The sequence below is a fragment of the Hippoglossus hippoglossus genome, chromosome 12 (assembly GCF_009819705.1).
Source record: "Hippoglossus hippoglossus isolate fHipHip1 chromosome 12, fHipHip1.pri, whole genome shotgun sequence".
In the NCBI taxonomy this organism is placed as follows: domain Eukaryota; kingdom Metazoa; phylum Chordata; class Actinopteri; order Pleuronectiformes; family Pleuronectidae; genus Hippoglossus; species Hippoglossus hippoglossus.
Window position 1 is genome coordinate 11,012,767 of NC_047162.1, and position 144,179 is coordinate 11,156,945.

General features: G+C 43.2%; 1 protein-coding gene across 3 annotated transcripts; it reads left to right on the forward strand.

Moving 5' to 3' along the window:
* Window positions 1-9,628: 9,628 nt before the first annotated feature.
* LOC117772130 (mediator of RNA polymerase II transcription subunit 13-like) lies at window positions 9,629-87,143 on the forward strand. 3 transcript variants are annotated; one of them, XM_034603075.1, is made up of 31 exons: window positions 9,629-11,247; window positions 27,463-27,700; window positions 56,381-56,465; window positions 60,081-60,164; window positions 71,392-71,537; window positions 72,244-72,450; window positions 73,310-73,474; window positions 73,751-73,907; window positions 74,017-74,121; window positions 74,743-75,393; window positions 75,633-75,846; window positions 76,373-76,454; window positions 76,549-76,688; window positions 76,851-76,929; window positions 77,148-77,362; window positions 78,480-78,658; window positions 78,936-79,864; window positions 79,986-80,165; window positions 80,255-80,484; window positions 80,588-80,786; window positions 81,040-81,328; window positions 81,425-81,677; window positions 81,785-81,973; window positions 82,062-82,285; window positions 82,400-82,542; window positions 82,736-82,894; window positions 83,068-83,232; window positions 83,484-83,647; window positions 84,548-84,712; window positions 84,824-84,933; window positions 85,242-85,374. In XM_034603075.1, the coding sequence occupies exons 1-31, from the start codon at window positions 11,176-11,178 to the stop codon at window positions 85,372-85,374; spliced, it is 6,351 nt and encodes a 2,116-aa protein (XP_034458966.1). In that variant the 5' UTR covers window positions 9,629-11,175. The 3 variants fall into 3 exon arrangements, with proteins under 3 accessions (XP_034458966.1, XP_034458965.1, XP_034458964.1); XM_034603074.1 differs by having other exon boundaries at window positions 76,376-76,454; window positions 77,145-77,362; XM_034603073.1 differs by having other exon boundaries at window positions 9,630-11,247; window positions 77,145-77,362; window positions 85,242-87,143.
* The last annotated feature ends 57,036 nt before the right edge of the window (window positions 87,144-144,179 follow it).

Genomic DNA, 144,179 nt, shown 5'->3' on the forward strand with positions numbered 1-144,179 from the left:
TGTGAACCCTTCTGCAGCCCAACATCTAATAATAACAAATAAACTGTAATCCATTGTTGGCAACAAGGGCCGCTTAACTTTATGATTCTTCTTCTGTCTCTGCCTAAAGATGCAGAAAATAAACCTGTAAATTTGAGGGGACATCATCTTGCTTCTTCGCATTCTTTGGTCTCAAGCACCTGTTCCTTAAAACACACCTGACCCACGAAAGAAACCGTGGCTTAAAGTCGATTAAGTAAGAAAACCACTCTGTCACTCAGTAGAGTAAATTCCTTCGCCAAGGCCCAACAGTCCCCTGACAAAACCACATTTAGAATGACTAGATCCAGATTTTTGTTTGGATCTCTACCAAATTGCAAATAGTCATAGATTTCAGTCCCCAAAACATGCTGGATTTTATTCACCAGGATCCATTAATTATAATTAATTATTTTATAACTATCACCTCATCCCTCCAAAAGATTTCATGGGAATCTGTTCTGTTGTTTTTGCGTAATCCTGCTGATACACAAACAAACAACCTCCTTGGTGGAGGAGGGTTTCTTCATTGCTTTTGTGCCGTGTGTGGATTCCAAGTTGAGATCTACTTAGTTACTCCACTACTCTACTTGACTATGTAGCACATGCTGCACGAGAGCGGGGGATACTGGAGGTGACTTTATGAAATGTACGGCAGGTGAATAGGAGAAAAGTAAGTGTCCCTGGTGAATACTGTCTGGGTGAGGGCTGCATACCAGACTGATGTGGGCCACGGATGCAGAAGTCCTCTGGGCCTGAGGTGCATGCTGGGATAGAATCCATCACTCCCCACTAATCAGTAGCTTGTGTTCCTATGAGTAAAAGCCTCAAAACCTCAGCTGTTGATTTATAAACGTGTACGTTCCTGTTAAAAAAATGTGGATTTGATTCCATTCTTTCATAAGATAAAATGGAAGACTGAGCAAACCCCCCCCCAGTAAACAAACAAACAAACAAACAAACAAACAAACAAACAAATAACAGGAAATGATCAGAAACTGTCTTTAGCAACAGGCAAAGGCTATAATATCAATGTTATTACAGTAATAGTGGTGACTAAACTGCCATCTCTCTCTTTCTCTCTCACACACACACACACACACATTTACAGACACGCACTCCCTCCTTCATGAAGGACTATGTCTGTGGAAAGGCCACTTTAAGGGCACTAACTGAAATGTTTAATGCTCACCGGTCGATTTATTGAGGTCAGCACGAGGCTACGTTTTGAAAGAACAGACGAGCGGGGCTATGTTTAGATTGATTTTCATGAATGGTTTTATGCTGTGAGCAGGAGGAGAAACAAAAGACAATCGTGGCACATCAAATCATGCCACAATAGAAATAAGGCAAGGAAACAAAAAACAGGAAAAAAATGAAGGGCAAAGCCGGAGCTGTGTCACTGAGCATTAGACTAATAAATATCAGTTTCTGTCTCCGAGACATGAAAACAAAGAGCATGGAGAATTCTGCTGGATTATTCTCTGATGTTGATTTGATCAAGCTCTTTACTGTTGACAGGGGGTAAAATTAGCACATAATTGGTGTTGTACAGTTGGAGATTTATTTTGAAATACTAGATTTAGGAAATAAAGGCAAGCGTTATATCCATTCAATAAATCCAAACTGGTTAAAACAAAAGGATGATAAATACGATATCCATTCCATTATCTAATCCGCTTAACCTTTGACTTTCACTACAGGGTCTGGAGCCAATCCCAGCAGACACTGGGTGAGAGGGGGGGGGGGGGGGGGGGGGGGGGGGGGTACACCCTGGACAAGTTGCCAGAGAAACGCATGGCCAACATAGAGAGACAAACGACGCCCCTCAAGCTGAGATTGGAACCTGAAACTTTCTTGCTCTGAGGTGCTGCACCACATAAACACAATTTTGATGGCAAAAATGCAAGTGAAAAAAGTCGAAAGATACAGACAATTAGGTTTAATAGATTGATAAATTACAATATACCCTTATACAGTCAGAACCTCCATCCCCTGAGTGTAAGAAATAAGATCCTTTATATTGATGACATAATGGCAGGATTGTGATGCTTGTGGATCAATATTCCTCTTTAAAGATTGAAGGCAAACACTGGTGTTAGATCCCACCAAGAAAGTGTCAGTGGTGAAGCGGTGATTCTTGATTTGACAGTGTACAGTGATAGAGGCCGTGTGCTCTGAATGGGGGCCTCTCTCTCTCTCTCTCTCTCTCTCTCTCTCTCTCTCTCTCTCTCTCTCTTTGTGAAATGAATTAAGAGAATGTGAAAACTGAGCAGACCTTCAGCAATACATTATGCATGAGGAGCTTGAAGGCTCCTAGTGAATTCTGTTCAGGTGGCATCAGAGGGTGCAGCCAAGTGGAAATGCTGGCTGGTCACTTAAAGCACACTATCTGTGGTAATCTTTCTACATGAAAGCACCGCACACGGCTTGGGCTATATTCTTCCACTCGCAGGTTGAAATGTGCAACTCAACCATGTTTCTATAGTGGCCACTGAGGAGGTTTACTGGGGCAACGGGGGATTAAAGGCCTCGCTCTAACCTTCAGGCTGTCTCCTACGCTGCATAACTTTAAGCTTCTATTTGCAATTTAAATTAAAATCCATATTTTGTTTACCAACTTGCTCTTGATTTACTGGTCACAGTGTATCTGTGGTAATCATCCCTGTCTGCAGCGTGAGAGGAGGCTCGCAGCAGACACATCATCTGTGAGTTTGACAGCTTGACATAATTCCACAATCAGATAACCCACCTAATGATTCCTCATCCTCTGTTGTTATGAGATAACATCTAATTTCCCATCTCTCAAGTCATCTTACAAAGACATTGTCTGCTCATTGTGAAATCAATATGCTGTGGAAACACCATTACAACAGTCCTCACGGTGCTGGAGTGAATCACTCGCATTCGCAGGCTCACACACACACACACACACAGAGGTACACACAAACACACTGTCACCTCCAGCGTGTCCTTCGTTATAACAAGGCGCCCAAAAAGAGTACTCAGCGTGATTAAATTATGCTTCACACAAGAGCAAAACCAGTATCAGGATGAATTATACTGGGTGTAGTGGGCTCACGGGGGAGAGAGAATCATGGTCGGTGCAGCGTCTCAGCCTGCAGACAGACAGGCCATTTGTAGCCAAGTACAGCGGCATCACAAGGTTATTGAGATATTAAAATGTATGATACCAGATTTTAGAGTAAATGAGCAAATCAGAATTTACTGTTGAGGCAATGTGTTTAGTTAATCAACTCAAAATTATTCATTATAGAAAGAAGAATATTCCCTATCCACACGCTGCTATCTTGCACTGGGGATGTCTGCCGGAGTCTGTGCAGTGGTGATGAGGGAGCGGAGACGTGGCAGAGAAGTCCTGCTCCACCAATCACGAGGCGGTCTGAACTGTCAATCACGAAGTTTCACTCGGTTTTATAGCATCAAAATAGTCAAACTCATGAAACATGGCACACTTGAACAAACATCAGTATAACTTAAGTGCTGGACCATCTAATAATTGTCTAGATTTTCTAGATATTTCAGGCATGGACCGACCGACTGAATGACAGGCCGACACTGTCATTGCTGAAAACCTCCTTGTCTTGAACAACATCATCATTTGTTGGTTTTTATCATCGGAAATTAAATATGATGTTGGACTGAATTTTACTGACCCCATCCTGGGCTCTGGAAACTTGTGATTGTAATTGTTCCATTATCTTCTGCAATAGTATAGACTCATTGATTACCTGTAAATATAATGAACAGATTTAGTCTAAATTGTCAGTTGTGGCTCCAATTTCAGGAAAAGAAAATAATCCAGTCTTGTTGGCGAGTGAATGGGGACAAAGAAAGCGGATAAGTGCAAACAGACAGAAGCATATTCATGGCAACAAACACAAAGAGAGTTACAGTGGAGATACAGTAAAGTGACAGCGAGACTCAGACGGTATCTTATATGAGCAAAAGTAGAAGTGGACCGGGCCGTTAAAAAACAACAACAATGAGCTGATGACAGTCTGAGAGGAGTTAGACCTGCAGACATGCTGTGATTTAAAGTCTCTCTCTCTCCCTCTCTCTCTCTCTGGCACGGCTATAATTTTCCTGGGTGGAATGATGGATGAGGCCGTGTCAGCCCATGTTCATTATAATGCACACCATCTATTCTTCTCAGCCAGACTCTCCGCGCTCCAGGAAATGCCAGAGAGGTATTGGAGCCGCGAACAGAGGAGAAACTCTCATCTGATTTTATGGAGAGAATTTGCTACTAGGTGTGTGTTAACTTAGCGCACGGTGATCCATCAATCACTAATGAAGATACTGCGAGCTACTGCTTGTTCTTAAGAAAAACACGTTCCTCTGTGGGTATGAGCGATAAACACCCTTCCATGCCTGTGCGAGCATAATCCCCTGCAATATACGCGTCCTAAATTAATAATGAGCACTCCAACAGTTATCCATATGCAAAACATGTGGAGAGACATGTAGAAGAAGTGTTTATCATCACGGCGTACTTACAATGTTTTAAAGGCCCTGAAATCAAATTCTGACAATGAGCAATGGGATGGTATGCACAATTTTCTGCCAACTTTGGAACAACTCAGGTTTTAAGGTTAGAAAAAGGTGCTGTCAGATATGTGTGTCCACTATTCAGGGTTTAGCATCATTTCCTCTTCTAAAGAGATTATGTTTTTAGTAGCATTTGTCTGTTTAACAGGATTAAGCAAAAACTACTGAAACAATTTTCTTGAAACTTGGTAGAAGGGTCTGTTATGTGCCAAGGAAGAGGAATCGATAAAGAAGCAGCTACAAGCTAGTTGAGACAAGTAATTAAACTAAACGTGGTTGCACCATTAATACTTAAGATGAGCTCATGAGTAGACTGTAACATTTAGTATGTAAATTACTCTACAGGAAACATCTGTGGCCATGTCAGATAAAAAAATAATCAAATATGTAAACAGGAAGTCGCTGTAACATCATAAACTGTGATGCTAAACTTTAAAGAATAAGAGCTTTAAGATGTCATATTGAACTCAACTTTCAATCACTTGGTATGAAAAATACAAATTAACATGAGTAGGAAATTATGCAAACCCTAACCTAAGTTGAGTTACTGATGCAACAGTTTACTTGTGTAAATAATAGTGTCAAGTCTAATGTGTTTTTACTCTTGACTCCAAATGTGTAATATATTAGCGACCATTAGCCCTGTCAGTTAACTACATAGTTGCTGGGTGTAAATATTTGTCAAATAATGTGTCACTGTTTGAACTAGTTTGAGCAGTAAGACCTGTTATACTGTCCTGATTTGCATATAGATCCACTTTTAAAAGCCTTTTATAAGAACTCTGCTTAATATATCCTTAATCCTGACTAGTAGGTTTATTGCATAGCTAACAATTTAAAAAAAATTATTTTAAAGAGGTAAAACATTTGCAAAAACTATTAAAACTGTGAACAACATTTATGTGTTGTGCATACGACTGCACGCGGCCTGTTCATGTGAGCATATGTTCATAGTTTGTAGCACTTTGATCGGAGACTTAATGAAAGGTTGACAAATATTTACAGAGAGCCACACTACCCATCCATTAAACTCACACATAAATGCCTCCATTCTGAACATGTCTAAACAGATTGTCTGACACGCAGTATTATCTTTAATCAGAGCGGTGATGCATCTTCTCTCCTCACACACACATCAAGCCAGTGGGGGCCTGATGAGGGGAGATTCGTGCCATATTGAAATAGATTTATTCCAACTGATGGCATCGCATCCTATCAGCTCGGCACCAAGCGTGCCAAACTGTGTGCGAGAGTCTTTTCAAACTCTTTAAGGAGGTATCGAACAAAAGCGAGGGGGGGAAAGTCTTCAAATGAGGTGTGGATCATTCCAGGAGCAAAAGGATCAATAACTGCCAGGCTAAGCCCTCGCTCATCCATCTGATTCATACCCTCCCTCACTCCCGTTTCTCAGATATAAGAGGAATCACTGGACTAAAGGCTCCCTCTCTGTGGAGATATGTACCAGCTGCGAGCTTCTTCCTCACATACATAAAGCTGTGCCGAGTGATTAATGTGAGACTTATGTCATAATGGATTGGATATGTCATTCTATGAGGATATAAAGGAACAGTTGTCTATAAATAGCTGGATTTACACTTACATGGCACCATATCTTACGTTTAGAAACGATCCTGCAGTCCGCCTGGAACAACCCATGAATTATACAGTAGAAATGCAACTACTGCCACTGTTCATCCGTTTGTACACTTCACATGATGGCGGGTTGATGTTCACATGTCTGCCTGGGAAAATGTGATGCTCCCAGAACAACAACATAAAAATACAAGTCGTACATCATGTATATTTACTTGATAATAATGATTCTTGTACTTAGATCAGACAACTGGGATTCGAACCAAAGTCCTTCTTGCTGTGAGGCAACAGTGCTAAATACTGCACCACTGTACCCTCCCATATTTTTTTATTTAAATGAATTACTTATTCTTCAACTTCCACGATGCTCTACACCCTTTATTTTATTTATATCCAAACAATTATCACTAATCCAAAATAATCCAGCAGTTTTTTATATAATTTCTCACTTTTCATGTAAATTGCAGCGATGAACTTCCAGCATGTATCCTCAGATTGAACAGTTCTGCAAAACTACTACTACTGTTGCTGCTGAAATGACGACGTCTCTCACACTGTTATTATTTATTTATTTGTACAGATTGTAATTGAAGTCAATATAAATCTTGACTGGGAGAGAATTTTTTTATTAATAACTCTGTGTTAGTGATTATATTCTAGTCTCAGCTGAATGTTCATGCAGAATAAAACCTTGGAAAGAGAACCTGATTATAGTATAAATGTTATTTTTTAAAATCATTGCAGCTTCATGACTTCAAATGAAAAAGGTTTATTCAGTTCAGTGTGATACGTTTAATCTTTTGTGTGGGACAATGTGACTGAAGGATAAAAGGGTTATTGACGGATAAATATGAACTGAAAAAGATTCAATAAATTCACTATTGAATCTTTTTACAAACCTCGAGGGGAATCCATGTGTAAAGGTCTGCAGCTATTGACTGTTCATTTTCCTGTTTATTCATGATTAAAATTATATGAGAGGCAGTCTGAGCTGTCGCTGTTCTGTTTGCACGATGAGAGGGAAACATTCTCTCACGGGTCAAAATCGAGTTGACAAATGCAATGAAATGTACGATCATCTTTCAATCTAAAACCTTGGTAAATCCAGACGTTAAGAAAACACAAACACAACACAGTAAAGTGCATATAATGGCTGATAAATGATTGATAACAACACAAATATTTGATGCTCTTGCTCTGACTCCGGCATCTTCCGTCTACCACAGGAAACTGTGGTTATATTCATAATCTTTTGCTCTATGGCCTCAAAGGGTGCCACCTGCAATCTCCCCTCAGAACAGAGAGAACAACTGAAGCACACTTGTATAGACAATGTAAGCAAAACCTCCAACTCTATACCTGTAACAACACTGATGTGGTTTATTGGACTGGAAAGTAGGAAAGAGTGACCAGAATTTTCACTGCATGATTCAAATTGAATTAAAATAAAGTTATGGTAGCCTATATCCAGCTTCATAGCTATACCATGGAGGTCACTCACGTCATGGACTATAGTATTTTTTCTGAAAATTTGTGTGGTGTAGTAACCATGTAGGAAGTTAACCCTCACATGTATATTCAAGAACGTCTACATTTAACAAGCAAAAATAATCCAGTACTTCTATTTTACAGGATGTAATAAGTTCCTGGAAATAACTAAGCCATGTATAAAATAAAAAAACTACTGGAACAAGTGCAATCATTTTGTTGGGTTTGTAAGAAATTATTGATTTAAAGATTAACAATTGACTTGAATAACTGCATTGCTGGACTTTTGTTTTGGGGCCATTTTAAATCTGTAACTGCAACACTGACATAAAGTCACTTGAAGTTCATTTGAAATGTAATTCCAGGATTCACTCTACTTTTAGCTCTGTTTTGTTCTCCACCAACTCCAGAGGGAAAGGTCTGCCTCTCCTACTAAATGCACCATCTTGTCACCAGCCAGTTTATAACATTGTCTATCTGTTGTTTAGTGCTGGGCAGGTTATTGGGCAGGTTGGCTACAGAATACAGCCGGTTTAGCATTTTTTTTTTGTTGCTGAGAACTGCCAGAAGCTGCAGTAAAACAAGATTGGTGAGAACAGTGAGAGTGAACTAAAGCAGTAAAACTGTCAAAACAAAGAGCTGAACAATGTCAAAAGGCTCTGCAGAGCTGCAAAGTAGGAGACAATCCTCTTCAGGGTCATCACGTGAAAAAACACGATTAACTCAATAAATATAATTATATGTAAATATAATATGAAAACATGAAAACATTAGAGACCTACTTCTTAGTGTAGGGTGGTGAGGGGTTGTTAGGGGGACATCACCTTATAATGACCTCAGTATCACTAAAATCCTGACTACGGCCCTGGATATAACCAATCGATCGGATGATAAAAATCCGCAGACACCACCTTTTTACAGACACACTGGTATTGGCAGATATAATAGCTTCTAGTTTAAAGAATAAACAATCCAGGAAAGATGTGTTTTCATGTTTATTGTCTTATTTGATTGTATTTGTGTTTTATTATTATTTATTATAAATTTATTTGTATTTATTTATGATGAGGATTAGACAGCAGAATGTCAAGCCTCAATTACATAAGAGTTTGATAATGACATCATCAGATATATTGGTATCAGAATATTGTTTCTTCCTAATATCGGTATCGGCCCCAAAAATCCAGACAAACCAGTCGGTCTCTATCTACATAACTGCAAAATATATATATATATATATATATATATATATATATATATATATATATATATATATATATATATATATTGATTCATAGTGTTTTGTCTGTGTATATATTAAAGTGTGAAAGTGGACTATAACCCACATAGATGCGTCTTATGAAACAGTATGAGCTCAGTAAGTCACTCTGACCTCTAGTCTGTCACATCCTCTGTTGTGAGAACACAGTTACATTATGTAACCGATGCATCACAGAATGACACCCTGCAGTGATGAGGAGGAAACAAAAAAAAAGGACAACACACAATATAAATGCGATCTTTCTTCGGGCACTTTTAACAGACGTGTGGGAGCAGAAGCAGCGGTTCAACAACAACAACAACAACAACAACAACAACAAGCGGCGTGACAATAAAAAAAAGAAACATGTCCACTGGCAAAGCGCGCACGCGGGCACGAGTGGCACGACGTCTCCCCGGCGCCGCATCCAGATCCAGCCTCGCATCAAAAGACACAAAAAAAACAGTACTGTAATCCCAGACTTTGGTCACGTGGGCGCAAACTTGGCCGAATAGGAAGGCAGAGTCTCGGGTAGTGTACGCTTCCGACCGCCATTACATTACCATGCGTGGTGGGCTGGACGATCGTGCGCGCAAGAGGCAGAGCGAGAGAGAGAGGGAGGGAGGGAGTGAGTGAGAAAGAGAGAGAGAGAGGGAGGGAGTGAGAGAGGGAGGGAGGGAGTGAGTGAGAAAGAGAGAGAGAGAGAGGGAGGGAAACAACGCTACAGCGGCGGAGCTTCGCGTAAAAAAAAAAAAAAGACAAACAGACATGACACAGTCCGGATACACGCACACTTCCACTTATTTGCCAATATAACGACGCGCGCCACGGGACACGACCAGCACCGAGGGAAGGAGCCGCCGCTGACATCATGCACCCGCCGAGGATTTTAATTCAATAATCACAGCGTTGGTCGACAGCGGCAGGAGGAGCGGAGCAGGAGCAGGAGCAGGGAGGAGGACACGCTTTTAAATGTCGAGCTGCTTCTTCTAATGAAGGAACCACTCCGCGGCGTGCAGCCGATCCACGCCAGGACTCTGACACTTCTGCGTAAAATGTGCGTTTTCATTTAGAAAAAACCACGAGGTGCGTTTTTGGCGGAGAGGACGTTTCGTAATGATATAAAAACTGAAAAGGAAGGAAGGGCTTTTTTTCTCTAACGTCCGTCTACAAGAGCCTGCTTGTCGTCTTTTTTCCTGGCGGTGGTGGTGGAGCGCAAGAATAGTTTTTTTTTTTTCCTCCCCCTGTGTGGACGCGTCTTGGCGCATGGTTTTGGGGGTTAGTACCGGGAACCCGACTCGGTCCTCCCCGCCACGGAGGAGCACTGGACTGGGGGAGCTTGTTCGTTCCCCCCCCCCCCCCCCCCCCCTCCCTCAGAGATCCCCCCTCTCGCAACAGAGGGATTAAACATTCCTGTTTGTGTGAGTGAGTGTGCGTGTGTGCGAGCCAGTCGGGGCTACATTGTGAGGTTGTGGTAAGAAAGGAGGCTATAAATAGCGCATGCAATTCTCGAAAACTATCACAAGTGGTGCATCAGCTTGTGGAGCAGACGGAATCAGATATCCTGCATGAAGCACCGATGCCGCCTCCTCTCTTAAGTTAATTGTTTTGCAGAGCTGCCTGTGCGTAATTTTTCTTATTAAAAAGAAGTTCTGGCTCTAACATCTTTTGGGAAAAGGGTAGAGGTTTTTTCCCCGGGAGTCGCCTTCCAATGGATTATGCTCTTATTTTTTTTGATTTTTTTTTTTTACAATTAAAACTATGAGCGGAAAGACTGATATGGAAACAGGCTGATCCTCCTCCTCTCTCTCCCTGTGTGTGTTTGTGTGTTTGTCTGTGTGGATTGAAATGGATACCGCTCCTGCGTCCTGCGCCTCGGACAGTGGCCACATTTGGAATCGCTTGACCTGGATCGTGGCTGGAACAATGTTTTGATCCGCGCACACGCTCGGATTTACAAACATTACCACATTATAGATCTGCTGGGGAGGAGGAGGAGGAGAGGAGGAGGTGGGGGTCTTCATGGATGCATTCTAGCACTTCTTTTTTTTTTTTTTTTTTACCAATACGCCCAAATCCTCTACCCGACATCTATCTTATTATCTGGACCTCCTTTTTTTAATTTGTGGCAACGGACGCGTGAAATCAAGGAGGGACAGATTCGTCAGCCCTGCTCGGTGCTGGATACCGATGTAGGATTTCGACATGCCCAGCGCTGACGACCCCAACAACGGCGGACGATTATGACTACATCGGCGAATTGGGTGGCTAACGGGGCAAGCCTTGAGGACTGCCACTCCAACATCTTCTCTCTGGTACAGTAGCCCCACGTCCTTATCAATCATAGCCAGCTCTCTCTGGTCATAAGACCGTGGGAGGCACGCGTAAATGTGTCTGCTCTCTGCTGTGCAAAGGTGAAACGTTTGCTGATGTTGTTATTGGGCAATCATTAACACGGGTTAGTGGTCCAGAGGAGGAAGGACAGAAACACTTCATATTTTATATAAAAAGCCTGTTTATAATAAAAAAAATATCTGAGTCCAGAGGCTTAAAACCTGCTCCACTTTACTGTCCCGTTTTTAATCCAAAACATATCTTCTAATGATTAAAATAAAGCCATAAAATGCCTCTGAAACAAACTGATGTATTTGAAGTTTTGGCATTCAGACAATAGGCTACATAAACACTCATTTTTCCCATCAAAAGCACAGGGAGCTTTGGTCATTATCCTCCTCCCCTTTTTTTTTTTTTTTTAAATAATCACATCACTGGAAATCTAGCTGTTGCATTGCCAAGCAACTAACTTGGAAAGAAGGCTGCTTCTGTCTCATACTCCTGCAGCCTGAGAGGATATAGAAAAGAAAAGAGGTTTTCTGATCTCAGGGAAACAGTAGTTTGATGTGCTGAGCTACAAACGCTGTTCACTTCAGCTTATGAATTGGAGGAGTGTGAATGTGAACTGAGGAATATGTCACACAGAGGAAAGCAGGTCAATAAGATTCTGACAGATAGCAAAAACATGTATCTGGCACGCAGAGGAAACGACACTTTCACACTCAGTTTATCTTGAGTCAAGGTGTTTTGCGACTCTATACGGGCAGGCGGTGTTTTCTTTTGCTTCCTTTTTGCAGAACTGGCTGGTTTTTGAGGGTGAAAAAAGATTGAGCAGTGTGTTTTCACAGTTCTCATCCTGCAATCAGCGAGTTAACTCCCCTACTACAACAGGCAGCCAAGTGGAAAGGCATGCGGTAGACTGAACTCGGGCACAGGCTGTTGAGAACCACAACAACATAGGGGTCCTGAGGGCTTTTTAGGTGATCATGCAGGTTGTCCATCAGCAGGAGCAGCAGCAGATGGGACCAGTTACACTCCACAAGTGACACATAAACAAGTGTCACATGGCATGGATTTTAATGACTTATTGGTGAATGCACGGGAGAAACTGTAGTCTGAAGTTTTCACACAGCCTGCAGAAAATCTAAAAAGCTCCTGAGGTATTTCCTTCTGAGTGTATTTCAGTCATTTTTGTGGCTATTAAGGAAAACGGGGATTTAAAATGGTATCCTAATCTATTTAAAAGCGTCTTGTTTGAATTTCTGTGCACTAACACTGAAGTAAATGCAGCAGCACTCCACCACACCTATCAGACGTCCTAAATCCTCAGCCTGTCATCCCACAGCCGAAAACAGCGATTAAGTTTCTGTCAACATCTCAAGTCGAGGTTATTCCCTCGTGGAAAAAAAGCTTTCATTCACCCGCCGTGGCGTTGTTGCCGGCCCATGGAACATCCCTTTCAAACTGAGGGGAGAAGGAGACCATCCATCAGCCGGCTTGTTGAGAATATTTATGACTGGCTGCCTGGTGCCACAGCGGTTACTCACTGGCAGGGCTCCTGCAGGGAAGTCCAAGAAAGAACAGAAACGCTAATGACACACCGAGTGTCCTGGTTAGAGGGCACCGCCAAGACAAAGAGACGGAGGGATGCAGATTGCATCCTGATGTTGAGAGCCAGACAGATGTGTGCTGTAAGCTTAACAAGTGGAGGCTGAAGCAATTATTATCAGGAATGAATCAGATCAGGTCCCACTATTGATCCAGCTGAAAACTTTAACATATAATATGTAACAATTCTTAAAAATATCTAAAAATGACTAGACACATGTTAAATAGTTTGTTTACTTGCACTGACATTATCCAGAATGTTTTCAATGTTCAAAATCGGAGAAATCTGCACTTTTTTCTGTCTCTGCTATAACTTCTAACGTGAAGAAGAAACCCCTGTTAGCCCGTTAGCCCGTTAGCCAGTCGTCTGTTTTCTCCCTCCACTGTTTGTATTGGTCACTCGTAATGGATTCGTACTCGTAATTCATTTTCATTTGCTGTGTAATGTGATTAAAACTTTACTCCATGACCTCATCCGTCAAAATGATTTGCGCCTGAGTTGCGTCAGGTAGATTTTCAACTGCATTGCTGGTGAAAACAACAACTCCCATGATCCCGCGCAGCTTCACAACATCATCAAAGTCTTTCGTCATTGTTTTGATTGAGTGACCCCTGGCGGCTGAAGTTACATATCGTACTATTTAAGAAATATGAATAATTATATTTTGTTTATTCTTTAACCAGTTGTGTAATCAATCAGATGATTGACTGAAGATCTATCAATAATTGGAGATATTTGTCCATGAAGAATGGCAAACATTTACATGGAGATTCTGTTTTCACCAGAGTCTGTGTGCTGGTTTATTTGTTTGTTGCTTTATTGTTAGCCGGATTATTGTGATAACCCATTTTCACCAAACATTGTTAGAGAGATTGAGCCTGGGAAGAAAACATTAAATTAAAGTGCAGATAACTTTCTTTTACTCGGTTTGATGACAAATAAATAATTTAGTTCATCAGACCACTTCCTGTTTTCTTTTACATTCCTACTATAATAACTAGAAATTGACGTGTAGGATTGTGCTGCCTTGGCAAAGTGCCATTCTTGCTTTGAAAGAAAAGCCTTGGGTTGTCTTTGATCCAACAATGTGACTTTGTCACCTTTGTTTCCAGGAAACTGTAGCAGGCATTTGTCAGTATTTTGTATAGTTAAAAAAAATATGATGATGTTCGTTAGTTGTTGGGCCGACTTGGTCATTCAGAGTTCTAGAGAGGAGAAGAAACAGTCTCTGTGGTCGGATCCTTCTTATTCTTTTCTTTCAGGTCATATCCTCTCTGCTCTTATGTAAAGGTCGTGTAGGCGACTAGTGAGCGCTATGGTCTGACAGCCTGTTAAACAGCATTCCAACATGCACCAACCTCATCCCTCACACTGATTTACTGGCTGTTATTGCAACCGGCATCAATAAAACGAACCTTCGAAAGCACAAGTGCCCTTACTGTGGGGCTGTATGGGGGCGCAGCAGATTACTGTCATGCCTTCTGTGAGGCCGGTGTCAGACGCTTGAGATCGCTGCGATCACACGGCCCACAAAACAACTGTCTTGTGTGCTGGTGATCATCCATCTGTGGCAGAAAGCAAACGAGACCCCATGTAAGTGGGAAAGACCCGGGCTGGGGAGTTAGGTTGATGAGTGGAGGAGTGGACGGGCGGTTGACGAGAGGAGAAACGGAGGAATGTTTTCAGGAGAGAGAGAGAGAGAGAGAGAGAGAGAGAGAGAGAGAGAGAGAGAGAGAGAGAGAGAGAGAGAGAGAGAGAGAGAGAGAGATGGACTGCAGCGCAATCTGTTTTCATTTTAGGAAAGTATTATAACTGATGTGCATTTCCTGACTGCTAGCCTCAGCCTGTTTGAGAGAGAAACTGAGAGTGAAAGAGTGAGACAGAGCGAGAGGAGAAAATTAAAGGGGGAGGAACGCAATGAGAGAGAGGGAGAGAGAAAACAGTCATCTTTCTGTGGACTGGGCAGGTTCTTATAACACCAAGTCCCAGCCTGAATGTGAAACACAAGGAGGAGACAGTTAAGAGCCTCATGACACAGGAAGCCTCAGTGTGGGTGTGTGCGTGTGTGTCCTGTGCACACTGTAAACCATCCAGGCTCAGGAGACAAACTTCAAACACCCATCATATTATATACACACACACACACACACACACACACACACACACACACACACACACACACACACACACACACACACACACACACACACACACAGATGCATTCACAAACTCTAGCACCGGCATAGAGACAGTGCCAAAAAACCAACAACCATGCAACACACATGCACACATTAAATCTTCCACCCACACTCCCATGCGCGCACACACACACACACACGCACACACACACCACATGTTTTATCGCCATGTTCGGGCCGCGAACACATCCTATATCCCAAGGATATAGACTTGTACAAACACAGGTAGATTGCAGAGGCCTTAATTAAAGGGCTCCTCCTGTCCCCCTCGACACAAGCGCGCGGAGTGCAACACTGGTAATTAAGTGTCCTCAAGTGAAGGTCTAATGTGATCAACTAAGAGGTGCTCATTAGCCAAACTGTATTCCAATAGAGATCTTGCATGTATGATAATGATACCAGTGTCTGGCATGGAAATAAAGTGCTAAGAGATGTGGCTGAGGGAATACCATTAACAGCGGTGTCGTGATTTATGGCAGGTGAATGGCCGAGGCTTGTAAGGAGAAGCAGGTAATCAGGTCTGGTGCCTTTTTAATACAGACTGTTTGCATTTCCTCGTTATTAATGGCGGTGGATATTGCGAGGGCGCTCAGGGATGAGAAAGAGGCCGCGGTTAGAGGGCGTGCGTCACGATCTGCTGAGCTGAGGAGCTGGTCAAGTTGGAGTCGAGTGAGGCTGTGGATCGCTTGAATTAGTTCGGTGCTACAGTGTTTATGTGATATCTGTGTCGGTAGTGATAATGAAGCAATGCCATTTTTCTTACCTTATTTTGAGAAATGGAGAATCTTTCATTTTCGAAGCCCCGTTTTCATTTAACAAAATAATTCAGCTCTCAAAAAATGTCGTCGGAACCAGACTGGTATCTTGACAGTAAGATAATATTGGCTGATAAATCCCAGGCACTCTATTGCATGTATTGGTATTGATGCAATGTCGATATCTGAGAAACAACAAGTCACAGAACAGAAATGCCTCCAATACGTTTACAATTGCTCCAGCTGAGAATAGAAATATATATACAGACCATGAGAATTAAAATATATAGAAATAGAACAAATAAGTTAGTCTGTTAAATAACATAAAAGTTGTGAATATGTAACAATCTAAATACAAAAAAAAGGTTGTAAAAATATAGGTAATAGTCTGTAAAATAAAATTAATGTTTAGGTAAAAGTTTGTAAAATAATGAATACAATTTTTGTATGGTTATGAGTCTGTAAAATAAAATGAAAAGTTTGTAAACGTACAGGTAAGAGTTTGTAAAATAAGTGTGTAAATTTACAGGTAAGAGTCTGTATAACAAAATAAAACCTTTATAAAAATAAATGTAATAGTTTCTAAAAGGAAATAAAAATGTTTGTAAAAATATAGGAAATAGTCTCATATCATGTTCTGGCCGCACACACAGGTTTTTATCAGTTTGATCTATTTATTGTAATTTTTATCGGATGGAGTCTCACCCAGATTGATCCTTCAGATCAGAAACAGATGAAAAAGACTGAATGCAGCTGCTGCTTCCTCACATTGTATCAACTGTGTTCAACTGTAAAAACTATGAGTGTGGTTTATATTGAGATATGTGAGGATGACATTGAAGCCACTGCAGTGTCCTCTTACACAAGGAGAGAATCGGTCCAGGTTTCCAATGCAGCAGCCCCAGTCCACTGCTCCGTGCCCTATGAAGCGGCTCCATCTGGTTACTTCTCACTAAACAGTGCACCCCCTACGCCCAACCTGTGCTTTTGGCTGCGCTCGTTTGCAACCCTGACAGCCAGCACCGACTTCACCTTGAGTCTGTGCACGGCGCCTCCCACTAATCTGCTCCTGTCACTGCTGTGGGAATCCCTTGTCATCGCAATAGGACTCGACCAGGCAGTGGCCCACCTGTGTGAACACGGCATTCTGCATGTAGTGACACACACACACATGCAGGTCTTTCAAGAAAACGACTCGCGAATAAGCGTGGGTTTAGCCGCTGACAGAAATAGGGCGGTGCATGGGTTGGGTACAGGAAGACATGAGTTCGCCTTTGCTCGTGCTTCTGATCTCTATTTTTTTTCTGGTAAATTCTCCCGAGCGTCGTCATGTATCTTATCTGAGCCGTAGGCCTGTCAGGGCCCTGCCACAGAGGTGAAGAACAGTTCAAAGACGAATGGGGAGGGGTGGGGGAAGCACCGCTGGTCCTGGAGATGGAAATGGGACGGGATGGGCAGGAGTATTTTGAAGCACGGTGGCTCGAGTGTGAAATATGTTAGCCCCGCAGTACCAGCTGTGTTCTATTCTTAGCGCCCGCTGGTGTTTTTGCATGTGTGCAGGGCGACAGAAGGCTGAGTGGGAAAAGGATCGGCAGGAATGGGCGGGAGCTGGTGCGATCAAGTGCCTGTGATGGCTGGACAGTGGGCTAGTTAGCTGGCATAGCGATGGACAGACAGACAGACAAATAGATATTGATGCTGGGTGCAGTAGCCTGTGTGAAAACTACAACTAAGAAAGTACAGCTACAGCTCTTAATTGACTGATGTGTAGATAAAAGAACAATGAGGTTAGGAGGTTATGTTTTTTTGTCTGCCTCTGTTTGTTCAGCTGGATTATGCAAAAATTTGGACTGAGGATTTTGACGAAACTTGGTAGACGGATGTTGCAGATCTGGATCAGAGGGCAGATGCATGCATTTTTTTTCACTTTCTCTTACATTGTGCTTAGCAACATTTTCCTTGATTTCTCCGAAAATAATTCATGGATCTTGATGAATGAAATCAGACATGTTTAGGGGAAAAAATCAGATCTAGTGAATTTAAATGTGGTTTCATAAGGGGACTGTTGTGCCTTGGTTTCCCCTGAAATATAGTGGATTACTTAGTGTACAGTTCAGTGCTTGAGTAACGTTGCTGAATTTTGTTGTTTTGTTTATTTCCTTATCTTCGACAGACACCTGGCTCAGGCGTGTGCCTCCCAAATGCTGGCGTTTTTCCCCACAGATTAACACCACTTCCCTACAAACTAATAGTTGTTGTATGTGTGTTGCTACAGATCCTCTGATTCAAACACAATCTCTGAGGCTTGTTGTCTGATTGCGAGATAAAAACCAGAAAACAGATTGGAAACACAACAAAGCGTTGGGTGACGCTGCGGGCGTCTCTGTGCCATCACACAGGAGTCCTGGGCTTCTGTTTGCGTTCTCCTCACCTGACCGCAGACACCTTGACAAAGAGAATTTCTTTAAAGGGAGATATTGCCTCGCTTGTAACCCGGGCAAATATTTTCTGCAAGCCAGACAGCTTTGCCAATATCATGGTTGGCTGGGATTCAATTGCAGTTAGAGCACACTTAGGTTAAAGGGGCGTCTTTTAGAGCCACAAAACAAGGGGAGAGAGGGGAAACAGGGATGTTGTCTGCCGTGCTGTTTCAAATTCTAATTATCATGTGTTCATGTTCCATTGAGAGATTATCTGTGACCAATCAGACGGGTACTTGATGAGAACAAGCACATTATGTGCAGACTGTTGATTCACAGGCGTTTGTGGTGCATTGATTCTCCCAGCGCTGCCAAGCGCTGCTGTCTCTCTCTCTCTCTCGCTCTCTTTCTTTCTCTCTCTCTCTCTCTTGCACTCTCGCTCTTTCTCTCTCTCTCTCATCTTGAATTAGGCAAACACCCGTGATTTTTTCGGATGCTGATGAAAATGTGTACAGCTCAATTTCATTCCTGGCCTGCTTTGTGGAATAATTGGCGTTTGCTGCATAATAGCGGGATGCAAAATGTTTTGATGGAGAGTTTACCAGACATGACCAAGTGAGCAAGTGTTGAGAAAGATATGAACATGCCATGGTGCCACTGTATCTGTTGAGTGAATGGACAGCAGAGGAGGACTTGAGAGGGATTACATCAGACTGTGTGTGTGTGTGTGTGTGTGTGTGTGTGTGTGTGTGTGTGTGTGTGTGTGTGTGTGTGTGTGTGTGTGTGTGTGTGTGTGTGTACGTGTGAGCAGAAGTGCAGAGGACTTTGAGTGTCAGAGTTCTGATTTGCTGCCACTCCCACTTAGCGAGCAAACAACATTAGATTAGACATTAGAGTCTGCAGCCAGGTGAGCTGCGGGTTGAAACCTGTTCAGGTGTGACCTGCCTGCTGCCCTTCTAGTTTGTGTCCTTTACATATTAATTATCTATTGTATAATGGAAAAAGAAAAAGTCCTACTAACTAATGCCAGGTTTTCATTTCATCTAAAATAACATCCCTGTGAAGAAGAAATCAGTGCAAGAAATTACAAGCCGAATGAGATATTATTTTCTAACAGAGCTAATGCTCCATTTGCACAATTTCAGGAACAATCAGACTATTAAATACTTGTAGGCATTTCAGAAGCCTCCACGCAGAGCTAATTGTACAATTATTGCACTGATTAATTTTTTAATAAAACTCTTATTGGAGAAACTAATCCTATTCAGCAATGTTTACGTCTTGCTTCTGGTCATCTGAATCAACGGGTGTTGATTAAGTCTGTCAGGTATTTCATGTTCAAATTCCTCTGCTTGCTATATTAGAAACACTGAGAGCAACCTCTGAGTTTGTAACCTACAAGATTTGGATCGTCAGTCACATAGTCGACATGTGTCTTTTCACCTCTGTTTATCTTGTGGCATTTTCTTTGCGGCGAATTACTCATTTGCCTCCCCAAGTGCAAAATTCTCCCCTGACACATTTTCACAGCAGCACAGTTGCTGCCTCGTGGGCTTATCAACGCCCAGGACGATTGTGATTGGTTAAAGAAATGCAAACAATCCGCCGTGCGTTTGTCTCCTACAGCAGAATGATAATTGGCACAGATAGAGATAGCCTTCTGGGAACCCCAGGACTTTGGTGACGCATGTATTACACGCTCGATAATATCTTAAGCCAAATTTGAGCTGATGAATTCCAGCTGTTGGGGCACAAAGTGAGACGTGCTGCAGCTGAGGACGGACGGCCTGCAGAGACAAAGAGTCGGTCTACGCTCCTTTTGTGATTTTTAGAGTAAAGTCTGGGAACCAGAAGTGCTTGAAATGTTATATTTCCACTGTAACCCTGGAGACGGAAATCTCAAAAATTGAATACCTTGCTGAATTCCTACAGATGTTGTATGTTGCCTAGCAACTGTTTTTACTTCTCCCTCTGTTTTCAGTTTTTTCCTTCTTTGTGACTCTCAGGGTTTTTTTTTCTCTCAGGTCTTTGTCTGTGTCTCTCTCTCTCATTTCTCACTCCCTGTGGGTTGTCACAGTTTAATTAAATTACATCAGAGACACTAGTAAAGCAGAGACTGGTTTATTTATTTGCACGTTAATAATTCAGGCTAAGCAGGGCCACTGCTGTAGCCTGTCCCCTAACGCTTTAAGAGCAGCCTGACGGTGCAGCTTTCTGTTGTTTTATTTGCCAAATTGCAGAGGATCTCGTCCGCTCCTTTATATGCGGCAGTCTGACTGTACACAATGTCTCGCTGTCCTTATTGGTCTTCTGCTGCCGCCGCCTCCCGCCTCCCACCTCTCTTTGTCAGGTGCGAAGAAGTCACGGCTTGATGGAGGCTTTCCGCGGTGTGATTGGCAGGTCTATCCGTCACTCAGCCCTGGGGACTCTCGCTGCTCTAATTAGGTCGCTTGGCTTGCTCACCTCCCAGGGCTGGATGCTACAGCAGAACACAGATCAAATGACGGTCCCTTGTTTTGGAGGGACTTGTAGAGGTGGCGGCAGACGGCGGAGGAAAAGCATCTGTTTGGTGTCTGCAGCCCCAGAGGCCGTCTTTCTACACCTGTTTAGTGCTTTTGTGTCGCGCTCGCTCCCTCACAAGTGCAGTAATGTGCATCGCTCTTCATTTGAGGCGTAAAATTGCCAGAGGGGAGCACGACTCCTTGTGGGTTAATTTGATTTTGGTGGGTTAATTGATGAAGGGGGAGTCGTTGCCTGTTCTGATTTCTGCCACCGGCTCTTCTAACTGGTGACTTCTCAGTAGCCGAGTACAGCAGCACAACCGTCCAACCTACAGCGTCTTTGTCCACATTTATCCCAGGCGGCTCTGATGCATAAAAAAAAAAAAAAAAAGGCCATTAAAGTTATGTTTCACTCTTGGCTGATCTGGTGATATCATGGTTACTGTGGTAACATCAAGTGCGGTGTAATGCTGCAACAAACACTTGCTGAGCAGCTACTTTGTCAGAGACACAACAGAAGGAGCAACTGGTTCATCTGTTTATAGCCAAGCTCGCTCGTGTCGTTTGAACAAAGCGAAGTCAGTCGATATTTCGCCTTTTCCCATCATGCACCGTGATCTCATGCTGTGTGCAGCGATGCGAACAGTAGTGATGAAACACGTTAATTGTTTATTTAAAACTGATCTGCTGTCAAAAAATACTCCAAATGACTGTAGTCTTGTTTTGTTGATGTATTTTTGAAGAACAATCGGGGTCAGTGCAAACCACAGGGACAGGTACGTGTAGTTTTCTGAGGCGGCTTCACCATCAAAGCCACGCGGGTGATTTGACAGCCCAATGCTTTTAATGTGAAAAGGCTCTGATATGACTTTGACAAATGAACAATAAACCGTGAGGCTGAGATTAGTGAGATAAGATATCAAAAAGCCACATAAAATATGTGCATTGTTTCCAGTGTGTAGTTGCGTAATTTTAATTGAATGAAAGAATTAATATATAAAGTAGGAAATACATTTAATGGCTGCTGGTCAAAAACGCTGACCCTGAAGGGTATAAAGAACAGGGTTTGATTTCATTAAAGTATTTGGGATTATAACTTAGATAAAGAGACATTCTGCTGAAGCTTCAAATAAGTTGTTCTGAGTCGATTCTCTCACAGAGCCTGTTAGAAATAATTAAATTTCACTGGTCTTTGACATTGAATCAAAGGGAGACAGATAGTGTTACATGTGTCTGATGAAGACGAGCCTTATCTCAAGACTCACAGGCATCGCCGGCGATCTGAACACAACCCAAATATTGGCAGTTTGTCAAGTGTCTAAACCGATTTGACGTTGATGAGAAAGCTATGCCACTCCGACAGAATAAGTGTTTCACTTGTGCCAGAGTAGGTAAAACTGCTGATACAAGCTGTCTCTCAATTGCCTAAAGTGCCTCCTTTGTCAGACTATCAGACTGCGAGCCCCTCACGCTGTTGTGAGATTCCTAAAGAAGTGGCATCCTGCTACTCGTACGCTTTACTACAAAAAAATCAGCTTTGATAAAGCACCAGGCACCTATCCACTTGGATGGAAACTCAAACGTTCACATCAGCTGCAGTTCTGATAGAAATGTGGCCTTAATGCAGCTCGAAGCATCCGCATGTAAAGCCCAGTTTCCATTGGTCAAAAAACACACTATCACCCTCTAACAACTGGATTCGTCTGCAATGGGAATGAAATGAATCGGCCGTCACTCCCAGGTCAAATGACTCGGAAGTAGACAAGTGTGTTTATCGGCTACAGCTCCGATCGGCAGTGATGGAAACGTGACACCGGGGTGAACGCGCTCTTTGTCTTTATTTTGGCAGCCGAGACGTTAGGACTCGCATTAAACTTCCAGGCGTTGGCGCGTTAATGGCCTGTTTGTGTTCTTATTCGCTTTTTACGTGTCGGAAATATAGTTTTCTTCATATCGTGCAAAACGCATCACTGGCAAGACACGCAGTCGGCATAGAGTTTGAAAGCGGGATTGAAGTAAAATATATAAAAGTTTAACACTGTCACTAGTCGCCACGGTGGTTTCTTCTGTCGTGTGATGTGTTTCCCGTTCCCGACGCGTTGTGTGCAGTACATTAGTGACGTGGAATATGGCTCCCGGGGGAAAAACAGAAAGGCAAGTGCTGCTGCTGGCAACGGGAAAGGACTCGATTGCCATTTTAAGTGGGTTTACATGCATTTGAAGAACCTGCATATACACACTACTTTGTGCAAGATGTGGAAGTAGACTAAATATTGCTAATGCAGTTTTTCTTCTGTATTTTTCATTCACTTCTCATCGGTCGTGAAAGTAAAAATATACATACTTCTCTCTGTCCCAGGCAGGAGCCAAGTCTCGTCTGAGTTTATGCTTGGAAAAAGGACTGTGTGTGTGTGTGTGTGTGTGTGTGTGTGTGTGTGTGTGTGTGTGTGTGTGTGTGTGTGTGTGTGTGTGTGTGTGTGTGTGTGTGTGTGTGTGTGTGTGTGTGTGTGTGTGTGTGTGTGTGTGTGTGTGTGTGTGTGTGTGTGTGTGTTTTCCTACAGGGGAATACAACACAAACACACATGCAGCTGCATGTTGGGAAGCTCAAAAGGTCCATTTAAAAGTTTTTTGAGACAGAGCAGCAGGATAAAAATATTTTCAGTCTGCAGAAGCATTCCTGCAAAGTGCATGTCAAGTGTTTTCCTCTTGGTTCTGCTATCTAAGTAATGGAAGCTTCCTCTGCATTGTAAAGCTCCTGGGCTCTAAACAATATACAGAATACACTTGTATGTATGTGTCTGTCTGTCGGACCTGCAGAGTGACCAACCTTTTCAATCCCTGGAAACAGGATCCTCTTTTCTGTGTAAATCACTCGCTTTCAGTCTTTATCCACTCCTGTTTGTTTAAAACAATGTGTGCTAAAGATGAATGTTCTGACTTCAATATTTTCTTTTGATTGTTAGCACATGTCTGGTGCACTGAAGCTGACCTTTGGTTCGGATACAAATTGTGTTTTGCCAAGCCCTGGGCTCAGTGCCCCTTAAGTTCGGGAAATGGTGTTTTAACTCTTCAGCTGCATGTTTAAAAAAAAACAAAACAATTTTCTAATAAAATAATAAGGAATCAATCCCAGCGGAAGAAACACAGATTTTCATAGCAGCAAAAAAGAGGGATTTTAATGGAACACAAGAAAAAGAGCACAATCTCCCACATCCTCTGTGCTGACACCAAACAATTCTGGAAACATATGGTTAGCCATTATCTTTTCTCTGTTTACTACACAAAAAGACATGGAGAGAGGAATAGAAGAAAAAAAAATGAATGAGAGGGAGAGAGGGAGCGTGTGAGATAGTCCTGGGTGTATTCAGTAGGCGTCCGTGACAGTGAGAGAGCGCTGAGAGATGAGACGGAGAGCGGAGACGAGAAAGATAATAGAGGTGAGAGTAAGGTCAAAGCTTTGGTCCGTCTTAGGAATGGAAGGGAAAACTTTTGTTTCTGCTCCTGCACTCAATCAGAAATTGAACCAGCCAACCTACAGAACAAGGGGCCTGGTGGAGCGCGGGCTTTATTGACAGTGAAACCAAATCCGCTGGCTTTTCCTTGACTCCTTTCGCCTTTTTACCCCCACGGTAGATTTTAAGGGAGACTTAGGTCGCTGGCTAGAATAATCGTTGATTCGCTCTTTCGTTCTCGCATTTATGGCGAGGAATTTACTGCTTGGATACGTATTTTGATTTGCTCTTTGCGTGGGAAATTCACTTCTCTCCCACCATCATTGCCGTTTACAAACTCCGGTTTTACAATATAAAAATCATTTACCTCCTAGAATAACTGCTAGAAACTGCTGGATACAGCCATTGCATGGTATATTTATCTGTGGTCTACTTTATCTATGCAGTATATTTATATATTTTTACGTCTGTTTCTGCTTTGAATATATTTTAATCCTGGATGAGTTAATGTCATAATGAACCCCAGTGGTATCCATCTCTTTTCACTTGTTGTTCCTTGAGTGTATCTTCCAGGAGGTGAATGGAAACTGCCTTTCAGCCTAGGAAAGACTTAAATAATATATATAATCCTAACCCTTACCTTAACCCCAACCCATGCTTATGAATCCATTCATTTGTTTTCTCTCTCACTTTTTGAAATCTTAACCCTAACCCTGCCCTGTCCACTTACCCAAACTCTGACTCAGGGTCAAATCTAACATTTCTAATGTAAGTGTAAAGTCTCCACTGCTCCTTGATTTTTTTTTTTTAAGACTAACACAAATTGAATTATAGCTGAAATAATTACGGGTTGTTATTTACACAACAGGATTTAATTCGTCCCCAGAGTTGTTGCAGTTATTCACACGCTTGACAGGTTTTTTTCTACTTTCCCTTACCTGTAACAAGCAATAGCTCAGTCATGTAAATATGAAAATTGGCTGTTTGTAAGCAGCTGGTATTAGTTTGACCCCTGGAAATAACACATCCGTCAAGTTATTGTTCCGAGCAGAGTATTTAAACATGTCTTACAACGTGTCTGCAATCGATTCACCAGAGAGCGTGCCCTCTCTTATAAAACAAACAACTGCCTTTTATTGTGAAAATACTTTCTGACATCTTATTCCTCCCCATCATCTCCTCCTCGTCTCTGCTCCCGGTTCAGTAGCAGCAGACAGCTGTGTCAAACAGTGAAGGAACTTTTGACATTGACTGGGAGTGACGAGGCAGTGCAAGCAGATGTCTTCCTCTTTGCTTTGGGAGAAACGGCATCCTTGACCTTGTCGTGGCTAATTTTAGGGCTCGGCTTATCACAGCACCAATGTTTATATCTCCCATTACACACACTGCCTGTATGCATGTAATTATGGCTGCGTTTTGCAGCCAGGATGCTCCCGGGGGTCGCGTTTGAACCCCGGTGTGCACTTGCATATAGAGACGCTGCACTTTATGTTTTGGTCATAACATATTTTTGTGGTGCATACACAGACTCCCTCTCATGCATTTGGATTGACTTGTGTTGTGACGTGGACGCGTCCCTGCCACACTCCCGTGCACACACTGAACAGACACGCAAGCATCCTCGGCTCCTGCTCTCTGTCATTTAACTGTCATCAGAGCTGTGGAGCCTCCTTTCCTTCGTCCACTCAAGAGAACATTATAGAATAAAAACAGTTTTTTAAAGATTATAGCTGAAATAAAATGCTGGAGTACTCCACCAATCAGGTATGTGCAGCACTGCATGCCCCATCCCTGAGGTTCTGGCACTTTTGTTAAGTACCTCCCCCCGACCAGGGACTTTTTTGGGGGTAAAAAGATCAACCTGGAACTTTATTTAGACCCTTGTCCCTGCGATTGGAATTCAAGGAGTTCCCGCAAATGTTCCCGGTTCGAAAGGCGGCTAAAGACTCGTAAAAACATTTTTCTGCCAGCAGCTCCTCTCTACCTGTGTGTCAGTGTTTCTCCTCTCTTAGCTGCTCTTTGAAAGCTCGGCGCCTGGGCCAGTGTCCCAGACATGATCCTCACAGCTGCCAAATCTCCGTCCTGTTCGACACCGGCTTTGTTAACTAGCATATTTTGTACGAGCATCCCAGCGTCACTGATTTTTTACACGTGTGTTAATTTTCAACACGCGTATTCACTGGCGCCTCTGCTTCTGTACGAGAAGAGGACAAAGAGCCATATTTTTCTGGCTCATCACCTAATGTTTCGTGGCACACAGCCTCTAAGCCCATGTCTGCAACAGGCAACATAAACACCTATCATCCCATCAGATTAACTGGAGAAGAAGTCAGTAGCCGGGCCGGACTCCAGCCACTGACCCCGACAGTATTTCCTCCTCTTATGTCTCTCTCGCTCTTTGTAGCTCCCTCTATATTTCAATGCTGTCTATGCTGTAGTAGTTCATTCCCTGTATTTCACTCAAGGCCATCCTTTATGTCTCGCTGTGACTCACCGCCTCCGCCTTCTCCCCCTCTCTGCCACAGTTACACCTTGATTGTACCTTTACAGCGGTAGCGGGTGACAGTATCAGTTAAATAAGGTTATAATGACACAACAGAGAGACGTTAAATGTACTTAAACATTTACACAAGGATCAAAGCTGTGCAAACAGGAAGCCAATGGAGATATAGCTTCATTGCACAAGCGTCTTTGCAGTTATTGATTGAATCAGCATTGTCTGATGGTTTCTTTCATGTGAAACACAATATGTACCATGTAGTTCAGCGAAAATGAATTTACAAATGTGTGATATGCTTCTTCAGCGACAATTATTTATAATTGCACAATGATATTATAAATGTAGAAAAAAATGAGAAAAAGGCTGTTCTTTGTCCGAGATGGTGACTTGAAATATATTGGATTATTTCATAAAATTGTATAAAGCCCAAAGATATTAAATTTACAATAATATAAACTGAAAACAACAAAAAATCTCCACACATTAAAGAAACAATTTGGTCGTTGTGCTTGAAAAATTACTTAATCAATTACTGTGCTATTGAAATTATTGCGGGTTAATTTTTTCTGATGATTGTCTTATTGAATCAACAAATTGTTTGTGCATTTAGGTTAAATATAATCACATTGGAACTGAGGACTTAGGGAAATTTGTTTATTAGTGATTGCACCTAACGACGCTGCTGTATTACTGATTTTTCATTTTTCTGTAATGGGCTGCGTACAGCGACAATTTTTAATCATTACCCTTCTCTCTCCTAGGCGGAGTTGACGGGCATTAAATGGCGCTGCTACAGCTTCCGCGGCAGCGGGGAGTACGGGCCGGTGATCTCGGCCCCGGCCCAGGACGACCCGGTACTTCGCAGCTTCATGCGCTGCGTGCAGGCCAACCTGCTGTGCGTGTGGCGGCGCAAGATCAAGCCCGACGCCAAGGAGCTGTGGATCTTCTGGTGGGGCGAGGAGCCCAACCTCTCTGACGTCATCCATCATGAGCTGGAAGGTGAGAAAACGAGACGGCGAAAGAGGAGATGAAGGATGAGTGTGGCCTCTCTCTTCTATCCATCTCAATTATTTTTCCATCTCATCAGGCTTCACTTCAGCCTCTGTTTATGCACTGAAAGTTCAGGTTAGAGGCTTCTACAGACTATATAATTTTATGGCGGATTTTTATACTGCATCAGATTTTAGAGACCGGGTAATGATTATGTGGAATATGGTTGACTGATGGTTTTTAGCGGATTTAATGTCAAACTTACTGAGAAGTAGTGAATTTTGTGTTGTGTGTTACAATGAGATGTACGACATGAATTCGAGTTGTACAAGTGAAGTTTTATAGTGAAGCATAATACGTGTGTGTGTGTGTGTGTGTGTGTGTGTGTGTGTGTGTGTGTGTGTGTGTGTGTGTGTGTGTGTGTGTGTGTGTGTGTGTGTGTGTGTGTGTGTGTGTGTGTGTGTGTGTGTGTGTGTGTGTGTGTGTGTGTGTGTTGTACATGAGCTGTGTTGGCTGAAGCATTATGTAGATTCAAGCTGTTTGGTCTGCTGCGGATTCAAGCTGTATGCTCTTTGTTTAAGACGTGTCGGGTGCATTGATTTGTTGTGTGTATGTGCATAGTCCTATACGTGAGCCTCATATAGCACATATTTGAAATGGGTTTGCTTTGCAGCTCCAGTGTTTATTTGCTTCGGGACCATCACTGTGATGAAGCTCGCAGCAATAGGATGGATTTTTCTCGCCGGTATTTACAAAGAGCATGTGTGTGTGTGTGTGTGTGAACATTACACTGAGATATCTCACTTGAGAGAGTGCTACTGTCAGCACTATTGTCCCTATTTATAGAAACATTTGCATTATCTGGCTGGGCACGTGTGTAGAAGTCTAACATATCGACTAAGCCTCGGGAAGACAGGGAGAGGAGGAAACGGGAGAGGGATTATATCAGGTTCGGTTTCTCTGAACAACAGTCAGGAGGAGAGAAGCAGGAGTATCGGATGCAGAGGTTGGAGCGATAGTGAGAATTCCAGTCTTCAGTTACCTATTAAAGCTGACTTGATGTGAAAAGGCCTTTCAGGCACTGCAGCAGATATTGGGCAGATGTTCTCGCTGCTGCTGGGGAGAGTCCTATACTCGCACTGTGCAGGCATTTGTAATAGAGAAAATACACCATGCACATGGGCTAAGATGACATTATACATTTAATCTCCAGAGCATTTATGTTTTTTATTTGTGTACTACTGCGTGTTTTGCTGGTACTTTACATACATAAACCTTTGATCTGTGATTGGTCAATCGCTTCCAGTGCATGTAGGAAATGTCAGCTGCCACACTCACTTTACCTGGCTTTGTTAGGAGGTGGACCTATAGCTGTTAGCCATGCATTATGCAAATCGGGGGCATTATGATGTCACATTACATTACAACGCCCCGGGTGTATTGGCCGGATCGCTGACGAGGCGTTTCAGGGGCAGTGTTTTCTGTTGGATTGTGGCTTCGGACAAAAATGTTGAAATTATTTTCAGTTTCAGGTTGGGTTTGGTCTACTTGACTTTTTTTTACGCTGCTTGTGGCTGTTGTCGGGGGAAACATGAGGTTCAGGTCGGGTTCAGGCCCAGAAACAGAATTCTCGTCGTGTTCCGGTCGGGCTCGGTTAATTTCCTCTCAGCTCAGTCGGGCTCGGACAGAAATTGCAGCCTTTGACTTTTTAGCTTAAAAAAAAAAGAAAAAAGAAAAGCATAATACGTCTCCTTTAAAAGATCAGTAGCTGGTGCCTGGTGAAATCACACAAACGCAGAGTCAGTGTGGCGAATGTGTGGCGGCATTCAGAGCACAAATGTGTCACTTGAGGCCATATAACAAGTATGTAGCTGTGTGACAGTTTAGCATTACTTCACCCATTTGCAAGCTGCTAATGGCTGCCTAAACCGTTAATTATGGCTCCCTTAGAGAAGCACACTGAGGTTTAATACAGTTAATAATAATCTCAGCCTGTTTAATTACACTTTATAGCTATTGATTCTTTTGGATTGCTTGTGTGAGTAGTGTAAAGATTTTGTTATCCATTATTTTTCTGATTGCGCAACATGGAGATGCAGTCTGCTAATGACGAACGAATTAATGGCTCAATTCAACAAATGTACAATGGAAAAATATTTGGTTAATTAAAGTCAAGTGGAGCGTTTTTAGGGGATAAAGTTCTCAAAAACAAGCTCAAAATAAATTCAATCAGCGACTTGTGAATTTTCGGTTGTGTGTTTTGCCGCCAGTATTAATTTAAGGTCATAGTTCAGTTGTGGAGAGCCTGTGCTAATGTAATATGGCTCTCGAGGAGGATTACTCTCCAACTCGACAGATGCACAGACTCTCACACACATGCTGCCTGCAATTATGATAATAAGACTTCTTTACTCATACAAAAACCTCACAGGTCTCCCTGCACAATTCCTATTAGGCAGTGAAAATAGCAGTCTGGGTGTGAGAAGGAGTTAAGAATCGTTCATCAAACCTAAGCTGGATTTCCCCCAAATTAGAATCGGTTGTAACACGGGGAATATCAGTGTTTTACCAAAGTGTTAAAGAGCTACTCGACTGACTTTCTGTCTGCTGTGGGAATGTCTTATGTGTTAGATTTCTCTGCCCGGCAGTTCTCTCTGTCGCGTCGCCGCAACTTCTTCTTTTTGGTCTCTCACATGTGTCAGTCTGCTCCTCGTGATATTCCTGGTTGGTTGACTTCTCGCCTCGTTCTCTTGCTGACCTGATCATTACAATAAAAAATATTGATATAATGCATCACGTGCTGCTACCTCGGGGACAAATGGATTCATGTATCGAGACGCTTGCATTAAAAAAAGTCCACAGCAGTGGACTCCTTGACCCGTACAGGGTGTCATCTCTCTGTGTCCGATCCATAAATACTCTCACTCCCACTTTTCCCTTTGGCGACAATGAAACAAACCGCCCATTAACATTTCAAAAGAAGATCATTCAGACCCTCCTGTGCCGTGACAGTCACACATTTCTGATGAGGAACGAGCAGTGTTGAGCACAAAGCAACAAAGATCCTCTCTCTATGACAGATATGGCTCATACAGTTAATGTGGCTTGGATATTGAAAAGAAAGCAGCACTGTGTTTTTGTCCTGCTCTTGGTGTGGCCCAACAGTTGAAAGGAAACCTAAATAAACAGTGAAACAAGCAGAACAGCAGCCTGAAGCATAAACTGCAGGGAAGTGCAGCCCCGCATACATTACATTTACATTTTCTGAATGTATTATTATACTATTTAACTTACATCTCACTGCACATTATAACATTCAGAGTAATTCATTTCAAAGCATGTAATTCATTATTTGAATTGACAAATATCAAAGCAGTGTGGATTGACATGTTGTTGAATTAGCCGCCTAATTCACAGTCTGCTAGCGGAGCAGTGAATGGATTAATTTTCAGAGGGTGTGTTTTTTGTGTAAGACGAGGATGTTGCATAACATCTCTTACACAACAACAAGAAAAAGGCTGTATACAGTTTTCTACAGTTCAGTTTAAAAAAAAAAAATGCTTTAACCACAGTTTCCGGGCATATTGCAAAGTGGGGCCTAATTATATTCACACTTCATTCAATATTTTTACACCACTATTTTTCAACATCCCCATCGGCAGTTATTACAAATATATTTTAGAATTACATACTAAACTGTTAAACTGCTCCTTTGAATCCTTATAAATACGTCTATAATTTCCATTTTGTTTGTTGTTATGAACTCTGAAGTTGTCAGGAAGTTCAATAACAATTTTTCCTGGGTAAAATTAAAACTGCTCAGAAATGGCACATAAACCTCGCAGGACACTTATGGAGTCAGTCAAACCAAAGTGTGCATACAGTTGCTTTTGATTAGAGTTTTGTGATATTATTTAAATTAGCTGCATTTAGGTTTGGCTGACCTCTCTAAGTTTATTTGTTTTTGTATTATGAGCAAAGCATTTTTAAGTAAAGAAAAACTGAATCTGGTTTAAAACTCCTCAGAGTGTGGTGGAGAAGAAGCCATGAATCCTGCAGTGCGATCGCAGTGTAGAACTGTTGAACGTCTTGATATTGTTAGAAGGTGATGAATCATCGTAGCAGAAGTTACGTCTAAATAAATCATGCCTTTTGAGATGGTGCCAGCAGCGTGAGCAGCGATGATCTAGTGTTACCTCTCTGCTGCTCTCACACTCGACTCCAGCACTCTCTAATATTGTCTTTGGTTCAATGACAAGTGTTTAAACATGATGTTCAACACATGGCACCTCACTTTCTTTAAAATCAAATGACATTGGCCTGTAATGTATACAGCATATTTAATCAGAGCCCGAGTAGAGTACAGTTTGCGAGCAAACAGGATTAATGGGTTGAACGGACTGAGTCATCAGCATGTTGCCAGCACAGCCGCAGAGAAAGTGACATATTTTGGACCTGACTCATAAATATGAATGCACACACACACACACGGACGTAGGGCACATATACATATACAAATGAAAATATGATCTGAACCTTCTGGTTACGCAACCCGAGCGTCACAGCAGATTTGCATATGCACAGACACACGCAAAGGCAGTGAAGTCATTTATAGTGCAATGTCATCACACACACAAACAAACAAACACACACACACCGAATGAATATGTCATCGCATCAGTAAAGCCGTTTTCAGACATGGCCTCCGGGAGAAGTCTGGAGAATAGGGTCTGGACATTCTATGGAGGTTTCATATATTAATTCCACTGCGGAGATCATATGTTTGTGTTTCCAGGACATCGACACCAGCGTCAGCCCTTATCTCCAAAAGCCCTCTTGACATCTTCGTCAGTGTCTTCTACATGTGTGTTGCCGCTTTTTTATCCTGAGATATCTGCAGTCTTTTTTCTTTTTTGTCATTCCTAAATCTGTCGCGCATTAGAAACATCAACACCCCCACTCACTGGAGGTGAATCCTGCAGAGGATGCTTTGTTCTCGCATAGGACTTTCTGCAGACTTCATACTTGGGGACTGGCTGGAGAAAGTCTGCAGAAAATCCAGAGGCTCTCACTCGGACATTTGTGTTCTCACATACAGAAAGTCTGGAGGATCTCCAGTGCCTGTCTGAAAGAGGAGAAAGAGATGTCAGTTGAAGCAATACAAGAACAAATTTGGAAATTTGACCAAAGGCACATGCATTTGTGTTCTGTAGCAGCCTCTATATTTTATTTGTATTCTTATTTTTGCTGTGTTATTGATTTCGGTATTCAGGCTCACATAATTTAAATGGTAATGCTCACACGTTATCAAATTTGTTGTATTGTGACATCCCCGGTTGGAAGATAGTATTATTTATTCATTTATTTATTTATCATTTAAACAGCACAACAAGCTTCTCCTGAAAAACACGATCGCTTGAATATTCCAAGTTTATTGAATTAAACATCATTTAATAACTAAAGTCAATGTATTTCTAAGTATGGACAGAGCTGTACACCTGAGTGCTGCAACAGGAGTGTTCACTTTCTTTCATTCTAACATGATATTTTTGCTCGTGTTGATATAATTATTGGAAATACCTGCTACACTGAAACCACCACATTCTACTCAAAGTGTCATTTTATCGCGTTACTGTGACAACAGTGATGTAAGACGGTGGTGAATTATTTATCGGCTTGTTGAGGCCGATAAATAATTGAAGTGTACATGAAGAGCAAACAGATGCTCCGGGTCAGTGTGGTGCGTGTGCGAGGGCGAGGCTGCAGGGGCCTGCGAGGGGCTGCAGTAGACGGCAGCGTCGGTTCAGGTTAAGGTGTTTCTGCTCTGAGAGAATGAATGACAACTCAAAATGTGTTTGAGTTGTGTCCGGTAAAAACATGGCCTTAGTCACAGCCGGCTGCAAACAGACTCAAAGTCAGCAGCCACATCACACCGACCAAAGGCAAGCACACACAGACCAAATGAAAGCCCTCACAGCCTTCTAATTAAAGGTATTGTGTATTCTTTTGGAAAACAAAAATTAGTGGCGTGAAGACAGAGACACATGGAGAATGTTAAGGTTCTTTTATAATTTGTATTTTAATCTATTTCACAGAATGGAAATGTGCTGGCACAGTGGCAGCACTTTTGTTTCCAGATCACATTGGACAACGTAGAGACGCTGAAATGAGGAAGAGAGTTGATGAAATCATAGAAACTATAATGCAACAGCACCTGACTCCACTTTTGGGAAGTACCTAGAATACCTCGGTATGAATTTGCTGGTACAAAAGGCATCATCTGTGTTGCATTAGGGTGTCATATGGGATTTGTTTGGGATGAAATGTGGGTTTGCTTGTTTTTATTGAAACATATCCTAATACAAAAAGAAGCAGGAATTTGGATGAATGCCTAAATGTTGCGTTCTACTGTCTGTTAATGAAATCTGTTTATATCCCTGTCTTGATTTTCTCATCTTACTTTGTAGTTGTTGAACTGCACTGTCAGCTTAGACAGGAATAGCAGTTTATGTTCAATCATATGTAAAACAAAAATCCCTGTCTGCAGCTGTTCTGTTTATATTAACAACATGACATCAGAATGTTCATTTCCTGTCAGTTTTTTCAGACAGAAATAAGCAGTATTCTTAAAAACATGATGTATAAAAAAAATGTAAAACATAAAAACCATTTAGTGCACACTGTTTCCACTGGGGTTGCCCATGGTTCGTTATTGGGGGCCCCCCCTCTTTTCTTTAGACTCGAGTCGTTGGCCCTGTTATCACACCACATGTTTTTTTTCCTGCTGCCCTGAGACCAACAACACTTTACTTTCAACAGTCTATTCTATATGACACATGGGGACTGATAAAGTTTCACCCGAGCTGAGCGGTTATCATCTGTTCTTGCCTCCCTGACACCTCTGGTCTAATACTTGTCCACCACCTTAACCTCAACCTTTACAAGACTCTGCTGGTGTTTTTCTTTTGGCAAGACTTCCCCATCAATACTGACAACACTGCAGTGACTCAGATAACAAACTGCTGTGGGAGCCCCGCATCACAGCAGTAATCTAAACCCACCACATCTCCCAAATCAGAGTATACCCACAAACATATTACTGCCAACATCTCCGTCTGCATCTCGTCCGCGAAGCTGCCGCCAGAATTTGATCCGAAATGTCCCTGAATTTCTCCTGTCGCATTGACTTTAAAAACAAAACTCATACTTTCATGTCACGACCTAGACGCCTGGCCATGCTCTTTCTGTTCTGGTACAATTGTCCAATTATTTATCTCTTCCCCTGCAGTGGCCTTGCAGTCTCCTTTATTCGCTGTGGAGGAATGACTTTCCCACCTGAGTGAGATGAACCATTACTCCTCCTCCATAACAGCTTCAAATTTTACATCTGAGTCATATTTCAGTCTCTATCTCTCTATTGTTTACAAAATAGTCCTTTTTTAATAAACCTTTTACCTTCATCCAATCCATCATTTTGGATTTTCAGATTCATATATCATCAAATCCTATTCAGTCTCAAAGAATGAGATAGTTACGATGCCGCTTAAGTGTTCCTGTCTCTCAGTGTGTTATTTTTCCAGGGGCTTTTGTCATTGAAGCATATTTATTTCATTTTACGTATATTCAATTTGCACATTTTATGTTATTTTCCATTCTAGTACTACAAAAACATGATAACATCTCAAACACAGCTTCCATTAAATTTGCAGATGCCCTTCAACACAAATGAAGACTCAGTAATAAGTGCTACATGGGCCGTGTGGCCACTGAGCCTTGCAGCCTTTCCCGTGGGTTGATGATTTCAGAATTTTAAGATATTCTGGTGTTGCCCTCGTTATAAATTACTCTGATTCAAAAACCATCAGCTATGATCACTGAAATGGAAATGTCAGTTTGTTTTGTCAGCCCAAAAATATGATCAACGGGTCGGGTGATGACTGCTGAAGTGGCACGTGACAGCGCGTACAGGGAAAACACCGCGATGGACGATGGCACCAATAATCATTAGCAAAAGCCCAAGATCAATGCTACATACAGGGGTTTTAAGGTATTTGAGATTATTTCTATACTCAACAACTTGACCGGTCACTTGTCGGCGATAGACCAATGCCACAGGAGTATTGTAGCAGGATTGATCTATGGATTTGCTGATGAGACTGTGGATGTTCTATAGGAGAAATTCTACGGCAGAAAACTAAGTGCTGATGACTTTGATAACACCATAGGCGGCGCACCCGTGTGCCACCAAACCAGCGTGTGGTCAAGGTGAACGTGGGAGCAGGAGGAAGAGTTAGCGGGCCGTTCACGTAACGATGCGTCGCAGCTGCTGGCGTAGTTATCAGATCATCTCCGGCTGCTGAATCATTAATCAGATCCCTGCCACATAAATGTTTTTTTTTAAAAAGGTATTTGAGATATGTGCTTCATATTAAGGCTGCTATTGGGAATTAGTATAAAAATCATCTATGTTTTTAGTTTTATTTTACCAAGAGCGAGCTTTTCACACCCCTAGAGTTTTCCTTTTTCTTTCTTGAAACTGTAGTGAAGCTGAGAAGAATACAAAGAAGGGGAAATCCAGCAGAAAAAAAAACCCCTGTCTGACTGGAATAAATCCTTGCTGGGGGTGAATGTTGTTCCAGAGAAGGGAGTCTTAACCACACTGTCTCTGAGAAATGATGTGCATATTTAATTCAGAAATGATCTTAAAGACTGCAAAATAAAACAGCACAGGTATACAAGGCAGCAGAGAGACAAATAAACATCATATCTTGGACGCATTATTTCACATTAGCAGAACAAATTCAGAGTTTTTTTGTTTTGGGGGGGGGGCTATTATCTTTCTCTAAAATGATTTTCCGAGTCATCACAGTTACCAGTGGATGTGCGAGCAAAGTGAGATAGGGGTGAATTAAAAAAACGGGGTCGTGCATACCCATTATCAGCTGAATGGTTGGCTGGTGCAACAAAGATATGTGACCAACAAGTGGATTAGAGCAGCAATGCTTATGAGAAAATAATCAGAGATAATGGAATTAACAGCACAGAGAACCAGATTGAATTGGACATGACTTCAGGCACTGGGTTTAAACAAGGCGAAAAAGAAAATCGGTGCAAAATATGTGGGGAGAGTCTCCGCTCGTCTGTCTCCCGCGTTGGAAAGCTGCAGCTGGGTGCTGTGCCCTTCACGAACGGAGCTGGTTGCCATCTTTTGTGCGACTGGAGGGGATGTCGAGTGTGTATGTACACATCATGACAGGTTTGTGTGGGGCTCAACTGTGACCGTTGTGTGTGTGTGTGTGTGTGTGTGTGTGTGTGTGTGTGTGTGTGTGTGTGTGTGTGTGTGTGTGTGTGTGTGTGTGTGTGTGTGTGTGTGTGTGTGTGTGTGTGTGTGTGTGTAATTGGCCGAGAATGTGTGTGCGCGTGCTGGCAGAGGTCGCAAGGTAATTGTCCTGTGAAAAAAAATGGTTGCCAAATGTGTGTGTGTGTATCAGAGCGTGGGAGGGAGGGCTAACCTCTGCCTCCATCTGTCCACGTCTGGCTGTGAACTCATAATCTGGCCTGTGGAGACGAACCCTCTTCACCACTTGCCACCTGCTTCAGAAATACAGGTTAGATTAAGGTTATTAGTGTTATGCATCCGCTGGCGAGGATGCTCAGGTATTAATGGGCTGTTCATAATTTCTTGTTTATTTTAGGGATCTATATCTTATGGTGGAGTATTAGGGCCTCTTAAAGGGGTGGAAATATCTGAGATATCGAGAATGAAGTTGTAATATTTGCAGAATAATTTTAGACTTCATGTCCTGTTTGAGGGGGGATATGAGATGATCTGTCTATCACCTGCGTTGAAATAGAGCGTGTTTTCAATTTATACTTTGGAGGAAAGAATAATTTCCTCTTTTGTGGTGGGGGAAATGTTTGGTTGTGGTCAACTGAGGTTATCATGGGTTATATCTGCATGATATCCAAAGGGGTTTTGTAGTTTTTCAATGAGATTGGTTTTCTTTGATCCAGAAGGAGTGGAACGCCGGCAAGCACGGGTTCTCTTTCCTGCTTATTTCCTGAAAAAATACTCTTTTCTTATTAAATTATGACTCTATCCTCATAATATTAAGACTTTCTTCTCTTTAAATTACACAATTCTTCACAATAAGGACTTTATTCTTGTAAAATTACAACTTTTCTCTGATTAAATTACGATTTAGATTCTCATAATATTACGGCTTTAGTCTAACATCACAACATTATTCTTGAAATCTTCTTCAATATGACCCTAATACTCTCTCGTAACATCTTACTCTTCACAATGCAAAACATATGTAAAACCAGCTTATTTTTTATATTTGCATTTGACACCTTAACATTTAGTAGTTTCAATTACCTCATTTAAAAGTTTTGTAAAATGTTTTGTAAAACTCTTCTTTACGAGTGTAGATTTTCAGAGTACATGTACACCTTGTATACCCACTCATACAAAGACAGGTATTTACAACATGTCCACCTAATAGCACATATCGCATCCAGCTCAGTACATCCACAATTTTCTACTTATGGGCCTCCTTGAATCAGTGACGGGTTAAGTGTTTTGCTGAAGTGCATCTCAGCAGCAGTTGTTAAGTGAATGGAGGCCGGTGTCCATTTCCCCTCCTTGATTATCGCAGCCTGGATTCAAACTGGTGATCCTGAAGTGCCGGCTCTTCATGATTTACTGCGAGCCGGAACCTCCTGATCGTTTGGATGGCGAGAGCGAGGAGCTGAATATACTGTGAAATCTAACCTTTAAGATTATATTGGGGCTGACACCTTCTCAGGTCCATCGCATTATGTAAAAATGTTAAGCTCTTCTAAAATAGTTGGTGTCAGGGTGTGTTTTATAATCCGTCATTCCCCTCAGCTCTCCACTTTACTGCTCGTTCTGATTTTTCAGAACCACATTTACCTCGGTCGAGCAGGTTGTGTTTTCACCTCTGTCTGTTTGTTTATTGGCTGGTTTGTATTTTTGTTTGTGAGCAAGATTACACAGAAACTGGGCCAGGGAAGAACACATTAAATTCACATCTGATATCTTTAAGTGTGTGCAATTTAGTGCAGCTTACATTCACTCACCCTGTTCCTGGGCGCGCTTTATGGGTAGAACCATGTTTTCTCCAATGGTCAATCCAGTGGTCCATCCATCATCTTCAAAAAAAAGTTTTGATTGACTTAATTAACTTATTTAATGTTCAACCTGTGTCTGATAAGTGGTATAGATAATGGGTTGATGGATGGACAGATAGATGGAAGGAAATTAAGTTGTAAAAAATGAAATAATAAGTTCCAAATAAAATTAAAAAAAATAAAAAACCCGACCTGTCCAAGATGTAACCTGCCTCTTGTCCAGTGTTCACTCCTCGCTGATCAGAGCAGAAATGAGGGTTAGAGTCGCCACAAATTATCAAGTGAAGAGGAGAAGCATTCACAACAGTGACCTGTGCTGATTTGATCCCTGCATCCTCTGCACGGCAGAAGCGATGAATGCAAACACACGTTGAACCAGTCGTCAGGATACGTGTCGAACGCTGTCGGTAGAGAAAAGGTGCCATGGTGCAGACAGGAAAGTGACCAGATAATGTGGTTGAAAGTACTAATTTCTCTAAGGTTTTGTTAGAAAGTCTTTTAAGGTTACGACTTGTCGTGAATTGGTGAATAGGAAGTAGATGAAAGCTGTTAATGATTAACGAGACAAGGGCCACACGGGTCAATTAGGGTAAAATAAAGCGAGCAGGAAGTGAATAAAAGAGTCAATGAAGATGATCGACATCCAAAGGTATTTTCCATTGATGAAACATTCACCATGAAGAACAAAAACGTTTTCATAGTGAAAAGCCTACATTCTTCATCAGCGGCCTTCTACACAGAGGCATTAATATCATCCTGCTGAAATGTATCCCTTTACTTTTGAAAGGCAAACAATAAGTGAAAAGGTATGAGCTCATAGAACGAGCCGAGCGTCGGTGACACCTTTTAAACAGAGAAATGTTACAGGTGCTTTTACTACTAATCTGTTTTAATAAAAAAATATCCGGCGCTGATCTAAAATGACTCTCGAGCTCTTTTTCCTGTGTCAACAAGTTCATTCATTCTTTCCTCTAACGCTCGCCTCTTCCAGCCCTGTCTCCATCCCCCCCCTCCTCTTTTCAGGCTTTGTTGTGCTTTTTCTTCTCCCCCTCTCCTCCCTTGTTCTTGGGGTTGCTCTCTGTGATGTTAGGGGTGGCGAATGCCCGCGACCACACTTGGTTCCTTGGCAAATAAAAGGTGGGAGGGGTGGTGTGCGGTTGCCAATCAAGGCCTCCTCCTTTATTCCTCCAGGGTTTGTCTTATAGGAACAGCTCTCCAAAGCACAACTCAAACAGAGGGAATGAATAATTAGCCTCCCAATCTTTTTTTTTTTTTTTGCGCTTGATTCAGGAACTAGGTCACTGGCTGACACATGTGTTCAATAGGAAACAACCTCGCTGAAAAGGAGGGAGACCTATGGAGGTTATAAGAGCCCCACCCCCCCCACCCTGAAGGAATTCAGCTTTGCCGAGTCAGAGAGGCAGAGAGAGCGAGAGAGAGAGAGGACACAAGCGTTTGACTTTTTTCTCCCTGTCTGGCTTCGGCTGGTGAAAAAGTGAGTCACATGTGGAAAGCGGTGATTCCATGATAGCAAAAAGAAAAAGAAAACATGAGCAAGAAAAAGAGGGGAAGAGGGGCGGGAAGAGTGGGAAGAAGAAGTGGGAGGGGAAGGACAAGGGAGAGATACATATAGTGAGACAGGGAGAAAGGAGGGGGGGGGGGGTGTGTGTGTGTGATGGGAATTCGTGCTTCAAAAAAGAAGAAAAGAAGTGGTTTTGTGCAGAGTGAGAGGAGAACATCTGCGATTTCTCTTTGGGCACTCAGATATGCATTTGGCGAGTTGCTCCGCACATGTTTCTTTTATTTTCTCGTTTGCCTCCCTGCCAGCAAAAACAACACTTATTTAGAAAAACTGGTCACTTCGCACCTCCTGTTCACATCTTTCCCTCGTCTCATATCTGCGTGCGAGAAACTATCAGTCTGTTCTGCGGCTATGGCTGTTTCTGACGAGGGTGGACAAAGTGCCGTCACATATTCACTTTTAAAATTCATCGTGCGGAGATGAAAAGCTTCCTCTGGGGGTGGTGGCGGGATGGCTTTTCCTCGGGGGGGCAAACGCACGTGTCGAGAGGAAACGCGAAGGAAACGAGGAGGGAAGGAAGCAGAGCGAGGCGTGAGGAAAGAATCGCCTCAGTCATGTTTACTTGTCTGCAAATTTGCGGGGAAGGACGGAGAATCTCTGATTACCTTCCCTCCTCCTTCGTCTCTCCACCCCTTGTGGGCCTGCCGGGCGTGGCCTGTGACCTCCTGACCCTGTGCCGTGCGCGTGTGAGAGAGAGAGAGAGAGAGAGAGAGAGAGAGAGAGAGAGAGAGAGAGAGAGAGAGAGAGATGGTAGGGGTGAAGTTTCCCAGCTGCACAGAGCAAGGGTGGGGGTGTACGTTTTTCCTTTGCAAGCTTTCAGTTTTGAAAGAAAAGCCACACACTGAAAGAATGAGAGCTTTGTGTGTGTTTGTGTGTGTGTGTGTGTGTGTGTGTGTGTGAGAGAGAGAGAGAGAGAGAGAGAGAGAGAGAGCCAGAAAGAGGTGGAGAAACCGAAGAGAGGGAAAAGATGAGGACAGAAAGAAAAGAATTTGTGAGGGAATTATATTTGTGTAAAGTATGAGAGGGTGAAACTGTGAAAATATGGGAAACAACAGTGGGGGGGTGGGGCAAAGCGTGAGTTGGAAGGTGGAGGGAAGCACGAGGGAAAGGGAAGAAATAAAGTGTGACACTTCTGCTTTAGTGTTCGGAAAGATTAACAATCCAGTGCTTGTATAGCATATCCTTTATTGGAATCCCCAAATACAAATAGAGTCTGTTTATGTATTTGTTTTTTCTCCTGTGTTTTGCCTCTGCAGCTCATTACAAAGGCGGCTGTGTTCTAGTGCCGTGATTCATGTGTAAGTTAGAAAAGAGGAGACGTGTTTCTCAGGCCTGAACTGCAGCGGCCCTTTGGAAACACAATAAACAGAAATGTGCGGCTCACAAGAATCACTCAACTCTGTCCTTTGATATGTCTGCACAGAGGATTAATGATAGAGATACATATATAACATATAGTGTAACATGCAGCGCACAGTGAGAACAGCTCCCCCCTCCTCCTCCTCCTCCCGGACTCTTCAAGAGCACAGGAAACAGGAAAAGTCATTACAGGCGTCTCACACTCAGCGTGGTCACAACCTTTTCCAGCTCCTCCCTTCCAGCAGGGGCCTGTGCAGCGAAATGACCAAACACAGGATCCACTTCTTTTCTCACGCCATCGCCCTCATAAGCAGCAGACAGTAGATCCATCATCTGATCAGTCATAGTTAGACTTCTTTCCTCAGATAGTTGTTAGAAGCTGCCTCACATCTACAAATTCGATTGAACCAGTCTCCCTATTCCCGATGCCGAGGTGTCCTTGGGCAAGATGGTGAAGGAAATTGACCCCAGAAAGCTGTCTGAGAAGGCTCTGCACATACTGCATGAATGAGTTACAGCAAAACTGTTGAGTAAAACACTTTGAGTGGTCATCAAGACTAGAGAATCGCTATATAAACACAGACCCTTTACCAATTACTTGCACTTTATAGTCTCCGTCTTAAACCTGGTGCACCATTGAGTCCTATGTTGTCTTTTTAGATTTCCTTAAAGATGTTTATATACTGATACCAGCATTGTAAATGCCTCTGAAATGCCGAAAATGTTGGGTCAGTCGTCTGCGATGTTGGGCATCAGTGAGTGCGCAAATCTATGACCCGGTCCGATAAGTAAATTAGTTTCACCCGGATAAAACTGCGGTTTTCTTTTCCTATAAGTCACTTCTTCTTCACCGCATCAAAACAGAAGCTGCGCTGAACTGCCATTGGCAAGCATTGTTTTACGAGCAGCGATGCAGAAGTAATTTCCAGTTGTGTAACGTTTAGCCAGAGGTAGCTAAAATATCTGCAACTTGGTAATGTTTCACGCTGGAAGTGCACATTAACAGCTATTTAAAGGAAGTAATTGTTGTGTTTCCCCTAGATTTATGTATTTGTGTTCTTTTTTCAGTTATGATTGTCAAACTAGATAATGAAATGGCATTCATTATCTGCATGTATTAGTTTTTCAAGTTGTTTAATCTCAGCCAAGACATACAACAATGATGGCAATCATCACTTCCATTCAGGGTTAGTAGCAGACAGCTGTAAAAATATGTTGCATAAGATGTTATTTTTCATAAATGTAATGGTATTAGATAATCGTTACTGGGAAGGAAAAACTGCATCAAATTGACTTGGACTGACTGGGTGTCATCATACGTCACATGATACAAAGCAGTATTTGTTAGGTGTTCAATATTTTCTCAATAGCTTTCAGCAATTAAAGTACATGGCAAAAACCTCAACAATAATGAAATACTTTTAGAACAAAAAGCCCCCATGTTAGCTCTATATAAAAATAGCCCTCCTCTTCATCTTATTTCAGTCTGACTCTAACATTGGGTTTATGTCGCTTCAGGACATGAGAATTATGATACGCCGACTAAAGCTAAATTTGTTTAACATCAAAAAATGAAGCCATATGATGTAAATATATTTTTAAATAAATGATCAAGGATTAAGTGGGATGAATACGGCTGTTGTCTCCTTCCTTCCTCCCTTTTTGAAGACGCGCCAGCAGCCTTTGATTTCTGCAGTTTTCGAGGCCTCTCCCTCTGCATCAAGTGACTTCAGCGGCCAGATTGATTTTCTCCCCTGGCGTTTTTTATGACCAGCATAGAAATGCTGATTTTGTTGCAGTAACCACTCAATCAATGCCTCCACAATGGCTGCTATTTCTCCTATAGGGGCCACAGCTGTTAGGTAAAACAATAAGCAATTAGGAAAATTACTTAGAGTTTTTTTTTGGAGACTGAAAGCCTCCACATGTTGACTCTTAGCCTCGGCTGTCTGTCAGGAATGAGCTCAGTCACATTTTGAACCACTTAAAGCAGTGAAAGAAGTTAAACACAGGCCTGAAAAGACAATAACAGCTGTTTGTTTATTCAGTTTTATATTTAATATTTAGGTTCCTATTTTTCCCCCCTTTTTGATTTCTTCCATTTGGGATGAAAATCACTTCTTGGTGATACCAGTGAAACAAATATGCGCCCTCATCCGTATCTGTATCTTTAATACTGATTAACCACACTTCTGGATCAAAAGACATAGTAACTAGAATCTAGTGTTAAAAAAACTGGGATAATGAGATCCCGGCAGCAGCGATCATTTCTGAGAAATTCCCACTCAACCCTGTAAAAACTGCACATCTGGATTGTTTCTCTCTTTGGATTGGTCGAATTTTCACCCTTTTCTGAGTATTAGTGCCGTATTTAAGGAAAATAAAATTGAGAATAAGGTTGTTATTGAGAAGAAAGTCGTAGTATTACAAGAATAAAGTTGTAATTTACTGAGAACAAAAGTCATAATACTACGAAATAATCAGCATCCAACAGAATGGCTTAGAGGTCAGTGAGGTTCTTTCTTCAGATCAGAAAGTTTCTTGCACAAAGTCCTGATACTTGTTTGTTTATTGTGGTTCTCATGAGCCAAATCAAGTATTTTGTAATTTTTTTAATCATTTATTAAAGTTCAATTTGACAAAATGCTCCACATCCCTCAATTTAACAACAGGCGACAGGCTAATCTTCTGATACCCCCCCCCCCCCCCCACCCCCCCCCCCCCCCCCCCCGTAAAATGACATGGAGCCTAAAATTACGACTTAATTTTATTGAAATATTATGACTTTTACTCATAAAATTCCAATTTCATTATTGGAATATCATGACTTTACTCTTGTGATATTTGACTTTAATTTAGATATATTTATTTACCCTGTGATATTAAACTCATCACCATATCACTTTAAGTAAAAACCACATCATACATCATATAATGTACAAAACGATACATGCAAAATTTATGTGGTTGAATATGAAAAAAAAGAAGATCAAGTTCTACTTTATCTAATTTGCTGCCGTAAACAAATGAACGGTAACGTAACACCCTGTGGTGCAGGCGCAAATGTGACTAAATGGTTTGAACTGTGGCCACAACATGCAACATCGCGGCTGTGAATATTGTTGTCAAACTGTTGCTGCCCATTGGAAACGTGTTGCTGATCTGAAAAGATTGAATTCAACACGTCCTCACAGGTGACGTGAGACATCTCAGCTGTTTATTTTTAAATTGCTCCTAAACTATTGAGGACCTGACTGAGAAATGTGTCCTCATTCTTTACATTAAGTTCTCAATGGAGCAGACACACCATGCAGGCACCGCTGTGAATGAATGAACTGCTGCTGCCTGCAGCGAGGTGATCGCTCCATCTCTCCCACAATCCTTGCAGGGGGGGGGGGCTTCGCTGTCAATCAGTCTCTCTCTCTCTCCGTCTCCCTCCTCTCCCCCTCTAGTGGCAGTTAGGAAGCCCTGTGGAGTCCCGCTAAGCCTCTCAATAGCCGCCCTGCCTCCCACCTCGAGGCCCATTCACTTCTAATGAGGTGCTCAAGTGTCTGTGGCTTAACATGAGGGTCAACACCACAGAAACGGGCCCTTTTTTACGCGGCTAGTTCCAGCCGCCCTGGCGAATGCTGCAGTGATTAATGATATCATGCTCTTATATTTTAATTTAGCCTCTTTGGTTTTAATGTGCAACAACGTCACTGTGAATATTAATCGCCTACACGGTGTTATAGTTGCATTATTCAGAACATTTCCATTTATTCAATTCTCACGTGATAGTCAGAAAGGTGTTCTCTTTTTCTCTGTGTTGAAATCTACCAGATACTTGATACATGGATGTCCGGCTTCCGCTAGCTGTTTGACATCTGACAGATTATTTTTGACAGCTGCAGGTGCACTCTGCAAAAGGACGTATCGCTTCGCTCCACCTGAATCCAAATATCAAGGTCCTGAACCGACCTCGTGCCCTGGAGACGGCTCCGCACACGACAGACAAAAGGCCACTCTAGTCGCAGTCGATCTCTCGTCTCCCACTTCACAAACGCCTCGTCTGCTGGAATGACGAGTCAAACGCGTCTCTTTTCGTCAATAACCTGCCCTGATGTGGTGCCGTGGTGTGAGCCGAGCGCAAGCGGGCTGTGTGGCCCCGAAGGGAGTCAGTCGGTGGATTCAGTCTGAGCAGGCACGGGCAGAGTTCAGTGTCAAGTCGATGACACGGTTGGTGAGAAGGAAAGAGAAACAACTCACACGAGGTGGAAGTCAGAAGAAAAGAGCAGGCGCTGTGTTTTTATAGAGAGGTGAAGGTTTAAGGGCTGTTTCTCTTTTGATGTTAATTTGATATTTTCTGTGTGTGCATTTTTGAGTTAGCGTCACCCACTCGCTGCTGCACAGTCCGCGTCATTGTGTGTGTACTCTTCCACTCCACAACTATCTTCAGAGCCCATCAGCTGCCGAGGAGTCTCTGAGCCTCTGGGGGCAACGACCAATATTTTGGGACTTCTTGTGTAGTCAGCGGATTCTGGGCCAAGACTCCTCATTCCGTTTGTCGTACACAGTTTCAGTCGAGTCCACACGTTTTTTTCCACACAAAACCCAAACAGCAATACTTAGGTAATAGGTGTTTTAGATCCAGACAATATTTTGGCTCATCTCTATAATCAGCTATCTACCTAAGAATGCAGATAGATTAAAAAGCAGCTAGCCGAGCATTTTTGTCAATGTGCTCCGCGTCTGTATCTCTCCACACAGACTGTTAACCTGCGGGCTACATATTCACATTCACATCTGTCTATATAGATAAATATTAGGGTTTGGGTATATTGAAATAAACTTGTTAAGGTCTTTTACTGCAAGAAATATATAAAATCAGGTGGCCTCTCCTCTCCTCTCCTCTCCTGCACTCACTTCGTTGAATCCCCTTATGGCCCATTTACAGTATATCTGACAATATAACATCCACCCAGGGTCACATGATTTTATTCAGATGAAGCACAAAGGCATCAAATTCAGGTATTAAAAGGCCCAAGGATACGTGGATTATTATGCCGTCATGCGGACCATCACCACTTAGAAACATCTGTATACACAAACTATAAATACATGTCGTCCTCACCACAATCAGCGATGGAAACACAAATAAACAACGGAATATGTGCTTACAGATTTTAATGAATCTATTTATTTATTTTACTTTTAATTCTGCGACGAAATCCAATATTCTAATTGTGATTCCACGAGAGCACAATAACAAAATGTGTACTTATCACCTAGCATCCATTCCAAAGCCAAACATCAAAAGGTGTGTGTGTGTGTGTGTGTGTGTGTGTGTGTGTGTGTGTGTGTGTGTGTGTGTGTGTGTGTGTGTGTGTGTGTGTGTGTGTGTGTGTGTGTGTGTGTGTGTGTGTGTGTGTGTGTGTGTGTGTGTGTGTGTGTGAGTGAATGAGCTAAGTGACTGTCAAATTACATAAGAATGTGGGATAATACTGTTGCTGGCTTTTCTTTGCACAGTTGGCTCTTTATTTGATTGTCAGGGCTGACGAGAGGCCTACACACTGTTTTACTGTCAGCATCATACAGAGCCCGTTTATCTCTAATATATCTCTTTCCTCTTTTACTCTAACGTTCTTTTTGTTCCTCTCTCCATGACGTTCCTCCTCACGGCCTGAGCCTCTAATCTTCACCTCTACACATATTACGGTGTGTTATATTAGAGAATAATCGCACTTTGCTCTCGATGCCGGTGTAACAGTCACTGTTTTTATCACAACATTGACTCTGCACTTATACCATCAATATCTTGTCAATCATAAATTACACCGTCAACATGCTCTTTTACTAATGACATTCTCTGTGGAGTCACGTGCAGCGTCACACTGAAGAGGAACTGCAGGAACTGAAACTTTTCTGTTTCTATTTCTGTTTATTAAATGAAAGACAAATGAACAATATTCTGTAGAAATACAACAAAACATTTTCGATCTCTCAGAAAGTGAAAGGCCAGGACTGACGTTCTTCCTTTCTCGTGTACATGATGAGAAAATCTGAGCTGTGAGCGACTGGTGTTCGCTCGTGTTTGCGTGGCGGTGTAACATCATGCCTGGAATCATCCCTCTTTGTTGTTCAATTATTTATCTTCCACCCTATTTCCTGCACATTGCCATGACGATTCCCTCGCCCTGGAGTGCGTAAAATGTTTGTCTGTGGAAAGAGTCCCTGTTTGCACGTGGAGAGAATGAGCCCTCGGAGAATAACACCTGGTCACTTTATCCCTCTGTCCGTCTGCTTCTCTTCTCCATACCTCCTGTTATTCTTGCTGTTTTACAGAAGCAGACACACTCACAGTAACACTCGCACTCCCTTGTTTTCAACTCTCTGTCCTCTCCTCCTCCTCTTGCATGCCAGCAGAGGTGCTCCAGGCTCCAAGTATATTCACATTGCTGGAAGCAGTGTGACGTGCTGTGCAGCAGAGCCCATGTGAATAAACCACAATCTGTGTGTGACTTCAACGTGTGACATGATATATTCTATGCACATGTCTGCATATTCAGATTTTTTTTTCTGCAAACCTCAGCTGCACGCACAGCCAGATCTTCACCGCTTTTTCTGCATGCGCTCTAAAAGCTCTAAGTTTTTTTTGTAAGTCAAATTCCCCTGTCGTCATAGCCAGCGATGGGGGGGAAAAAAAACATTTAGCAGTGAATTCGGTGTGCGTAGAAGTAATGAGGGGAAGTTGTGTAAGGGATTATTCAGAGCTGCTGTGTTGACATGGCCTCGGTCGCTGCCAGCCAGCCATTCTTACCCTCCACTTTGACCTTAGCTCGGGAGAGGTGGGGCTTCTCTGGCTGCAACTCGACTCCAGAGTGCTGCTGTCAGGGGGGGGGGATAAGATGGACAAAAACATGGAGATGGACAGAATAGATGTGTGGACCGTTACTTTCTTCAATACTTAGCTGGGATATGGCGCAGTTGCCTTTTTGTGAGCTTGTGTTTATCCAGATACATACACTCATGGCACAACACTCACACCCTTCTTTTGCCTCTCTGTCTGACTCACTCCCACAACTATGCAAGCAACTCCATCTCAGTCACCTAATTGATTCCAGATTTCCCCCTCATCCCTTCACTCTCTCTGAACCACCTCCTCCTCCTCCTCCTCGCTGTCACTGCTGCCCCTCGTTCTGTCCACCTCTCTGGGCTTCCTGGGTCTCAGTGCCTGCCATGTGTGTGTTCAGCTTGTTGACATTACATATATGTACTCAGTGTATGTTTGTTAGACTATATGGCTAATGGGCACAGAACAGCAACAAGGTTTCTGGTTCGAATCCCAGCTTGGCCGGGGCCTTTCTGTGTGTTGTTTGCATTTGTGTATGTTTGAGCCCTGCGATACGTTGGCGACCTGTCCAGGGTGTACCGTGCCTCTTGCTCAATGCCAGCTGTAGGAATGGCTTCAGCCCGCTGTGACTCTTAAAAGGATAAGCGGTGCAGAGGGACAGCAAGAGAAACTGCAAGAATTTGAAAAGCACACTGCCAGAATTCGTGGATTTAACCAGAAGTTGTAAATCTAACCTGACATGTACCGAAAAAGTATTTTCCTGTTCAAAAGCCAGCAGAGGTGCCGGTTCACTGCTGTCTGAATTTTTAAAATTGTGACTAGAAGCGCGACAGACACTGATATGATGAGTTAAGGGGTGTCCATGAAAGTTTTGGGAGATCACGTCACTCGAGAACATGAGGGCGACATGGACACGGGTAATGATCTGAAGAGTAGATAGAGATAAGGTGAGAAAGTGTGTCCTTGTCTTTGTTTTGGTGCAAAATTAAAATTTTCAGGCTGAAATCAGAACCTGTTACATGTCATGCATTGTGTTCCAACAAGTATAACCTCTGTATGTTTAATCCAGCATACACTGGAAATCATACGCATTCACAAAACACTGGATCGGATTGCCATGTCCTCCTTTTACCATCAGTGCAAGCTGTTTAATTGACCTCGCCTGGTCCTGTAAATTGCTCTTGAGTGTGAAGTTATTCTTTCCCGCCTGCCAGCTTGATGCTCTTGTGACTCAAACCAGAAAAAAAAAAGAAGAAAAACACAGGAGCAATAACAGACCACCTGGGTCTGCAGAGCGGCTCCTTTCCTCGATGTAGCACACAGACAAAATGGTGCTCAGATTTTCTTTCTGCTCTCGCTCCACAGTCTTCCTCTTAAGCCAGAGAGAGTGGGCTCAAGCAAAGAATTAGCTGCTGTTACAGAGCACAAAACTCTCCGCAGTTATATAAGATACTCGTGTGTCTGTGATCAGGACAAATTGACAAAGCTGAACAAATGTGACAGGTGTACACAAAAGCCTGTATTATCTTTTAATCTTTTGAGAAATAGCGAGACTGATGGACGGAGAATGCTTCTAAATTCCATGGAAATGTACGTCTGATGTCAAACAAGCTTCTTTTTCAACACAGATGCTGGAAGCGTCCGTATTCTGTTATAGTAGCAATCACTGAGAGATTAAACCTTGCTTCACAAGATAACAATCTGAGATGTTAGTTTGGATTGAGTCAACAATGACTGGCTGAAACATCGGAAAAGTCCCGAACTGGATCGACTGTGCTATGACGTAACCCATCGGCTGCATGGAGCACAGGTCAGGGTCCTCCCCTGAAGGTGTCTCTGAGCATCTCAGTCTCTTATAGAGCGACATCTGCTGAATTTTGTCTCGCTCTCACTGCAGGTTGCTGTTTTCAGCTTCATTAGCCATTGACTCTAATCCCATTTTAGGAATGTGATTGGATTATAGAGCAGGCAGCGGAGCAAGTCCCCACCAACATGAGGCATCTTCATTAAGTGCAGGCTTATGAAGATAGGACGGCCACAGCGTCTAGACATCTGTGGTAGGGCAGAAGAGCGAGAAAGTGGGAAATGAGTAAAAGTTTGAAAAAGTGAAGGAAAGTGGACAGAGCATCGTCGTCCAGATGTGATGAAATAAGATTAAAGCTGTTTTCAGACTAGTCTGGACATCTCCCTGAATTTGGTAAAATTTTCGGGAAATATTTGAGCGCGCCCAAGTGAGAATACACCATTAAAATGTGTGATTCATAGTGAGTGAGTGGGCGTGTTTCTAGAGTCTTAAAACTTTAAGTGAGGGAAAATAACCGAATTAAAATAAACATATAGCAAAGCTTTGACCTTTTGAACAAAAAATATTCAACAGCCAAACTCAAAACCTTAAGTTTTACAAACCTAAAAATGAATTAACATGTTCATATTTACCTGCCACACCTCAAACTGGAGCTCATGTGGAAGCAGGTTTGTCCAGTGGACATGGAAGTAAAGTTCCTGAATAATAAACTCCTGGGAAAGTTCTCCTAATATCCTTCTAGAAAAACTTCCCACACTGGTAAATGGGCCACACTGTCAAGCTCGTCCTCTTCTTTCCATGAATGAACTTCTGCTGTACCTGTCTTCTGCTCAGTGCCACTATAACACAGCACATTATTGCCGTATTAACAGCCAGCACGAAGACAATGAACCGCTGTTATTATATACGCAAAGATTTCTAAATAGCTCCTTCTGGGCTTCGTGTGTCTCCCTCTACACGAATAATGGTATAACTTTATGATATTGTAATGTTTGTGTGAGTGTTAAATGAGAAATTGGCCCTGCTTGCTTATTTCAGCAAACTGCTTCACATCTTTTCTCAGTGGGAATTTCCCCCCATTTGTTTTTGGAAAATACAACTGAGTGTAGAGAAGCAAGAAACAAGAACAGAGGAGGGAGTGGATAACTGTCAAAACGTGCCAATCAATTAATTACTTTAAAAACAAAACTCAAATTGTAGCATTAAAGCAAAAATAATATTCAGCCTGTGCAGGGTTTGATCGCATTCTTATATCAGTATCAACAATCACTTTTCTTTGCTCGCTGTCCAGCCTGTTCTCTGCTTTTTACAGTTTTCTCATTTGACATCTTCAGATCTCGTTCAGCATCTCGGCGCCTTCACGAGTCGCTAACGCTCACGTCACGACAGGTGGCGCCGTTTAAAACGCAATGAGAGCTTAGCATGACACTAACACGATTATAGACGTGTCATTTACATGGGTAGTTTCTCTTCAGAGCACATACCTGACATTATACACATGGATGGTCACGTTGTCTGTGCTGAGGAAGGATCAAGTGCCCTCGCCCCAGTTCTTATTTAGTTGTCTTACCCCACATGATCATGTTTCTGAAGATTTTTTTATTGTTTACAGATTTACAGTAGTTCTAAATGTAAAAGTCAACAAAATAAACAAATGTTAGAGCTTAAATTTTAATAATTAATTACTGTTTGATTATGAAAAGGCTCTAAAATCTTGAACTCACATGGATGAATTTGAGTGTTTTGATATCAAGATGATGTTCTGATGATTATCACAATAAATGTTGCCACTAACTCTCACATCCACATACACACAATAAACAATAGAGACGCATCATCACCATCGTCAATATTGTTCCTCTTTTCTCGTGTCCCTTTATTTCTCTTTCACTTTCTGTCCATTTGCGCAGCCTTGTAATCATTCTCTCTTATTGGAAAAGCACAGATAGTAAGTTATGTTTACACACACACACACACACACACACACACACACACACACACACACACACACACACACGCACGCAGCAGAGACCCACCTCTGCTCAGACATGCAGCAGGGCAGCTAATTAGTAAAGTGGCGCTGGGGTTTTGTGTGAAATCACATACACACAATGTTACATGCACACAAACTGCCCAGTGAGAGTCCCTAGCCGGCACAATCCAGAGACACCACTGGACGCCAAGTCTGCTGGTGCTATTGATCCAGGACAAATGAACAAATGAGAGAGAGACAGAGGTAGAGAGAGAGAGAGGGGGAGAAGGGAAGGAAGGAAGGAAGGAAGGAAATGTGTGGAGAAGTGTCATCGTGCGTGAGACAGAGTGTTGTCACACCTCAACTCCCGCCTCCTCTCCCTCTCAGATCAATACCATCTTTGTGTTTGTTAGCACAGTATTGGAGTTGTGAGTGGTCACTCCCCCTAGCGGTGCGAGACCGGCACAGTTGGAGGGGGGGGGAAGGAAAGAGGCGGGAGAGGTGCTGAGAGACGGATGAGAAGATGAGAGACAGAGAGAAACAGGCAGCTAGAGATGGAGAGACGGGGTTTGGATACAGAGGACGGGAAGGAGAGGTGGAAGCTGCAGAGAGAGGAGTGGTGGAGGCGACCCAGTTCCATCACTGCCTGTTTGTGTTTGGGGTGGCGCTGCAGTTAAGAGCATTGTGGCACGGGGACGGGGATGGGGGGAAGGTTGTGTGGAATAAACATGAATTTGTCAGGACGTTACCTCACTGTGCACACACACACACACACACAACCGCACGCACGTACAGTACGCAGGCAGACGCATGCAAAGTCGGGCACAGGGGTTGCATGTGCACCGGGGCACTTTGGAAGCCACTTCTCACACACACTGCATAAATGAACATGAACGCATAAGTACACGGGTTGTTTTGTCATGATGCTGAGAATTTTAATCCCTGATCTTTCTCTGACAGTGAGGGGAAAAAAATCCATGCACACGCCACAAGCACAAATACACTGCACTCATGCACATCTGTACATTTTTGTTTGACCATTTGGATTTAACAAAAATTATTATAAAAAAATGATTGCAACATGTATTTGTAGGAGGGCAGTACATGACCCAAGAAAGAACCCATTTATTCTTGTGGGATGTAGGATTTTTTTCTCCACCTTCTTTAACATTGCAAGATAGGGCGTTTAATAACATTTTCATTGATTTTTTTTTTTTTTTAAGAATGATTAATATATCATGCTGAAAAAACTCAGGCATGATATTTATGAGTGTGTGAAATTTGTGCACATCCAAATAAATATTCGGATCTAATTAATTTAATTGTGGTTTCACAGTGAGCCCTTGGTGGAGGTATTCACTGTCTGAGTGACATTGTTGTTTGATAGACAAATCATGTGTTTTTAGACAAATAACATACCAAATAAAATCTGCTTTTCAAATAGGATGATTTGCAATCAATGGTAAATTAAATATCTTTGTTTTTGTAAAAAAATGTAACTTGCATAATCTGGAGCTTAATCCATTTTTCTTTCATTGGAATCAAACATTACATTTGTGTTTATGTGGGACAGAAAATCGTGATGTAAACAACTTTTGAATGTTTCTGCATCTTCTTAAAAGAAATATGTCTGGCTGTTTATCAGTGGTTCTCAGTAAAAACACACAGAAATGATGAGCCTTCAGTTTAATCTAATTGAGAGCGAGGTTGACTACATGCACTTCTTTTAAAGTCTTTCAGGCACGATGCAGTTCCCTGTAGCTCAGGCTGTGATGAATGATGGATCGCGATGCTTTAAAGCCCTATTGCACTTAGCTGTGCATTTAGTGTCTGCAGCACGCTTCTCCCCTGGGCCATCTGTGTTCCTCCTCTGATTAACAGCCAGTAAAAACTCAAATCGTGTTGGTCGCTGACTGACTGTCGGTGAAATGACAGTTTCATGGTGTTTCCTCCAAGTACATGCCTCTTACATCCCAGTTTTTAATATATCAGATCATAGTGTATTTCACACTCCTTTTCCTGTATTTATAATGTATGTGTGCTCGTGTGGATGCTCGACCTTGTTTGCCTGCAAAAGTGATTTGTCACACCTCGGGTTGATATGGTGCAGTGAGCTGGCTCTCTGACAACTACAGTATAAACAGGAGCATCTAATGTGGATTGCATGTTTCCAGCATGCATGTTTGTGCTGCTGCCGCTGTTAGGATGTGTGAAACATGTTACTCTTCCTCTTTCAGGGGCTCTAAAAAGATCAAATGCAGGAATTAGGAGATCAGAAGTGGAGGTTTTTTTTCTTAACGTCTTTATCAGGGGGCGTGCGGTTCCGTTTTGTCAACTTTTGGATGGAGGCGCTGGGAGGACGTGAGGTTTGCGGAGTGGGTGACACAGTTTCTGAGTGGTGGGGGCCAGGCGCCTGCTGTGGGAGCTGGTCATGACGAGAGTAAATGAAGATGAGTGGCGGAGGAATGGCAGAGTTGGGGAGAAAGGAGAAAAGTTTGGGGGGATTTTTAAGAGCAGGAGAGAGTGAGAGAGGTACAGCGACGGCTAGAGCTAATGAGCTGGATTTGCTGGAGACTTGGCATTCTGCTCATGGTGCCTGCTCTATCTCTCCCCTCTGTAGAGGAGCTGGCTCGAGCGAGCTTCCTGTCTGAGCCCTGAAGCAGGAGTAAATGAGGGGTGGGGGGCGGGTGGCGTCGGTGGTGGTGGTGGAGGGGCGTTGGAAGCAATAGAACAGAGGAAGGAGGAGAAGGAGGAGGGTGAGGGGCGGGAGGGACCAGTGTTGAAATTGAATGCCAGGGCGCCATGTTCTCACCGCCAGCGTTTCCATGGTTACAGGGTAATTCTGGCGAGTAAGGAAATTTCATTCACTGTGGTATGAAGAGGAAGAAGAAAAAAAAAACAGGAGGGAAATATCAACAAAGCAACCAAGGAGGAGAAAGGAATACACAGGCAGAAAAAGGAGAGAAAAGAAAATCAGGAAAGAGAAATAAGAGAAGGAGGAGGAAAGGGAGAACCTCATGTGCCACCCATCCCCCAGGCGATCTGCCACTGCCTCTCATTCTTTTTCTTGTGTATTTCTGTGATGCTTGGTTTGTTTGCCACCACCCTATAAGCAAACACCCACCCACAATCATCCAGTTCTTCCAGCAGCCCTGCAGGTATATGGCAAAGAACAAAGAGAAACACTGTTAACTGGCTGGTGTGTGTGTGTGTGTGTGTGTGTGTGTGTGTGTGTGTGTGTGTGTGTGCGTGTGCGCACGTGTGTCTGAGCGCACGTGTGTGTGTTCCTGCTTTTTGGGAGAAGGGCGACAGGGGGGGTTGGTGTCGTGGTATAAGGTTGCAGGGTAAAAGAAATGAGGAGAGTTGTTTGACACACATGTGAACTGGCTGCTGGTGCGTCAGAGGCTCGAGCCAAAGTGCTGCTGATTTCTTAGATTTCAAACACGAACAAAAAAAAACAGTTGATCTAAAACTCTGTTTGCATGTACGGACCTGAGCACGCAAGCATGTGTGTCAGCCTGCACGGATACAGGCACACTTTCATTCTCCTGCTAACTGGGCTTGACAACTGCATGGGGTTTGACTGGGCTGTCGCGGCAGCCAACCTGACAGCTGTACAGCCAGGCATCCTCTACACACACACACACACACACACACACACACACACACACACACACACACACACACACACACACACACACACACACACACACACACACACACACAGGCATGAAGCACGCACACAAACACACACACACACGTGAACACAATACTTCAAGGGTAATATCTGATGTGATGTGCAGGTTTTCTCATCAGCACATGTTTTTACCGAGTGAGCTATAAACACATGCTGCTGAATTATGTGCTGTTTATTACCTTCAGGCAAGTGAATGTAGATGTTTGCCTGTCACTTAATTCTTATTTTAAATAACATATTAGGATTCATAATTTGATGGTTGCGTTTTTTTCCGCCTGTGTTTCAGTGGCCGAGGAGGGACTGTGGGAGTGCGGACTGTCCTACGAGTGCAGGACTCTCCTGTTCAAGGCCATTCACAACCTGCTGGAAAGGTAAAACCATCATCGTTTTCCACAGGCACTTCATTAGCCGCACAGTGAGGAGACTGCAGTCAGGACGTGAATGACATACTCAGAATATGAAAACATGTTACATAACAGGAACAATCACATTGTAATGTCATACATTTTTAATGAGGAATATAATGCAGAGGCATTTTTTAGGTTTTCCACAGTTTAACTGGAAATGTAACAGAATACATTGACTTAAGTCAGGTTGTGAAGTACGTTTTTTTAAGGTTCTTTTCATGTTGGGCTACTTTATGCTTCTACACCTGCAATGACAGAACAAGTGAAATGCAACAGTATTATGGCATAAGGTCAAACAATTATTGTAACAAGATATTTTTCACCTTATAACAAGATATTTTCTGATATTTTCCACTTTACCTGGTCACTGAGAAATGATGCTACCTTTAGAGCGTTGGACATATAATGTTTCACATTATACCTTGATGTGTTTGAATGTCATAATAACGTGAACACATTGTTATAACATTGTACACCAATAATGCAAAAATAATAATAATAATAATAGTAATAATTACAACAACATATATATTTTCACAGATATATTGGTATCTGCATCTGCCAGAATGAAAAAAGGATGTGCATTAATATTTACATTTCACGGAAAAATATATATTTTTAATATTAGCTATTTATAAATTTAGTTCATGGTTAAACTGTGAAATATCAAACCTCAATTACATTTATTTGTCATGCAGGTTTTAAATATATACATCAGCTGACATATGGGCTCTGTTGTATTTACAGCGTGTAGATCGTGATTAGAAAGTTTAGCAGATAAGACAGACTTCAGTTAAAACATCCCCACATGCATTAACCAGAATACTGTATTAACGTGGTTTACTACAGTATAATAAAAATAACTCTCGAACATTTAACCGTCCTCAAAACGTTAAATATAATCTTTCTCCTATAAAAAAAATGCACAAGAAAGATACTTGATACAAACACTTGATTCAGCAAACAAAACAACTTAAGGTCTAATTGATAGGCAGCTGCAGTTCCTTCCAGAAGCTTCACCTTAATGAAATTATAACCTGAGCACTGAATCACTTGCTCAAGTACCCAAAGCTCTCCTTTCTGACTCAGAGCCATCTGTTAAATGAAGCAGCACATATTTGCTCTCTATTAAGTTAAGCATCAGTGATCATCATAGGGGGCAGGTTGAATTAACCTTCCTATTACCTTGAAGCTAACTCCTTTTATAACTCACTATTTCAACACAGCGGGGATCACTTCCACTTCCTCTGTCATAGGATACAGGGGAAACTGACCTCTGTGTCAGGCCGCTTGTATTTTTCTTATCATTGTTCAGAATCGCTGTAGATGCTAATGACAAGTAAAGCTGATGTGAATGTTTATTGGTGTGTGTAGCAATTGCTGCATAGTGGAGCTTTTAGGTACTTTACTGTGGGTCTGATTTCCGGACATGCACTGAACTCCGCAGTCCCTAGGTATATTCTCTGGAGGAGGTGCATGAGTGAACGCAACTGTAAGAATGAGACGCTCTGCAGTTTCTGCGGACTTTCTCTGCCTGGCCTCCTAGTATAATGTCTGTGGAAATCAAGGAGAACTAGATGTGTGAACACAGTAGGGGATCCCCCCGCTGGATTCACCGCGACTGTCTGCTGCACTCGGCTGCTCCACCTCTCGCCTGAGACAAATTCTTTGTAAATCTCATGATAAAAGTAAAAGTTTCAGCGAGAGAGAGAGAGAGAGAGATCATGTGTGAAGTGAGCAGCCGTGGTTTAGAAAAGGAAACGATACTGTGATAAGAACGTACCAAAGATGGGAGAGCTGGAGGCTGAGAGCGTCGGATAGCTGGCTGGAGTCTGGCTGAGTGGAGAGGAGGCCATAAAATCATTTTGTAATTCCTTGACTGGGGTCAGAGGATCTAGCGGGGAATTCTCTGGCACCTGCACACAGAGACGAGGGCGTTGACCGCTGAGTCTTGTCTGTGAAAGGAGGCAGAAATGATGTGAGGAAGCGCACAGCTGGAGGAATCGCCAAATAGGGAGCACGATGATTGAACTGTTTGATGTGATCAAATTTTGATCTAATTAAAGAAACAAGAAAAGCGTGTGTGTGTGGGGCGCACAGCCCTTTAGGGCAGGCAAATTAAATCTACCTTTAAACGCATCCTCTGCACTTGTCATAAACTCCACATCTCAAACTTTGCTCAGTTGCAGCTCAGGGACCGTCGCTACTGACGTTTATGTGCTATAACTAAAATCATAAACCAATTCTAACAGTCAGAGAGTCAACATTTCTTTTCTGCATCTCTTTCTGCTCAATTTGGCTTTAGAGAGATACTAAAACTTACTATACTCAATATAAAAAAACACCTAACTGTTTCTATACAGGGCGGCGTGGTGGCGGAGTGTTGCCTTACTGACCGTCTCCCTACTGTCTCACTACTGTCTCCCTTCTGCAGCCCTACGGTCTTCCTACGGTCTTCCTACTGTTGCCCTACTGTCGCCCTACTGTCAACCTAATGTCGCCCTTCTGTCTCCCTACTGTTGCCCTACTGTCGCCCTACTATCAAACTACTGTCGCCCTACTGTCGCTCTACTGTCAACCTACTGTTGTCCTACTATCGCCCTTCTGTCTCCCTACTGTCGCCATTCTGTATCTCTACTTCCTCCTACTGTTTCCCTTCTGTCTCCCTTCTGTCGCCCTACTGTCGCCCTACTGTCCCCCTTCTGTCTCCCTACTGTCTCCCTACTGTCTCCCTACTGTCGCCCTACTGTCTCTTTCACTGTCTCCCTACTGTCTCCCTACTGTCTCCCTACTGTGGCACTACTGTCAACCTACTGTAGCCCCACTGTCGCCCTTCTGTCAGCCTACTGTGGTCCTACACCTAGGAGGTTTCAAGGGCTTTTCTTTGTGGTGTTTACATGTTTTCCAACATGTCTGTGTGGGTTTTCTCTGGATACTGTTGTCCTACTATCGCCCTTCTGTCTCCCTACTGTCGCCATTCTGTATCTCTACTTCCTCCTACTGTTTCCCTTCTGTCTCCCTTCTGTCGCCCTACTGTCGCCCTACTGTCCCCCTTCTGTCTCCCTACTGTCTCCCTACTGTCTCCCTACTGTCGCCCTACTGTCTCTTTCACTGTCTCCCTACTGTCTCCCTACTGTCTCCCTACTATGGCACTACTGTCAACCTACTGTAGCCCTACTGTCGCCCTTCTGTCAGCCTACTGTGGTCCTACACCTAGGAGGTTTCAAGGGCTTTTCTTTGTGGTGTTTACATGTTTTCCAACATGTCTGTGTGGGTTTTCTCTGGATACTCTGGCTTCCTCTAAACTGTCCATAGGTGTGAATGAGAGTGTGAATGGTTGTTTTTCTCTGTCGGCTTCAGAAATCAGCAGTGAGTTGAGTGAGAACCTCTTCACAGGAATTGCTACCTGCTGCATTACTGAAGTTTTAATTATGTCAGGCTCCTGTACTGTGTTGAACTCTCCTCCTGTGAGCGAACGACTAAATGAGATGTACAGAGAGAGATTAAACCATTGCCTGTCTGTCTTTGTTTTTTTATTTGACTGATATTCTTTCTCCCCCGTTCTCTTCGCTGCTGCAGGTGTTTGATGGATAAAGGATTTGTGCGGCTCGGGAGGTGGTTCTTCAAGCCACATGACCTGGAAGAGAAGACTCTGGGCAACAGGTGAGTGAGCGTTCAGATCCACACACACACACACACACACACACACACACACACACACACACACACACACACACACACACACACACACACACACACACACACACAAACACACACACACACACACACACACACACACACACACACACACACACACACACACACACACACACGAGATGTTGTCAGCTGTTTAAATGTTGTGGCTGATCGGCGATCACGCACCACATGTTGCCCACGTGTGTGACCATGTGTGTGCGAGTGTGACGCCGCAGCCGGCAGTGTCTCTCCTTGATGTTCCAGTGGCTGGCTCATGGTATGAGACCATTAAAAAGCAGGACAGTGAGCGGTGGTGAGAGGTGAGAGATGAGCTGAGTCGAGCTCTCACCACTCACTCTCACTGGCTCTCTCTCTCTCTCTCTGAGGGGAGGGCGGCTGTGTGTGTCGGTGTCACGCTGTGTAACTGTGGAGGCAGTGTGGGAGAGCCTGAAACTGAGTAAATAGGAGGGGTGGGTGTGATGACAGTAGCTCAACTTGTTGCTCCAGCCATTATAGCCCCCTCACACAGCTCAGCCCGTCCCGCTCCTCCTTCTCCTGCAGGTGACGACGCAGCGTCGCTCACGTCTCGACCCCCAAATGCTGAGTATTCAAAAAAAGAAGGAAACCACTCACAGCGGCTGTCAAATGGCTCATTTTCGGAATCTGTTTCAATATTGCTTAGAGGCAGCAAACACAAAGATCAACCATTTATTTATATTTGCGTTGAACTGTAGAAGCTGTAAATTGCATTGTCATTCAAATGTGGTGCGAATTAGGAGGCGCGCAGGAAACTCTGGCTGCAGAAAGTTGCTGATGCAAGTGCAGTGTGCTGTGCTGTGCTCAGGTTTAGCTGCTCGAAGCAGGTGGAAGTCCCTCAGTGAGGCACACTGCGTGACATCTCCACAGCGTGTGTCGCTGGTATTGCATACTTAATAGTGTTCTGACAAGAAAAATAATATAGCTATTTCTTTTTCGTACCTAAAAGCAGTCTAATGTGAAATATACAGTTCTTACTGGTAATATATTAGAGGAGAAAGTTGTGGAGATACTTAAAGAATGCTGGTGGCTTCTTATAGGGTGAAATTTATGTTTTAATATGTGTAGAAAATACTACCACACTGTAGTTGTTCATCTTTTTCTGTGTCATGGTTATCTTATTTACACAATTCTCTTTTGTATCCATTATTACCTGTGTCAGAATAAATGAATAAGAATAAGAGAATGCAATTAAAGTGTGTAATAGAAATGGGAATGTGATTGATATAAATTATGATGAATGTTATATGTGTGAGTAATGTGTTATAATAGATAGAGTAGACAGGCTATATATACAAAAACATACATACATTACTTAGTGTTCTTAACTTCTTTCCCGGTATCCGGTTCAACTCATGTAATGTGAGTAATTGACTATATTTAGCCTGAGACAGGTATAAAACTAGGTTCACTTAAGTATGGATGGTGATGGACTTGAGTTCCTGGAGTGAGTGAGAGCTCAGTGGTGCAGAGCAGGAACTGTAGAGCAGCAGGAACTATCCAGTGGTGGTATTGTAGTGTGTTGGGGGGAGATGGCCGGACCCTTCTGAGACACTGTTGTAGACAGAGTTAAGTTGTGTTCAAAGACGAGATACATGGCACATGCCAGTAGTATTTCCGTTCTTTTTCTTAACTGCTGCTGTATAGGATGCATTTTTTGTACCAAGAGTAAATGGTCTGCATTTCTTTAGCAGCTTTTCAAGTCTTGATGTATAGAAGTATAGTTCTGCCACTCAAACACGCACATTCTCACAGTTGGGGTTCAGTGTCCTCTGGGGGACTGGGGTTGAACCACTGACCCACTGGTTAGTGGACAACCCGCTCCACCTTCCTGAGCCACAGCTGCTCTGAGTAAACCTGTATATACAGTTACACTCAGGAAGAGTGTATGGAAAGACCAACATGATTTTAAACGATAAAATTGAACAGTTCTCAGGAGACTCTCTCCTTGAGTTCTCAGCTTGAACATTAGCTTACAGTCACTAAGTGTGGGTGTAAACACGATGATATATTCTATACACTTCATATTCTACATGTACAATCAAACTAATTATTTTCCTTCTGCCTTTTATTTTAGAGGTTGTGACACTTTTACAGATTCTCTGTGCATTTATCCTGCGGAGGCTGCTCATTAATTAGCCCATTTCAAATGCCATGATTTCACTTTAATGAGAATAATGAAATAAATAAAAGCAAAATACGACCGAGTAAATAATAAAACGTTACAAGTTGCTGGGAGGGCTGATTCCAAAATTGAAGAGAGAGCCATTGAAGAAGAAGAAATTCACCCAGTGTGTGCAGTGATTCTTTTTCGTACATTTTCTTATCATTTAGTCTGCTCCATGAATATGTTGTCAGCTGGTACGCCCCCTGCTGAGCCAATCCTGACTTGTACTGTCTGTGAATTATTGAACATCCTGGAAGGAAAGACGGAGGAGGAGGAAGAGAAACAGGGAGAAATATGAACACACAGACAGTCGTGAATCAAAATCTTATGTAGATGCTGCACCGCTCATATTGTTTTTTTCTTTTTTCATGCTTTCACTCTGCAGCTGTTGCCTGTGTCACAGTGTGTGAGTGAAGCATGAGCATCTTTTTTTTTCTTTTCGCATATCTCCACTATACTGGCTTCCAGCACATGTGCCAACAGCAGTCGTAAAGACTCACACACACTTGCGCACACACACACACAGTCCCTTGTTCCCAGAATAGCAGTGCTGCCTCACAATTGACAGTGTGAGACCCCAGCACCCCTGCAGATCCCCGGCCATCAGTGTTTTCCTGCCACAAGGGAATCATTGCTCAGTTGGATGTACACTGACCTCCTGCCTCAGCTGTAGCCAGCTCCTTTGTCTTCTTCTTCACTCCCCACACCTTGCCTTTTATCCCCAACAGGGGGTGCTTCGGCAGTTACATCCGTGCCATGCCGCCCCCCCCCCCCCCCCCCTTGCACGTGCCAATTCCTGCTCCTTGGCACCACTGCCTTTGTCAGGCTTATCTGGTGTTTATCTTGTATGTGTTCCCCGGGCACGGCGAGGATTGGCACATCCAGGAGAAGATTCCCAAACCAACCCCCACCACCACCACCACCACCTCCACTCAGCTCACCCCCCTCCCCTCCCCTCATCCCTCCTCATCCCTCCTCATCCCTCCTCTCCCGCTCTCTTTGTGTCTGAATGGGAGGAAAGCACTCTGGGTTGGTAACGGATTGCATCAGACACTGATGGGAGCGAGAGAGAGAGAGAGAGGGAGAGTTGCAGGGATGCAGAGAGAGTGTGAGAGAGAGAGAGAGAGAGAGAGGAAAAGCAGCGAGGAGGCGCTGTGTGTGTGTGTGTGTGTGTGTGTGTGTGTGTGTGTGTGTGTGTGTGTGTGTGTGTGTGTGTGTGTGTGTGTGTGTGTGTGTGTGTGTGTGTGTGTGTGTGTGTGTGTGTGTGTGTGTGTGTGTGGTAGGGAGGTGGGGATCAGAGGAGGCAGGGGGTCATAAATTAATCATTACTATAGACGGGTGAATGGATGTATTAGTCTGTCTCTCTCATTAGTTCAGCCAGGTCTATGCATGCCAAGTACTGTACACTGTATATTTGTTCATCGAGGTGCTCTCATCTGCATTCACACCCATATGCATAAATAATGTTCATATTTTGCAGTGTAACAGAGTTGTCCTCTGGTGCTTGACCATGAAACAAAAACAAGCCGCGCTTCCTGTTTAAATACTTCAAAATCTCAGAAATCCTTACTTGACCTGAGTGAATAGATTTTTTTAATGCACTTCAAGTTGTCTCCTCTCCTCTCAGGGACACTGAGATATTAGCCATCGCCTAGGCAACAGACATTCGGTGTTAGGTCAAATGAAGAAGGTCATAGCATCACTGGGATTAAAAACAACAGTAGTAACAAAAAAAGTCTGAAAAGCATTCCCATCCTTCCTCACCCCTCCTCTTCACTGACTTAAACATTGTTTGTTTTTTATTTGTTTTCACAATGTAAGTGTCACGTTAAGAGGATGTGTGCAGCAGAGGAAAGGAGCGCTGCAACATTTAATCATGAACATTAGGTGGAAAATAATTAAACACGACAGTGAGAAGAAAACAAATATACACATAATGTTTGGTTCTTTTCTCTTTGGGCCTTCAGGGCTTCGCAAAAACTCTCAACTCCCAGTTGTAATGAATGAAAGTGAAACTCCCAGAATCCCACCTCATTCAGACTTTGTTCCTCATTTGCATTCATGCAATATGCATTGTGTGAAAGAGGAAAATGTTTTAAAAAAGTTTATGGTCCAAAGTTTTAGACCCAACCCAATTCTAGTACATTAAACTGTAAAACCAAACATGTTTAGGTTACCAGAAACTGAACAATCCTGTTAATCTCATAGAAAACAGATTTCTCTTTATTGTTAAAGGGGACATAGCATGCAAATTCCACTTTGTTAGTGCTTCTACAGGTTAATGTGGGTATCTGGCATGTCTACCAACCCAAAAACTCTGGGGAAAAAACACTCGCGCGTTTTGTTATAGTTCCTCTAAGTCAGAAACGTCATGCTTGAGCGACTCGATTGCGCTTCCTGGGTATTGTTTCGTAACAAGGAACTGGAAGTCTCCCTACATGGTCTTGGCCCACCCCCCCGTCCCCCCGTCCCCCCACCCCGTCCCCCCACACTCGTTACTTCCGGGTTTACACCGGAGGCTGCGAGGCAGCGCAGCGCCGTTCCCAAGCACGCAGCCGGGCTGTTCACACGGGACGAGCATTTCTCCGCTGGTCAGCCCGCGATTCACTCACATGTGGCATTTGTCTGGATCGTTGGGACTGGGAGGCTGCAGCAGTTGCTCGGGCGCGACCGCTCGCTCTCCCGTGCGTGAGCTGGAATTTGTGTCAGCGCCACACAGCCAACAGTGTGGAAGACTTCCGCAGTGTTCAGCGCTACTGTAACCCCCGAACCCCGACATTCAACGGGTACAACAACAAGCGGAGAAAGCAGAATCGCGGGCTGACCTTATATATACAGTCTATGGGGCTGACCAGCGCGGAGAAATGCTCGTCCCGTGTGAACAGCCAGGCGGCTGCGCGCTTGAGAACGGTGCTGCGCTGCCTCGCAGCGGTCTTCCACACTGCCAGCTGTGTGGAAGACTTCCGCAGTGTTCAGCTCTACTGTACGCCGGGTTACAGTAGTTACGCCGGGTTACAGTAGTTACGCCGGGTTACAGTAGTTACGCCGGGGTACACCGGACGCGGAAGCGCAGCTGCGAGGCAGCGCAGCGCCGTTCTCCAGCACGCAGCCGCCTGGCTGTTCACACGGGACGAGCATTTCTCCGCTGGTCAGCCCCATAGACTGTATATATAAGGTCAGCCCGCGATTCTGCTTTCTCCGCTTGTTGTTGTACCCGTTGAATGTCGGGGTTCGGGGGTAAATGATGGTCTTCATAGCCCCCCCACCCCTCTCTTTCTCTCTCTGTCTGTCTGCTTGTGTGCTTGTAGTGGATGGGCAGAGGGGGACATTTAATTATGTGATTGGGAAAATTAAAACTCCAGGACAACAAGGGGAATACAAAGTATGGGATGCATATTTGATAATTTATATCATATAAAATATGTAATTTATATCGTTTAAAATCATGGGGGGGGGAGGGGGGAGCTGGCTCATTAGCATTTAAAGGAACAGGCACTCAAAACAGGTCGCTCTGTGGAGGGCTGTTTTATACAGGGTAAAAAGGGTGCTGTTTTATATGATCCTTGTGGTATTTTGACCAAAGTATGTTACAGACATTTCATTAAGACCCCAAGGAACCATATCAACTTGTGGTAAAATGGGCATGCTATGTCCCCTTTAAGTGTCCAGCTGATTATTTGACTGGTTGGAAAAGTGACCGACAAGAAAAATGTCTCAATGATGACAACTTTGGCACGAGTTGGCCGACCAGATTGAGAAGGTTAAATGAGTTATACTGGGTGAATGAATGGTGAGTGTTTGAATTCAGGATGAAGGATAGAGAGACTGTTTTTAGTGATTTGAACGAGGATTTCCTCATAAGATTAGTTCTTCAGTCTGGACTTCCTGACCATCATTAAATAGAAGACATCCCATTGATTCAGGGAAGTCTTTATAAGTCGGCCAAGTGGTTGAGCTCACTTATGGAAATCAATCAGTTAGTCAATTGAATGAAACTCAAAGCTCCTGCTTTCAGAACATCTTCTCTTTCAACACCATCAACTGGAAACTTGTTTTTCAGTTTTAATCTTCATCTCCTTTTTTGTCACCGTGGTGTCGGGTCCCTTATATTTAACAGTGGATTCATTTAATTACTCTTAAACCTCACGACCGCACTACTGCATATGCTGAAGTTTGCTGGCTACATAATTAATGTGTCCAACTCAAAGCCGGTATCATATAAATGAGACTGAAATGTACAGTGTGTGTGTGAGCAGGAAACATCATCATTACAACACTTTAGCAGTCATTCACTATTTTTATAATTGTATGTGCTTCAGCTCATTAGCAGCAGAATGGCCTTTACAGAGAAGTCACTGGAAATGATACTGTATTTATAAAGCAGTTTATAGGTCTACACAGTGGCTCATTGATTGTCTACATATTGTGACAATATTAACATTCTATAAGAGAATTAGAAGAAAAAAAAAAGTTCAGGTCAGCCACTTTAATGTAAACGCCTCCGTTAAGTATTTGATTGAATGAATTATTTCCATTTTCTCCTTTGAAACGTGTTGTTGAACGTGTGTGTCGAGCCTCCCTAGAGACAAAAGAGCACACGTGATACACTATCACCCAGATTCACAAGGTAAAAACACACACACACACACAGCGAGGGAAGGAAGAGAAAAAACACATAGATCAATAGACACCGGGGTGATACATCACAGCAGTGGCCTCACCAAGAGATCCTCTTTTTTTTAATTAGGGCCAGAGATATGAAGGTAGAAGCCCGAGGTAGCGTTGATGCTCCCACTGACGTTAGAGAGTTTTCCTCTTGGCAGCGTCTGTGTGGGAATAACCCACTGACAAAGTATTCATAGTTCCTCTCTGCGATTTTTCAGCTCTAATCTAATTTTAACCGCAGCAGACTTTTATTCCTCTGTGGCTCTTGAGCCCGCACAGAGGGCAATGAGTGTGCACGGTGTGCGTCCCCGAGCGTGGCACCTTTTCATCGTGAATCCATATAGATAGCTGGATTGAGTCGTGTTTGAGCGCAAACATTGTGATAGTAACACTGGCTAAAGCCGCCCAGTGGGGGCAACTGAATAATACATCAAGCTGACTGAATCCCCCTCATGCTCGTGTTAATAGTGGCGTGTGGCTGCGCGTTATGTATGCATGCAGAGGCATAAGCACACACCTGCATAAGCCTGAGTGTATTATGAATGTTGGGTAGGATTTTGTTTGTATGGAATGAACTTATTGTGCCAGTGCACGGGGAAGAAGTGTATACATGCTGCTCACAAGAGCTTACAAGAGGATAAACAGCGTCTACATCTGTCCACACACACCAGAATAGCATCTGCGCTCTTGTGTCTCCGAGAGATGCGTTGAGATTGTGTAGGAAGGGTTAGGAGACGAGAGGCGATGAAGGATGAAGATAACTCATAATAGCGCCGCTGTGGTGACAGAGAATTTAAGGTGCAACTTAAGCAGATTAATCCCCTTATCTGAGATAATCTAAGAAAATGCTATCATGCCTGCTTAGCGCATGTGACTGTAGTTAATGATTTCTAAACACATTTTTCAGATTGTAATCTTTAGGTGCATGTGACAGTGGAAACAGAAGCTTTGTGTGTGTTTTAGTGTTTGTTCTTTTCCATCTTCTTTTATGTAATCTTGCTTTATCTTTTTTTTTTGTCACTGGGTTTGACAAGAGAGCAGCCTGACAGGCAAGACAACCATTGTTATTTAGTGTGTGACACATGCGCGCGTGTGTTTGTGTGTGTGTTTGAAATCCATGGTGAATTTCAGACCTTAACCAGCTCTTCATGCTTGCTGGCTGGCAGCATGGGGATGGGGTGAAAAGACACATGAACCCAACACACAATGCATTTTTTCCAGTGGCATTCATGCATGCATATCCTGTATACATATGTATGTTCACGTGTTATTATAAGATATATGTAAGTTAATGTGCATGCAGTGCCTTGCAGACATATACACTCACATGCACACAGTATTCGCACATTTGCTTACACGATACCCTAAATGTACTTGAATTTGTGCTGATAACTGTGTCGCACAGTACAAGCGTAGGCTGTTCTGTAAATATATAGCCAAATGAAATAGACACACACTCACACTCACAATCACACGCACACACACACATACACACACACCCAAGGGCAGCATGTGATGTCTCTGTGTTCTCAAGCTCTACATTCCCTGATTGATTTCACCATAAAATTGTGCTCAGTAGCCACCCATTAAAACTCTGATCTCATCGATATGTGTGCAGCAATTGCAGTGCGTGGCACTGAATTATTCACCTCCTCTTCTTTTCTCACACTCATCTTGCTCTTTATACTGTATCCTTCTTTCCTTGTCCTCCTCATTTCCTCTCTAATCCTCTATTTCCCCTTTTTGTCTCTGTCTCATCCCAGCATTTCCTTCCTAACCTCTGGTTCTCACTCTGTCTCCATCGCCGTCCCTTCTTTCCATTCTCTCCTCCCTCCCTTCTTCCTCGTCTCACTCCCACTCTCACTCTCACTTCTTTCTCTCAACCACCCCCCACTCTCCCCTTCCCTCTCTTCTTTCCTCTCTCTATCTCTCAACAGGACTGTCAGCCCTGAGGCGAGTCTCAGCCATCACTCCTCTTCATTTATTAATACCTGTACTCATACAGCCCATCACACACAGCTGCCTCACATCTCTGTCCGCTGTTCTCACGCGCTTATACACGCGCACACACACAAGCGCGTCCACTTGCCGACTGCACAAATGTCCCGGAGGATGCAAGAAGCCCAGTGTGTCCACACACTCACACCAGCTTACTGTGCAGGAAAATGCCCTTTGTAAAAGGACAGGGAGCATCAATCTCCCAGCTGCGTCAGCCTACAGTTTAATGCTCTTTTTCTACTTCTGCTTTTCCCACCACATTTAATTGCACTTTATTGCACTCATAATTAATCTTAGGTCATAATTGCAGCACATTCGTTGCTGCTTATACTGATTGCTTGTGTAGTTTATCAAATGTACCTTTTCCCTCTCGACACAATATTGAATTATTTCAATTATTTTAATCAGTAGCCTTTGTTAGTCTTTGCAACAAAATGTGCATCGGGTCAATTAAAAGTACCGAGGTAAAGTAAATGGTTGTTTCAGCTGAAACACACAGGGAACCAGCTCCTAATTCTGTTGGATCACTGCCTGATTTTAAAGCAGAGACAGAGAGATAAAGCTGTGATTCCCTGTGAAGGCTGCAGTTTTATGAGGGGTCTTAAAGGTATAGTGTTTTTCTAGACACATCAGTCCCAATCAGCGTCGCGCAGCCCTTAAAGAATATGCAGCATGATACCAATATAAGCAGAATAATCAACAGGAGAGGGACAAACTTTCTAATGGGTGCTTTATTTCACAGCCCTATGAAAACTGTGCAGGGTTGTCAGTAATGTAAGTATAACACAAAGTGTAAAAGATAAAGAAAATCATTCAGTCAATGAAACAAAGGGAAATTTGGTACCGAAATGTTGCATCTCTCCGCGTAAGTCTTTACACTCCGAGGATAATTTTGGCATTTTGCATGCGAGATCCTAAAGATGCTTGAATGTAAACTGTGGTTGTTTGTGCACATGTGCGTGGCACCGAGTTGGACTGGTACTCTTGACTCGCAGCTGTTCCCCCGAGCTTCCCTATGCAGCTATATATAGCTCTTCTTATGGTGTAATGATGCACTGAGGACGAGGTTGGAGGGCAGTGACATTGAAAGCATTTTGACTCATGTTTTGCAGAGATGTGAATTGTGGAGATGATGAACTGCTGCTGCTGTGTTTGTGTCTGTCTGTGTGTGTGTGTCTGTGTGCGGCTGTAGGTGTGAGGGCGACATGTGCTCGTGCGCCTGGTGTGTGTTGCAGGCTCGTGCATGCATATATATGTGGCTCAGCTCTGCTCTTCCTCCTGTAATTGTGCAGACCTGTGTTCGAACCACCTGCTGTTACGAGGGTATGCTTTTCTCTGCCAGCATCAGGAATGTTTATGAAGCAGAGAAATTGGCCTCCTCTCACTTCAGGTGCGCTCAGCGCCACCTGGAGGCCGCCACGGTTAGCGCCACAAGAGTTTTGGCTCCCTCATGACTGTTTAGCTCTGCCCATGAGTAACTGTGGAACTGACCATTTTATTGAATTTGATGATCCATTACGGCTCAAATGGAGGTCCGGCTCCCTCAGGGCAAAGGAGATATTGCATAGGCAGCAGGGTAATCACAAGGAGATTACAGTACCTGCTGACTTTATTGTCAGTCTGATATATATAAACCAAGGTGGTAAGGAGCTTTATAGATTAAAAATATACATCAGTGAAGCCGTGTTGGTAGTTAATGATGTCCAGCCCGCCCACTGGTATATAGATTGCAATAACGCCCCAACAATTACTCCTCTATGATTAAAAAAAGAGAAGAATGCATGATGAACTATGCCTGAGCTGTGTAATAAAGAGAGCTGTGCATATGTAAACATGTAGTCACCACAATCAGTCATGAACAAATGAGGATTTATATCTGCAATAAGGAGCCTACATGGGAAATGATGAAGATGATCAACGCAAAGGCTTTTACAAAGACACATTTTTAGTGTGGCCTCTAAATTGGTGTTTGGAGAATTGTACTTTTCGTCTGTCATGGCACTTCCTGAAAGACTGCATTCACATTGTACATTTGTTTTTCCAATAGATTTGAATTATTAGTTTATTTCATCTGAAGTTTTACATAAATAAATGGAATTTTGTTTCAATTCAAGTGTCAGTTTAAATATGTTAACGGTTGTCTGAAGGTTAATTCTCATACAGTTTGTTTTACAGTGCCGGTTCATGTTGCCATTTGATTTGTTTTTATGATACCCAGAGATGATCATGATCAGCTCACAGTCGCCACACAGGAGATCTAAACTCCCTGCACTGCTTCCTTCTCTCTGTGCTCTCATGATTTAAACCTTTGCCGTCCTCTGTCCCCAGTGAACACCTATCATGTTCCTTCTCCTTCTTCCTCCACGGGGAGAGCAACGTGTGCACGAGCGTGGAGATCGCCCAGCACCAGCCCGCGTACCACATCACAGAACACCACATCCGTCTTGTGCAGACCTCCATTACGCCAGTGCAAGGTAACACCACAAAGCCATTGTTTTCCTCTAGGGTTTATGTGCACAGCAACAAAACTGTGAACGATGTTCAGTGAGAATGCACTGCAATGAAGTACAAGCAGATATGTGTTACACTAGTGATGAACAAGTGTTGCATTGTCCAAACATGACGTGTAATTGTCAAATTAGCAGTAGTGGAGGATAAATTCATAACAGTAAATGCATTGAGAAAGATACAGATTATTATTACTATGCATATATATTAATAAACTGTTACAGTTGGTCAAAGTGAGGATAACTTTACCTCTAGAAAGGTTTGATGAATTAAAGTTCTTCATGTTTTATGCGCTTTTCAACAAACTAAAAGTGACCATAACTATTGAATACATACGGTATAATGTGTAAAGGAAAAAGTACAATATTGTGTAATGATAATAATAATAATGTATTTCAAAAGCACATCTAAACAAGGTTACATGAACGAAACAAGATCAAACAAAACAAAAGTATTAAATAGAGTGGAACAAGAATAGAAAATATCTTTAAGAGTAAATAAGCTTATCTCTTATTTTTAATTGGCCACTTAATAACAAACATATTAAATAATGTAAGTTTATTGAAAAGTTAAAGGAGCCCTCTGAAAACTCTTGCTTGTCTAGATGTAATTGAAATCTTTAAGGTGAACCAGCACCAGAAACCCCTTCAAGTGTGTTTTCTCCATCTGCAGTGATCCTGAGTCCGTACGGTCTGAGTGGCACTCTCACCGGTCAGGCCTACAAGATGAGTGACCCGGCCGTACGGAAGCTGATGGAGGACTGGAGCTACTTCTACCCCATGGTGCTCCAGCAGAAAGAGGGAGGCGGAGAGAAGGAGAAAGAGGAAACAAGTCAGGCCTACGGTCGCAACAGTCACGTGGCTGTGGAGGTCATCGTAGGTAAGGAGAAAGTCAACATGTTCGGTGTGGAACATAACAAATGCATCTCCAGTAGCAGAATTATGTTCTGAACGTTACACTGTGTGATTGCACAGCAGTTGCAGAGTGATAAAAGCCCATTAGACCACAGTGGTGTTGCTCTGCTAAAGCAAACACTAAGGGATCAACATCACATGGATTACCCTCGGTCTCCATGTGGACTCTGGCAGATTGAGCTGATGTAGCAGTGTATGGGCAGCTATTGAAATGTACCTCTGCTGCAGTGATCCTTTTAGTCTTTTAGCACGTCTCAGAGAGGAAAGGAGGAAATGACTGCACGGGGGGAGAGGAGAGAGGAGGGGAGACGGAGAGGAGCGATAGGGAAGTCGTTGTAGAAGCCGCAGGGAGTTACTTTAACAGCTTTGTCTAATCAGTCTGATCCCAGAGCATTGGTTTGACCTGATTATAATCAAAACTCCCATGGATACCAGTGGCTTTTACATCTAAAGAGGAAAGCCTGTCTGGATGTGCTGCCTGAAACTGGAGTCGAGATGTGAGTGTAAAGGGATTTAAGATCATATGTTTTATATGAGCAGTAAGTGTGTGATCACATCAGTGGATAAGGAGCTAATCCATAGGATATACGAAATTATATAGCTGCTGCTATATCAGGAATGTCTGGTTCACATATCATTTCTTCAGCAAAATATGAATAGATAGAGAGATTTGGGAGGGTGTTGATATCTTTAAGTGCAATAAAAACAACTTAAAGAAATAACCTATTTTGACAGTTTAAATAAATCTTGGGAGTTAAAAGTGAGCAGCGACCATCCTCTTGTTTTATAATCACAAATAAATCTCCTCTCTTTTATCTTCCTAGGTGGAGTGAGGATGACCTACCCAGCTGCTTTTGTGCTGGTTGCCCAGGGGGACCTACCGGTGGAGCAGCCTCCACCTGTTCCTGCGGCTCAGGGCCTCAGCAGGGAGTCGAACCACTGCAGCGTGCCGCTCACGCCGCCAACGTCCCCGGAACAGCCCTGCTCCGGTAACAGAAACGCACACATAGAACATTAAATACCACATTATGCAGATTTATTGACATATAGACACATCACAGAAAAAGGTACCTGAAATGCATTGATTTAAAGATATTTTATTAAGTAAATCTTCGTTGAAATGTTTGAAAAATGATTTGTCCAATGTTATATATGTTGTGTTCTTTTGTGTATTTACATCATCCATTATGTTTCCAAAAATGTTCAAATCCAGTAAAGGAAAATTACATAAAACATCATTTCTGTTCCACCTTTTATCGTTTCAGCGGACAGTGGCTTTGTGACCTCTGTCTCCAGTGTTCACACAATGGACAGCAGCATGGGGGTCGCTAGCGTCAGCCCAAAGCATTCTGGGAAGAAACTCACGTGTCAGGTGGTGCATCAGGCCTGGAGGGAGTGCTACCTCAGCCAGCCTCAGCATGTGTACGTTTAACCATTACCAAGTTTGTCTATTCTGTTTGGTGCGTTTATCGCTGAAGTGCGGCGATTTCAGTCGAGCCGCAGCCCTCATGGATCTGTTTGTTCCCCGCAGACCGAATCCACCATCTGACTCGACGCCTAAGAAGGAAGTGCCAAATGGAGTTACCACATGGGACTTCAATGATCTGGGAGCGAGAGCGCCCTGCAGCTGCTCCAGGTAGAACAGAGCTGCAGCCAAGCTGTTCGATATCAGCGTCATGTGTACAGTATCTGAGCCCGGATTTCATGTTCATCCCAAAAGAAATAGGTTTTGATAAAAGGCCTTTCAAATCCTGGATGCTCCAATGAAGAGATGTTCAAGGATTTTAACTTTTTCAAGCAATGCCAACATAACATACAGTCTTCAGAAATATGTAGATGTCAAGATTAGTCGTATTTTTGATGATAGCAATATAATTGATAAGTGGTAATGGCCCTGCAGCATGTTTGAGCATCTTCAAACATAGGATCACTCTGAGATTAATTAAAATCAAAGACTGTCAATGTTCTGCACAAAAGAGTCAAAATCCTGTATTTTGAAAATTATTTTTTTATAAGAAAGATGAGCTCAACCTGTTATTTTTTTTTAATGACCAGTAAAAAATGTAAGTAGGAGATTTTGCAGCTCAAGGACTCCCATTATTCTGATAATGAAGCAAAATCGCTTCTAATAGCTAATCTTTTTGAAGACTTTTATGATTAGAAGAAGGCTCATTATGAACATAAATAACACATTTGTTTAAAACAAGACTCTTCATTTTGATTGTAATCTTGGGTAATTTTCTTGACTTTGCTACAGGGTGAGGCAGCAGAAGCTAAACCTGACCAACACATCCAGTGCCAACACCCAGACCAGTGCCAACCCCACTCAGTCCTCCGGCCCGTCATTATACCCTCCCTCCCTGCCCAAACACAAGACAAGTGAGAAGACAGAAAAGGCGGACAAACAGTCCAAGAGGCCAGCCATGATCTCCTTCCACCACCGTCTATCTGTCACGCAGGACTCCCCCCTGGAACAGGACTCACCAGGAGGGCCCCAGCTCGGGGGTCTCGTGGCGCTGGAGCCATCCATGGAGCCTCTGGCCGTGCTGCCGACTTGCAAGTATCCCAAAACGCTCTCCAGGAAAGCTGCAGAGTCCCTCCTCCATTCACCGATGTCTCCGCTACCACCCACGCTCAGCCCGCACCCCCGGGTGCAGGACCCAGAGGTTCTGGACGGGCCTGTGGATATGTCTGTGTGTCCAGACGGAATGTCAGGTCTGGGGCTGATTAGCAGCGAGACAGCTGTGTATACAGCTCTGCTGAGGCAGAGGGAGAGTGGAGCTGCCTGGTGGAGAGGCTTCAGGACGCCCAGAACTGATAAGACTGACTGCAGACCCCCCGAACTCCCCGCTGATAAATTAGAGGAAGTGAAGACGGAGGCATTCACGGAAGGAGCTCCGCTAAAGAGGTAGGAGAGACATGACAGGAGTGTTAAGGTGCAGTTGATAGAACAACAATGAAGGAGCGGAGTAGCCAAGAATATAGATAGAGATCCAAGGCTTCTGGAAATACGGAGCTAAGACTCATCCAATGACGTTATTCTAGAAATATGCTTGAGAAAAAAATTTAAGGAAACCAAACAGAAAAAACGAATTCCTACTGCTAACACAGACTGAGTGATCACATTTGTCTCTTTGTTTTCTCCAGACTATACACACAGACTTTCAAGAGGTTTAAAATCTCCGAGGACAGGGTGAAGGAACACATCCACACTTTGGGGCTGTTCCAGCAGCCGGGTGTGGAGACACTGCGCGAGCCCGGGGAGGATCCCTACGACTTTAAGGAAGGAGACATCGAGTACACTTTCTCCTCTTCCAAACGGTTAAAGGGCCAAGGACGAGAACCCAGCAAAAAGGCCAAGGTAGAAATACACACGCAGTCACAGAGATTCAGAAAAGAATGATTAGATCTATTATTTTAGTATGGATCACATGATTATTTTTATGTGAAGCTGCAGTGTTGTCATAGTGATGAACCCACAGAGAAGTATCACCTGCATTTCTCCTCAGAACTATGGATCTTTACGGTGACTCTCAGCTCATTGTTTTGGTTTTTCAACCCACAAGAGTTTGTGCACGACAAAAAAACGAGAACTAAAAGACACTGAATATTGGATCTAATGTTAGCCAGCTGCCCAAGCACGCAGCAAATGCATTTTAATGCTGCTTGATGTAGAAACCAACAACTATATGCTAACACATTAGCCACCTTAACTTAAAAAGTGATGATAGTGTGTCAGAGTTGTGTTCACAGTTTATTTCTGATGCCCTCAAGTGGCTAAAAACATCATATATCACAGCTTTAAATTTTAATGCTCATGACACATTTAGGATTCTATAAAAAAATGTCCTGAACTGAACTGATAATATTCCTTTTTTATTTCTCACCAGGGAGAAGAAATCACCAGCAATGGAGTGCTGCCTGATGGGAAAGACGCTATGTCCATTTTTAACTCGGCACCAAAATCAGGTGAGACACAGTCATCATATACATTTTCAACAGGAAACTAAATGAAATCCATATTTCAGAGCGGGATGTTTTACATTAAACTGTTTGTCTCAAGATGTTTGTGATGCTGTAGATGAATCGAGTCAGGACGACGCAGCTGCCAAAGCGAATCCTTCTCTGACCAGAGAAAAAGATCTGGTGGTGAACATCTCTGATCTCGACAACATCTTTGATGAAGACGAGGAAGAGCTGGGGGTGAGACATCAGAGTTTATGTATATTATAGAGCCGCATGACTTAAATATGAGCGGCGGCACTAATATTAGGTCTTAGTATCATTTAAAAGTTTAATATTCTGAAGCAGTGAAGATCCTCTAATGTTGTGTGTAATAATTTGTAGACTGTTTACCCCAACCAGCACTCAACAAAGCAGCCGCTGTCGACTGAAGATCGCCCTCATGGGAAGGAGGGGAGAGTCGCAGTACCTTATCCATCAAGTGAGTCACACTGATGCATATTCAGCTGCTCTCGATTAAATACATTTTAGTCACAGTTTGTATTCACAGCCACTGTATTCATACTTCCATGTGTGGTTATATTTATTGGGAAATAGAAGTTACAAACTCTTAATCCTATTAAACCTCCGTGAACCTCTTTTTTTTTTTTTGTCTCTCCTCCCCGTCTCCTCATCTCGGTGTGTCTCTCCTTTCAGCAGTAGCAGACCTCCAGCGAATGTTTCCCACCCCGCCCTCTTTAGAGCAGCACCCGGCCTTCTCCCCCATCACGACGTATCGTGACACCCCGAGCCAAGAGCCACCCGCACCCAGCGGAGCAGCCGACCACCTGCCCATTTTAGCCGCCATGCACCTCAATGAGTACAGGATGGAGATGGATGAGGGCATGGCCAGCCCCAGGCAGGAGGATATCAAGGTGAGGAGGGGCTAATTATCAACACATAAAGCAGCAGACTGAGCTTTGTGCATCACACGTTTTGAGAGAAAATTACACTACTACTCTGATTATTAAAAAATCCATAGATCTATGTCATGAAGGGGAAGTCAGTACAAGTGCTTGTTGACCGAGCGACTGGTCAGGCTCTTCATGTTGGAATCGTTTCACTGATACCTGAACCTGGCTAATTAACTCTCTGTGTGTTGTGAGTCAGACACCTGCACTGACTGCAGGCTCTGTGAGCTGGGAGATGCTAATTATAGTCGACTGCACTTAGTGGACAGCATTAGGTGCATCTGTGCTTGTTAACACATGGAAAACAAGCTCCTCCAAACAACAGGCATCTTTAACTCAACATGTGAAACATGCAAACAGGACTTGATCTTGATTTGAAAATCTAATTGATGACATTTTAGAGAAACATTGAATTTGTCTGTGAAATGATTTAACATTTTGCTTCAACATTATTCAATTCAAGACTTTTTTTGAGAAAAAATAATGCGACAATGAACTTATTGAGTATTATTTATATTATGATGAAGGTATAATTGATATTCATATTTATATGAAAGGGAAAGGTAATATAAGATTTTTCTTCTTCCTGCTTTTCTGTTCATAGAATGTGTCTTTAGTGTATAATTTGTTTTGGGATTTAACCGACTTGAACAAATTGAACAGAATAACCAAAATAAATAAATGACTGAGGAGTACAGCTTGAAAAGAAAACTACAACATTGGCTTTATCGCTTGTGTAATCAAGCCATGAGCTGCTTATTGCTCTGCCATAGAGCTCCATGTGCACCAGTGAGCTTCAGTGTTTCACTGGGTGCAGTTTATTTTCTTGTTGACTATCGTAGTGATATTCCATACACACCCCCTGCTACTGTAAATAGTAACTAGAGCAACAAATGTATTAAGCTGCTGCTGAAAATAGTCCCCACAAAAAAATGATGTCACAACTTTATTTTGATTTGTGACAGTGACAGCGAGATTAGCACTAAACGGCCTCTGGCACACAACTCGACTCGTGCTCGGTTCTGTATCATGCATCGTGTCTCTTTGTAACTGAAACACAAACTTATATTTTTCCCTCCAGCCACAAATAGGCTCCTCCATGTTTGCTCCACTGTCCTGCCTACCCAGCCAGACTCTACCACCACTCAAGATTCCTGACCAGTGTTACTACCGTCCATCCTGGGCCCTCATGCCCAAAATGGAGCATTTCCCTGCAGTCATGCATCCCCAGAATAACCCTTTCATCAAGGATGGATACACGTGAGTTGTCAGCAATCACGAGCAGAACAACTCATAATCTCATCATGTCATTATCTTTAAAGCTTTTATAAATGTTGTGCAGGAGTATGTGGTTTCTGAAGGATGAATGTGTGATTTTTTAGCCTCTTTTGAGAGTTGCAGTGCTCTGAGGATTTTGCTCTGTTCAGGTGTAAAGCAGCATCGTGACCTTTAAAGAGCCGATCGCCAGAGACTTACAATAATCTTCTTTCTCTATCTGACGATTTGTGTTTGTTTCCTTTTATTGTGCGTTTTCCAGAAACGTCCCCAGCGTCAACACCCTCACAGACCAGGAGTATGGCCAGATGAGCGGCAACACTGCTTCTGTGGGCACCACCGTTGGCATCCTCCCATCTCCTGCCACTCCCCGCTTCTCCGTGCCCACGCCACGCACCCCTCGCACGCCGCGGGGTATGAACGCTGCGAGCTCTGGGCACGGCTCGGTGAAGCAGGACGGTACCGAGCTTAGCTCACCTGCCTCCACCCCCTCCACCAGCATGCCTCTCAGCTCTGTCGAGCCCCAAGCCCGGCCAGGACCCTCCCTGCCTGAGGCCCACAGCCTGTACTCTATCTTGCTCCTGTCAGACTCCGTCCTCAATGTCTTCAAGGATCGCAACTTTGACAGCTGCTGTATCTGTGCCTGCAATATGAATGTCAAAGGAGCAGATGTGGGGGTGTACATCCCCGATTCCACCTGCGAAGATCAGTACCGTTGTATGTGTGGCTTCAGTGCCATCGTGAACAGGCGGCTGGCCCACGGCACGGGCCTCTTCCTGGAGGACGAGCTGGATATTTACGGTCGGACTTCTGAGGTGGGCCGGGCAGCCGAGAGGAGGCTGGCTCTTTGCCGGCGGGACCCAACGATGAGAGACCCCAGGGCCAAGCGGCCTCAGGACGCGGCGCCGGCATCGCCATCGGTCATGATTCTTCTGCAGGAGCAGTGCTCCCAGCCCATCTCCTCCCTGACAGCACTGCACCTCCCTCTCAGCTGTTCCTGTCACGGCCGCAAGGGGGCACTGCTGCAAAGCTGGATGTCTGAGAAGCAGTGGGCAGACGGGAGTGATGCCTGCGTGGAGTGTTACAATGCCTTGGAACAGGGGCTGCAGTACGTGGATAACCCCACAGGAGGGAAAGTAGATCCAGCTGTTGTCAGAAGTACAGCTCTTCACTCCTGGCCACACACTAATGGTAAGAAGCTTAACTGCCATGGAAGGGATCTGAATAACATCTGCCACCAACTACCATAAGTCAACCACTGATTTACTGATCATAAACTGTTTGATGTGTGTGTGTGTGTGTGTCTCCACAGTGGTGGACATGAGCAAGTTGTCGTCCCAGGATATGGTTCGTATGCTGCTGTCCCTGCAGCCTTTCCTGCAGGACGCCATCCAGAAGAAGAGAACAGGACGGACCTGGGAAAACATCCAACACGTTCAAGGCCCGCTCACCTGGCAGCAGTTCCATAAGATGGCTGGGAGAGGTTCCTATGGTGAGCCAGTACACACACTTCCCTTACTGTCGCAGGGACGTTGTCAGGTTGCAGCAAACTAAAAATATCCTTATTTCTACTTTGCAAAGGTTCTGAAGAGTCCCCGGAGCCCTTACCCATCCCTACGGTGTTACTGGGCTACGACCGAGAGAGGGAGTTCTTAGCGTTGTCCCCTTTAGCATTACCATTCTGGGAGAAGTTGCTACTGGAGCCGTACGGTGGGCAGCGGGACGTGGCCTATCTGGTGCTGTGCCCCAACAGCCCCTCTCTGCTGGCCGCGGCCCGGGCCTTCTTCCAGGAGCTCAGCGCTGTTTACGAGGTAGGTCATTTTGGAAACACACATTTGGAACATCCCGATGAATGTTTATTGTGATTGACGTCTTTAATGAGAGAATTAACTGTTATCTTGACTTTGTTCCCAGACCTGCCGCCTTGGGAAGCACCGTCCTCTGGCCAAGGTTTCCAGGGAGGGTCTTGTGCGTGTGGGGGAGGACGTGGAGCCGGAAAAGCTGGAGGAGCTCGATGTGGAGCAGTGGATGACTGGACCCTGGGCTGGACAGCAGCACAATGACAACCTCAGCAAACTTAAACTCTATGCTTACGCCTGCAAGCAGCAGCTAGGTGAGAATATTTACGTTTTCTTTTTTCCATTATTAGTGTGTAGATATTAACGTATATAAAATGCTTTTAATGAGTAATTATTTTAGATTTGTATTTACACAGTGCTGTTTTGCATTTAGAGACCAGAAGACAATATTGTGTTCTGCAGGAGCAACTAAATACTAGAAAACTGTGTATTGTGTTGTCATCCTTCATGCCCTACCCACTTCTGTTACATGTAAACTGATGAAAGAGATGTTGATCCTTCTCTCAGGTCCCCAGCTCTCAGCTCTGCCTCTGGACAGCAGTCTCCTGCTGCCTCCCAAAGTCCAGCCTCCCATAAACAACACGTCCTCAGTCCAGCCTGCCTCGTCTGGCCAGACTCAAGCCTGGGCTCCTGAAGGAGAGCAAGCTCAAGGTCCTGTCAGCTCAGCAAGCGCTCCGACCCCAACTGGAGCGACCTCAGGCCCGACAGGGGAGACGACTCAAGGAGGAACCAGCGACTCGAAGGGGTCATCTAGCGCCACGCCACCAGCTAACACACCAGCAGAACCCCCTGAGCTGTAAGACCTGAGTTATCGCTGGAAATGACCTGATCTCACTTATTGCTCCTCACGCCTGAACTAGTACGACTTCTCTCTTCTCTTGCTCTCTTCCAGAACCGCAGAGCAGGCTCGAATCGGCATCCCCACCCTGGCCGACTCAGTGGACAGCCACGCCAACCCACCAGCTGTTGTCATTTACATAGTGGATGCTTTTCTCAGCTCAAGTGCAGCGAGAGGTGAAGGCGGAGAGGAAGAGGAGGGCGACGAGGTAGAGGCCGGTAGCATTTGGCTACTTGGGCTCCTTCGCTGTTACACAGAGATGCTCCAGACTTTGCCTGAGGTGATGAGACCTGCACTGGTGCTACAGGTACGAACACTCTTAGATCCACACCGGATTGGATTGAACCGAAGTTCCTCTCGCTCTTAAGATCATCACAATCTTTTCTTTACGTCTTTTGCCTTTACTTTATGCAGGTGGTGCCATGCCAGTATCTTCTGCAGCCAGCCAGTGGGGAGAGTCACCTGTACCTGCAGCACCTGCGCTCCATGGCCTTCTCTTGTTACTCCCAGTGCAGACGTCTGCTGCCCCAGCAAACACACATCAAGTCCCTGACTGGCTTTGGACCAGTGTCCACTGTCAACTCTGTGCTTAAAGGTCCAGAGGCGAGTATACAAAACTTGGATATGTCACATCATTGTATGCGTATAAACTAAAAATCATTGCTCACACTTTGTTCTTTTCCTCCTCCAGCATCCGAGCCCGCTGCAGCTCTACACGGCCCCGTTCATCCTCGGTCCGACTCGTCCCAAGCAGCCAGAACAAGGAGAGATATGGGCAGAGATCCCTCCCAAATACAACGTCCTCTATGTAGGATACTGCCTATCACATGACCAGCGCTGGATCCTGGTATCCTGCACTGACCAGCAGGGGGAGCTCCTGGAGTCCTGTATCATCAACATTGACGTGCCCAATAGGTGAGTTACGGTTGTTCACAATCTTAATTTTGTGCAACCTTTGCTGTTCTTGCACGACATACGGTTTAATGTTATGACCTCTTATATCTCACATCATTATATTTTTCTCCTCAGAGCGCGACGTCCGAAGGTTTCAGCGAGGAAGATGGGACTGCAGAAGCTGTGGGAGTGGTGTATTGGCATCATCCAGATGACCTCACTGCCGTGGAGGATTGTGATTGGTCGATTAGGCAGACTCGGGCACGGGGAGCTAAAAGGTGAGTGATACAATTTCTTGAGAAAACTCTTGTGGATAAATTATTAGTTTATTATCTTCTTTTAAATTGTTTTATAGTTGTTCTATCCACTTTATTATTGTCATTTAATGTATTGATGTCTCTTAACAGATGAAATTAGCTGGGGAACGATTCAGTAAAAGACCTTTCACCTCCCTCTCTCTTTCTCTACCAGACTGGAGCTCGCTGCTCGGGGAACACTCCCTCCATTCAATAGGGCGCCAGCTGAGGGAGGCTTGTCGCATGTGTGGGATCTCAGCTACCGAATCTCCCAGCATTCTCAGCGCCTGCCTGGTAGCCATGGAGCCACAGGGCTCCTTTGTCATCATGCCTGGTTAGTAATCTGTCCACTTTGTCTGTCTTACAAGACGATTAGAACTGTGATCTTTGTGGTCATAACTACGTTGATATAAGTATTAGATCTTACTGTGCACTAGTTAAGTATCACGTTAGCACAACAGTAACACAGTAACCTGACCTGTGCTGTGTTTCTGTGTGTGTGTCTAGATGCAGTGACCATGGGCTCAGTGTTTGGACGCAGCACAGCTCTGAACCTGCAGACGTCGCAGCTGAACACACCTCAGGATGCTTCCTGTACTCACATCCTCGTCTTCCCTACTTCTGCCACCACCCAGCTGGCACCCAGCTCCTACCCTACAGAGGACAATAATGGTAACGTTTAGCAGGATCATAGTCAAACTGTAGTTGTCGCTTGAGATCCTGGTTTTAAAATGGTTTGGATATTATTTTGTACCAGCAGGGGGCATCTTTGTGCCATTTGTTCCATTGTGCAGTGAATTAAAGATGTAGTATTAATTGTATCAGTGAGAAATGACCCTAGCCTGGATAGGTGTCATTATTGATGACCAGCATTAACAACTGGGGCTGGGCTGACACTGTTCTTTCTGTGTTCCGTCCCTCAGATGACATGTTTGATCTGCCTTTCCCCGACGAGCTGGAGAACGACATCGGCCACGACATGATGCTGATCACGGGGAACCTCCACCCTTCCCCCAACACCTCCCCCGTGCCCTCGCCCGGTTCTCCGTCCGGGATGGGAATGGGATCCCACTTCAATCACACCAGGGTGAGTCAGTGATTGGTGTAAACTAAGAAATCGTCCTGCAGTTGTAGCCAATGACACCGAGTAACAAAGCAACAAGGATGGTATGTCCACACTCGCACATTCCATACGGGAAAAAACGAGTGTATTTATGCATTTCACCATTAAATCGTTGCTTTTAACAATTGTGGGATTTTCAGCTGCTCTGTCTCTGCACAGGAGAGAAGTGAGATACTGTTTTCATAAGATCTGGTTGTGTTACTTAATAACACAGATTTCACAGAGTTTGATTATAAAAATAATAATAGCATATATTATAATAGCACTTTTTATTGGAACTCAGACGTCATGATTTGACGTTTAGACCTTTTTGGCCTCCTTGTTGCTTATTATAGGTGTAATCTGGTGGAACAACAATGCATACTTCTCTGCGGTCTTTATTGCCACTCAACACTTCACCTCATCAAACCAGAATCTGAATTTGAGCCGTGACAAGTATAATAGATGCAGAGGAATTTGTCTCGGAGGCACGAGGGGAAGACAGAGCTGTGCTGACAACCTATAATACATCACGTTTGATACGGCTCTGACAAAGTGTAGTTGTACATCAGTTACTTATAGGTCGAACATGTGAGCTCCGTGTGCCTCTGTGTTTCATTATCACATTGAGCTGCAGGCAGAAAATTAATTAAAAAAAATAATAGAAATTTGTCAGTCAAAACCATTACTTTCTTGTTTAAATGAGGGTGCTGTAGCTGTATGTATAATTTTAAAACTATACTTTACAGTACGATGCTATATTTATTTTTGATTTACAAGGATTGCATACTTTAAACGGAGAATGTATGACGTAGGTTCAGCTCAGACCGCAGGTAGTTCTGGTGAGCTAACGACTTCAGTGAATTCATTCCTGTGTGTTTACAGAGCCAGGGAGAGCGCCTGCTGTCCAGGGACAATCCACCGGAGGAGCTGAAGCAGCAGCCACTGGCTCTGGGTTACTACGTCTCCACTGCACAAGCAAACGGACTCCCTCACTGGTTCTGGGCCTCCTGCCCTCAGGCTGAGAGTCAGTGTCCGCTCTTCCTCAAGGTACTCGCAGTGCTGCATGTGTGTGTGTGTGTTGGAAGGGATACAAAAAAAAACTATATAGGGACACATCTGCTTCAAAATGTAACATTGCATTGTACCTCTTCACTTCAGGCGTCTCTCCACCACCATATCTCCATCACCCAGTCAGATGAGCTGGTGACAGACAAGAGTAAGAGGACCCCTCACCCATTAGATTCAAAGACCACCTCTGATGTGCTCAGGTAAATATTTAACACATATTACCCCCTCAGACTGTGGTTTGAATTCAGCCTGATTCTTTAAATGTCCCTCTTTTTTACTTTCTTTTTATCAATACTTGCATTGTTTTTCATTTGCTGTGTTTGTAAAGCCCTTTGGCTCAACTCCTTATCTTGTATACATACAATGACATAAAATTATTAATTTATAATTATAAACCAAGAAAATGTCATAACTCTGCTAAATTAATATGGAGTAGATGTATTATACTTAAGAATCTTTAGAATATAAATATTTGTCCCTGATTAAATTGTATATTTTCCAAACACAGGTTTGTATTGGAACAGTACAACGCCCTCTCCTGGCTGACGTGCACCCCTGCCACCCAAGACCGCCAATCCTGCCTGCCTGTCCACTTGGCTGTGCTGATCCAAATGTACAATGCCATCCTGAACATGCTTTAGCCAGTGGAGACTTGAAGGACATCTGTAGGGGACTGACGGTTTATTCCCTCCGTGCCTACACTTCCTCCCACGAGGCACCAGAGAGCACCAGAACTCTTCTGTTGTTTGTGGGTAGAAATACATTTCTAATGGCCAAAAAAAGGACAGGGCACGTCAGACTCTCCCGGGGCTGGCATGTAATGAAAAAGAAAAGTGAAATGCTTCGAACAATAAGTTTGGGTTCAACGCGGCTTCGGTGGAAATCCAGTTTGTACCTTCAAAACTGACGCTGTGCCAGTTATGGTGCTTTCTGAGGAAGAAACAGACGGATGTGTCCAACTGTGCCCGTTGTACTGACATATCACAACGTTAACTCTCTGCTGATCAAAGCAGCGTCACGTCCCACACGGGCGACACATCTCAGTGGCATTTTGAAGCATCTGTGGATGACAAGAGACGACAGTGTCTGATTCTCGCCTGTGCAAAGGGGACGTCGGTGCAGGGCCACATTAACTCCATGTTGTACAACCAGCAAAATGGCATGACAACACACGCCCATGGCTTTGTTACATCAATGTCGCATTAATGTTTTTACATGTTTTTGTACAGAGCTGCACTGTTGAGCTTCTTGGGACTTGCAGTCGGTCGATGAACCTCTTACCTTTACTCTGAACAGGGCAAACGTCCTCATTTACTCCAAAGAGGGAGCATTTGATAATGGCACTTTTTTCCTCACCTTCCAAAGTGTTGTAGATACGAACACGATGGGAAATATTTGATCAGCTAAGACGCAGATGTGTTGTTTATAATGTATGACATACATTTGCAAAGAATTGAGACTTATTTTTAATATTTAAAACAAGAAAACGAGAAACTTAAACAAGGCCTTTTTTCCCGGTCGACAGTTAATTGTCTTGGGATCTGAAATAAAAATTTGTCATTTTAATGCAATTGTAAAGATGCCATATTTATACAAATTATATCATGTCATAGAATTTGATATGCTATATGTATATACATAAATATATATTACCTCTTCCAAGCAGGCACTTAATGATAAGGCTGGGGGACACAACCATCTCCTTACACACAGTATGAACATTTATCAAAGAAAAATGCATTTGAGTTGTTCTGTCTTTTTTATTTTCTACAGATACTGAACATCTTTTTATTTAAATGTTTAAATTAAACGAACTGATGCAGGAGATACAGTATACTGTATATTTATAAAGTGTTCCTCTTGTGCTAAAAGACTTGAAATAGGCAATAGAAAAAAACATGGTATTTGAACGTTGCAAGGAAATTAAATATTTAAAAATGATGCTTTATTTCATTGGCTCTCCTAAATGATGTCAAGCAAACCATTAGAAAGGCCTGTCTCTCCAGCTCCACCCGGTCTGCTCTTTGTTAGATTCCTAGCATGTTTGTATATACACTTTTCAGCTGTGTTTTTTGGAATTTCTTAAAGCTGTACATTTCATGCTGGTTGGTTTACTTTCAAGTGATCATATCAAAGTATTTTTTTGCTGTGAGCTTTTGATATATATAAATATATATATCTATATATCTATATATATATATATATAGTATACAGCGCAAAACCCATTTGATTACAGCCAAGAGGTTGAATTGCCAAGTAAAGTGTACACAAATGTACAGACAAGGGCAAGTTTGCAAAAACAATTGTTACATCTCTCATCACTTTGAATATCAAACAGATCCACTTTACTGGGAGAGATCTGTTACTTTTACACTCTTTTTTAGTAAATTATTAAAACTCTTGAAAATGATGATGTGCTTGGTTTCCTCTTTTAATCCAGAAGATTTAAAAATTCACTCTGATACTTTTCACTGCACTTGATTTGCCTAAAAACAAAACTTTATTTGAACAGGTTATGCCAGATAAAGCAACACAATGCAACTTTAAGTGAGCAACAGCGCCCTCTGCAGCCACACATGGTGACTAACCCTGTAACTAGTGTTATGTAGAGAAACAGAACAAGGCCTTAAAGGGATAGTTCACCCATAAATGACAATGTAGTCTTTATCTACTCGCCACTGTGCCGATGGGGGTGGTGGGGGAAGTGTTTGAGTTCACAAAACACTTCTGGAGTTTCAGGGGTAAACAGTGATGCAGCCAAATCCAATACAATTAAAGAAAATGGTGGCCGATTCTTCAAACGTAAAAAAAACAACAGAAAAAAAACATAAAACGCCTCCATACTGCTCCTGTGGTGTCATCCAAGTGTCCGTAAGTCCCGACATTCAAATTCTACTCTGAACTGCGTCATTTCCAACATGTTTATAGCCTACATGTCAGCCGTTATCCTCCTCGTTCACGCATGGATCACAGCGATGGATGACACCAGAGCAGTCTAAGTCGTTTTAACTGATCGACAGCTCAGCATTACTCCTGAACTTGCCGGGGCCTGATGTTAGCAGTTTAAACTTCACACAGGAGATCGCACCCGCTCACCAAAGTTACATCGTGCAAGACCAGACGTTCAGGGTCAAGAGCGGGAATGACCACTCTTCTTGTTCCAAGTCAGAGTACCATCAATTCGAAGCTGCTATTTTAGGTTTCATTGTGTTGCTTTAATTTTCAGATTAAAGGTTTCACCCAAAACACATGATGAAGTCATAAAATTCCGAAATATGAAAATGTGCTCCCTTTACGACAATACTTCTGTTCCCTTTACCCTAAATGCAAGGCCTTTACTTTTAATGCAGTAATTTTACACTCTGGTATTCCTACTTTTACTTGAGAACATAAGTAACTATGAAGCATATACAGTTTATGATGGCTGTAAAAAGTCTAAAAGCTGTTAAAGATGGAAAAGGGTCTGTGTTATGCACAAGGTTTGAATTACTCAAGTCACCTGTAGAGTAGAGTAATTCATTCTAAGATATATAACGTAAGATATATGTTTTTCAGAGACACTAAATTCTGAATACCACTGGAGTACGACAGCTCAGACACGAAATGGTGTGAATACAGGATGCAGCAGGAACAAACATAACTTGCCATGCAACAAGCTGAGTGAAGAGAAGCACACGACTGTAATTACACTGCTCTGTCAAAAGGTGTGAACAATTCTCTACCAACGCCTGTCTTCCATTTTGCATCATCCAGAGATCACGTCCCAGGCTTGGTCATGACAATAAGCAATTACACCCTCCATTGTAAATGAGACTGAACATGATCTCCTCATCTTTGGAGAGGAGCAATGTTTACTGACTAGTTTGTTGAAGCAATTGAAAATAATGAATCACTGTCACCCGGCTGTTGTTCGTCTTGTTTAACAGGATCACTTAGATGCACTTAGTGATCAGTTCACCAGCGCAAACATAAGAGCTGATTCAATCCCTTTACAAAGAATAGAAACGAGGGATTAGAATAAACAAACATTTTAATCCCCTCAGAAAACAGTGCTTCCCTTGCACTTACCTGTGTCGGTTGACATTGGTCAGAGTGAAATGCGAAGTGGCGGCGGAAACGGCGCCGAGCCAAGAAAGAGGGTGTGACCCATTCACTCACAACGAGGGGCAGTGTCAGGACTGAAGGCTGCAGGTAGATGCGGGTCACAGTCATTTCTAATTTCGTAAACTCACGTAATGCTCAGGAGCCTTGTAACAGGGTCGGCCAAGCAGGTGTTTACCTGGGTTCCCCAAGCTGAGTGGGGCCCTGTGAGAGCGGCTGATTAATGCACAGCAATGATCATTTTGTGAGAACCCCCTTAAATTCTAGGATCGGCGATGTACCGCAGAAGGCAAGGACTTCCTATGGAAGCTTAAGCATTTTAGAGGTTTAGTTAGAACGTCTAAATGTCTGTATGCATTTAATAATTTTGATAAAAAAAAGAATGGGGGGGGGGGGGGGTAGTTTAATGTAGGTAACCCAAGGCCTCTTTTCCTGAAGGCTGCAAAGTCCCTTGAAATGCTCCTAATGCTGTCTGTCTCAGTCCAAAATGTGTGTGTTTGTGTGTGTGTGTGTGTGTGTGTGTGTGTAGTCATGTTGTGGGGACCTAAATGGTTATGGTTAGGTTAAGGTTACGTAAAAGTCAAGGTTAGGGTTATGATTAGGGTTAGGGTTATGTCAAGGTTAGGGTTAGGGTTAGGGTTAGGCAAGTAGTAACTATGGTTAAGCTTAGAGTAATTCTTTAGGAATTCTATTATATGATTATAAAAAATGATATTCTCTAAATGTAATTCAATGTAATGCACTCTGAAGCCATGGAAACACAATGTTGTGTGTGTGTGTGTGTGTGTGTGTGTGTGCTTTTTGAGGGACGAGATATGAAAAACAGTGAAGGTTTGTCAAACAAATGTTAAGTGCTCCTAAATTAGTTCATTGTGTGTATGTAATGATTCTCAAGGATGTCCTCTTGAGGGCAGCTAAGAGCTTTATGCTCCTTTTGTGTGATGTAATGGGGCAGTTAGAATATGTTAGGACAAGAGAAGAAACAAGGTAGTGAGGGAAGTTCTATTTGACCATCAGGGTCATGTAAAATCCTTGAGTGGAAAAGAGCATTTAACCTGGAAATGCCGAGTGGACAACAAAACTAAATAGAAAGTCAGTGTTTGAGGGACTGGGCAGCTCGAGGACGCTGTGAATGAAAAGGAGTAAAAGCAACTGGAGAGTCACTTGTCGTGGTGGGGCCGTCTAATGGCCATCACAACTGGAGGAAGTGGACTCTTAATTGACTGCAATGTGTTTTCCACAGATGGCCTATTAGACCATGGCCATTCACCTGTTATCTGGCTTGCCAAGTGCATCACTGCAGCCAAATGGCCTACAGACTGGACAAAGGAGGCCAGGGCTGGTTTGACATAGCATTAGCGCAAACACAATTAGAAATCAATGACATTTTATGTCGCTTTTCAGCCTACAGTGCTCGGGGAAGACAACAAGGTTGTTCAAAAAAGCCCAGTGAGGAGAACAGATGGGTTGACTTAACACTACTAATGGAGCTTTTGACTGAAAATTGTTGTGTAATTGACATGTATTTTAGATTCATATCTATAGAATCCAAGCATCCTACATTATATTTACAACCACTTTAATTTACATTAATTGAGTCATGGTTGTATTTGTAAATACAACATACAAAAAAAACAAACATACAAAAAGGCAGGCAAGCAACATAATAGATCAACAAAAGGGCCAATTGCTGCTGGACTCACAACACGCACCATTTAGAAATACTGCTAAACTATTTCTTGGTACCATGGAATACCATCAAAGATCCTCATAGACGCCCCCCAGAATACAATTCACAAACCACAGTTGACATGTTCGCTGTGAGTGCTGATCTTTCACAGATTTGACCGTCCCGTCTCCTGGCCCTCAGAAAAACCGAGCAGAGGGTCGCAGCCATTCTGTCACTCCAGATGACCCGTGAGAGTGCTCCACTTCGGCGGGGCAGAGCCATGTGCTGTTTTGACATGTCCTCTCCCTCTGAAGTGGAGGCAGCTGGGGGCTGTAGCTTCACACTGCTTTGTAGATGGTGGTAAGGGCTGCTGCTCTCTCTAAACTTTGAAGAGAGAGGGACAAACAGACACTCACACACTCTCACACACACACACACACAGTCACGGTAGTCTTCTGTCAGTGGTCATGTGGGGGGGTTGGTCAATGTGGTGGGTCCTGTGTCTCTGCCTGATCGCTGATATGCCAGCCAGGTCAGCGAGGGTTCATGGCTGTGCGAGAGCGGTGGGTGGTACAGGTCGTGGTCCTCAACATCTAAAGTGAGATCGGTGACGTAGCAGTAGGCCTTTCAGAGGCTGCAGGACTGATGGTGCCTGCTTTGATTTGACTTGAACTCTAATTTGACTAGTTTGGCAAAAATTAAGAAGTCATCGTGACACGTCTATAGCGTTAAACTCTTTCAGCTGGAGTTTCTCCCGGACACGCTGCCAGTCGTGATGGTTGGCCATCACAAGGCCAACCACTCATTCTCATAGTGATGGGCAATTAACCTAACCTGCATGTTTTGGACTGTGTCCAGAGGAAACACAAAAGCAGGCACGAAGAGAATGTGCAAGAAAGGCCCAGGCTGGCAGACCGGTTTGAACCCAAAATGTTGCTGCTGTGAGCATGTGCTAAAAACTGCACCATCAAGCTGCCCATAACAAAATAAAAACTGATTAATGCACCAAGCAAGGATTGGTGTAAGGGCACCATCTGAAATAGTGCTACTACCCATTCATATTTACTACATGTAAGATATGTGCAAATATCAATATCTCGTCCCCTCGCATCAGCAGTAGAGCTATTAGGTCATTTCAGTAAGTTCTCTCACTTCCCCAGTGCTCCTGCGCTCGGCCTGCCCCAGCCCAGCACATCCACGGCCATCTTCCAGATGGCTCCAAGGAAATGCAGCTCTCGACGCAGCTTTCCCTCCACGCGGAGAGCCATCAGCAGCTTTTGTGTCAGCTGAAGCGACAGAACATCTGCCAGCTCAGCACGGCAGCCCGCTTGAAAACATCTGATTTTGTCTGGGAGTGTTTTCCCGTCTCCAGCCTCCCATTTGCATAAATAGTTTTTTGTTAATAGGGGCCCGCCAAAAAGGCCACGCAGAGTTTGCAATTTCCCTTCCTGTAAATCTCTCATTGCGGCGTATTGCATCCTTCAAACCGAGAGAGAAGTCCACTTAACACTTTAGTCAGTGTAAATAGAGAGAGAGATAAAAGCTCTGCAGACTTCAAAGCGGCCGCCGTGCGACCCTCTCTCACACACATCAAAACGCCGCAGAGAAAACATTTATGTCGGATATAAAAGTTTGGGGGACATTAATCCCCTTGATGACTGTACACCGCAAGTAAATCCACTCTGGCTGAGTGGGGAATGAAGAACCATACAAAAACTAACTAACATCTTCTTTATACTAATTATCACTGGAACTGGAATCACTTAAGTACAATTAGTGACCATTAGCACTCAACTGGAATAAAGATTAACTTTAATGTTTCACGTTTTAATTGGTTTAATAATATCCCTGTCACATATTATTTTGACACGCTGACATTTCAAATGTCTGATTTATTTAATCAGTTTTGTTTATTGGCTTTTCGCTCCAAGTTTCCCTTTTTTGTTTTTTAAGATGATCTGTAACCGCTGGCAAGCCAGGAAGTTCTCACGAATTCTCCTCTGTCTCATATATTTTTTATTACATGTCAACCTTTGCTAATTTAAACTGCAAGTTGAACTTTAATCAGTAAAGTAGAAAGAAGACGGGAAGCAAAACAGATTGTAGAAAAGTATGAGTGATGTAGTCGATTTTTTTTTTTTAAATTATACATTTTTTAAATCATATATGATTGTATTCATGTCATTATCTGATGTTAAAGAAAATATATTTTCTAGTGAAGGTGAATAGAAATTAAATTGCAGATTTAACTAAATTAAATAGAATTGATGTAAGACACATGGAATTTAGTTTTAAAGGTGTGTTGTTTTCACAGTGTACCTGCTGTTGTGTTGGTTCACCTGCCTTCTGAAGAGTCAATGTTTATAATAATCACTCCTGGTCAATGCGGCAGATCTGCACTTCAAAGTCACGGAAAGCTATTTTTCAAAACAGTGCAAGAATTAATTTCACACGTTATTAAGTCAATCAAAATTAACTGAGCAATTGTGTGGGTGTGGCCTCAGCATATTTGGCACCATGATTTCACTCAGTCACATTTTCCACCTACGCTTGTTGGAAGCCGACAGTCGTTACTGCAAACTTGTATCGTGTTGGTGACATATCAACGTGCTGCTGCTGCCTTTTAGACATAAATATTCATACAGGCCTATGGAAACTAAATCAAAATAAATATCAAAGTGCTTATTGTTCTCAGACTATGATAACATTATAAATTAAAGATAAAACATACAAATATTTTTCAATACAAAAGGAGTTTTCCTGCCGTTTCCTCAAACCTTTGAGCTCTTGGACACTTCAGCCCCTGCTCGGCATCATGATGAGGCCTATCAACGCCTCTGACATGTAAAACACAGCCTCTCCACCCTCATTGTTCTCATCATTTCATTAATTATTTGACCTGATTATTAGGAGGAGGCTCCAGTCTGCAGCGGCGACTGGCCGAGACATGTTGGAGGCGGTTGTAAAACACCCAGCAGCGGCACACCTGTGACTGAATCACAGTGAATTTTAATGCTACACACGCCGATGGAAAACTGCCACTCACACTGGTAATTATACACTTCTGTGTGGGTTGCCTAGCAACTGCACTGTTGTAGTTAGCAACAGCCTATTGTTTCACTGTGCTGTTTGTGCGTGTTTGCATTTAATCATTATTTGATGAAAGTGCAATAGCACATTGTAATTTTTATTGCACTTTACGCAATGTTTATTTTTCTTTTCTCACAGCTGCCTCCCTGCTGTACAACACCCAGTTCAACAGTTTAACACTGTTTCAATGTGAGTCAGAGAAGAAACTGTGAGGTTAAAGGAGGTTTAATGGAGGGTCGAAGGTAATGTTCAAACTGTCCTTTTATGTATTTCTCATGCAATGTCCTTCCTGCCCACAAGGGAGAGTTGTTAGTCAACGGATGAACTTTGCATTTGCATGAAATAATTGTTTGAAAAAAGGTCTGCACATACAGTATAACTGTAAATTCAACACAACATTCATTTTCACCACTTTATTCAATCAACCTATGACCAGTGAAATAAAATTGCTGTAATAATCTTTGAATAAAACAGCTGACACACAACGGCGAGAATAAACATGTGACACATAAACGCCTACGTGGACAGGAATTATTAGATGTTATTGTTAATAGTTGAGAGCAGTAGTTATAACACATGATAATGGATTCAAACATAATAATTAAAAAGTGTTAAAGTCTTTTGCAACACACATATGCAAATTAATAGCAGAGCTCAGTGTCCTCATGTAAACACCGTGACACTTACACTGAAACCTAATCCTTTAAAAAGTCTCTAAGCTTTTCAGACAGAGGAACGTTTGTCAACTCTGACACTTGAGTTTGTTGTTTTCTCCTCAAATACATGCAAATATGAAGGTTGTCAATATATTCATGCAAAAATGTTTTATTTCCATGAACACTTTCTGTGAAAATTGGTAAATTTAAGTCTCCTTGCACAGTGAGAATTGTTTCCTCTCATGTCCTTCTGCTATACAGATCCTAATAACATTTAAATGTATTGAGCGTCATCATATAAAAAAGAGTGGATTGTTTTAGTGATTTGTGAAGGTATTGTAGGGAAGAAAGTGAACATATTCAGAAATCACCAGCCTAAATATCAACTTTCTTCTTTTAAAGGGCCATTAAAGAAATAACTGCTTTTACTCTTAATATTTCTTTTGACCTGCGTCTGATAGTGAGTTTCATCCTCTAAAGTCCAATCAATAACAGTTAGAAACGCTCCCTCTCTTTCTCTGCCTCGCTCGCTTCCCCGTCCCCCGAAAACAGCACCGAGAGATAGAGAAAAGTCAAGTGCCATATAAATAAAAACGTCTTGCCAGGGGGCACTTACTCTGCAATCTCCTAGAAATTGTGTCTCAGCTCAGCTCGTCCGCGCCGGTCACATTGGCAGAATGGGCTCCGAATCAAAGCTGGAATCACAAAGCCCCTCCGTTATTAGGGAGATAGGGGAGTGAAGAACACACAATAATGATCCATTAGCTTTCTCTCCTTGCATATATTCTCCAGGTCCGCCTCTCGCCGTGAGATAAACCGTCTTGCTAGCCGGACTGAAACCGAGAACATAAGCACACGTTCCCCTTTCCGCACTCTCCAGCTTCCCTTTGTTAGTCACATGGACGATTCACAATTGCATGTGAATCAACACTATTATGGTGGAGAAATTTGATGAAGCATTCTCGGGCCCGATGTTGTGCCTGTCCGCCCTGATGATCACAACAACTGACATGCTATCAAGGAACAGTGGGCTTCCTCGTGCCACGAGCCCCTGTATATGTCGATTATCGTTACAATAACAATGACAACATTCATCTCTCCTGAAACAAAGGTTTATTGGCTCTGTGTGTAAATACTAGAAAAGGTAGCAGGCAGAAGTGATCCTCGCTTGGCTGCACGAGCGGTTTCTCCCTTTTTTCGCCCCGTCTCTCCTCCTGCTTGGCTCCTCTCTGGTTCTAATTTAGTCGTCCTAATCATAAAAGCATCGGCGAGCTGCCGTCGCAGAGTAAACCAAGAGGTGAAACCGGCCCCTAAAAATTCCAGTTTCACTCAAGTGGACCAACGCAACAAGGGACACGCAGGCAGACAGAGACAGACTCCTCAGCTGCCGGATCGAATGTCAGAGAGCTTGATCACTGGAGACAGACTACAAACAAACACGCTGATGTGTGTTTTGTTGTGGTCGTCCCTGTGCGCACGTAAGGTGAGGTTCACTCTGACATGTGTGGAACCACTTCGGGTGAACATACACACACAGCTTATCTTTCCAACCCTCATCTTCAACGCTCACAAAAGCCCCGACGTGCCAGATTGGTTTTTACGAAAGAGGAAAAGTTAGATCTAGCGTGTTTTGGGCCCGTACCTTTTTGGGCCACGGGGTCGAACGGATGCTGTCTATCTTGTTCTCCGCCATTACGTTTCCCATCTAAGCTGGCAGGCCCTCTGACTGCATATAATTTGAGTCATCAGTCTCTATTTCTACGCAGCAGATGTTTCCCCATGTCAGCAGGCCCCCTGACAAAGCAAGATGGAGAACCCTCCTCTTTTAAAGTGTTGCACATGAGTCTCCCTTCTCCCCTTTCTTTCCCTCTGCCCACACTTACGTTCCGGGTCCCGGGGGACGCCGCTTCGAGTCCAGACCCGATGGTGGGAAAACATATTTTAATTGTGTGCCGAACCCAAATGAAAAAGTAGGCTGGCGTGACACACGGGGGACAAAAGGCAGTTGGTTATTGTATTTTTGCGGTCGGCCTGATGACTCATTTATCTAGAAACATGGACGGGGATCCTGGAACCTCTGTGAAAGCCTCGTCAAAGACACTAATGGAAGGTGATTAATAGGCAACTGGGGTAAATGACTGCTATGATACTGGTATCATCACTGATGTAATGTGATTGATTCTGCTTAAGTCATTTCGTCTGTGGGTAAAAAAGAAGAGAGCAGAACTGTGCAGAAATTATGACTGTATCTTTTTATTAATTCAAGACCTAAAGCTGGTATTGATATGTAGAAATAATGTTTGAAGTGAATTAATGTTAAACATGTCTCTGGATAAATAAGAAATCATTTTTATGTAAATCCATCAGACTTTTAAATTACAAAAAACTTTGATTAATGATTATAATTATTAATGACAATTTGTGTGGCCTGAGCCTGATATTTAGCAAAACTGCTAAACAAAAAGAAAGATTTGAGATTGGTTTCACTTGTCAAATATTCAGCGGGGAAATATTTTACAGTGCAACTTCTTCAATGTGAATTATTTCTCAGGAAGTTTTTTTCTCACATGTTGTGCTCTCTTAAAAAATAATAACGTATCATTGTGTGGCAGTAACACACGCACACACACACACACGCACACACACGCACACACACACACACACACACACACACACACAATATATATATTCTTAGTCCTACATAAAGATAATAAAATAAATATTGAAATAGCCTAGTATAATTTACAAAACATTAGAAATAAGCAATTAGAAATAATAAGGAATAAGAAATAATAATAATAATAATAAATAAATCATAATAAAACAGAATTAAAAAAGTAATTTATTTATACTGTCCGGTGTCAGAGAAGCTGGTTGAACCGGTGTGACGTCTGAAGCGCTAATGACGGCCGACGTGTTTCCAGGTTCCCCTCAGCAGAGACCCGCAGAGAACCCCCCCCCCCCTCCTCACACGGTCCCGCGTAATATTCCCTCGTCTCCAAATGAGTCCGGCTGAGGGAAAATTGCGGGAGTCATTAGACCACCAAAAAAAAATAATAGAAAAAGAAAATAGAAAAAAGAAAGAAAAAGTGTCACCGTTTTCTTTGCGCATTCTTTGAACCGAGCGACAGGATGTTATTGTACCAATTTGAATTGATAGAGCCAATTAGGTGATTATGTCTTTCTGCTCCTGCTGCAGATTTTCTGCTGAAGCGCCTCTGATACTTCACATCAAAGTTGACTCGGACAAAAGTGTATTTGGGCTTTGACAAACTACATCCAGGCCACGTTCGAGTCAGAGGGTAATTCTCTTATTTACTGCGCAGGCCATATTTTATTATTGTCTAACAATCGAATCAATTGGCCGGATTAATACTGTGAGAATTATCAATGGGCTTTAACTGAGAAGGAGTTATAGTTCAGCTTGTAAAAAAAAGAAGTGACACACGTGGAGAGTAAATCACTGCTGGACAGTCTGGACACCAGACTGAAAACAGCCTTTTTCTCCTGCCACTGCATGGCGCTAGGGAACTGTACAGGACACACGGGATACTGTATTTAATAATAATAATAATAATAATAATAATAATAATAATAATAATAATAATAATAATGTTTCTTATAATAAAGAGGATGCACATTGAACGTAAGAATACTGACAATTTTATATGTAGCCCTGAACTTCCTTTGCATGCAACAATTTTGACAATTGAATTAAAATAAATAAAAGTAATTAAAGTAGTAAATAATAATAAACTAGTACCCCTAGGCTATGTGATTATTCACCTGTCTTGGATTTCTTCCTTAAAATGAAATTAAAAATAACAATAATAATATATATGTATAATAAATTTGTTAATTTACACCCATGCTAAGCCACATGTGTAACTGGAACTATAAATTATGGAAATAAAAATGACTGTATTTATGACTGTATACATTTAAAGTTTAACATTTGGGTAGGAACATTTTAAAAAGGGCCCTTTTACATATGCATGCAACAAATGACAGTATAGGCAACTTCTGACATTATAAACTCACATTAAATAACTCACTTTTTGTTAGTCTTTCAAACCATGAAAAAATAAACGGGTGAAGCTCTTGTTCTCTGCCTGCCTCTGCTCAACGGAAACACAATGCACACTGTGTGCTCAAGCTTCCTACCTGGCACTGCTGCAGTGTGACACTGAGCAGTGTATGGCTGGCGTTTGGCACAGACACACACACACACACACACACACACACACACACACACACACACACACACACACACCGCACACACCACAGCTCCAGACACCAGGACAAAATATATAAGACCTCATGTCTCGTGCTGCTCCATCTTGAGGCTGAGAGACAGGAGAATCTTCCCAACAAGCGGACATGTCCCTTAATACAAATACACCCAGTGTTTTCTTTTTGTTCACGTTACAGTAGCCTGCTGTCCTCCCCCCTCTCTCTTTCTCTCTCTCTCTCTCTCTCTCTCCCTCTCTCTCTCTCCTGCTGCTGCTCCCTCACTGAGAGAGATGAACAGTATATGGATCAGACAGAGTCACACACACACAGCTGGCCCTCTGACATCATGTGAAAAGCCTCTCCTCAGTTTGACATTGTCACTGTGTGGACAGTGTGTTTGCTCGTTTCCAGTGGCTGAAAATAACAACAGACACAATCGGGAACACCGAGCACCACACGGCAACACGTGAGGTTCAGCAGCCTTTCTCCGACTTCTGCAAAACGATTCATAATTCCAAGGAAAACACTTAAAAAAAAAGATCAGTTAAAATGACTGCTTGAGTGGACAATTTGTGACAGACAATGGATGCAAGGTATTTAAACTAATATTATTGTCCAAATTCTGTCCCTTTGCGGGCTTAAAATAATTTGGTGAACATAATTATTAAATAAAAAAAGATCAAATTGGTCATAGATATCTATTTTCACTTTAAATATTATACTTCTGCTCAATTCACCCTAAGTTTATTAAAATCACTAACAATAATTGTTACTTAATGTTGCGTTATGGGTTAATGGGTTGTTGGTATATTTATTTGTTACTGTACTATGTTTGGCGGGGGTCTTGCTCATGTTGACAAAAACAAACAGATGTAAACCAGCTTATTCCTGCAAATAATTTCCTATGTGGTCGAATAGAAGATTTGCACTTTTAAATTCAGTACAGACAGGATGTACTGTGATGGAGATATATAGTTTAAAATTTTCTATGTGAGATTATTTGTTTTGTTTTCCTTTAAATATATAAATTATGGCAGATGTTGCCGAGTCATATTCATCATTTAACTGTTTCTCCTTCTTCTTCTATCCAGTCGTAAAGTTCTGACTGCATTGAACTGAGCTGAAGAGTGTTATGACTACTGTGACAAACTCCCCTGTCCAAACATGTTCTGCCTGTGATGGATGAATCGTGCTCTAAACTCTTACATACCCCGTTCAGGAGGAATCTCACGTTTCATTTAGTCTTCACAGATAAATGCATGTCATTGCAAAATGTATGCAAATAGTCGGCGGCAGACTCAGCGATGGCGAGAGTGTGATAAAGTCTGGGGCCGAGCTGTGTGCGCGTGTAACGACAGCCGAGGTGTCTCGTGTTCAGCTTGACAGAGAAGCGGCTATGTTTCTGTTGTTTTCAGGCTGTTCTGTCTGCGGCTGTGTTAACTGATGAACAAGGAGATGAAATACCTGTGACAGGCAACACAGACACACACATTTGTCACCGTGGACGTCCTATTCCTTTTTTTTTTTTATCCCTTACACCTTTCCACAAAAACTGTTGCCGTTTGCCAGGCTGCAATTGTAAATAAGAATTTGTTCTAAATGTCTCAAGAATTATTGTGTGTGTGTGTGTGTTTGTCTGTGCGTGTGTGAGTGTTTACAGCCACACGCAAAATGCACAAACGTAAAACCGCGCAATTACCACAATCCTGCATCGTGCATGTAAATAAAAATACTATCGAGGAAGATCATACATACAAACACGTTTTCAGTTGAAACCAACAAACAAATATGCGAGCACAAGAAAACACAGAGAAAAAAGTGCCAAGACTAATTCATCTGTCAACCTCTCAGTTTCTCTCTCCTTATCTGACCCACAAATCAACCAATGCATCCTCAGTCCTCCACAAAGAACTTCATTTTCCTCCTCGGCGTTTTTTCTCTAAGCCGCTGGGATCGAGTCTGAGGACAAGACCCGGCGCTTCTCCCCCTCCGCCGAGACAACGGCCTTGTTTGGGACTGCCTGTCAGTCAGGTAAAAGCACTCCTTGTTCTGTCCATTCTGCTCATATCATCACCCAACACCCCCCCGCTCCCCCAGAACTTCCACTCCTAAAAAAGCGTCTCCAAATCTGATTATTCTTGTGTTTCATCAGGTTGAGAGATTTGGCCGATGGCGTATTGGCATTTGACTTCTGATTTATCCTCTCTGCCTCTCAGCTGCAAATGGAGCTCTGCAGCTGGCAGCAATTGCATGAGTAGTATCCGTTTCATTAAAGCCTATGCAGAGTATATTGAAGTTTTTCCATCTTGCCAATTCGTTTAGGTGCCGCCGATAAATTTCACCACTCTTTGGTGCCGTTGTCATGGGTTTATTGAACTGTTTTGTTTGAAAGGAGCAAACTACATTATCTCTAATGGCCTTCTCGCTGCAAAACACTGTCTGGTGTTGACGTATAAAGGTCATCGTTTGCAAACTAAAAGGCTTTAATAACTTTGCTGTATCTCGTGACCTAAATGGCTGCAGAGTCCCTAAATTAGGGACGTTATTTTTCACTTTCACCACCTCATCCATGCCCGTGATAGTGAAAGCCATATACCGACACTGCGGCAGCTCTGCCTGTGTGCCATCCTATAATGCCACACCTCTACACCACTTCCATTAGCTGGCGAGAGCAGCAGATGAGTTCTCAGAAGATTAGAACCAGATCTTCTGTGACAGCCAAATGGAAAGTCTTAGACACACTCAAAGAGAGACGGGCCACGACAGAAGAAAAGGAAGAAAAACATTGAAATGAAGAAAAAAAAAAAAAAGTTCCACCTCTAATCATACTTCCACTCCATGTTGAGTTTAAAAAATGTAATTTCTTTCTTTTGTCTTATTGTTGTCCTGTCTCTGACAAAATGACATTCACCCACGGCACCCGCTCACAGTTTGAGTCTGTGCCAGGGAGACATGCAGCAAAGTGCCAGGACCAAACAAAAGCTTCGGCCGCAGCAGGATGACTCATGCTTCCATGTAGCCCCGTGTTATATAGTTGTTTTTAAAGAAAACTCAAAGCACTTGATTGGGGACGGATTTGTGGTCTTTGTGAAAACAGTCAACAAAACATCAGGCTTTCTCCTTTGCAATCAGCCTCATGAAAAGCTGACGGTGCCATTTACTGAACCGTGAACCCAGTGTTCTGCTCCAGGTTCACACTTGAAAATAATGCACATTTACTGATACATCGCATTCAATTCTGAAGCACTTCTCATATATTGTTTGACTTTTACACAGTCTGTTATGTGTCCTGTCTGTGAATAATATGTACAGTGTCTATATATTGTCTATAGTGTCCCCATCAGCCAGAAACAAATCCCTCTTGTGTCCTATAACTCACTTGGCCAAATAAAACTGATTCTTTTTCTGATATCACTGTAGATCTTCAAGGTGAAACAATGATGGTTTCCAAACCCTAACCAAATCCTTTTCATGCCTGACAGATGACGACATCCTGCCAAAAGGTGCCTCACATCAACCGAGCAAACTTCTATCTCCAAGGTCAAAGGTTTTTGCTTTCAACACGCAAACCAACTCTAGGGGAAAAAAAGAGGAAGGTAATGAAGGCAACATGTATGTTTCCTCCAGAACATATAACACTACAATATGTTTTATAAGGTTTCTTAATCTGTGGATAATAATATTCTATTCTAATATTCTTCAACTCATCGTATCCACGAACTGTGTGCGGTTGTGAGAGAACATGTGACGTTGTGAGTGAGCATCTGTGCGGATGCACATTTGCTTACACTTTGCCTGAGAAGATTCAACACCCTCTCATTACTTCACACTTCAGAATACACTTCCTCCGGTTTGCTTTCCCAACAAAGCAACAGGCTTTCATGTGACACTCTGTCCGCCTTCTCCCCTCGTCTCTTATGAAAACACACTCTGACCCTCACCGCCCTCCATCAGCAGCACTGCTGATCAAAGACACTGACATTACAACTAAATTTAGAGCGAGCACCTGCCGCGACTGTGCGCAACGTGTGTGCATTAGGTCTGTTTCTTGATTTGTGTGTGAGCGATTGTGTATGCGGGTGTGGTTGCTACTAGTTTGTCTGTGTGTGTGTGTCAACAGTCTGTGTCCTTTGTGTTCGAATGTTTGAGAACTCATTACTTCACACGGTCATGAAATAATGCACACACACACACACAGGGATTGTGTTTTTTTGTGTGACCCACATTGCAGCCTGTCATTGTTGCCGGCAAAGCCTGTATGTAAATATGAGTGATACTTCTCCTTCATGTTTTTGTATTTGCATAACTTTGCTTGTGTAACTGTCAGTGAAAATAATTATGGTTTTGTGATTTATGTTTTATCCAGAATCACCTGCAGTCAAATAAATGACTCACAAAAGAGTGTGTCTGTGTTTGCGGAGGTGTCACTTCACCCGGGACACTTTTCATGACAGAGGTTCTCTATGAACTTGGTCTCATGTTGCCAAAGAAAACCAATTCAAGACTCCCTCTATTTCCCCCCCAAAAGTGGCCATTGTGCCGTCACAAAGGATGCAGGCAATCAGCTGCCCTTTCACATTTAAGGATGGATTGTCTGTATTCCTCAGGTCCATGGGTTGTATCTGGCTGCACCACTCCAGTGGACAGTTCCCCTTTTGCACTAATTGTCTCGCTCTTTCCTGATGACTTTGGAGAACCGTCAAACACCTGAGCCCAGCATGTCTGATGAGGACAGGTAGCAGAGGGGTTGTTTTGTTGTCAAGAATCAAGTCACTGAACCATGTGAGGACACATAAAATAAAGGAGTTTCTACTTCTTGATGATGTTTTTCTCCTTTTTAAAAGACAGAAGCTCACCACAATGCGTACACCATGATAACGATTGGAGGAATTAACTTGTATTGTGGGAATGCTGCCTTGGAAACTTACACACAGTAAATGAAGGGCAGTAAAACCTTTCCTCGGAGCAAAGTACTGTATATATTTAGTTTTTGTCTTCATCATTACAAACTAGTGGAGAGCCTCTCTTTATCATCAGTCCAGTATTTGCATGATTGCATCTTTCTCTTTGTTGCTCCTCCCATTAAGTGGCACAGGAGGAACTGCGAGTCAAGACGAGCAGGGTGAAAGTGAGCATGGAGGAGGCTAAAAGCATTTTTCCTTTATTTCCCCCCACTCCTTGTCTTCCTACTTCAGGCCTTGCGGAGATAATGAGGGCCTTGGCTTTGTAAACATTATTTCTGGCATATTGCAGCTGCCATCAGCTTATTTATGGCCTGAATTTTAATAATCTGGGAGCTAATATGCTTCAGAAGGAAGGGAAGCGCACAGTAAAGCTTGAGTACGGCCGAACATTGGTTTCCTACCGTCTGCGAGGAGGCCACTCAACGGGAACATCAAACGCTCACTCTCTCGTGCCTGGCCCACATTAATTGCACGTCTATTGTTCCCACATAGGTCCCTGGGAAACCAAAGAAGGAGAAAATGGGCCTAGAGAGGAGAGAGAGAGTTAGAGGGAGGGAGAGAGAGAGAGAGGGAGAGATGAAGCTGAATAAATACGTTTAAGAACAATATGCGACCGACAAAGCTTTCATTGCCTTCTCCTCAGCTCTCTTCAGCCCATATCCCCCAACACTCACCTTAAAAATAACATGGCCCAAGTTACCTACGTACATCATATAGTACACCTCATGCATATGCCTTATGGAGCGGACCAGAGAATATTTAAAGAGGTGCTCTGTAAATGTGTCCAAATTCTGATCAGAGTATAGTTAACCATTACAGTGTGGAAGGCGGCACTGAAAATGGTAACTGAAGGAGGAAGATGTAGGAATCTGACATTTATGTGAGTGTGAAAGGCTGCATGTCTCACTATGACTGGCTTCCTGTCCAGGGTGTGGCCTGGCCCTCGCCCAATGTCAGCTGGGATTGGCTCCAGCTTACGGACATTTGGATGACACCACACGCATGGAGGCATTTTGTGTTTTCTTTCTGTTGTTTTTTACGTTTGAAGACTTGGTCACCATTTGCTTCTATTGTATTGGATTTGGCTGCAATTGCTGTTTAGCCCTGAAACTCCAAAACTGTTTTGTTGACTCAAACACTTCACCCGCCCCTCCATCAGCACAGTGATGAGTAGATAATGAGTGAATTATCCCTTAAAGACAAACACGGCTTTATGTTTTGGCTAAAATGTCTGCTTCGTTAAGGTTAGGAAGCCTTTGTTGTCATGGTTACAATGACAATCACTTGGTCACTTAGTTAGTGAACTTTCATTGTCTTGGTTAAAAGATGTAGGAATGTTGGAAAAGGTAAAAAAAACAATGATCTCCTGTGTCAAAGTCTTGCATTTTGTTTACCCACTCGTCCACCACAGCTTTCCTTTTTACTCCCAACAGTTAAGAGTCATAATTACTGGAAGGTAGAACAAATATTTTGGAGTATTTGCTGAATGATTGAGGTTGTCATTTTTTGTTGCTTGTGGTTCTTGCCTCAGGAGATACTGAATTATAGGAAATTATTGAACTAGATCATAATCACATATAATTTAAAGATTCATTTGCTCAACTGAGCAGGAGCAACATCAACAATGTAATAAATTCAACAACATTAGATGCAGACAGTAGTAATCAAAGGACAGCTATCGCGACCTGACAATAAATCAAACTGTAATTTAGCTCAGCAGGTGTGTATGAGAACCCATCAAAGTCAATGCAATAAGCAGATGGGAAAACATGAGATATAAATCACCGCTGCTCTGCTAAAGAGCACGAGGTGCAAAAAAACCCCGACCCGGCAACAGGACGAGCCAGTAAATGCGCCGCTGCCTGTCTCTGATTTTGCCACGCAGGCTGAGAGCGACCTACCTAACAGGCAGTCGGCAGCGGGACCAAGGTGACTGCAAGTTTAAAGGGCAGGGTTCAGAGAAGTAAGCGACCCCGTCCTGCCGCACACACTCCCTAGCTGTCCATATTTACGAGGTGTAATTTTTATGTGAGCGCCAGGCAACAACAGGTTTAAGAGGGCCAGTGTAACCTTCCTGGGGCCCGGGGTGACCTACAACCCGGTTACAGTAGTTTCCCTGGGCCACAATTAGGACCAGGGCTTCACTGAGTCACCCCAGCGTCATGCTTCCACGGAGCCTCAATCTGGCCCCATCGCCCCCCCCTCTCTCCAGCCAGTAGTTGGCTCTGAAACACTCACATCTCTTCATTCTCACCAGGAAAAGCAACTATAGCTCTGGACGGTTGTTGAACGAGAAGAAACATTTGGGGAAAAGAGAAACACTTTTTGAGTTTAGTTTGCCTGGAGGAGCAAAAAAACCAGAAAAAAGAAAGAAAAGAATGAAGAACGCTAAACCTATCATTTCCTGTCACTCCTCCCTCCATCCATCCTTCTCCTTTGCCTTGCTGTCCCCTCTCTCTTTCCTCTCCATCTCTCTGGCTTGGCGAGCTGTGACAGTTGCCGCGATGCCCGGCGACACAGTGAATATGCAGCCGGGGCTCGCTGGGTCCGGCCACACAGACTTGTCACCAACATTCACCATCAAACCCCAAACTACCAATTAACTCCGGAGCCTATACCCCCACCTGCCTGAAGGCACAGTGACCCGCCTCCCCCAACCCCTTGGTCTGCTCCATTCCACACAACGCTAACCCCACCGTCTCTCCGCCCTCACCGCGCACTATATAAACATGCCCCATGAGATGCCCTGTGACTCCGTGACATACAGATGCTTAGAGATATTCCTCCCCATCTGTGCGGGTTCGTGCGTCTGTCAGACCCCTGAACTTCACAAAAGAGGATAAAGTCAATTTGTCTGTGCTTGTTCCAGGCAGAGTCCAGTGTGGCTTTAACAACTTATCATCCGGGGGAAACAGAAAAAAGACCTGCTGGCTCTGGCACTGAGGCCTTAGAAGATGTGTCCTATAGTTAAATTAATAAGTAATTCAGTTTAGCTTATGTACAAAAGATTTAATTATTTTCAGTGGGGAAGTGGTAAATGAGAAATTCCTTCCTGGGGATACTGAGCTGGATACTGATCTCCTGTCCATCCATGTGTGCCTGCATGCAAACAGGGAACTCTCCTCTTACAAATAATGAGTTTAAAATCAGTCAGAAGTTTAATAGTACTGCAACATATCTGGTGAAGAGCTGGATTGTTGTAATTTATTTACACTAGTGAAATATTGGATTAGTGCGTATGTCACAGAAACAAGTGGTCATGTTTTTTTTTTGCCAAATCTTCTGCAAGCTACCATAATGCAGTTCTGTTGTTTTTAGATTCATATGTTACTTGATTATCATATTCCACATACCTTTTGGTACCTTATTAGTAAAAGAGCAGGAACAGCGAAGGGTTAAGTCAGTTAAATTGTATCTGTTATCAGTTAAAGTTACATTGTCATTGTTCCTCTCCAGATTCCCGCTTTCGCTTTCTGTCCTCTGTCTTTTCTATTCTCTCTTCATGTAAAAGATGAAAATTGCAGGTAAAATAATAACAAACATTATATTAAATGTAGAATTGTGACAGTGGTAATCAAGAAAGGTTTTTTGATAATTCAGTAATTAAGTCATTAATTTGTTTTGATCTGCATTTGTGTGTTTGTCTGTTATTTAGTAGCATCTCACAGAAACTACTGGATGGATCAACACCAACCTTAGTGGACAGATGTGGTTTCTGATCAGGGAAGAACCCATTCGATTTTAGGATGGATCTGGACCAGGGGACGGATCCAGGAATTATATTTTCACTTTCTTTAATATTGGGACATTTTCACCAATTTGACACATACAAATCAGGCCTGATATCTATGAGTGTGTGAAACTTGGTGATGGAATATAAGGGGACTGTTGGGCCTTGGTGGAGGAATGTGTCATTCTAGTTCATTCCATGTAAGCTATATTCTGTTTGATGCTTTATATGTATACAACACTAATAATATGAATCATTATCAGTGTTTCATACTCTGCAGACGTTCTTTGAATTTCCACTAGCCGAGAGTCAGCTGTGGCTCTCTACACAGTTTCTGTGAAATCATCAGCCTTGACTGCAGGGGGGAGAATGTTTGACCTACAGTATCATGAACAAACAGCTCATTCTGCAGGTCTGCAGGGCTCGGCCCCTTCCCCACCCCACAGGGGACGTTCTGCATTAACAGGGACACGTCACTTGGCGGAGGATGACACACTCTCGTGGCTGCAGCACTGGCCACACAGCTCCCATATTCCTCCGTCCCCCATCATCACCCGAGAGGTCGTCCCCTGGGCAATCAGCAATCCCTTTCACCTTCTGTGTGGCCCTAATTACAGGATCACTGGGCTCGGAGAGATGCCTCCTCGCCGTGTCGTGCCGGAACTTCCCCGGTCCTCCTCGTATTCTGATAGTTGTTTATCACAAAATCAGAAAGCATGACTGTTTTGCTGTGTGCTGTGTGGGCAGAGATGGCCGTGTGTTTGAAATATTTGCAGATTCATGTAATTACAGGTTTGCCCATCCACAGTTTCTGTTTATTGGCCGGCATCTGTTGGAGTAAGCCTGGTGAAACTATTGTGTAAACAGGTATCGATGGTTCCTCGGGAGAGTGAGCTTACAGTATCCTCACCCGTTTCACACAAAGACATGTACAACACTTAGAATGATTAAAGTGAAAGAAATCATTCATCTCTATACCATCAATGTAAATGTTTGCCTCATTTAACGTTCAGGTTTAACACAGGATGTATTGATCACTTTACTCTGACACTAATGGCGACTTTTCTCCGCCTGATTATTTACTGCCCTTTATCTCCCCCACAAATGTGTCCATGTGAGTCATAGCAGGCATGTGCTGGGTCAGTTGTTCGCAGCACAATTGTGTGATGAGGTTTGTTTAGCTTTGTGACGTGAGGGCCTTCACAGTGGGCTACACTGAACCGCTTCCTGTGACACATCAGTCTTCTGAAGGCAGCGAGTGGCATTAACCTCTCAGTGGGATGTGGTAAGATTATCAGAGCACAGTCAAGAGCGCCCACTTGCCCCCTTTTTACTCTGAGAAGACTTATTTTAGGCACCAAGGTCGCAGTAATCTCAGCTGCTCTGCGTCTACCATTTACCATCTGGGGGAGTTGAACCCGAGAGAGGTGACGAGGCATTTTATCAAATTCGGACACCTCTGCTGACAGTGCAACAATGGAATCCAGATTTCTCCTCCCATCTGCCGACACATGATATCGGGAGCGTGAGCTTTCACTTCATGCATATCCTCTCATCTCCTGCTGGTTCCACAAATCACGAGTCAGCTCTGCGGCAATCACCCCTGGGGTCACAGGGCATCTCCTCATGCTTGTCAGTCACAGCAGTGTCCAATTTTTGAAGCCGTGGACGGCCCGAGCACTTTGGTCCAGGTTTGAGAGAGTGAGAAAAAACAACACGTGGTGGCTAAAAAGGGAAACAGGAAGTTAGATACAATAGAGGGGACCTTTGATCCATGATGAGGGGGAAGACTTCCCCTCTGGGTGCAAACTATTAATGTGAAAGTGACTCTGCCCATTACACGTTTGTTACAGCAAATAATGGGCCTAAAATTAGCACACAATGGCAGGCAGGCGGGCGACACTTGCACCCAGCCATGCGCAGGAAGGGAGCGGGAGGTAATTGTATAAAAATGAGTGATTTGTTAGGGTCGGGGCTGGTCAGGAGCGCCGGCCGGTCGGCTTCTAAGGGCAAAGGAGGAGAATATAGACAGAAGTTAAGACGACAGACTTACTGTAACACCAGTAGCTGCGTAAATCTGCTGCTGCTTACAGGGGCTGTTTGGGAATCACTTCTTTGTGTTTGTATTTTCCATGTATCATAGGTACAGTGCATATCCAGAGAAAACAAAGAGAAGGTCAAGGGCCTCAGGAGTCATTCTCACGGCAACATTATGAGAGTACGGAATTTGAATGACATAAAAAAATTAAAATACAGGGGCGGCTGTGGCTCAGGAGGTTGAGCGGGTCGTCTACTAACTCGACGGTCAGTGGTTCGATCCTTGTCTTCCCCATTCTGCATGGAGCAAGATGCCCCTGACAACTATGTCGGAATGATGTATGATAGATGCACTATATGAATGTATGGGTGAATGGCAAAACTGTACTGTAAAGAAAAGTGTAATATAAATACAGACCATTTACCATAAAATAAAAGTTGTAATCCATAAATTAACTTAACAGGAAATAATATATATTTTTATATTCAGTTGCTTAATTGTCTTGAATTTAAATGACATTGGATTCTATGTGAAAATATAAAAAATACATATACACATGAATGTATGGAGGTGCATTTGTATCTGTATTTTTTTGTACTGCAATTTGTATTGTGTATTTGTTTTTTTACAGAGCCATTTTTGCAGAAAACTGGAGGTGACAGACATTTAGATTTAAGCAAAGTTTATTATCAAGTTACTCTATGTTTGATCATGCTCCTGTTTTTTTTTACAAAATATGAAAAAAAGGAAACTGAATGAATAATAAGCGGAAACGTTTCAGTTTACACTGCATAAGTCACATAGTCTTCAAAACAAGTCAGAAGAGCTCCTTTATGGAGCTTGTATTCTGACACAATCTGCTCACCACTCGTGCACAGCAGTAGATAACAAGAAGCAAGCCGTGGCATAGATCTTGTCTAGGCAACAAAACAAGCTCTGAACAACTGTTCCTCTAACAAACACAACAATTACAGAACCCTGATGGAGAGCGGATTTGATTTGTGAATGTTTTACAAGGCCAAATGGAGAAAGAGCGGGTGAGATCGAGAAAGCGGTCTGTTGTGCATTAACTTTTTTTGGACAGCAAAGAGTTTTTCCCAGGTGCTGAGGGATTCCAGAGATGCTGATGTGTTAGGTTCTGCTTGTGTTTGTGTGTTCACACACGTGTTTTTTTGTAATTTATTAATTTGACCGACCGAACATTGTTCCCTCAAAGGTCAACTGCGTGTGCACAAACGCACATGATAAAGAGGCATGATACAAGCACCAATAAACCTCGCAGACTATAGCCAGCAGCAGGGATTAGAAGATCAGGTTTCCAGTGAAATCTGGTTACTAAAAAACTCTATATAAGGATGCACGCAACCGAATTACCAGCTGGAAGATAGGTAAGTTGTTTGTTTATGTCGGTGGATGTTAAACTGTTAAAAGCTGCAGTGCACGAAGCCGTGAAGCTGCAGTGCCATGTAACTTCCAGTCTCCTCCCCGCTGAGAAAAAGCCCTGAGGTAGACGAGCCCCTACAGAGGACACTTTCCATGACCTCCCGTAATGAGAACAGCAAAGTATGTGGTGAAGTTTGGTTGCGGAGGCAGACAATAGGGTCTGCTGGGGATCGTAAAATACCTACGCCAGACTGATTAGGAAGAAAGCAAATATTCATTGTTACATGCTCATGGGTGTATCACCATTAACTGGCTATTTACTGGCAACAGAATTAAAATGGGGTGTTTGTTTTCCCCGGATTTCAGTGTCAGCTGTCCTTTCTTCTTTGTTGGATCAGTGTTACACGTTAGGAACTAATGACGCTCTTCAACAACGGTCTGCTAATGAAAATAATTGTATAATTTTTCAGGCAAAATGGCAAAAGAGAACTGAGATGGATGGATGGATGGATGGATGGATGTATAGATGGATTTCATACACTAATAATGCCTTTGATGTGACGGCGGTGAAATGAGAGCGAACCCTCTGAGTGTTGAGACAAAGAGAGCCGTGGAGGAAAACATTGTCCCCAGCTGGTTTTGGCTATCTAATAAACATGTAAACACTCTGCGTTCTCTACCTCATTAGGTGATTGCAGAGGCCGTTTGCTCTCCATAAATCAGGGCCCAGGTTATCAAGGCCTCTGATCTTAACTGTAGTGGGCGCCCAGCTGTCTACAGCCGCACTGACAAGGAACAGCAGGCTCGGAGGAATCCAATTCCCTGCCTCTCCCACCTTTCTCATTTTGCAAATAAAAGAGGAGATACGCTCGTAAGTGCACGAGTACACATGTGAACACTGGTCATCAGACCCGCGGTATGTTGTTTTGTCGGACTGGGATACTGCCAGTGTAATATCTCTTTCATAAATGTCAGGTGAACTCATTTGCTAGACCTGCATCAGCTGTGTCCACCCCCCCAGTAGATCCCAAAGAGGTGTTGCCGTAACATTAACAAACGTTATTCGTCATCTCCACTGTGAGAAAAGTACGATCTCCAGAGAGCGAGCTTGAGTGGAAGATGAAAAAGTAGAAAGGAATGAAAAACGGCTGTGTGAGTTTGACTTCAACCGCCTCTCATGCCACCATAAAGGTTGCTACATGCCAGGTTCAAGCACAGTATCACTCTCTTATTCCCTAATGTAAAACACACTTTCGGCTGTGCGTGAGCCAGCCTACAGTAAATGTTAAAGTGCTAACTTTGCATGGATAGCTTTTTCTCAAGGGATCTTCAGATCTTCTACTGCTGTGCTTTTCTCATGGTTGACAAATTATTACTTGTTATATGTATCTTAAATGTGTTAATTTAAAACAACGTAGACAATGAAAGTATAAAGAAGTCAATGTTAAGTACAAAACTCTCAAAGTCGTCACCACTGAAACTAAATTTGTTCGATTTAAATTATGGAAAATGGTCTGAAATTAATTCCACTGTGGTTTGCCAATAACCGGCTTTGGAAAACGTTGCATCAGATTTGCAGCCATGACTTTCAAAAGAACTTAAACATTAACACTTAAATGTTTATAGCCACAATGCAAATAAAAGAGTGTCACATAGTCACAGTTTTAAGTTCTTTTAGAAATAATGAATACAAAGAGAATAACAACACAATGCAAAATATACATTAGCTAATAAAACCAGTGGTGGTATACACTAAGAACTCTTTTAAGGAACCGAGGAGAGCATCATCATTAGTTAAAAATGCTGATATCAGTTCCAAAGGAAAAGGCAGTTGTGATTCGTTCCTCTGTGGCCAACATGTACGTTTTTGAAGTTTCCGTGTGTATAATATACCAACTATTGACCATGTTGACCACAAGAGAAGCCAGTGGGAAGTGGAAATGTTAATGGCTGGTGAGGATGTCTGGGCCTATACTCAGGAGCTTGAAATCTGTCTAAGAGCTGTAGATCCCTTTTGGCCCGCCTTGGGTTGAAAGCTCCTCTCTGTGGAATTAAAATCCAGGGCTCGGGTTTCTGGGCAGAGGGTGCAGAATGAACCTTTCTCTAAGTCGAGCCCATGAGACCTTGTCAGGAGCAGATTCAGGAACAGGTGGATGGGAACGTTAACTGCCCGCAATGATGGAGCCATTCCACTGGATGGTGGGTTTGAGGGAAGAAAGATATGATACACGCTGCTAATTATCCTCTTTAATCTGATATACACTTGAAATGTGACCCAGAATCTGTAGCAATATTTTGATGAAAACTGAAACAGAGGTGATTTTAGCCTCCAGATTTAAGTTTCCTTTTGAAATAGAGCACAGTAATAACTGAAAAACAGTATTACACACAGATAAAATGAAAATAATTATGGGCATTTATCATATCTTGAGAAGTGACCCCCCCCTGCACAATTATATAACTAAACTACAAGCCATGTTTAGCTATTCAGTTTTACATATTTCACCATGGACTGTATATGAAGATGGATGACATTATGGCTTCCATAAAAGTGGAGCCAAAGGGGGGCTTCATTGCCCCCTAGTGGCTGGCTGCAGTGTAGGTCATAAATCTTGATTGGTCCATGTTAGTGGATGGGACATGGGCTGAGCTAAAAAGTCAAAATAAACATCAAATAATTTTTGGTTCCTGTTATTTGAGCTATTTCTCAACTCTCCAAGTCTTCATTTTCCCTGTTATTTTGGTTTTATAAAACCTGGGTGAAATGAAAAAAATGATTGACAGCTGAGACAGTCTCACAATTGGTCAAGCACGTGTTACAGCTGGACCTCAATATCGCGACTCTTGATCCAAATAATGTCACTGGCACAAGATGGAAGCGTTCATGTGGGGAATATTTTGGCTTCATTTCTGGATGGTGGGAAGAAGTGGAGACGTGTCGTCTATCGTTATATATACAGTCGATGGTATCCACACATGGGACTTTAAATGGACAAACCACAGTAAAAATCAGAGCGCACAGAAAACTGCTGTTGCTTCCATCGGTGAGTTCAAACACCTTAACATGTCACACCTCTGATCACACCCAGAACACTGTTGTTTTTGCACGTGTTGCGCTCCTTTTGATCATGCCCGATTTAATGTAGTGGAACTGGCGAGGGAACCCAGTCAAAGAGCAGGTGTCATTTGAGGCATGACATTGAAGCTCAATCAGCTGATCATCAAAGGGCAATAGGCGGAGGAGGCGGCTAGGATAAACTTGATTTTCATCTTCTTTTTTTTTTTTGCACACCTTGTACATTTTGGCAACGACGCTGCAGAACCTTTTCTGTTTGGAGTCAAACATGACAGGTCACATAAAAATCCTCACATTATTTATGATGCTGTTGGCGCACGAGGGGTTTCATTTACTTTGAAAACCACGCCTTGCTCATACTCACTGGCAGCACGCCGATTTCGGACCACACTCCATAATTCCTAATTCAGCCCTTCGATTGGCTTAGATCAGCAATAACATTCACTTCAATTACCTGTGGAGTGAATTCATACCTGCGAACAAGTGTGTGTTTGCTGTTGCTGCCTCCACAATATAAACACGAAGAAGAGAAGAGAAGAGAAGAGAAGAGAAGAGAAGAGAAGAGAAGAGAAGAGAAGAAGCAGGTCAGATGAGCCACTCTCGGTGTGATTAGTCAAGCTGGTGGAGGTGAAGTTAACAGCTATTGACAGGCCAGGCAGGCCACGGCTACTCTTCACCTCTAATCAGCCTTAGCCTTTAATCAAGTCTGAGGCTGGGGCACAATCTCCAAACTACTGATGAACAGCACTATTGGATTACCTCGTGACCTGGATATGGTTTTAACTTGTGTTCTCCGCATCGAGTAACTAAACGCACAAATGTGTTCACATGCTGAGCCCGGCTACACATGATTTTATCCTTCAAGCGAGCAGCATTTACATGCATCCCCTCCATGTTTGTGCCAGTTCCTGCTGTTTTTTAGCAACTAATGGAGTTTGCTGGCGTGGCTGGCAACATGTAATGTGTGTAATTTGATGGGAAGCTGCAGAACAAGGAAGCGGGGGATATGCTGGCCACATCTTTAACCCATTGAGGCAGGATGATGTCATGATTAGAAGAGGAAATTGGGATCCCTCCAGAACCTAAACACCCCAAGGCTGTCGGGCCAGCCACGCAGACGGCTGGAGGGAGGGAGCCAGGGAGAGAGAGAGGGGAGACAGAGAGAAAAGAAAAGGGAGAGAGAAAGAAAGAGAGAGAGAGAGAGAGAGAGAGATGGGGGGCTCGGGTTGACCCACAGTGTCAAGATCAAAGCATAGCACCACTTGGCTGACAAGGAGGTGCACACTCCAGGGATAAGTGTGTGTATATGTGTTTGTGCATGTGTGCAATATGTCTGCCATGGATCTCATCCAGCTTACCCACCTCTTCACCCAGACCTCATGTCAAATACGCACTGCTATTAAATATACCTCGTCTTATCTCTCCTCTTTTTCTCCCCCCTCATTGACTGATTCATTGTCTCCCACGTGTGTACACACACACACACACACACACACACACACACACAAAGACACACACACACACACACACACACAAAGACACACCTCATACACCAACTCGGCCCGTTAAACAAATCAGGCTGCGATGCTCTCCGTGGCTTCCCGCCCTCACAGTGGAGACACGGCGAGGTGATGAGGTGAAGGAGACAGAGAGCAGAGACGGGAGGGAAAGAGAGAGACGGAGAAAGAGAGCAGCGGAGAGAGTGGTCGTGGGGCTACTCCTTTGTGCTTATACTCATAACACTCATACATGTAGCGTGTGAAATCCCTTAATGAGCTGAGTGGAGTGCTCCGAATTGAGATTATAAAAGGAACAAGTGATGAGTTGTATTGATCAGGGCTTGTTTTTACTTTTGTCGGTTCTTAGCAACACTAAATCTCTCTCATACAGCGATCACAGTTATTTCCTCAGCTGAGTTGAACTGGCGGGTTACCAAAATGAGCACAAGGCAGTCTGCAAATACACACACACACACTACAGTCACAACACTACAGTCATTTATTTGCCCTTTATCACATCCCTGGGTATTTGTTTCTATATTTCCCCCCCTTCCTTTCACCGTTGCAGCCAACCAGAAGCTGTTTTTGCACAACAGGAAAGCCCCAAATGTGTTTTCCCATGTGTGTCTTTTTTTTTTTAAATTTCTCGTTATGTTGATAGTTGCGGTTTATCTCTGAAAAGGTCACGTCCCGAAAATGAACTCCTCATTAGCAGAAAAAGAAAGGGAGCCATTCAGAAGCGAAACGGCAGTTGCTGAAGAGCATCCTGTACTTTGCATTTGACAAGTGGAGACGTGACCTACAGTCTAGGTGCAGCGCTCATATCCGGGCAGAGTGATCAGGCGGGAGCAGGTGACTGTGTGTTTGTGGGGGTGAAATACTGAGAAAGAGATAGTGGTTCCCTCCTTCAGGTTGTGACCATATGTTGCCCCCAACAACCTCGCAAATCACTCCCCTGTCCATGTATAGCTTGGGGCCTTGCTCTGTTTGGGTGTGTTGAAACAAGCCTAGCCTCGCCCTCAGGCCAAGACAGTGAGGGAATCACTTAAAGGGCTTTAAAGGCTCATATTTCCACCCTTCGTCACATAGAAGTCGACTTGCCCTGTGACCTTCAGCTCTGTGAAATATGTTCTCACCTCCAACTAAAACAAACAAAACATAATTCTGCATCAGCATCTTCCTCAACAGGGAACAAGCCTTGTTGCGGTGGTTGGGGCGCTGTCACTGGAGGTGTTACCTATGCGTCAGTCACAGGGATGATTTAGAGGATCACAAGCAGCTTAAAAACAAGTTCATTCACTTTTTGTGTAAACATGCCATTCTCTCCTGTCTGTGTGTTGCTTGGCAAAAAAGACAGGAAGCTCAGTAATAGCACTACTGGCTCTGAGTTTGGCATCTAACATTTCAAAGGAGAGCAGGTCGTGTGTCTAATGATGGGTTGTGGCAATCTTAGGCCAAATCCATAATACTACTTTTTGTTTAAAAATGCAACAACTCTGCTATAGACCTGGCGTCCACACTACTCAGGAGTTTTGGAAAAGCTGCTGGCCCTATTTTAGTTTGAAAACTCTGTGGCAGAGTTTTAGTCTGGACACGAGGAAACAAAGATGTTTGGAAATGATGATATAGATACTTACAACCGCTTGCTGATTTTCCCTGCTCCTAGCACATGACCCCCTTCCGGAAGGGGTCGCACGCAACATGGATAATCAATTGGAAGAGTTGCTGACCATGTTGCCATTGCTAACAGCTGCTGTGTGCGATGATACAACTGCTTAAATGTGTAGGACACCAGCTATTATTGAAGCAGTTCCTGTGTACACCACCAATGCGCATGTCTGGTAGGCGCGTTAGTATGTTAGTTTGGTCGCTCATGTCGACAGAGATCGTTTTTGTTTGGAAATGCTGTTTGTGAACAAAAATGCACTAGCATCGATGTAGAATGTAGAATTCATCACTGATTGACGGAAGAATTTATTTTTTGTATTGATAATAATCACTCAAAATTGACATGATATTTCCCCGCCGAGTCTGAAGTCCCTGCGTGATTATCTGGGCAATGTGGATGCACTTGTGGAGGACATTCAAGACTTTAACTAGCGCTCATCAGAAGCCACCTGATCCCTTGTGGAAGTGCGTTTTAAGACCCACACGCCCTGGCATCCTGAGTTTGTTTAGGCCAGAATCCTAACTTCCTGCTGGTGTGTGTGTGTGTGTGTGTGTGTGTGTGTGTGTGTGTAAATTTAAATACACATGATAGCATTAGGGTGTATGGTTATGACGGCACTTATGCTGTCAGAATCTCCGCAAATGGTGGGGTGATTGCTCTGATGTGTGTGTGTCTGTGTGTGTAGGCGTACGTGTGTGTCAGCCCCACGATGACCCCTCCCTCCGTCCTTTTTCAGCTTGGCCAATTTCACCTGAGCCTGTGCAGGTTCTGGGTGGGAAATAATAAGCCTGGCACGGCTCTGGAAGCTATTTGCCATCAGCGTGGATTGATTGGAGCCACAGTCTGGCCCCTGTCAGCCCGGTGCAGGGATAGTGGAGAGAGGTTGCCGGTGAGGTTGAAATTAGTGAGGGGTAGTGTGGAGCATATGGGGCCTCTGGTCTGGTGTCAGGCATGATTACGGGGATCCTGGGCCCCTGACACGACGCAAACAGCAGCAAATGTGCGTGAACGGTCATGTGCTTATACATACAGAACCTGATGCCAAGACACCATGCATGGAGAAACTATCTATAAAGAATAGTGTAGTATCATCCATTTTGAGAAAGGCGACGCAGCACCAGCCAGGCTAATGAAGGAATCCTCACCGATTTACCGTAGATCCCCATTCAACGCAGGTCGTGTCTGAGGATTTCCTCGGCTGAAGCCTGTGACGGCTCCCCTCCCTCCCCGGCACATGTGGGGAAGGGAAATGGATGTAAATGTCGCCAGAGCAGCTTTTTGTCGGCAAATCAGAGGGAAGCTTTTTTACGGTAAAACGTGACAAGGCTGCCAAAGGCAATATCCCTCCTGACATGTGAGTGGAGAGCACTTGAACAGTTAGCCCATCAAAAGCCGCTTGATCTCACACTTGTTGCGATTACATGACACATTAAAGCAGTTTCAGTGCCAACATTTTCCCCCCAATTTCCCCTCAGTCATCACAGACCTTTTTTCACCTGTAGGAATGTCTCCTTTTATTAATATACTGTTGCAGTACGCCGTGTCGGTAAGAGGCTCCAGCCAACAAAACCAGGGAAAGTGAGACTAAGTTAACAAACAACCCGCCAATAATACTTAGTAAAAACAAAAAAAGGTTATTAGTCTGTATATGTGGCCTGAAATCTCTCATTTAAGCTTTGTACTGCAAACAACTAAAAACAAAAAGTAAAACCACCTCACTCTAACCCTGAAATTCATTTCATATACACTCGTTCATTTTCATTTATTGCATACATACATGACGATATCTAAAAACAGTCATTTTCATAACATATATCCTAATCAATACATTCTAGTACATTCTCAACTCAATTTATACAATCAGTAAACTGAAACACAATAGCAAAAGTCTTTTTAGAAACTGACCCTTTTCCTTGTCTGACAAAAAAGTAAAGAAACCAGAGAAAATTGTTCTAAATGTCAATAGAATCTTGAAATCCCTTTTCTATGGAAATCAAAGAAAAGCTTTTTACAAGAAAAAAAAAAAAAAGTGACACAGCTGCCAAATATAATATCGCTCTCGATACACAAGTGGAGTGCACGTCCGACCGTTAGCCCATCAAAAGCCTGCCTGATTACACATGTCGCGATTACAGGAGACATTACTGCCTTTTCTGCTCAGACATAAATCAAATATGAGTGGGGTTTCTCTCTAAAGGGCGCCGAGAGGTAACTTATGTCTCTGGAAGGAATTTGGAGGTGAAAAGTTATTCCGAGTTGATTTTAGGGAGACAGTTTGACTGAAAGATGAGAATCGATGGAGAGACGGAGATGACCTGGTAAGGGCTGAGAGGGGGAAATGAGGGAAAGTGGTGACAAGGTGGAATGGCGGCTGGAATAAACGGAGAACGCAAACTTTACTTCTTACTATAGGCCATTTATATAATAATATAACAGCGTATTTTATCATCACAACTCCACCTGTTGTCATTTGTCACCAATTTAAATTTTAAATTCAGTCCTGACATTTCAAGCCACAAAGGATTTCCTCATCTACTTTGCATGCTTAATATTAAACAAGGAAATCTGAATATCATAATTCAGAATAACATATAATAGCTTCTTTCTCCGTGCTGCAGAAATATTTCAACAAATTTTAAACCTACATATTTGTTTTTGGAGTAATGTAGTGTGATATGTAGCACTCTGCTCCACTAATGAGAACAAATGCTGTCCAGTAAAGATACTTGTTTTCAAACCATTTTTCCCTTAGAGTGTTAGACCTCATACAGCCAATATATCAGAGTATTACGTACTCAGACGTATTTGTCAAGGTATGAGTAGTTTTGCCGAATTTTCTCCTTTAAAAACTGTTGTAACTTTGCACTTCATAAAATGAGTTGAAATGACTCTGCAGCTGTGCATAGAGTGTAGTTATTGAAGAGCAGGTCGGCCACAGATCACGTGAATAACGGTCAAAACGTTGTATACGATCACATGCTGACATGGGCCAGTGTCACCTTATAAATCTGACATTCTGCACTGCACAGGATACTGGACACAGCGGCAGTGATGAGTTTTTGGTGTATTGCTGGATGTCTTCAGTGTTTTCTATGAGCCAACTGAACATTTCTTTACAAGTGCAGGATTCTATGTAACTTGTGCAGAATGAATTCTCCAAAGTAATATCATCATGTGTAATAATACTTTATTAAAATCATTCTTTTAGCCATGCTAGTGGAATGGCTCTATGTGGTCTGGACTGAAACAAAACCATTACATTTAGACATTCATGGTCCCCAGAAGGTATCGTAATGTTATTTTTCTCTGGAGCTACAATGAGGCTAAAATTCATGATTTTGAGGGAAACGCCTAAACTTTAGTTTTAGAAGTATCACATGACATTTCAGGGTGGTTTGTGTGTCCTGAGCACCTGACTGTCGGCCAAGTTTCTCATCTGGGATAATAAAGTTGACTTGAACAGTGAGTTAGTATTTTGCCATGAAACTTTGTTGACCCATTACCTCTTAATCCGACCCGATATAATCCTATGAAAAATTCAGTTTATCCTTTATATACGGTCTACGGTTTATCCATTTGTGTATAGTGCCAATTAGAAAATGTCATCACGCTAACATTCTGAAGTAAAATGAAGAACATAGTCCTACGAGCTCAACGTCAACATGTTAGCATTGCCCCCCTGTGGCTGGCTGCAAGATTCATGTCCCATCTACTAACATGGAGGAGGTGGGGTTTATGACCTATATTGGGGTTTATGACCTGTATTGTTCTCAAACCATCTTTGAGAACATCCGATGCTATATTTGTACAACAGGAGAAAGTGGAGCCATGTCATCCATTTTTATATGCAATCTATGCTATGAGCCGTTTAGCATGCTGACGTTAGCATCGAGCTCAAACGTTTGCAGAAAACGTAAAAAGCACAATGCATACGATCTTCGGTCTGACATATTTCCTACCTGTGTACCGTTTGTGTGAATCCTCAAGAATCTCCAGGTTCTGTAAAAGATGTCATGCACCTCAGCGCCGCAATGAGTCACTCAGTCAGACAGTCAATCAGGTTCAGTCATCAAATATTCAGCAGTAGGTGTTTATCCTCTGTCTTCACCACTGATTAAGGTAGCAGCAGTCTATCACTCACTCCTCTCCATTTCCACACAGTCGGCTTCACCGTTTCTTCTCTTTTGCAAATGTCCAACTCCATGTTGCAACAACAAAATCCCACTGCAGTTCACTACCGCAGGGCATGGCTCCGCAGATTTATGTGCTGTGCATGTGTGTGTTTAACAATATCAGTTGCAGTAGCAGTGTGTACATGTAGCTAAAACAACAGCCTCGGGTCAGTAGGGGAAAAAAAGGCTGCTGCTCAATTTCCCTGCAAAATAACAATTCACTCTTCCTTCACTTACTTCTTAACATGTTCTTTTTTCTTTCCTTCCAATTTTTTTGTATCCATTCTTACATTCCCTCTTCTTCTGCTGTCTTTTTCTCTCCCTTTCTTCAACAGGTACCTTGGCCCCTTTTAACTCCCCTCTTATCACACCATCCCTTTAACTCCTCTGTGCACTTCGTCCACCGGCCGTATCTTTGACGGACAGGGATTACATGGAGGTGCTAATGCAGGCTACTCTACTCTAGATAAGCTCCATTTGTCAACACACTGCAATTTACATACCAGACAGTGACAAATGTTAGAGAGAGGCATTGGTTTACAGTAAAGTCTAATTAAAGTTAAGTGAAGTTTAGGTGACCTGGTAATTGGAGCTTTTTTGAGGGGATTTTGTCTTTTAACTACAACTCTCAACAGAAAAAAATATAAATAAGGAGATTATACATTAATTTACTGACCATTCTTCATCAGTAATTTCTGAAATATTTTTGATTTATAGTCTATTTCGGATGTTACACGCCATATGACAAATTAAACTCTACGATATCTATGGCATAGGCTTAGTCAACTTCTTCTTTTGTGACCACACTTCCCACTCACAGCCATGTTTCTGTTTAAAATAAATAATTATCGATTTTTAAAAAATTACAACTCCTGCTGAGGCCTAATCGGCCTAATCGGCCGTGCTGCGGTAATGAGTCTATTGAGTTGGTACATGTGCAACGCTGAGCCCTCAAATCCAGTAGGGTCTGTGGATGGCGCCACCCGTAGTCAGTGAGTCTCTTCCCCACCTCCGCCCTCCTCCTACCTCCCCAGCGAGGAGCACTCAGAGCCAAGGTCCAGGAATTAGCCCCAGCACCCTGCCAGACAACAGATCAATGGGCCCGGTCCTGTATTGATAGGGCCACTTGGGCTCCAGAAGTGCCTGCTAATCCATGCAGTTCATCAGCCACACTGGCTGCCTGCATGTGTTGTCTGCTACGGTTCTCTGTCGAGCAGACAGGCTGATGCTTGTGGACTCTCACTCGCACAAACATACACTCTCCTTTACACACAGCTCCTCGCACCAAGCCACCCCTCACACACATACACACACACACAGGTCCCTACCTTTCTTATCAAGCTCCACTTTTCCCTCAAACATGGCGTCAATTGCATTACCCCGGGTGTTAGGGCTGCAGCGATAGAGTTGCCTTGTTTGAGTTAGCTGTGGCTGGGTGGTTGTAACTATATCCAGTGTCCTGCTGAAGGGGCAGGAGGCTGGCTGGCTGGTAGACAGAAAGTCTGACCGGAGTGTGGCCCATTGATTCTAATGGGCTTTTTAGGGGGCCTAATGATGGGAATCTGTTCACGCCTCGCTTGTCACGCCTAATTAAGCCAATGCAACAATGAGTCCATTCACACTGGCTCAGGTTACCTCTGTCACCCCTCCCTTTAGAGCCGGTTTTGCTCATTTTAGCTGGGGTAAACCGACTGGCTCCTGGCTCATGGACAGATTGGAGGCTGGACATTTTAGAGCTATTACATTACCATTACACATCTCTTGTACTGTCTTTCATGCATCCTCATTTACCAGCTGCATGAATAATATTTTGGTCTCATGAACTCATAAGTTTAAGATTAATTATCTATGTTATCCCTTCCTCCAAAGAGCCAATCATTTGTAGTAGTAGTTTGTCAGTTAGAGAGCAAAACAACAAGAGATTTCCACGAAACTTGGTGGAAGGAAACGTATGAATCAGGAGAGAAACCATAAAATCTTGGTGCCAGATTCAGTATTTATTTATTTTTTACTTTCATCAACATTGCAAGGTCAGGGGTTTTTTCAACATTTTTGTTGATTTTCTCAGAGTAATTCGTGGATCTAGATGATAGAAAAAAAGATAAATTTTAATGATTGGGTACAATTAGTTGCAAATACAATTTAGACATGGTTTCACAAGGGAACTGTCGGGCCTTGGTCATGTCTTGGTTTAACCTATAGATAGCTTCAACTATTTACAGGAAGCGATGAAAATCTACACAAACTTGTGTCAGTGACACCAATTTGTCATCGAATGCTCGGAGACTCAACACACCAGTATTTCTTCCACCAGCAGCTTAAACTTGCGATGAACCTTCATGAAAGCATGTTGCTTGGGGGGGTGGGGGGTGGGGGTGGAGTAGGGGTAGGGCGGGGCTGGTGGTGTTAAGTGATTAAACAATGCAGAAACACTCATACTGGCCTAATGTTGCTGAATTATAGCTTGCAAATTTGCCATTAGCTTCCTGTAATCATCCATAATTGGCCTCCTCACATGATTCACTCTTCTTTTGTATGTGCATGTGAAAATATGATGGCTTGTGATGCATCACATTTGTTGTTCAACTCTCCCGTATGGTCAGATTGAGTAGTTTCCTGTCAGGCTCGGTGATGATAGCAGTATATCAGGTATGTGATGGAGCCGGCAGATAAACAAAGTGCACCACCTTGCTCTCTGGCCCCGTTTGTGTGCACATGCTTTTAGCCAGCCACTTAACTGCTGGTATTAGTTCTGTAAGGAGATAATTGCAGGGTGAATGTAGACAGCGGTTGCCGTGTGTGACACAGAAGATCCAAAGACACCTTTTGTCAACCTTTGCCTGCGCTTTTGTCTCATGGTGGAGTGCCTCTGTGCGGAGGCGTGGGATTGGGACGAGGTAGGAGAAAGCGTGTGTACTTTTGTCTGTGTGAGTGTGTAGTGCAGTGTGTGGGCTGGACATTTCGTTTTGCAGCGAGGCCTTGTTTGTTCGTCCTGACATGAATGCTGTCTAAAGCAAGGGAGTGTCTGTAAATATTGATCTCCTGTCTGTTACTGCATAAGGCACTCTGCCGCAGACTAATTCACCCTAAAGCTTTTTCCCAGTTCATCTCTCATTCTATTCTTCGGCTTGTTTGCCATGGATACAACAGTTCAAATATTACATGATGAGACATACAGTATGCCGTGCTTTTTTAAAGATCCAAAGGCTATTTCAATACAAGGAGAAGTCGCTCCCACACAAATAATGACAAAGAGCCTCACTAGACTGTAAAAATCGTCCTTTTTCATTAAAGTGAACATTCCCGTTCTAATAGTCAATGAAATCATTCAGATGTTTTTTGGGATGAACTTGCATAACTGGTGTTTGTGTTCGGATTTGGATACAAGGAGCTGTCAGTGAGTAGATTCATGAGAAATCAGATATGGCGATTCACATGACAGGATGTTGTAACACTTAAATTTTAGCAAATATGCAGAGCACATTGTTTGTGTGCATGTGTGTGTGCGTGTGTGTTTGTGTGCTCTGCTGGCACAGAACAGTGTCATGCTCCTGCTGTAGCTATGTCATCTGACCTTGCACCGATGCTTCTCAGAGGCAGGTCTTGTGATTGGTGGAACGACAGGAAAGACGGCCCCTTTTAGGGGTCCTGACCGTGACTTCAACCCTTGTCCTTCAGAGACAGCAGGAGGAATGATTGAGAGACAAAAAAAAATGACTGAGTGCTGATAGTAGATTCTAGCCCATAAGGAGGCCCTAGAGCTATCATTAAACTTCTCAGTCAACAACAGGCCATGGTTGAACAAGGGATGGCTTCTTTTTTTTAGGTAAACACCGATGCAGAGCATGAAAGGATGGGGCAGGGTGGGGGTGAGGTTAAGTCTGTGTGTGAACATGGCCTGGTGTTGTTGAAATGTCAGTGTGCATGGTTATTAATTGTGTGAGGCCTTTTGCTGGAATACGTGCGTGTCTGGAAGAGGACGCCCTCATCGCTGAGTTCACGAGGCACCTTAAACGTGGCCCGAGGTGCTGTGATCAGCTGCAGACCTTGATCACTTAGCTTCTGCTGTGTCTGGAATATGTCCAACAGATGGACCCGATAACGGTTGTCTTTTGCAAAGCATTGCATTGTTTTGTGTTGTTAGAGGCCTGAGGTAGGCTGGGCCAGCCAAAGTGACTTTTTGACATCGTGAAAGGGTAAATTCCCACCGCTCTCTATGCACATAATTGGTTCTTTAATATTTTAAAATAATTTGTTGTATGATTTTTCAAATTCATGTAATAAAAAGCCATTTAAACATGAACATTTGATAGTTCTGTGATCATGAGAAAAAATACTTTTATTGCTGGATAAAATTAGATAATTTAATTTGGTTGGGAACATAAAATAAAATGAGAAGATTTAACCAGATTTTCAGGAAACGATGGTTGTTGGTATTGCAAAATAACATGTCTCCTCTCTGGGCTTCCATATTTAAGATAATAATCAGATAATACATTTAAATAATTTTAATTTGCTTAGAAACACAAAGCGCTGTAGCTCAAACCCTTCGCTGGCTTGTCACTCTGTCTACGTGTTGGGACCCACAAAGCCCAGGTCATAATCTTGACACACTATCAGACAGAGAGCAGCATGAGTTTGCTTTCCTTATTTCCCAATCATTTAGTACCATGACAGGGTTTTTGGTTAGCCCGCGGGGATGACGAAAACAGACTCTCAATGCTGCCTTTCAATGGCAATTCACAAAAAAACAAAGGCATCTTGTTCGCTTTCACAACATCATGAGTATCCCTTAAAAGTAACCCATTGCACAACCCGGCCACATTTCTTCCGTTTCACAATTGTCGATTGATTCCCAACAGTTCGGTTAAATATTGTGCTAACAACCGTGGAGAGGAGTTCACCACCAAATCCATCTGCTGAGGACAGTCGGTACCTCCGGCGTTGTCAGGGACGGATGACAGAATAAACTGAGCTCGGAGCTAAACTAAAAGTCAGAGGTTGACTTCACCTATGCTATGAATAAACCGATGGCCAGTAATGTGATTTGTAATGAAGAATTTACCGTCTATCTGGATGGAACAGCAGAGCCACTGTCTTGAAGAGAAATTCAAAATCCAAGGCTTATTAAATCAGTTTTTATGTGTGAGAAAAGTTTGGATTCAGCTGTTTCCTGCTAAAGGATATTAAACACTCAGTAGTTCTACGAATGGGCATACAGGGACCCCTCATCCTTCAGATGCAACACACACACACGGACAGACACACACATCTGTCAGTGCCATGCGGCCACCATATTCACAGCTGTCCAAGTTGAGCAAAATCAAAGATGGTGGCGCCTGGTTGACATGGCGAATAGAACATCTTGTCCTTGCGTTTTCCTCCTGACAGCCCCTGGTTCTTGTCACCCCAACGCCGTCCTGCCTGCCTTTATAACCTGTTGGACAGCACTGCATGTCACAGGCTGGGCCTCTTGGCGTGTCACGGGGCTGATCAACCCTGTGTGGCAGCTACCTGACGCCCTGTCTGGCAGTTCACCTCCATCACTGTCATGCTCTCACATTCCAGTTTCTCGAGGCCCCATCACGAGCATGATTTATAGCTTGGAAAAATGGTGAACGCCGGGGCAACGCTTCAGAACTTTGTCTTCACTTTTGTCTTTGTTCTCTTTGCAGCTGATGCGTGCCAACATTAATGGCTTCCCTGGAATATCATCGATTCCTAAACTTAACTCCGTGTTTGTAATTGGGTGTAAAATCCCTCTCGCTGGCTTTTTCTGGCTACATGATAATTGCCGAGAATGAAAGTCTGGCCATCCCTGCCCGAGGGTTGGAAAGCTTCTAAAACATCTTTGTATTTTGTTGTGTTTGACAATCAGGGTCATCTTGATGGCTGACCTCTCTGTTGTTCGGGCCGTGCTTGAACAGCAAATATGTGTATTGAGGTGCAGTGTTCCAAGCCACCCGCAGACACAGAGCAGGCGAGTGGTGACAGATAAGTAGCGAGACGAGCCCTGACAGGTCACAGCTTCTAACACGACGTGACACCTAATAAGTGGTGTTTTTCTTCCAGAAACACACACACACACACACACACACACACACACACACACACACACACACACACACACACACACACACACACACACACACACACACACACACACACACACACACACACACGAACATGGGGCCGGGAGGCTCTCAAAATAATAAAAGAGAGGAGAGTTTTTCGTGTAAAGAGATGAAAAAAAAAGAAATGAAAGCCCCTCAGAAAGTTTTGCCTCCACAGACGTCCCTATTGTAATGTTTCGAATAGTATGGAAATAGTTTAGCTTTTCTCATTTTGTTTGCATGGTATTTTAAACATTCAGCAGCACTGACAGATAATTTTTATTTTCTCAGAATTTCCACTCTTTGATTCCGTGTTTACGTGTCCTCACCGAGTCTCAGAAACGAAAGGAAAGAATTGGAAACATCAACATCTCTGAGTATCGTGTTAAAAAGCCCCAGATTATGGTTTTTGTTTGTTTATGCTGCATTTTTAACTCATTTACATTGTTTTCCTGAGGCACAGTCGAGTGTACGACGGCGAGGTTAGCAGCTGGTCATGGCTCTGTAATACTTCACATGATTCAGCCAATGTGAATGGTGCCGTTTGTTGGAAATGGGTAAGGAATAGGCCCATTGTCAAATCTGGGGGATTTTTGAGACGAGGGCACAAGCTCAGATGTTCCACGATAATTCTACAATTTTGAGAGGGAACAGCAAATAATTTAAGAATTTAATTAGATGTTATGTTGTGGGTTTGAGAGTTCATTCAGGATTAAAGGCAGAGAATGCAAAAAAAAAATTTCAGTAATTTTAAATGTATTCCCTTGCTATTTTACACACTAAAAAATATAATATCTAACACATTTTTCATTAAAATGTCAACAATTAGACCTTTGTTATATATTTTGGTGACTGTGTAGTAACATTATCAAAAGTTTTCCAACAATAGTCAAACCAAGAGAAATCCCCAATTTTATTCAAAGTAACGGCCTTTTAATTCACATCTGGTTATTTCCCTTCCACTGTTTGTACTGGTCACTCATAACGCATGAATAATTGCCTTTTTCCTTGGTACCATGATTATAACTTTCATACATTTGTGAACATGATTTGCGCCTGAGTCACGACAGATCATAGTCGCATCATTTTCATCTGCAACTCCGATGATCGCACACTTGCTCTAAAGAAGTCATCAAGCTAGGTCTTAGTTATTGTTTAGTTTGAGACCCCCGAGCACATTGTATACATATTGCACATTTAACTCTTGTAGAATTATACCTCACATCCCCTCTGTTGGCTCTATGAACATCCTCTGTAGGCTGCAGTTGAGCAATATTGCACAATGAGAAATAAAATGTCCGTCTTTTAAAGTCTACGTGAAACATCACCAGCTTTGTTGCTTTATACTAATAATTCTGCTTTTTAATTATTCACCACAGACCTTTTTGAAAACCCCTCCACATTCTTTCACTTCCCCTTGTCAGAAACATTTAAATCCTATATCTTCAGACAGCGCAGTTACAATTCCCCCGTGGCGGCACAGATCAATGATTCCAGTTTTACTCGGTAACCAAAGACTGTTTTGCAGTCGGGAACATTACCTGCTTCCTCGCGGGCCCTTACAGTCCAGCTGGCACTCAGTCCACCTGACACAGGGGAGATGAATATGAAATGCCTCTCGCTTTGTTTCCCTTCACAGCTATTGTTGCTTCTGTGATTAGATTTGAGACTGAAGTGCCTGGTAAGCTGATGGGGTGTAAGGCTGCCACCCCTGGCATGATGCACAGTTGATCGCTGCTGTAGTAAATCGCACGGCTCCTGGCACGTGGTGTCCTTGGACCAAGCTGGTATTCATAAGCTGTTCAGATGAACTCCAGAGAACGTTTAGAAAACTGGGTCCGGACATTCTCCAGAGTTTGTCCTTCTAGAAGGAAAAACGCAGCAGGAGATTGTCAGAGTCAGACGTGTTCACATAAACAGGAAAATTGCGAGGGATAGCACTTGGGTAGAGCACGCAGGAGGCAGGACACGATGCATATTCTACTGCAGAAATCATATGTTTTTGTTTACAGCACTCGGATCTCTTAATTGCAATTTGACATCTTTTTTAGCGTCGTCTTTGTGTATGGCACCACTTTTTCATCCTGAGACATAAGTATTCTTCTGTCACGCTAGGAACGTCCTTGCTCCCACTTGCTCGCTGTGAACTTTACAAAATTTCATTAAAATTTCCAGACTTCAGTGCATGATCGAAAGCAGCTATGCCGAGTCGACCATTTTATCAAAAACACATTGAAAGTAGAACTGAGGTGGTGGCAATGACATTATGTCTACTCAACTTTTTTGATTATAAATTGAAACTATGCTAATAAATTCTGTAACAAGTAAAAAATATAGTTTTCATTTTAAGCTCTGCCACAGTAATACCCACGTCTTCTCAAATCAGTGAACTTTCTGAACTTACTGATAACCCAGCTCGCAGCCGTCCACTCTGCTGACACGATATCGTCCATGAGGTCACGAATCACAATATTCATGAGCTCAATCACAGTGGACAAGGTCTGTCCAGCAGCTACGGATATCAACCGGCTACCCTCTATCAACTCTAGCGACCCATTGCCGCTAAAGCCATAGCGACTCTCTTTAGCTTATCTGCCCCCAAAGAGGCTGTTTCACTGGATGGGAACTGCATCTGTTAAAGCATGTAGCTGTCAGAGCAACTTAGCCACCAGCCTCTCAGATGTAGCCCAGGGGGAGCTGTCCTTTCTGGGCCAGTGAAGCCCGATGCTGTTTTGGGGCCGCGGCTATGGTAGCATGTCTGTAGCTGGATGGAATGACGGGTCGTACGGGTGTAAAAAGAGACATTTTTATCTTCTATCGACACAGATTGAAATGAATGCTAAGCTAAGGGTGCCAGCTGTGTTGGAAATCTGATGGTGCCTTTCCACAGATTGAGCTGCCACCGCTGGCAGCAGTGATACTGGTGTGTGTGTGTGTGTGTGTGCGTAGAGGGAGTGGGGTTTCTGTGGTTTGGTTGTGTTGACCGTTGTGTGGTTCTCTAACTCCATGTTTTAAAGACACACGGGGGCCTTGGATTTCCAGTGTTTTTAGCAGGAAATTTAACACTCGCAGCTCTCCGCTCCGGCAGCGGTGAGCTGTGATTAGATCTCTTACCTCAGCAAAGGGACTCGTGCTGAAAAAAGAAAATTATAACGTTGTCACTCTAATGTAGGTTTCCGTTCCTTCCCTGCGTGCGTAATTTGTATACACGCCACTGCACCGCACGCGTTTGAAGTGTGTTTGTTTAAAAAGCTATAGGCTCGTCTCCAGCGCTTTTCAGGATGCAGATTGAAAAGATTTATTTTAGGAGTGAGGGAGAAAGGGGCCAAGTGACAAAAGACTGACAGATACGCAAACAGACTGACAGAAACAAAACGCACAAGCACAACTGGATCTATAAACAGATCGACAGGAATGACACAAAAACCTGTGCTTCTTTGGGAACCTTAAGTAAATGCATATTTCCCGAGTTTCCTCCAGCATCTTTACTGCTCCGCGCTCCTCCAGGAACAGGTGTTAGCCGGCAGATATCCCAGATGGATTAAAACAAGTTTGCGAGGGATTGCCAGCGAGGGCCGAGATCTGGAGATTACACATATGGGCAGGGGCAGTAATAACACAGGAAATTCACACTTTAATCTGCATGTAGAGGATCTACCGGGGATAAAACGGGGGGATATATCCATATTTTCAAGATACGTGTGTGTGTGCTCGGGCGTATCAGTGAATAACACCACCTAAGCTGTCCAATCCACTGAAGTATGTTGATCTACAGTAGGTGACTGCAAACAGCTTTTCACACTAGGAACAGACACATATTGAATAACCTGCGAAGCTGTTTTACCCATAATATCCATCTGTGTGTTATGGTTCACGCTGTGATCGCATGATATTACGCTCTGCATGTGGCACGCTAATTGCATCTATACGATTACAGTGGTTAATGTAATGATGTCGGTTTAATTTATCCGATTGGACCGAGTCGTCTCTGTATTAACTGATGCCTCTAGCTGCGGCCCCTCGCTCCCTCTGCAGCGCGGCTCCTGAGAACAGTCGAGGAGGGTCAATATCAACATATTACTGAGCTCTGACGGAGTCGCAGACAGTCCCAATGAGACAGGATCAGCAAGTCAGCAGCACCTGCCGCTTGCTGCATGAGGCCGCACGCACACACACACAGAGAGAGAGAGAGAGAGAGAGAGAGAGAGAGAGAGACAGAGAGACAGAGAGAGAGAGTGAGGGAGCCAAGGATGCAAAAGCAATACACAGGCAGAAACACAGATGAATAAACACACGGACACTCGCACATACACACAAACAGAGCTCAGGCCCAGCTTAATCTAATCAAGTGCGATGGCTAGCTCGATTAATAAAGCCAGCTATTGACTTCTAATTGGCGCCGCTCTGCTCTGCTAATTTCCTGGGACGAAATTACACTAATGCGGTTTGCCTGATGGAGTACTTATAGTTGGCTCCCAAGAGAGACAGGCCTTCGAGACGGATAGATAGCAAGGTTGGGGAGAGAGGGAGAGAGAGGCCGAGAGAGAGAGGGAGAGAGATGTTAAACTTTGATAAAGATCTGAGGCTGTCGCTTCAGTGCAGACCATTTTCTAATCAGTGGCCTGTTGTCTTTGGAAATGTCATCCAGGCCGGTGTAGCTTTACCGATCACACAGAGAGCGAGCGAGAGAGACAGAGACAGACAGAGAGAGAGGAAGAGAGAGAAAGAGGGCGAGGGAGGGAGAGAGAGAGCGAGAGAGAGAAGAGTGCAAGACCCCTCGGGCTTCTGACTTTCACCAGTAGAGTGTAACATTAGCCACCTGTCTACACGCTAATGAATTCTCTCCAAACCACTCACTTCTGAGCCCACCACTGCACACACACACACACACACACACACACACACACACACACACACACACACACACACACACACACACACACACACACACACACACACACACACACAAACACACACACACTCCATCACACTCTCGATGCTCTTATCAGATCAGTTTTAGCAAGACTGGTCACAGTCGAATAAATGTGTGAAACACAAACACACACATAACGTGGAGATGAGATTTATATTGTTTGTCAGGACCTATGACTACAGGTTAAATGAAAAGTTAATTATCTACTATTAAAGGTAAAATATTATCAATAACGCGTTTATATCAGTATAAATCCTGCCATTGTTTTGATGAAGTTATTTTCATGTTATGGATACAGATATGATGCCAAGAGCACGCTCTGCTGCAATAATCCCAGTATGTCCTCAGCAACGCACACAAACATATGAAAAAGTCCTCTTGCACACATACACATACACATACACACACTCCCCTCTAAAGCCATCTTAATTCTGTTTTCAAATAAGGAATATTTTCATCAGGGCATGCTGACAGATTATCTGGTGAATTTAGCACTATCTGCGTCTTATCCCTCCCTTATAATCCATATTTGTAATCTCAGTTCCTATGACAGTAATTCTTGAGTTGCGTTCACAATCCCTCAGCGACACATGCTGTAATCCGCGGCTGACACTGATCTTGGAGGCCACAGCACCTGTTCTGTCTCAAGATGGGAGACAACACGCCACCCTTGTCCTTTGTAGATTTCCCATGTTATTGTTCATCAGAAATCAAAGATTAAAACAGTCATACTATAAACAGGTTGTTGGAAATAAACACGTGGATTATTTGATTTGTCCAGTTTTAAATTAAATATAAAATGAGTAAATTAATCGCAATGTAAATGCAGTATTTTTGTCGGTGGGATTGTTATCGTCTATTATTATTATTTTTCTACCAATATCAAAACAAGAGAGCATTAGTATCTGCTGCTCACACCCCTGGAGTCAACAGTAGATACCATTGATTGTGTATTTGAGAAAATTTGAGCCTCTCCTTGATGCAGTAATAATACAAGTTTTAATAAATACATTTTTATAATGTCATAACTTTGAACAACATCCTCTATGATATTGATCCTAATAAAATAATGTGCATTATCTACATATGTGTTTACTACCTGCATGGCGGTGACTGTCTTGGAGAACATGTGGGTGAGTAGAAATACGTATGAGTGAGTAAAAAGTTAGAAAACTGATTTACAAACTGTTTACATTCTACATTGGATAAACAATACACTTCATGAATGAGTGAAAGTGAGAAAATACAGAGTTCTTCCTCTCCTTAATCTTTCTTATCCGGGCTTGTGACCTGGATTGCGGCGAGTTGTCTTGATCCAGTGTTAAGATCCCATATTAGGAAAGGGATTGGTGTGTCTTTGATGCCCTAGATTATCAGTAATCTTATCTCCTCAGATTAGGAAAGATTAGGAGAGTGCAAAAAATCAGGTACTAATCGGGCCAATAGGGATTCACTTCGGACTTTAAATCGAGTAAAAAACAATAAACACTTCTTATCGATTTTGGCACTGAAAGACAAAGTGCAGCTTTAATAATTATAATGAATTATGAATATTTAATTAATTTGTGTACTAAGTTTTCTTCTTGTCAACTGTGTAGAAAGCTGATCGAAAGCTGATTATGTTCCACAAATCTCAGGGAGCGAAAAAACAAAATATTTTGAGTGTTTATTCAAAATCAGATCAAATATTAAGATTGGATATTAAGCAAGTGAATCCGCTTAATTCTTATGAATACATATTGTTTTGGGTTATTTGTCTATGATTTTTTATTTATTTAGCGAATGTGGTCACTTTTTCGTGTTGATTTAATCCGTCTGAGAGTAGAGTCTGTGTGTGTGTGTGTGTGTGTGTGTGTGTGTGTGTGTGTGTGTGTGTGTGTCTACTCCCATTTACAATAAATAGAATAAAGACTTACTGTAAGTGAGATAAAATACTAGAGACATACAGAGTAGACACACACAGCGCCAGGATCCTGCAGTCTTACACTCCCAGACACAACCTTGGAAATTAAAACACACACACACACACACACACACACACACACACACACACACACACACACACACACACACACACACACACGCACACACACACACACACACACACACACAACTAGTTCCTCTTGAACCTGGTCCAAACACACACTCTCTCAATTAGCCGGGGCCGCCAAGGCGACGTCAACGCGAACTTCCAAACAATAGGCACTGGGGATTCATAAAGCACAAGGAGGAAACATGAGCTAATACCACTATTCCAATTAAAGAAACATTTGTTGCCTCTGACACCTAAATGTGATTCTCCACAGCTGTGGCGTGCTCCAGGACAATAGAAGCTCGGCGAGGGCAGGGTTTGTTGTATTGTTGGCTTTCGATTGTGTGAAAGGTTGAGTCAGGCCCAGCCCCAGTCTCTTGAGAGGTCTGCTTCATCACAGCAGAGGAGACCTTTTGTTTTTCTCTTTCAAAGGATTTCCAGCACTCCCTGCTCCAATCACAGCCCCTATTCATAGAAAACCCCCCCCAGAAAGCTCAAGTGGACGGTGATGGACCATATAAAAGTACTTCCCTGGCTGTGATGTTAACTGATGATTGTTGCCTGCGGTGAAGGCTACTGGGAAGACAACCCACATGAAAAATACTGTGTTCTTTGTGAAATACTGCACGATGATTCATCTTGCGCACAGTTAATACTATTAATACTGCAACAGTATGTGTGTTAGATGACGATCTGTGATGATTATTTTGTATGAAATTAATTGATTCAGTTGCGGCGTCCTGTGTCCACTTGGTACGGAGCTAGTGTGTATTTTCTGTAACAGTAGGGGTCACTCTTCTCTCCTGCCTCCTGAAGCCTTCACAGTAGATCAGAATATCCTGACACACACAAATGCAATGACAGGCCAAGATTCAATCATACGCCCGTGCATGTGTTTGCAGCATTGCGTGCACACATGCACACATGCATGCACGTCACATGCACTGGCCGCTCTCCCGTGTCCCACGGAAAGGTCTGCATGCATCGTATCACAGTAACATAGCCTCCGACAGCGAGAGCAGTATTCCCTGTCTTGTGGTAGCTGTGGTTAGTGTCATACAAGAGCAGCTACTGAGACGCCTGTGGACTCGGAGGAGCTTCCTGCCAGGGGCCTGTCACTGACTAACCCAGGCCTGGTGTGTCAGCTTTCTCTGGGCCCAAAGGGGAAGGCCGTTCACTCTGAGGAGCCATGGCTCCAGCACACAGCACACATCAGGCCCCAGCCCAAATCTCTAACCTGCCCACAGAAACCCCAAAGCCCTGTATCCAGTTTAAATTGACGGGATAAGAAAACACAGATCATCCAACTCTAATTAAATATTCAACATCAGAGGAGCCCTAAACATAATGTACTGTACATCAACTGTCTGCCTGTGCAGTAGTGTAAATAGGCTTTAATATCTGATCAAGTCGGCATCTGGATGCCTTTCTTACATGTTTAAAACCATCGGAAACAAACAGCTCGAAGAATGTTTTTGAAACATGTTTACGGATATCCAGACATACAAAGTATACAAAACATTAAGGTGGCTTGGAATTTCTCTATGCCATCTTTCCTTCGTGCCTTCTCTTAGCACCGAGGCATTGATGAAATCCAGAGGTAAAATAGCTTTGGTGGCTGCTTTCCTTTTCAAATCTCTCATCTCTAACAGGCTAACCTGATCCCGTGCAGCCAGACTCTGAGCCGGAGATCTCTGCACTTCCTGGTGTCCCACTAATGATTGTTAATGATGTCATCTGATCAGGAGAGGAGGATGTGTGTGTGTGTATGTGGGTATAAGCATTTGCGTGTTCAAAGTACGGTCTGTGTGTGTCTGTGTATGTGTGTGTGTGCGTATATTGGTGGGTGAAGATACCTCACCAGATTGAGTCTGGGGTCATTTTATGTTGGAGAGGAGGGGAGGGGGGGGTCACAGGAAGCTAGAGGACAATGAACTCCAGTGTCTGTTCATACAAACATGACTGTCTTCATCTTCTCCCTGAGCGAGAGGCCTCCTCTACCCTGTTCTTAATCCCAACCCCTCACCCATTACTATAAACCCCACCTCCCCATCAGCCAGCACAGGGGTCAGATAGTAATTACTGTTCAGCCTTTCCCCTTAAAACCTTTTCAGCCCCTTCAGGACGTGAACAAGACCTGATTACAGACCACAGGGGCTCGTCCAGCAAACCTTTAGTTCTGATAGGCTGTCGGGCAACAGGTACCTTCCTTCTAAGCCGAAATACATACATTTATTTATTTGATGTCTCCTTCTACAGTTAATAGCTTCAGCAGTCTCGTGTGAGATGTTGTTTCTGTGCAAACAGCTCTCTTGCTGAATAAAAATGTGAAACACTGGTTATCTTTGACACCTTACGAGCTCTAAAACAGATTTTCAGTGTTTTAATCTGCATCTGAACATTTTTTTACTCATTTAATTGTTTTTTTTATCGTGCATAGGCATCTGAACAAATGTTGCCATATTTCATTTTAAGAGTAAACATGCACATTTACAAGCAAATCATTAATTTGACTAAACATTGTTGATTGAAGCGCTGCAGCACAATTAAATGTGACACGCGACAGACGCAGAAAAAAAAAGAACTGAAAAAGCGGAGCCATACGTGTAGAAGGCACAGACAAAGACGTAAGTAGAGTTGGTGGTGACAAGAGCCGATGCTAGTGTCGACGTGCTGTAAATAACATCACGTGACCTCGGCGGCGGATTAATGCGTTACTTCCTTCCTGTTGAGAACGCGTCTGTCCAAAGAATCTTCCGTTGTGTTGTTCATGTGCGAAAGGCAAACTACGGGTAAAGTCCGGACCCAATTCTTCCGACTTCATCCGCAGGTCATGTCTGAAAATGGCTTTATTAACAAAAACTACCAATAAATATGACAATTTGTTAAGAATTTTCATTTTTTAAGCTTTTTTGAAGCAGCCTAAGCAATGTGCTTGAACAAGAAACACTTTCAAAATATATTCAATGATTACTGAATCAGGAATTGTACATTTAAATTGCGGCCCTTTTATGGCCCCTGATTTAAAATAAATCTCAGATCCGCAACTGGCTGCAACACAGAGGACACAAGCACATATAGAAATGTGCAGGCAACAGGAAGTAACTCCATGACTTCAGCGTGTGACACAACAATGGAAAGTGTCATTTCCTGTGTTAAAGAGACTGCAGCTGCGTGATCATGATGCGCGCTGCCACAAAGAGCAACGACACATTCTTCTCAAAAACACATCCATGAATCATCCAAAATGCACATGTAAATGCAATCATCCTCTGCTTGAGTTTCAGATCCTAGATAATCCACTTATAGATCATTTGACCTGCACATCTTAGGACTGGGTCATGCAGAGAAGAAGCAACAGAAACATGAGGAGACGGGCGGTTAGCAACATTTCAAAAGTTATTTTACGAATGGAAATCAAAACAGTTTCCATATCTCCACCTCCCAGGACCCCAGAGGACACGGCCTAGCTGTTAGATAGACTAAAAGCTGCATCCGTCTCACACAAACAATGTTTAATGATTTCCTCATACAAACATAAAGATGTGGACAGACAAGGCATTATAAAAGCCTTGTAGATAGTGCTAATGGAGCCGTGGTTGTTAATGGGCGAGCAGCACTCTCAGTGATAAATGATGCTTATCATACCCAAAGCACCAAGGATTTGTTACACTTCTCCCTCTGTCCATTCTTTGATGCAGCCACTGATAACACCATAATGATCTGTGGCACGTCTGTGGCTTACCATACATGGTGTAACACGGTGTCATATCAGGAAACCGATTTCCCACTTCTCTCAGTCCCTAGAAATACATTTTAGTTGATGCACAACAATCGTAAATTGAGTTACTGAGCCTTTGAATACATTGTTTTTACAAAATAAAAGCACAAGATAGTTAATCAAATCACATTGTTTAGCAAAACCTCATACCGCTGTCTCCACTGTCTGCTCCAAATGTCTGATGATCACCCAATCGTCTCAGAGGTCTGAGGCTCACAAAGGTAGGTCATGGCCCTTGTTTTGAGTGGCCTCGTCCGCGGAGACAGGCGCAGGAGCCTGCGGACCACTTGCCAGTGCTGCGACTAGTCCCCAGCCAAATGGGTGTAATTACATCGTGTTTGGCTCCTAACTCTTCGGTGGGGGGGTGGAGGTGAAGGGGCATGACCCCGCACTTCCAGAACATGACCTGGGAATGTAGACATGAGGCTCGAGTCTGCTTGTGACAATGGCGAGCGTGGTGACCTGGCTAACGGGCCACAGCTGATGTCCTCCAGCACCCATCTGTTCCCTCCACCGCCTCCAATCCCCAGCGGTGAAGATGTTTGGATGGAGCGACAAGGTCAGACTACAGGTATTATTTGCACTTTATACACTGTTAGGATACAGGATTGCATTCACCATGTGTGAGGGTCTTTTTTATATCAAAGGTGTAATCACAAGGCAGCATTTTGACTTTTTCTGCACAATATCATGAACTAACAAAGAGCACAAATGCACTCATTCATCAGGGTTACATTTCACTATATCTGCTCTGATACAGAAAACATATATCCTCATTAACCATGAACTGACCCAGGAAATTTATATCATCCCGGCTAATACAGTTGTCTTTTGATCCTAGTCATTAATGCGCCATTACGACTATATTTTATGTACTGTTTTATGCAGCACTCACTACCTTTGGCCTTATTATGAGCAAAATGATCAATATCCAGATAAATGTGGTTCGGGAAGGAGAGAGTGTTTTTTCGTTAGGAAGTAAATTGAGCCCAAACTTTTCTGTCAAAGCAGCAAAAGACATCTTGAAAATTTGTGGTAAATCAGAGGCAGATGTGTATGTTTATAAAGATAAATTGAATTAAAGGCTAGTCTGTGCTTTGTTGCCCAGACTCTAGGTCCTCAGTGGCCTTCTAATCATGCTGTCGGTGATTTAACTGGCTTCAACAGGTAATGCTATTTAAGGGGAACTAAGGCAGGCACCAGGAAATGAAACACGGTCGCCTTAACATGGATTGTTGAAGTAGTAGCTTGACTCTCCCCCTCTGTACCCCACACTCCCCCTGCTCCCACTTTCAGGCCTATAGTCAGAACCAAGGCTAACTAGAAAAAAACAATTAAGTCTTGGAATAAAACGCTCTCTATGGAACGTATCTGGCCGTATCTGTTACCGTGAGACCTGAACTTGGACCAGACCGGCACACTTACATCTACATGCACAACTACTCATACACACACAAATACACACACACACAAATACTGCACCGGCTTCCTAACAGCACATACATATTCTCTAATTGGGCCGGCTGCAGCCCTGCTCATATAGGGCCCCATTACCTCTTGACCACCAGGTTTTGCCACATCATTGCTTGCGATTTTATTATAGCGGTTTTCTTTTGGCTACATCTAAGCAAGTTGTTTCATAAGTCAAGATCTGACATGGACACATTAGCAATGATGTGAATATGTCAGGCTTCAGTTTACTAATGCACTTTCACTATTAGCGTGACGCTAAATACATCCCATTTAAACTGCTCCTTAAAAAGAAGCCTTGGAAAAGGGGCTGCACAAATGTATTGCACTGCCATGGTTCTTGATACTTTTTTAAAACCTCCTGAAAGTGTCCAACATAGTTATCAAAATAATTTGTTTGCAGTTTCTTGCATATAATGTCTTTCTCCATTAACATATGCATCATTACATGTTATATTTATGGTACGCATTTGTTAATATTTTACATCTTTTTGGCTTTATGTTTGTCCCCACCCTCAACCAGGCTGTCAGCAACTGATGGGCTCAATCAATAGTGATGCCAGCAACTGGAGGCAGGTTGTCTTGTTATGTTGAGTGTAAGCTTTTTCAGTTTTGGTCTAAAATAACAGTTCATCAAATTTCGAAATTTGTTTTTATCCTAAATTCCTGCTCGTTCATCCACTCAGCCCTTCCTGAGGCTGCATTTCCACAAGTAATCGATTTGAAGGCTTTTATTGTGAAGGAACTTGAATCGAATTTTTATGACATACAATAAGTCATAGTTTCTGACTGCTAAGTATTTGATAAATGAACATTCATCTACATATGCCAGACATTTTGATCACTTTTCGGGTGGATCAGAAAAAATATTTCTCGTTTGATGAAAAGGTTCAGGCAACTTGTGGGTGAACCTCAGACGTGTGACACTATCATGTGATTGTGTGAAGCATCGTCTGTCTACTACGGCATTCCTTAGCTACATGAAGAAACACGCTGGCACCATCCCAAATCATAGGTTCTGGTCACGGGTGCCGTCGGCAGGGCAGGGTGCTCACATCCCAACTCCATGGATTTTTTAAACCTTTTTTTTACATCAGTAGCATTTTCCTTGAAAATTAAACAGGGTTTCTTGAATTCAAGATGTATTTCTCATGTATGTATGGTAAATATGAAGCTGAGACCAGGAGCCAACTAACTTAGCTTAGACTTAAAATGTTGGAAACATGTACTTATGCTTAAAAGTATGAAAACTGCCTGGTTCTCTAAAACTTTATAGTTTAATCTGTGCAAATGTGAAGTGTAAAATCTGGAGTCACAGCTAATAGCCAACCAAGAAGCACATAACTGCCCTATAACACTTTGATTTTCATGAAGAGTTACGGTTTCAGTTTCATCCAACTCAAAACAGCCAATAAGCAAGTTTCCAAAACGTTAGAGCAACTCAAATAATAAAAGGAACCACAATCATCAAGTTATATCACCAGTGACAAATTAATTATATGCAAGTCATTTTCTGAAGTTAATGGAATTATCTTAATATTTGGATTCATGGTGGTCCAAGCTTGAGTGTCCTCTGACACAGCTTGTCTAGTCTCACTCCCTCCCTCCCTCTCCAAAGCCAGCCCTCATCGAGGGGAGGGTCCTTCATAATTCCCAGTCAGGTCTGCCATTTTTCACCTTTGTCTAAAAATACAATGGAGGAGGTGAAGGGGCGGGGGGTGTCTGAAAGATTGCTCAAGAATTGCCGGAACAAAGGGAGCGAACTTGGATGGGCTAAAAATACAGCGCAGCGTGTGAATACGATAAAGGACTACATGAGAGGGCGCTGACAAAGCTTTGCTGACTTTCAAGTGGGAGAACAATGTGGCAGACACTTTCAGGGCGTTTGGCTACACACTGTGGCGGCTGGACAGGCTGTGAAGCAGGATGTCAACATCAGCCCTCATGGAGAGAACTGAGGGCTGCTACAGTGACGCATAGAAAGCAGGAGTGAAGGGAGAGTCACTTCTGTCTTTGAGTAATAAACCTTGATGAACACTTAATGAACTCCTCTACAAACATACTCATGCGTTCATATAGGAAAATAAGGGTAGAAAAATAGCGAGAGGGACCGAGAAACAGGAAAGTGCAACGTGAGATGGGCCTGCGACCCCTCATCTCATCGATTCAGACAGGGAGGGCTGGACTTAATTACCTTCAGTTTCCCCCCCAGCCATCACTTTCCTCGTTGATCACTCCCCCCCCCACCCCCCACCCCCTCAAGTAAACGTGCATGTGCGGGTACCATGGGCGAAACGTGCGTCTGTCAGGGGAAGAGAGAGCGAAAGGAAGAGGTGTATGTTTTCAAGGCCAAAGCGTTTGCGGTGGATGTGGTGCTCTGGAAATTGTGGGCTCCCTCGTCTGTAATCTGATTTCAATGGCTCTGCCTTTAGAGGCCGAGTCAATCTGATTTTCTGCCTTGACTGAGTGACTGGGTTGAGTGTGTGCGCGCGTGTGTGTGTATGTGTACGTGTGTGTGTGTACGTGTGTGTCTCCACTGCAGGAGGTTAAACACTTACAAGGCACCACTCAGTCAGCCAGTCGCTTTCCCGGTGAGGCGTCTTGGGAGCGTTTGATTGGGTGAGTTACACAGAGTGGAGTCAATTAGACAACGTGGAGTCATGTGAGATGACGGGTGAAGGGGAGAAGGAATCATGTGATCACATCAACAGGTGGCTCGCTGCTTTCGTCCAAAAATATTCGAAGTGACATCACAATTGAATGAGTCAACGGAGAGAATACAGTGTCGAAAAACCGTATCTCGGCTCACGGCACCCAAATCCAAATACCATTCACTGTGCTGATGATGAAGTGTTCACAAGAGGAAGTGAGAAAATAGATGAGAGGCCTCAGCCCAAAACCTAACCCCCCCCCCCCCCCCAGCCCGAGAACTTCAGCATGAACAATTAAACACTCCTGATTGCTGCTCGGGGCTGCTGTGCGGACCTCCCTTTTCCGTGAATTAAGCCTGTCCCGTTTCACCACTCGCATGCAAACAAACATGCAGGCGCGCACGTTCTGATGTGCTGCTGTTTACCGCAATTAGTATCAGTTCATTTGCAGCCCACTGACCCAGGGTGACCTCCTCGGATCTGGGTCAGCAGGGACAGACAGCGCCGCCGTGGAGACGGGCGGGGCCCAAGGTGAGGCGGGGCCGTCCGGGTGAGAGTGTGTGTCGTCCTCTGTGTGTCTGCGAGGAGCTGAGGATGGACGTCTGGTGCTGAGAGAGTGAGTGAGTGTGCATTTCTGCCTGTGTGTACGTGTGTGTGTGCAGGTACGGCGGTGTCCAATAGTGTCTGTCGGCACATGACAAAAGCTGGTGTGTGTGTCTAGGTGTTTAGGCACACGTGCGCGACTCAGTGACTGTGTGTGTGTGTGTGTGTCTGTGTGTGTGTGTGTGTGTGTGATCTTATTCCTCATTGTGCTGGACTTCAGAGGCCCAAGCGTCTCCTGCTTCCTCTCGGAGGCAGTGGGTTAAAAATAATGTGGTGTGCAGTGAGCGGCGGGGAGCGAGGCGCAGACAGCTAGGAGCCAGAGCGACACACACACACACACACACACACACACACATACACACACACACACACATTCTCTTTCAGCCCAGCTATAAGGATTTTTTCCTCTTGTATGTATATCTCACTCAGCGACTAAATAACCCCATAAGTACACAAACAGAAAGACACGGTCGTCCGCCCCCACCTCATCTCGTGTCTTTCCTCCAGAATAGATAAAAAAACGAACTGAACATCTGTCTCACCCTTTTCTTTTCATTTATTCTCCTCTTTCACTCTCCCACCTTAACCCACTCACAGTTCTAATACCAGGCTGAAAACCAGAAACTGTTATGACACATTTTGAATCCAATGGACTCTTTGTTAGAGGAGTAGCCAACACACGGATTCAGCAACCAATAAGATTCAATAGATGACCTTGTAAAGCCACAGAGCTCATCCTTGTGCACGCTGTGTTTCACCTTCAGATTCAAGGTTACGTGACACTTCAGTGGGTTCAAGCTGATCGTCAATGAGCAAACAGAGAGACACCCTGGCAACACAAGGTGGCACTGAGATCTCGTGGCTTCTGCAACTGGGTAAACCTTTGACACAGGCAAGACCTGTGCCAGCTTACCTCCGGTATCTGCGCAGCATGGGAGGAAGAGACGGATGACTCACAGGTAATTCGCCTATCGCACCCTCTCCCCCATCTTCCTCCTCTACCCCTCCCTCCGTTGCGTGAGGAAGCCTGGGCGGCTGCAGTCTTTCTCCGCCCTGAGATAAGCCTGTCTCCAACCGGCCTCGCACACCTCCTGTCATCTGTCTGCTCTCCTTATCAGCTGGCCGGCGCAGTGCGGTGGTGTTGACGCTCTAATTAAACCCACGTGGTCACACTTGCCCCCGACCGCCCGCTGTACCACCTTTGATGCACGGTATCAAAACTCCACAGTCCAGAAAAACACTAGAAAACCTTGTCTTGCACTGTCAGGGAATGGAGAAATATTTTCCTTTATGATTTATGGTAACAGAAAATTGCACCGTATCACTGTAATTGCATACAATTTGGTGCAGTGAACTGTACAAAATGTCAATAAAACAATAGATCACATTGAGAGGGAAATAACTCAAGCAGGACAGACATGCTGTGCACTAGCACCATTTAATTAAAATACACTCAGAATGTTCAGAAAATGGAAAAATAAACTGCTGCTAGAAAACTCAGTGGTGTGTATGTGCCGCCTTTGCCCCGAGGTGTGATCGTGTTTGTCAGCAGATCTGTAGCTTTCTGATGACTTGTCCAAAAT

Bases quoted from the DNA above. Each gene is read 5' to 3' on its own strand.
- LOC117772130 (XM_034603073.1), top strand. From the start codon at position 11,176: ATGACTACATCGGCGAATTGGGTGGCTAACGGGGCAAGCCTTGAGGAC. The intron at 60,165-71,391 runs GTGAGTGAGCGT...CTCTGTCCCCAG, and splicing joins GAGAAGACTCTGGGCAACAG to TGAACACCTATCATGTTCCT. The intron at 76,455-76,548 runs GTGAGACACAGT...GTTTGTCTCAAG, and splicing joins TAACTCGGCACCAAAATCAG to ATGTTTGTGATGCTGTAGAT.